This window comes from Ictidomys tridecemlineatus, chromosome 5 (genome assembly GCF_052094955.1).
Source record: "Ictidomys tridecemlineatus isolate mIctTri1 chromosome 5, mIctTri1.hap1, whole genome shotgun sequence".
In the NCBI taxonomy this organism is placed as follows: Eukaryota; Metazoa; Chordata; class Mammalia; order Rodentia; family Sciuridae; genus Ictidomys; species Ictidomys tridecemlineatus.
In genome coordinates, this window is record NC_135481.1 from 10105295 (window position 1) to 10234891 (window position 129597).

General features: G+C 50.7%; 2 protein-coding genes and 1 long non-coding RNA gene across 6 annotated transcripts; 2 read left to right on the top strand and 1 right to left on the bottom strand.

The window, feature by feature from the left end:
* Positions 1-7273: 7273 nt before the first annotated feature.
* Cyp11a1 (cytochrome P450 family 11 subfamily A member 1) lies at positions 7274-20521 on the top strand. The gene is made up of 9 exons (XM_005316954.4): positions 7274-7630; positions 10641-10796; positions 13546-13745; positions 14370-14573; positions 15293-15450; positions 18392-18558; positions 18894-18972; positions 19514-19711; positions 20152-20521. The coding sequence occupies exons 1-9, from the start codon at positions 7365-7367 to the stop codon at positions 20281-20283; spliced, it is 1560 nt and encodes a 519-aa protein (XP_005317011.1). The 5' UTR covers positions 7274-7364; the 3' UTR covers positions 20284-20521.
* A 696-nt stretch (positions 20522-21217) lies between these two features.
* Ccdc33 (coiled-coil domain containing 33) lies at positions 21218-104361 on the bottom strand. 3 transcript variants are annotated; one of them, XM_078049297.1, is made up of 20 exons: positions 104286-104361; positions 101349-101512; positions 86381-86514; positions 82433-82542; positions 80341-80457; positions 76715-76806; positions 75179-75299; positions 69200-69329; positions 68408-68541; positions 67462-67533; positions 55278-55472; positions 25713-25875; positions 25340-25431; positions 25022-25153; positions 24840-24933; positions 23957-24105; positions 23517-23618; positions 22891-22977; positions 22420-22533; positions 21218-21414 (listed from the first exon to the last, which is right to left on the bottom strand). In XM_078049297.1, exons 1-20 carry the CDS (start codon positions 104292-104294, stop codon positions 21289-21291), a joined length of 2337 nt encoding a protein of 778 aa, XP_077905423.1. In that variant the 5' UTR covers positions 104295-104361; the 3' UTR covers positions 21218-21288. The 3 variants fall into 3 exon arrangements, with proteins under 3 accessions (XP_077905423.1, XP_040130341.2, XP_040130342.2); XM_040274407.2 differs by lacking the exons at positions 68408-68541; positions 80341-80457; positions 82433-82542; ... (1 more) ...; positions 101349-101512; positions 104286-104361 and having other exon boundaries at positions 23957-24123; XM_040274408.2 differs by lacking the exons at positions 55278-55472; positions 67462-67533; positions 68408-68541; ... (6 more) ...; positions 101349-101512; positions 104286-104361 and adding an exon at positions 36435-36573 and having other exon boundaries at positions 23957-24123.
* LOC120886245 (uncharacterized) lies at positions 49277-106744 on the top strand. 2 transcript variants are annotated; one of them, XR_013438702.1, is made up of 3 exons: positions 49283-49898; positions 74956-75122; positions 105677-106744. It is a non-coding gene; the product is annotated as an uncharacterized LOC120886245 (long non-coding RNA). The 2 variants fall into 2 exon arrangements; XR_013438701.1 differs by lacking the exon at positions 74956-75122 and having other exon boundaries at positions 49277-49898.
* Positions 106745-129597: the final 22853 nt, after the last annotated feature.

The window sequence follows — 129597 nt, forward strand, 5'->3', positions numbered from 1 at the left end:
TGTAAACATGAGGTGTAGTGTAGTCATCATGAGTTATTCTACATAGAACGTGTGTGTATGTGTGTGTGTGTGTGTGTGTGTATGTGTGTGTGTGTGTGTGTGTGTTTTGATGCATGTATTTTTATCAAGAGCGCTTTAGAGCCAGAAGCTGTGGCACAAGCCTGTAATCTTCAGTAGCTTGGGAGGCTGAGGCAGGAGAATGGCAAGTTCAAAGGAAGCCTCAGCAATTTAGTGAGGCCTTAAGCAATTTAGTAACACTCTGTCTCAAAATAAAAATAAAAAGGCCTGGGGATGTGGCTCAGTGGTTAAGATTAGACCCCTGGGTTTAATTCCTGGTACCCCCCACCCTCCCCAAAGAGAGAGAGAGAGAGAGAGAGAGAGAGAGAGAGAGAGAGAGAGAGAGAGAGAGAGAGAGCATGTGCAAGCGAGAGAGTGCTTTAGCTTTGTTGAGATGATTGGCAAGTCTCTTGGTGATTAGCCCTTGCTGTTTGGGGAGTGAGTGTAGAGGGTATGTGTATGGGGGCTGACCTGGGCTAGGAGGATGGGTCTGGAGAGGTTTGGTATAGTAGAAGTTGCTGAGAAACATGACAGAGATCCAGTGTGTGAACAGGGAAGAGTTGACATGCTGGGTTTGCTGGTGGCCACATTTGTCAAGGTCTTGGAGTGAATCCAAAGCCACCACCGAGCCACAGACCTCAGATCAATGAACCAGACCTCCTTGTGAGCCAGCCAAGCTGAGTCACTGCCCAGCTCAGGGTCGGCTGACTAGGCATGATGGGGAGTCAGGCTCCAAGGTGAAATTCCTTTGTTTCAAGTTCTTAGAAGGCCTCCCAAGGTTTTTCACCACCTCTAGCCTTTCTTCCACTACAAGTGAGGAACCTACTGTCTTGCAATCTCTAGGACCCTTTTTCTATATTTTTCTTACTGGTGCATTTGAGGTGATTTTTTTTGGGGGGGTGGGGCTGGCCTCATAGAGGACAGGCTGGGGGAAGAGCCATCCCCATAGCTCTGTGGGGAATTTGAGGCCTGACTCCTGCTTCACTCTAGTGACACTGGGTCGGTCTCTGCTCCTCTCTAAACTTTAGTCTTCTTATCTGTATACAATGTGAGCTCACAGAAATTACATCCTCAGCCTCCTCAGCTGTCTGAACCTGTGACATAGGTCAATCCGGTCAGCCGTCTCTAGTTTGCAGTGTTCTCTCACACTGCTGATTATCCTTACTTAGTGTCCCCAGGCCCACCTCTCAGCAGCATAGTGAGAGGCTCAAGCCCAGACCTAGGCCAGATAAAATTTGTGCTCTTAGCTCTGATGCTAGTTAGCATTGTAATTTGGGGCAAGTAGCCATCCTGTCTGAGCCTCAGTTTCCTCATCTTTTGTGGTACTTGAGGTTGAACCCAGAGGTGCTCTACCACTGAGTTACAGCTCCAGCCCTTTTTATTTTTTATTTTAAGACAGGTCTCACTAAATCGCCCAAGGTGGCCTTCAACTTGCAGTTATATCCTGCCTCAGCCTCCCGAGTTGCTGGGATTACCAGAGTTTGGCACCATGCCTGGCCTTATCTGTAAACTAGCAAAAGTACTAGAGCCCACCTGCTAAGGTGGATGCGAAGAGGAAATGCATGTCAAGTGCTCTGAGCATGTTAGGTGCTCAATATATTTCCCTGACATAGATGAGGCCACGGGGCATGCCCAAGGCCAAGTTTGCTGTTTGCTCTTTCTATCACATGGTTCCCCTTCCTTCAGGGCAGAAGCAGAGAATAGGATCTTTTCCCTGTTCCTGAAGCCAGGCCTCCCTACTTCTACTGAATTGCTAGTCCATTTGCTCCCTGTGGGCAGTATGTTGCAGGGGCTTTGGAGAAAGTTTAGGGCCACAGGTCAGTAAGTCAGCTAGGACATCAATACAGGAAGCCTGTGGGACATGCTACAGGCAGCCAGACAAGGCCATGTCCTGCACATTCTTACAGAGACCTAGTGAGGGGAGGGCAGGGGCCCAGGTGGGGATACAGTCCTCTGGGAGTCACTTCCTTCCTCATGCTTGCTCATCATTGCCAGGCATAGTGAGTGTTACCTGGAAAGAACTTTCTCTGGAGCTGGTCTCCTTGCTGTTCCCATGGGTCTTATCCCTCTTCCCTCCTCCCCCAGCTTCAGGCCTGCCTCACCTGCTCCCTCTTTCCCTGCTTCCTATCTCTTGCTATTTTCTTCCTGCCTACATTTCCCTTGTTTTGCCCAAAAGAAGGAAAGTGACAGTCACCCTGACCTGACCTGTCTTCCCCACCCAGGTTCAATCAGGTCCCTGCTCCTTCTCTAGGGCCACATTCCTCAAGGGGAAAACCACACAAGGATTCATGGTTCAAAAGGCAGGTTCTGGGCCTCACAAATGACGTCCTCTGGTGAATGGGAACCCTGTCAGGTAGCTTGTTTGACAGAGGTGGACAGTTACTCTTAGAGAAGCCATGCCCATGTCTGAAGGTATCAGCTGGTAAGAGGCGGAACAGTGGCTGACAATGTGGGTTTGGTGAGGAGATGTGGTAGAGACCCTGGCGTTCTGTGTCCTCTCATTCCCCTCTGGAAATGGTCCTTCAAATGCTGCAGTGGAGGGTGGGAATTTGGCATGCAGCCAGCAGGCTGTGGGTGGCTGTTCCTGACTTACCCACGCCCATCCTAATTTAGCTCTTCTTAAAGCACCAAAACTTACAGGAATGGAAAATGCAGATACCACCTCAGATCCTGTGGCCTCTTGTGCATTAGTGCTGGATGAATTATCTGTTCTCTTTTAGGATTTGGTCCTCTCCCAGCTCTCTCTTGGTTGTGTCTGCCTTCTCTGAGCACTTCTTCTTCTTTGTTTGGTACCAGGAATTGAACTCAGGGGCCCCTTTACCACTGAGCCACATCCCTAGCTCCTCATTCCTCCTTTTTTTTTTTTCTTTTGAGACAGAGTCTCACTAAATTGCTGAGGCTGGCTTTGGACTTGCTATCCTCCTGCCTCAGCCTCCTAAATTGTTGGGCTTATAGGCATGTGCCACTGTGCCTGATTTAGCATGTCTCCTTTGACCTTTTTCTACAAGCCTCATCTCCCAAGCCCACCTGTAGGGGACACTGAGCCAGCCCATGGATGCTCCCTCATCCCTCTCTCTTCAGTGCTGGAATCCTTTTGAGGCTGGCTCCTACTTACAGCTTTCCTGCTGCCTCCCAGAATATGATGCCCCCCAGGGCAAGACCCACATGTGCCCTGGGTCTTGCTCACCCAGCCCAGTGCCTGGAATAGAGATGCCCAGTGCTGCAGATGGCCACACTTGATTGTTACCCCACATGGTTTGGCCCTGCCTAACCATCCAAATTGATAGTGGAACCTCAGAATTTTGGATTTAAATGAATACATCACATTCGGTGGACAGACCAATGCAACTTCTATAAGAGATGGTTCAGAAGCATCAAATTTCTCCTTATTTAAGGGAAATACTTATAAGTATTTTGGTGAAAACAAAGGAAGATTTGTGTATGAATAGGAGTTCCAGGAATAGTGAGAAAATAGAGTGCTGAAATGATGAAATAAATTATACAAGATTTCTAGAACACGTGTTTCCATACTGAAAGAGCCTGCTGAAGGTCCAGCCCAAGAACTGATATGGCAAGGGCATTGTGAATTTTAGAGCAGCCAAAATAAGAAAAAGAAGATCCTAAGAGCTTACCTGTGGGGAACAGAAGGGGTAAATGCAAGGATTCAAGAATTGGAATAGCTTTGGACTTCTAGATAGTAGTTCTAGAAAGTGGAGACAATGGAGTTACGCTTTCAAAAATAATTTTAACAGGGCTGGGGATGTGGCTCGGGCTGGGATGTGGCTCAAGCAGTAGCGCACTCGCCTGGCATGCGTGCAGCCCGGGTTCGATCTTCAGCACCACATACAAAGATGTGTACGCGAAAAACTAAAAAATAAATATTAAAATTCTCTCTCTCTCTCTCTCTCTAAAAAAAAAGAAAATAATTTTAACAAATTGAAATTATTTCCAACCTACATTTTTGTTATTGTTCTTGTTGTTTTGATACCAGGGATTGAACCCAGGGGAGTTTAACCACTGAGCCACATCCCCAGCCCTTTTTATTTTGAGACAGGATCTTGCTAAATTGCTTAGGGTCTTGCTAAATTACTGAGGTTGGCTTTGAAATTGCAATCCTCCTGCCTCAGCCTCCCAAGTCCCGGGATAACATATGTGTGCCATCATGCCAGGCACAACCTACAATTCTATATCTAGCAAAAATCTTTACCTTAAGTGTGAGGGCAGAATAAAGACATTATAATGTGGGCTAGGGTTGTGGCTCAGCGGTAGAGCTGCGAGGCCTAACACGTGCGAGGCCCTGGGTTCGATCCTCAGCACCACATAAAAATAAATAAACAAAATAAGGGTATTGTGTACAACCAAAAAATAAATACTAAAAAAAGACATTGTACTGTAAGCAAATAATCAAAAATGTACGTTTCCTACACTGTTTTTAAGGAAGGTACTGAAAGATGGATGCATTCCAACCAGGCAGGAAAGACATGGGTCAAGAAACCGGAGTGAGACAAAGGAAATTTTTTTTTGGCTTATTTATTTATTTTTATTTATGTATAACAGCAGAATGCATTACAATTATTATTACATATATAGAGCTCAATTTGTCATATCTCTGGAAATTTCTAAGATGCTAATGAAACGGCAGGGTGGGGGGTCCTTGGCTGACTACAGCAGGGCCAAGCATAGGGGTAAGCAATGTGGATTGGGAAAGCAAATGTCCAGAAGAGGCTTCCAAGGTGAAATAAAAATGGATAGGGACTTGTGATTCTGGGGAAGAGATTTCCTTGCCCCTCCAGGAAGTGGCATTAGGATTAGGGAGGATTGCTGTCTTCTAAGTTCAGTAGAACCACTAGTCAGTTTAATGTAGTGTTTTATGTACAGTCAGTGGTACTGATAGAAAATGTGTCAACGTGCCTAGGCTATAGTCCCCAGAAATTTGATCAAACCTTAATCTAGGTGTTGCTTTGAAGGTAGATATGATTAAAGTCCATAATCAGCTGATTTGAAGTGAGGGAAATCACCCTGGGCAAGCTGAATGACCTAATTCAGTTGAAAGGCAGATAGGAAGCTTCCCTGAAGGAGAAGATTCCACCTGTGGATAGCAGCTTCAGGTGTGCCTGAGGGTTCCAGCCTATGTTTCAAAGCTAAGTCAGACCCACAATTGCATAAGCCAATTCCTTGCAATCACTCTTCCCTCCCCTCCCTCCCTCCCTCCCTCCCTCCCTCTCTCTCTCTCTCTCTCTCTCTCTCTCTCTCTCTCTCTCTCTCTCTCTCTCTCTCTCTCTCTCTTTGGTGGGGAGGAAGGATGTACTGAGAATTAAATCCAGGGGTGCTTAACCACTGAATCACACCCCCATCCTCTTTTATCTTAATTTTGAGACGGGGTCTTATTATATTGTTGAGGCTGACCTTAAACCTTCCATCCTTCTGCCTCAGCCTCCTAAGTTGTTGGGGTTACAGACATGCATCACTGTGCCTGGCTTGTTCACTGTTTTAATCAAATAACTTATATTTAATAAAATGAAATAATCACAAGTGTGTGGCTTAGTGAATTTGACATATGTGAATACAGCTGAAAAAAGAACATGCCAGAATTCCAGAAAGTTCTCTCACACTCTCTCTGAATTATTACCCCACACTTCTAATATCATAAATTATTTTTGCTAATCCTTCAATTTTGTCAAAACAGAATCCAACAACGAATACTCTTGTGTCTGGCTTCTTTTGTTCAACTCAGAATATCTTAATTTTCATGTTTATCTTTTCCTTCAGAGTTCTACATGAACAGATATGACTGTAATTTAAAAAATGATAATAGTGCTGGGCACAGTGGTACACACCTGTACTCCCAGCAGCTCAGGAAACTGATGCAGGAACTTGCAAGCTGGCAAGTTCAAGGACAGCTTCAGCAATTTAGAGACCCTGTTTCAAAATAAAAAATAAAAGGGGCTGGTGATGTTGCTCAGTGGTTAAGCACTCTTGGGTTCCATCCCTGGTATCATAAATAATTAAATAATATTCATAATAATGATAGCAACATTTGCCAATCAAAACACTTTCAGAAACTAAGAAGGGTATTTTGCAGGGAGGTTGGCAAACAGAAAAAAAATAGAACTTCAAAAATCAGCTAACCAAGCAAGACTGTGGAACCAACCTAGATGCCCTTCAATAGATGAATGGATAAAAAAAATGTGGCATTTATACACAATGGAGTATTACTCTGCATTAAAAAATGACAAAATCATAGAATTTGGAGGGAAATGGATGGCATTAGAGCAGATTATGCTAAGTGAAGCCAGCCAATCCCTAAAAAACAAATGCCAAATGTCTTCTTTGATGTAAGGAGAGTAACTAAGAACAGAGTAGGGATGAAGAGCATGAGAAGAAGATTAACATTAAACATTAACATTAAACAGGGATGAGAGGTGGGAGGGAAAGTGAGAGAGAAGGGAAATTGCATGGAAATGGAAGGAGACCCTCAGGGTTATACAAGAGGAAGTGAGGGGAAAGGGAAAAATAATACAAGGGGGAGAAATGAATTACAGTAGAGGGGGTAGAGAGAGAAGAGGGGAGGGGAGGGGAGGGGAGTGGGGATAGTAGAGGATAGGAAAGGCAGCAGAATACAACAGACACTAGTATGGCAATATGTAAATCAATGGAAGTGTAACTGATGTGATTCTGCAATCTGTATACGGGGTAAAAATGGGAGTTCATAACCCACTTGAATCAAAGTGTGAAATATAGTATGTCAAGAACTATGTAATGTTTTGAACAACCAACAATAAAAAAATAAAAAATCAATAAATAATAAAAAAAGATTAAAAAATCAGCTAACCATACAGTTTATAATCAGACATATAAATAGTGGGCCACAAGGAAGACGTATGTGGCCCCCAAATTGACAAGGTGACTCAGTCTCCTGTTGGGCTCCTCTTGCCTCCAATCCCAGGCTGTGGGTGACTGCTAGCACTTGGACCCACCACAGGCTGGCAGGAGGCCTCAGCCCTGGAGAAAGTGGAGGCATGTATCTTGAGAGCCTGCTAGGGCTGGCCTGAGGACAGACACCTGAGGATATCCTTGTACTGAGGTAGCCTTGCTGGCTGCAGAAATTCCACATTGAGGCTTCACCCTGGGAGGGGCTGTTTATTTGTGGGATGTGCTGGCTGCAGGAGGAGGGAGGCCCTTGGATTTATCAGCTTCTCTCTCAGCCTTGAGCTAGTAGTTATAAGCTTTGCCCCAGAGTCCAGCGACAGTTATCCCAGCAAATTCTCTTGTAGTGGAGTCAGTGGAGTGGCAGTTGTGTGGGCAGAATGCTGGCCAAGGGACTTCTCCAGCATTCAGTCCTGGTTAAAGGTTTCCAGGCATTCCTGAGCGCTGCCAGGGAGGGTGTGGGACATCCCAGAGCACCCACTGGAATAGCTGGTATCTCCACCCGCAGTCCTCGTCCCTTCAGTGAGATCCCTTCCCCTGGTGATAATGGCTGGCTAAACCTGTACCATTTCTGGAGGGAGAACGGTGCTTACAGAATCCACTATCACCATGTCCAGAATTTCCAGAAGTATGGCCCCATTTACAGGTAAGCCTGGCAGAGGGCAGAAGCAGACAGGATAGGGAGGTACAGGGGCATAGAGAGGTACAAGGGCGTAGGCAGCTCGGCTGTGCTCCCCTCTCTCCAAATGGTCTGTTTTTAGTTCCAGACATCTGCCTACCTTCTGATTTTATTTCTTCCAGGCTGGGCATGGTGGTGGGGAAGGCCTCTCCTTTCCCCTTTGAAACGTTACGGTGGCCGCTGAGTGGTAAGAGAGCAAGGCTCCTAATGCCTCCCATAACCATTATCCCCAGGATGCCTTATGAGGGAAGTTTGTTGTCCTCATGGTCAGAGGAGGACACTGAGGCTCAGTGTGCCTGGTCACTAGTTAGATCTCCATCCTGCCGGGGTGCTAACTGCATCCTCTGCAGCCCTGCGTGGCTCTAGAGCAGCTGGTTCTGTCTCTTTCCTTTTGAAGGGAAAGGAAAAGAAAGCCTTGCTTCTGCTTCAGCCCTTTGACCCTTTGACCCTTTGACCATGGCTTGTCCCTGGCTTACTGATGGCTAAGGTTAGTGACATTCAAGATACTCCTGGAAGCATTTTTTGGTTGATGTGTGGGGAGGGTGGTGTACAGGGGATCAAACTCAAGGGCACTTGACTATGGAGTCACATCTCCAGCCTATTTTGTATTTTATTTATTTTTTAAAGTATTTTTTTAATTGTGGATGGACACAGTGCCTTTGTTTTATTTTTATGTGGTGCTGAAGATGGAACCCAGAGCCTTACACAGGCCAGGCAAGCGCTCTGCCACTGAGCCCCAGCCCCAGCCCGAAGTCAAAGAATTCTAACAGGAAGGTCATGGTGCGGGGAGGAGCACATGTGATATCTTGGAGGGCTTGAGGGGTGGGGTGGCTGTGTGAGTTGGGCTTGCTTGTGTTGGGACCTTACTGCTGTCTCCCTCCCTCTCTCACAACCCTGTCAAAGCCCAGATTGCTTCCCCCCACCCCCCACTTACAGGTGTTTGGAGAGAAAGCTGTTTGGGAGAAAGTGGCTCCTTCCTGTGTTTCCTCTCTTCCTCTCTGTCCTGGGCCTGTCAGTTCCTGCAACCCAACCTTACCTCATGTACCCCCCTATTATCTCTGCTTCCTTCTCTCTCTTTCTTTCCCCACTATCTACTTCCTCAAGTAGGAAGGCCTTATTTAATTTTTTTCTTTTTTATTAGTGCCTTATAATTATACATAGTAGTAGAATTCGTTACATATTTGCACAGGCACACAGTAAAACAATATAATGTGGTCAGTTTCATTCCTCAGACCTCCCTTCTCCCTCAGAGTACCTTATTTCATTAGCCCTCTTCTGATCTGCTTTCATTTGAGCCTTGCAACATGTCTTCAAAGTTGTGCTATTAGCCCCATTTTATGATGGGGAAACTGAGGCCCAGGGAGGAGGAGGGTCTTACTAAGGTCACCCAGTTCATCAGGACAAAACCAGGACTGGAACCCAAATGGTATGACATCCAGGTCTGTGTGTCAGGATGATGCTACAGCTCATAGCTGGGAAGTGACAGACTCCTGATAAACATGAGGAATTTGAAATACAGCTTTCATGGTTTTCCCCCATGCGGTGAAGGCTGTTTCTATTCTCTATGGAACAGTTGAGAAAATGCAGACAAGCACCAATGAAAGATGGAAATCAGATCCAGCCTTATCCTGGTAACACTCGAGTACCACGGGGAATGAGTGTGCTGGGTATGGCGGTGCCCCACGGCGCATCCCAGGTTTCTTTCTTCTTCTCTTTCTAAATAATTTTAAAGGGCAGCACAGTAGTCCACGGTATGGATAGGCCATATTTTTAAGCCAGTCTTTGAAGGTGAACATTTAGCCCACTCCCAGCTTTGGCACTGGACCCAGCAGACTTGTTTCTAATGTCAGGTCATTGCCTTGGCAAGCTTCCCAGGAGTGGGATTGATAACACTGAGAGCAGATCAAGGACTTGGCGATCTGGGTTTGGGATATGGAGCTAATACTTAAAAGGACACTTGGTAGCCGGAAAACACCGAGGGGATTCTCTGGGAGGCCATGAACAAACCAAGGCTGAGACTCGGGACAGTGGGCCCAGGCCTTCTGGCTTAGTAGTGAACAAGGTATTCTCCAAGGTGGGCAGGAGACACAGAGGGAGAGGAGAGAGGGGAGTGACAGCAGATCTGGCTTGCAACCGCATGTTTTTGTCTTAAATTTGTATCTTCAAGTAGCCTTTCTTAGGCAAAGGCAGATGTAAACAGGGAGTAGGATTTTCTGTTGTTTTGTAGTAAGGCTTTTTTCTCCCTTTCTTTCTTACACAGCAGAACTTTACTGCCTCATAGTTCTGGAGCCTGAAGTTTGAGATCCAGGTGTCTGCAGGGTTGCTTTCTCCGGGGGCCTCTCTCTTTGCCTTTTAGACATCATCTTCTACCCTTGTCTTCACATGGTCGTCCCTCTGGGCTCTGTCCTCCTTTTCATCTTCTTATAAGGATGCCAAACACATGGAATGGTCGCATTTTAGTAGAGACTGTCTGCAAAGTGCTTTGTGACCCCTCTTGTCACCAGGCTCAATGGGTTCTGGCCTGGCTGGCAGGCTACAGTGAGTCGCAGGCCCTTCCAGAAGGACATAAAAGTGTGCCTTGGTTCTGAGAGTCTGAGGTGCTGAGGGTGTTGCCACAGGAAGGACAAGTGTAAGACTGAAGGCTGGCTGATCCATGGAAGCCTCCGGGTTGGTCAGGGGCTAGTCCTGGCATGTGCTTTGTGACAACAGCAACCACGATCATGAAGCTATCTCTCATAGAAGGCGTAACCACATCAATACCCTGCATATTTTGTCCTTCAAGAACTCTATAGGTACTGTATCTGTCTCCACTTTACAGACAAGGAAACTGAGACTCAGAGAAGTTAAGGGATTTGCCTCAGGACACACAACAAGAAAGCTGTGGAACCCTACAGCAGTCGTGCAGTGAGCCCTGACTGCTCAGGGTCTCCATGGCTCTCCTTGGATCCTGATGTCACCCTTCTCCCCACCCCTCCAGGGAGAAGCTCGGCAACGTGGAGTCAGTTTATATCATGGACCCTGAAGATGCGGCCTTGATTTTTAAGTCGGAGGGTCCCAACCCAGAACGATTCCTTATCCCCCCCTGGGTCGCCTATCATCAGTATTACCGGAGGCCCATGGGAGTCCTACTGAAGTGAGTCCTGAGCCATTTCCAGGGTGACAGGGGAGCCCTGAGGAGGGAGATACTAGCGGGCGGGCTGGGACCAGATTTGCTCTGTCCTTCCAAGCAGGGCCTCTAGGCAAGACCCTGTCATCCTCTTGCCTTTATAACACGTGTGACAGTGAAGATAGAGAAAGTGAACTGTCCTGCCAACCTCCAGGGAAATGCCAGGCTGAAGATCTTTATGAGTAATTAAAGACCCTGGGAAGTTCTCCTTCGTTGCTTTAATCATTAAATCCCACCTTACTGAGCATCCACTATGCACTAGACCTTGTACCAGGTGCTGGAGGAACAGTGACAGAGAGGGCAGGGTCTTTCCACAGTGAGTCCCGCACAGTCTAAAGGGGCAATGAGAAGCAGTAAGTCAGTGAATTGAATGTAGTGGCTACTGTGTTCTCATCAAATTATCATCAATAATGAAAATGTAGGGGCTGGGGTTGTAGCTCAGAGGTAGAGCACTTGCCTAGCACGTGCAAGGCCCTGGGTTCGATCCTCAGCGCTACATAAAAATAAATAAATAAAACAAAGGTATAGTGTCCAAATGCAACTATAAAATAAATATTTAAAAAAATGAAAATGTAGCTGGTCATGATGGTGCACACCTGTAATCCCAGTGTCTGAAGAGGCTGACCGTTGCAAGTTGGAGGCCTACCTGGACAACTCAGTAAGACCCTGTCTCAAATTTTTAAAAAGGGCTTGGGATTAGATTAGTGATAGAGCATCCCTAATACCAAACCCTGGGCACCAAAAAAAAAAAAATTAAACTTGACTGTATCAAGTATTAGCGAGGTTATGAATGAAGTAACTGGAACTCTTATCCTTAGCTGGGCAGACTGTAAACTGGTGCCTCTACTTTAGAATTGTCAATAGTTCTGAAATTGACTATTCATATACCCATGATGAAACAGTTCTGATTTTAGGGATACACTCCCAACACATGTACCCAGGGAACATGGGCTAGAATGTTTGCTCAGATGCTATTCATAATAGCAAATATCAGAAAGCCACCTAGATGTCTAACAGAAAAGTGGATATGCAAATGGTGGTACATACTGGTCAGAATAAATGGACTCTATGTCCCACAATGGTGTAGATGCTATTTGGAAATATAGAATCCAGCAGTGTGGTGGTGCATGCCTGTAATCCCAACAGTTCCAGAGGCTGAGGCAGGTGGATTGTGAGTTCAAAGCCAGCCTCAAAGAGACCCTGTCTCTAAATAAAATACAAAAAGGGGTAGGGATGTAGCTCAGTGGTTAAGCACCCCTGGGTTCAATCCCTGGTACCCCCCACCCCCCAAAAATTACACATACACACACACACATTCCAGTGGAAAAAAGCAAATTCCTGAAAGAATGATAGCTTTTTTAAGAACTTGAAGACAAGTATACATTTTTAAAAAGTACCTTTTAAGGGCTGGGGTTGTGGTTCAGCAGTAGAGTGCTCGCCTAGCATGTGCAAGGCCTGGGTTCGATCCTTAGCACCACGTAAAAATATATAAATAAAAACAAAGTTATAAAAAAAGATTGATTGAAATAAATTATTTTTTAAAAAGTACCTTTTAAGAACAAATGATGAGCCAGGTCCAGTGGCGCATGCCTGTAATCCTAGAGGCTAAGGAGGCTGAGGCAGGAGGATCACAAGTTCAAAGCCAGCCTCAGCAACAGCGAGGAACTAAGCAACTCAGTGAGACCCTGTCTCTAAATAAAATACAAAAGGGCTGAGGATGTGGCTCAGTGGTCGAGTACTCCTGAGTTCAATTCCTGGTACCAAAACAAACAAAAAACAAACAATGATGGAATAAAACCATACACAAAAGAGATTAAGGGGTCCAAGTTGGTGGTCCCTGGGTGGGGAGGAAGGGCACTGGGAGAACTAGAAGGGTGAAAGCAAGCCAAAGTCAAGTTCCTAGTTTTTATGTTGGGTGATGAGTTTATAATAATATATCCAACAAACAATATGTCTCCCAAATTACAAAGGGGGCTACATGTGGACTGATTTTTAAGAGAACTTCAGGAACTCATCTGTGTGTTTGTTTTTTATGGGATCAAACCCAAGGCTTTGCACATGCTTTACCACTGAGTTCCATCCCTCAGCTCTTTCTAAAATTTGAGATAGGATCTCATTAAATTGCCCAGGCTGGCCTCACACTTAGATCCTCCTGTCTCAGCCTCCTGAGTAGCTGGATTGTAGGTATTCCCCGCTGTGTCCTGCTGAACTCAGGTTTTTGATTAATTGTGTGTACCTGAGATTCCCGCCACTGTAGTGAATAGCAGCCACTTTTTGGGTACAGAGGGGAGAGCTTGGTCAATTTGTATAGGAGTAAGAAAAGGTGATGGGGGATGGGCTTGACAGTGAAGGTGAACATGGGCCAAGAGGAGAGGCAGTACAGTAGAATGGGCAGACTTGCAGTAACAGGGACTGGACAGCTTGAAAATCGCTTAAAAGGTGCTGAGGATATGAACTTTTGGCTTGCAGTGGCAGCCACAGAGGGAGTGGGGGGGGATTGGAGTTTTGATCTCCATCACCCTCTTCCTTCCTTTCTCCTCTCCTAGGCCAGGCAGAGCAGGGAGGAGGTGACAGGCCCAGGGTGTTGGGAGGAGGTGAGGACACATGAGTGCCACATGCTCAACTCTGGCTCAGTTCTGGGGAGGCCGAGTGGCTCCTCTGTGTTTGTCATGCTTGGGGACTGTGACCACGGGGCTTGGGGCCTGTGTTTTCTCAGGAAGTCAGAAGACTGGAAGAAAAACCGGGTGATCCTGAACCAGGAGATGATGGCTCCAGAGGTCCTCAAGAACTTTGTACCCATGCTGGAGGCGGTGGCTCAAGATTTCATTGGTGTCCTGAACAAGCGTGTCAAGCAGCAGAAATCTGGGAATTTCTCAGGAGACATCAGTGATGACCTGTTCCGCTTTGCCTTTGAGTGTAAGAGACTTGCTCCTGGTTAGCAGTGGCAGAAGGGACAACACTTGCATGTGGCTTGGTGGAGATCATGGGGTCACTGCAGGAGATCTGGGTATAAAATCAGCTTTCAATCATGAACTTGGTATAAAATCAACATTCAAATTCCTCACTTGGTAGGTGAGAAGAACTTGAGGTGGTTGTAGCCTCTTGGGTTCTGGGTGGCTGATTACCCAAGGATTTATGTCCCCATTCTCCTGTCTGACCTGTGAATGTAGCCAAGTCATCAATTGCAATGAGAACTCCCTCTTGGAGGAGGGGTGGGCCGAGCAGGTTCATCCCAGCATGGGGCCTTCCTTGGCACAGCTGGAGACCCATCTAGACATCTCTTTTTTCCATCTAGACATCTCTTTTCAGGGGTTTCCATATGCCCTTCTGAGGTACCCGAGCAGTTGTCAGAAGGGCAGCTTTTTTCCATCCTGTGTTCTTATCCCTTTGGGGCTCAGGCCTGGGTTCCTTTACTGGAGGAGTTGAGGCTAGGTCAAGGGCTCCTGTGTGTGTGTGGTGGAGGCAGAGGAGGTCCTGGGAGCTGAGGCTCTCCGATGGCCCGGCTGGAAGAGGCCCCTCAGCCTCATCCTCTCCTGGCAGCCATCACCAACATCATATTTGGGGAGCGCCTGGGGATGCTGGAGGAGATTGTGGACCCCGAGGCCCAGAAGTTCATCGATGCCATCTATCAGATGTTCCACACCAGTGTGCCCATGCTCAGCCTACCCCCAGAACTGTTTCGCCTCTTCAGAACCAAGACCTGGAGGGACCATGCGGCCGCATGGGACACTATTTTTGATAAAGGTGAGGGCTCCTTTGGCTATTCCCAGGACATCCAGGCTTGGGGGCCAGGAGAGCCTTGTTTACCTCAAGGGGTGGGATCTCAGTGCTGGGAGAAGCCAATCCAGTTGGAAGGCCCAGGCCTTGGGTTGCTTCTTTGTCCTGAGCTTTGTCAATGGACATCACTTATCATGTAGGAAACCCATTCTCTGGTGAGTAGCCATGGTATCAGGAAGGCCCTGGAAGCCCTGGAAATGGTGGGCTCAGGCTGGCTATTGGGGGAGATTAGAATTTTCTGGAGATAGAGAAGCAAAGATGTTCATAGTTTTCCTCAAAGGAGCTCAAGATCCCTGCAGGGTTAGGGTCAGTGTCTGAGTCCCAGCTGTGCTGGGTCTTAAGCGTTCAGAACTTGGGTGGAAGAGAATGGAGAAGGTCAGGTGGAAAAGGCTGATTGGGGTGGGCTGGAGTCAAACGCCACCTCTGCCTCTTACACCACACGATCTTGGACAAGTGACTGCCTCTCTGAATCTCCATTTCTTTGCGTGAAAATGGGGTGTCTCATCCCCCATAGAGCTGTGGCCAGGAATTAACAAGCAGATACAAAGAGCTTAGTATAGGTATTTAGTAAAATGATAGCCTTCAAAAGGTGGGGTGTTGGGATCCAGAATTCCCAGCCCTTGATTCTACCTTTTCCCGAAGATCACCCTCCCCACTTCATCTGGGTTCTTTCCCCTGCTCCACAGCTGACAAATATACACAGAACTTCTACTGGGACTCGAGACAGAAAAGAGACTTCAGCAAATACCCTGGAATCCTGTATAGTCTCCTGGGAAGTAACAAGCTACCCTTCCAGGACATCCAAGCCAACATTACTGAGCTATTAGCAGGAGGTGTGGACACGGTGAGTGGCTGTGGGCACATCTCCTGGTTCCTGTGCCCATGTGCACCTTCCCTCCCAGTGGTGTGGTGGTCTGAAGTCCTGCTATCCCAAAGGGTCCTCCCCATATGGGATATGCCTTCCTGTCCTGGCTCTATCTCTAAACACTCATTTCCTAGGAGGGTGATGTCAAAGTCAGGTTACCCACAGGCAGAGTTTGATGCTGATTGGACACTTTTTTTCTGTGCCTGTGAGAAGGCATTACCAGGTGTAGGTAGTGAGGCTCAGCTTCTGCATAAGTCTTCAAAGGCCAAAGATTTATTTGGAGGCCTGCTCTGTGGAAGCCCAGGCCTATGGGGGACACAGCTTACTTAGATCCAGGGAAACTGGCAGGACCTCAGAAAGCTTGCAGGGGCACAGGAATTTGCCCTGGGCTCTGCCCTCCAGGGTCTCTTTGTTGCTTTCCCTCCTCCCGTTCCACACCTCTGTACCCCATGGTCCCCCCACCACCCAATACTTAGAGGCAACTACTGTGAGGTCTCTCTCCTGCTTTCTGCACAGTACCCTAGAAACTTCTCTTCTTGAACATTAAAACCTATCTGTCCTGTGCGCCTTCCCTTTTTCTAATTTCTTAAACTCCCCTATGCTGTTGGGACAGTGAGTTAATGATTTGGTGTTATGGATTATTAATTGGGATATAGGCACTGAGACTATAGAGATGAACACACTAAACCTCAAGGGTTTTTAAATGGCTGAGGTAAGGGCCATGTTCACCTACTCAGGACACTGTAACCCAATAATTTCAATGGAAGGTGATTCTCTCAGTTCTGGAGGCTAGAGGTCCAAGATCAAGGTGCAGGTAGGATTGATTCATTCATTAGCCTTTCTCCTTGACTCATAGATGGCTGTCTCTTCCCGCTATCTGCACCTGACCCTCCCTCTGTGCATGTTTGTGTCCTAACCTCCTCATCCTAGAAGGACACCAGACATTATGGACTAGAGCCCACATGGATGACCTTCTTTTATTCTTATTACCTTTTTAAAGGTCCTATCTTCAAGCGCAGTGGTGTAGAGGTTAGGATATTGATATGTGAATTTTATTGTTTTTGTAGTACTGATGATTGAACCCAAGGGTGCTCTGCCACTGAGCAACATCCCTAATTCTTTTTACTTAATTTTTAAAAATTTTGAGTCCGGGTCTTCCAAAGTTGATGAGACTGGCCTCAAACTTGTGATCTTCTTGTGTCTGGGATTACATGCAGGAGCCACTATGTCCTGAAATGTGAATTTTAGAGGCACACAATGCAGATGATAGCAGGAAGGCAGAGATGCCATCAGATGTTTGTCACCCGAGTTACAGGGCCGTGATGCCAGAGGCATATCCCTGTAGGACAGGGAGAGGAGCTAAAATTCAACTTGTATCTTGAAGTCCCTTGTAGGAAGAGAGAGAAGGAATTTCACTTCAGGACTAGCAAGGGGCATGTGTCAAAGTCCCCTGGGTTAATAACTTTCTTTCTTAGTTATTATTTTTATATGATACTCTAGTGGAGAAGTTTTGGTACCTATGACAGGCTGTAGATAGAGCCTTGGCGTGCATTTGAAAAATAGTTCATTGTGGGTGATATAGAGGGAGTCTCCAAAAGGTGAATATCTGCACCAAAGATGAGAAACCATTTATGAAGCACATGTTATCTGGCAGGCAGTGTCCCAAACTTTTACACACATTCCCTCCTGTAATACTAGCAAGGGACACTATGAGCTATGTTATTCTCCTCCTCCTTTTTTAGATGAGGAAACTGGGGCATAAAGAGGTTAAATAACTTGACCAAGGTCACACAGCTACTAACTTATTTAACTACCTTATCAGCCAAGTATCTTCCAAGTACCCACTCTGTGGAAGGTCATGGAGGTCCAGAGACAAACCCCCTACATGTGTGGTTGGGGTCTTGAAGGAGTGGATACTTGTTTCTTGGGTGGGGAAGGGAATTCCAGTAAGAGGAACTAGCTTGGGGGAGATTTCTGGGCTTCAGGAGCTGTGTGCAACTCTGTGTGGCTAGAGGGCCAGGTGTGTATGAGAGGGGGGTGGTGGTGGCACTAGAGGAGAGCAGGCAGGTGTTGAAGGGGCCACATGGGTCAGGCCGGAGCCTCTGTACTTCTCCTGGAGGATCCAGGGAACTAGACCAGGATTTAAGGCCGAGAAGGCACTGAGTGCCACTTTTTCCAATGTGTTCCCTGCTTGGAAGAGAAAGATCTCCAAGCGTTGTGGACAGAAACTTGATCCTTGGTAAGATGCTACACCAACAATCCAAGTTCTAGTCACAGAAGGGAGGGTGTTCCAGGCTGGGATCCTAACTGGGCTTAGTTTATCATCATAGAGGAATCTGGGACTGTGGAATTTGAAGATCAATGTTCACTCTCTCTAGCTTATGTTGAAATTAGCTGGTTAGTCTCCATTTGTTCCACATGCTAATTGCAACTCTGAGTGCAGGTCTGAAGTCTGACTTTGAGACTTACTTGAAACTCTGCTGCTGTAGGCTGGGGAGGGGTGGTTGTGCCACGGGGCATGTGAACAGGAATTGCAGTCATTTGGGAGCACAACACTTTTGGAGGTAGGATTTGGCTTCTAGAGGCCCCCAGATTTCTGTGGTGAAAGACATCAGTAGTACAGCTGACACTCTTCTGGCTGGGGAGATGATGGGTGACATGAGGGATAAGGGCAAGGACAAGTGCTGCCCCAAACATTCCTGCCTGGGTGGCAAGAAGGCCTTCTTAGATATTTGCCTTTCAAATTGTTGGGCCATCCACTTTTGTGGCCCTCCACTTTTGCAGGTGGCGTGGAGACTGGGACGAGGTAGTTTTCGGGGGAGAGGTTCTTATAAACGATAATTTAGTTGGGTTCTTCACCTTGAGATGCCTTGAAGTGACAGGCCCTCCTGGTCTTCTGCACCCCCACATTCCGTGCCAGACATCCATGACCCTGCAGTGGCACATGTACGAGATGGCACGCACCCCAAAAGTGCAGGAGATGCTGAGGGCAGAGGTTCTGGCTGCCCGGCACCAGGCCCAGGGAGACATAAACACAATGCTGCAGTTGGTCCCACTCCTCAAAGCCAGCATCAAGGAGACACTGAGGTAAGCCCATGTCCACCCACCCAACTCCTGGGCAGGGCTGGGGCAGGGCTTGGGAAAAGGCTTCCAAGGATGTGGTGGGAGAGGCAATTAGAAGTAGGAAGTGAGAGGCTGGGAATGGGGAGGAGATCTGTGAGTTGAGCTTGGGGACATCTGGGTACCCTGGGCTAGCCCTGGCCCTCAGGTAGTCACCAGCCCTGACAGGACCTGAGTCCTGTCTCAGATGCCCTGGGAACTGCATCTGGGTCTGAGATGCCATGCTGATGCAGAAATCGGAGTGGGGATGACCTGTATCCAGGTTTTGTGGCCATCTGTTCTGAGTGTCGTCTTCCTCACAGACTCCACCCCATCTCTGTGACTGTGCAGAGATATCTTGAGAATGACTTGGTTCTTCGTGGCTACATAATTCCTGCCAAGGTAGGTACAACCAGGGAGTTACCGGCTCTGCTAGTCAGACAGAGGAGGCTGGGGTCAGGCTGCAATTCCAAACAGACAGTGGTGATTGGGGGCTTCTGTCCTGACTTTCTGCCTTGCCCTGGGGCCCTGCAGAGCTCTCAGCAGCAACAGTCCAAGTTTGAATGAAGAACAGAGGTTTTAGTCACCATGGGGAATGATTACTGTATGTTCTGGAGTTCAGGGTTAGGAGGTAGACCTCAGTCTGCCTGGGTCGGTGGAAAGCACTGGGGCTGGGGAAAGGGCAGGAAAATTCTCTGGGTTATCTCAGCCTTGAGTTTTCAGCTGTCCTCATTTGGTGGGTGAAGTTCAGGGAGGGGCTGGGCCTTGGTTAAGGTCATACACGTGGGCAGAATGTTCTGCCCTGGGTGAGCTGGGAAGCCCTGTGGGGATTGGGATAGGAGGACGGAGAGGATGGAGCTCAGGGACTTGGGGAAGCTGGGTGTTGTGCTCAGGACTGTGGGAAGGTGGGACCCACTCAGACCTCTGATCACTTCGTCCCCAGACACTGGTTCAGGTGGCCAATTATGCCATGGGCCAAGAATCCAGCTTCTTTACCAACCCTGGAAATTTCAACCCAAACCGATGGCTGGACAATGACAAGAACAACACCTACTTCCGGTATCTTGGCTTTGGCTGGGGTATTCGGCAGTGTCTGGGCCGCCGGATTGCAGAGCTGGAGATGACCATATTCCTCATTCACGTGAGTTGAGCTTGAGGACATCTAGGTACCCTGGGCAAGCCCTGGCCCTCAGGTAGTCACCAGCCCTACTCTTTCCATCTCTATACAGAGCCCAGAGATCATATAGCTGGGGCACATCTGTCTCCCACAATTCCCTATGGCTTCCTCTTTTGAGCTAATCCACTTATCACCCACCGGTGTCCCCTGGCCATCTATTCTCCCTCAGGTGATGGGATGGGGGTGGGAACAGGAGAGGGAATATTGCCAACTAGTCAAGGTCTAAATCCAGGGATCAGCAACAGTGGTTCATTTTGGACACAGTGCGGGGTTAAATGTGGACCTGGTTGTCCACTCTTAGAGTGCCTCAATCACACTCAAAGGCCCTGCTGGCAGATGAACAAGCTGGGCCCAGGGGAGACAGAACCCCCTCCTTCCCCTAAGCCCACTGCTCCCTTTCTCAGGTACTGGAGAACTTCAAAATTAAAATCCAACATCTCGGTGATGTGGGTACCAAGTTCAACCTCATCTTGATGCCTGAGAAGCCCATCTTATTCACCTTCTTGCCCTTCAAACAGAACCCAGTTCTGGGATGATCAAGGTGGAACTACCCTCCCACCAACCAGGCCAGCAGTCATGCAGTGAGATGGCCCGATGGCGGGTACAGGGTGTCTGCATCTCCAGTCCTCTGTTCCCACCCTGCTCCTTTCACACAGGTGGCTTTGGGTCCCAGTGGTCCACTGCTCCTGCTCAGTTGAGCCCCTCCTCTCTACCCCACCTTTTCCCCTTCTTGACCCACCTCAGGTAGACAATAAACTGTACTTTGGGTCCACACTTATAGTCTTTTTGTTTTTCCCACCTCTTCCCTTTTGGCTATTTCTCTCCTTCCTGATTCCTTTCTCTTCTCTGGGCTGGAGTCATCTTTAACTCATAAAAATGTCAGTGCTGGAAATGGCCTCACCATCAAAGATGTCCAGATCTGCCTGAGACAGATGAAGAAACTGAAGTTCTAAGAGATTCAAGTCATCCAAGGTTACCCATGATGCCTGTGGCCAGAACCTGGGCCTGTTGACTCCATGAGGACTCCTTCCTGAGTCCCGTCTGCTTTCCCATCTCTGGCTGCATTTGGACATAATCTAGGCAGCTCATTCTCACCCTAGTTGACAGGAGGACTTCAAGTTCTTCCCCTTTCCTAAACATCTGATGAACCAAACTCAGAAAAAGAAAGGATTTCTGACAGAATAGATACTTGGGCAGGTGGGAAGTCCCCGTCTTCCTCTTGTCTGCAAACAGAGCTGGTTTCCAGTGGCCTCACTTCCTCTGGCAGTTCAGGAGGGTCCTACCTCCCTGGTGCCTCTTCTCACCACCCTCCGGGGTTCATTATGGCCTTTGGCTTTCTGAAGATGCCAGCTCCTACATCAGGCTGGAGGTTATATGGCTGCCGCAGAGGGAGGGCCTAGGACCAGAGTGGGGTCTGGGAGGAAGAAGTGGAGGCCCCAGGCTACCTTGCTTCAGGAAAGAGGCGAAAGCTCACTGAGGTACAACATTTAATAAAGTCATCTTTGAGGGGTGGGGTGAGACTCCTCAGCATGCGGGAAGGCTCAGGCCTGCTGGGAGTTGGAGATATTCTGGTGGTTCGAGGGCCTGTTGAGCTGCTTGTCTTGGTTGGGCTGTGCAGTCTCCAGCTTAGAGGGCCGCCTGAGATCCTTGGAGTTGGTTGAGCCATTCTGTGGTAGGCAAAGCACGGCCGCCAGTGAGTATACTTCTGTCCCCAGGGGTAACCTGTTCTAGGGCATCTTGCCTGGTAAGGCAAGGATCCAAAACCCAGTGGGCTGTGACTTCCCAAAGATTTCTAGACCCATTTGATCACAGCATGGAACACCTAAGTCTGCAGGGCTCAGGTGAGTTTCAAAGGTGGCCCTGTGTTCCCTGTCAGTCCCATTCTCAGGTCCTTCTCAGGAGCTGTGGAGCCTCAGCCATAAGCAAAGAACAGATGGCTCAAGAGCAGAAGAAATCAGGATCTTGGTTTTGGGGGCCAGTGTCCCTAGAGCTAAGCTTGAGGGACATCTGTGAGTAGGCCTTGGGAGCCTACAGCAGCATTATGATTACTCCAAAAGGGTGGCTGATGGGAGGAAGAACCTTGGGACTGGGAGTTGGGTGGGTGCAGGGGTACAAGCTACTCTGTCCATGAGCAAAACCTGTCCTAGACAACCAGATATGGGGACACAGCCTGTAATCTCAGTGACTTAGGAGGCTGATGCAGGAGGATCATAAGTTTGAGGCCAGCCTCAGCAATTTAGCGAGAATCCCATCTCAAAATAAAAATTTAAAAAGGGCTGAGAATGTAGTTCAGTGATACAGTGCCCTTGGGCTAAATCCCTGGTACCACAAAAACAAAACAAAACAGTCCTAGAGTACTGGCAGTGCCAGGATATTGCAGAAATGCCCACATGGGCTGCCCCTTATCTCTAGTCATCTCCTCCTTGAATTTCACAATAATATGTTGGGGAAGGGGTAGTTTTGGCTGGGGTTTCTATTCCCCTAGACAGGTGGGGAAACTGAGGCCACACAAGGGCTTCTGTTGGGAACAGAGCAGGAACTTCAGCCCAGGACTTCTGACGCTCAGCCCAGGAGCTGGTCTCTCAAGTTTTTTTCAGTGATCAGTGATTTGGGTGGGGGTGGGTGGCTCTACCACTTGAGCCCCCATAAGCTCCTCTGAAGGGGTCACTTACAGGCTGGTTTACGATGATAGGTTCTGAGGGGGGCCCAAAGCCGTGTTCTTGCTCCTGTAGCCGTGTGGCCAAGTCCTGTTTTTCTCGTCCCCAGCGTCGAGCTGAGTCCTCTAACTGCAGACATGAAGAGGGCAGCTGGAGAACCAGTGGGCAGTAGGGCCCATCTCTGAGACCCAGGACAGCCAGACCCCAAGCATTTTCTCTGAGCAGAAAGCCAAGCTCTGGGCAAGAGACTTCAGGGGTAGAAGGGACAGCAAGAGGGACAGATACCTTCTCTGTATCCCAACAACATACTGAGTGAGTCCTGACTTGGGGTTCACACTGGGCCTTCACTCTGACCATGGCTGCACACTGGACTCTGATGCTGGTCATAGACTGACTCTAGATCCTGGACATACACTGAGCACCCATCCTGGCCACACACTGATCAGAGAGCCTACGTAGTCTCATCAACCCCTGCATCTCACCCACCTGGCTTTCCAGGGATAAGATCCGGCTCTGAGCCCGTTCCAGCTTAGCCAGGAGATTAAATTTATCTGAATTACTGGCAAGAAGATCCTATGGGCAAAGCAAAAAACTCATCAAGGCCCCAGCTTGTGAGGTGAGCTCAGGAAGCAGCAAGGCACTGAAGGAGAATCCAGCCAGGTTTCAGTTCCAACCAGCTCCTCACACAGAGCCTCAGACCGGGGCCCCTGGGCCGGACCCTCCTCCTGAAGTTCAGCATAGGCTGGGTGTGCGCTTTTTTTCATAGCTATTTCTTCCATGATTTGGGGCATCTGAAGTTATTATGGATCAATTTTCAAATGTGAAATGAATCAAGTGGCTCCTGTGAATGCACAGAAGACAGTTCAGCAGGGAATCTTTTGATAGGGGGAAAACATCTGTGAAGGGAGGGCTCCCCAACCCCCACACTTTACCTGAATGTCCGTGCATCAGGGTTCCCAAATAGAACTCACCTCCTGCAAGTCCTGGGATGAAGAGAATCACTCTCCTGTGTGCACCCCACCCTGACTATAATTCCATTTACAGTGGGGAACACCTGGAACCATCTGGGAAGTGGAGGGGAACTAGGCATCTCTAGGCCCTGGGACACCCACCTGTGCGGGCAAGGTCTCTGTGCACTTGGAGTGGCCTGGGCCATCTGTCTCTCGCAGCCTCTCTGCCAAGTCTCCACCTGCTCCCAACTCCCCAGGATCCACCTGGGATGGGGAAAAGGACTCTCCAAGGTTGCACCAATCCCAGGAAATACTGGGATCGGTGGAAGCAAGCCATGTCACAAAAGGAGTTAAGGATCGGTCAGGGGCTTGCTTTCTCCCAGGATGTAGGTATGGTAGAAGTTTTCAGATACATGCATTCCCAGGAGAAAAAGAGCAAGGCCTGAGAGCTCACGTTCCAGAATATGCCAGGCTCATGGGCAAAGTGGGAAGCCTGGCCTCCTGGTCTTAATCATCAACTTGGACCGTGCTGTGGATGATTACTGGACACCTGGTGACTGGCGCAGGTGGGTCAAGGCCAAGCCTGTACTGGTGGCTCTTACCGGCAGGGCCTGCTGCTGTAGAATGATGGGGCCCGTCTGGTGGCGGTTCTTTTCCAGCTCTTCCCGTAGCCTTGAGTTTTCTGCCAGTAGCACTGAGTAAACGTCAATAGGCAGGTTCTCTCTTGTAGAACTCAGGGGAAGGCCAGGACCTGAGAGCAAAGGGAAGGCTGTGAACATGGAACACAGGTGTTGATGAGATGGGCTGTCTTGCCTCCATGTCCCAGCATTTTGTTCCATTCTGTCCTGGGAGACTACAGAGGCAGCATGGGGTAACCTCTTGCTTTGGACAGATCTGATATGGAGTCACCTCATTCTTTCTTATTCATCAGAACCATCTCTGATTTGTGGCTCTGATTAGCACCGGTGGGGAAAAGAGATCATGGATTCTCAAAGGCTTTTTGTTTATTTGCTTTGCAGAGGCAGAATCTTTGAAGATGTGGAGAGATGGGGAAATAATTCAAAGGGTTTTGGGGTTAAGGAGTTGGGAACTGATGTCCCAGGTAGCCCTCTTTGGGGGGAGTCCTAGTGCTCCTAGTTAGCAAGGATTCTCCAATCGATGGCCTGACTCACACAGTGTCCTGTCTTGTCCTAAGAGGCTCCCTGGCAGGAGGAGATAGCTCAGGGCATTCTGGAAGTGCCAAGTATCACACTAAGTGCTACTTCGGAACTAACCCTGACACCAGCTCCCCAATTGAGTGAGTGGGGTGGGGGGGGTGGGGGGGTGGACTTCATCCTGGGTATCTCAGGCTCACAGATACAACTGAGCATGGTCTCTCTTTGCAGATTCTCCTTAAGCTCAGGGGACTTAGAAGGAGGAGCTCCAGGGGTGGGGCAAAATCTGGGGAGTCAATTCACTCACATACACTTAGGGGTGCAGACCTACCAGGGTTAGGTTTCTTCTGCAGCTTGTTGGGTGGTGGGGTTTCTTTTCTGTCCCGTAGCCTGTCCTCTAGTACCTGCTCCATCTTCTGGATCACCTGGCAGGCAGAGCATGGAGGCTGGGCTAGCCTGGGGGTGCCACAACTTCCTATCTGAAGGCCCCCAGCTGGCAACCCCTGCACCTGCCTTCTCCTGGTGCCTCACAGTCTCCTCCAGCGCCTTCATCTTTATCAGCTTGTCCTGGTACTGCCTCAGCTTCGCGTCCTGGAAATTCTGAGCCTGGCATAGGAGGAGCAACTCCTTCTCTCGATCATTTTTCTGTGCAGGGAGGGAAGGGGAGAATGGGTGCCTGGGAGTCACTCTTGGCTGAGGGGGTCCACCCAGCCCCCTGCTGAATCCTCTGTGGGCTGGTCATTCTTCCCTCAATGCATCTTCTGCTCAGGACATGTCTCCTGATGCTGCCACCCAGCTCCCTCCCCCTCTGCTCCGAAAGCCTCAGCTCACCCGGATCAGCTCGTTCTGCAGATGCTGCACCTTGTCCCTCAGCTTCCTCATGTCCAGCTCCTTCATCAGCAGCTTCTCCTTCACGGACATTGCTGGGACGGGCAGGGAGCTGGCTCAGGGTGGAACCTCTCTTAGCTCAGATCAGCATAATTGGGGGCTTGCAACCGGACTGGGCACTCCATCTCCCACCCCCGAGAGGACCAGCTGGGCAGGGACCCTTTGAATGTCCGTGGGTGGCGTGTGCGGGGCAGTCTTGCTAGCTCAAGTCCAGCTGCATGTGTATCTGGGAAAAGCTTCCCACCACCCTGTCTCCAATCCAGAGCCTTGGCCCAGACAAGATTCTGGATGCCGTTAGTGGCCTGTACATCCTCACCCAGGTCTGAGGCTTCATCTTTGGTCTGCCCCTCTTCTACTTCCTGCTGGGTCAGGTGGCTTCTCAGCCTCCGGTTCTCCCACTCTAAGTTGCTGGCCTGTTTGCGCAGTAACAGGATGTCCTCTGCCATCTTCTGCATGGCCCGCTGGTAGTTGTTCATCTCCTGTGGATGTCAGAGTCTGGAGCTGAGTCCCTGGCCCCACAGTTCCATCCCACATATATGCCTTTATTTGGGAGTCAGTGGGGCTATTTCAAGGACCATGAGCCACATGAGTCCCAACCTGTGACTCCAAGTTTTAGCATCTCCCTTGAGGGCTGGTTATGACTTGCTCCCTATCCCTTCTGGCTGCATTAGGGATGCTGCACTAATGTGCTTTCCCAGGGGCCACATCAATTCCTGTGATGCAAGCTCAGGGGGAAACCCAAGGCTCAGACACCAGATGAGAAAGCCAATGGGCAGCAGTCTTGAAAGGATCAGAGCCATGTTTCCAGAGTCTGGCCAAATAATAACCACTCCTTTGCCTCCTCCCTCTTCCTTTCCCCTAATATTGCTGATCCCAGGGAAGAGCCTCTTAGAAATAACACTAAGTGCTACTTCGGATCTAACCCTGACACTAGCTCCCCAACTAGCCTAGCAGTCAGGAAGGGACACAAGGCAGGACTGGAAGACTCAGATGAGGTCAGGATTAAGGTCAAAATGCAGCTACAAGATGTGAGGCCAGGAAGCAGACACAATTAAGAGGTTAGAAATAACAATAACACTCATATCTGAGGTTCATTGAGCATCTACTTTGTTCTAGGTCTCCTTCTAAGTGTTTTATGTGGCCTCCCTCATGTAAGCCTATGAGGGTGGGTCCTGTTACCATTTTACAGGTGAGAAAACCAAGGCTCAGAAAGGTAAATAACCTGCTCAGTGATAAAAACGAATGTATGGCTGAGCCAGCATCTGAAATCCAGGCCTGTTGGCCCTTGAGTCTGCTCTTAAACACTGTTCAACTCTGTCATGAGGCTCCCACCCATGAATACCTCCCGCTATAATGAGAAGTGATAAAATCAAGCTATAAACAAGAATTATTTTTCTGATCCCAATTTGGAAATACTTTCATGTCTGCCCAAATATGCACATGAAAAATTAATAATATATATTTGTATGTATTTGCTTTATAATCAGAAATTGCTTACTTACTATTAATTTTTAAAATTATGGAGTTTCTTAAACCTAAGCAGCACAAAATCTAAATGCATAAAACCAGAAGTATCCAGATAGAGGGAGTAGAACTGGGTTGGGAAGGGAAGTTTGCTGAGCCCTGGTGGCCTGTGGGCTTCCTGAAGCTATAGGAGGCCTTGCCCATGGGGTGGGAGCTTATGGGCCTGCAGGCTCCCAAACCCCCAGCAAGCAGATTTTCCCCAACTCCCACCTGGGCCCCCTGCTGCTTGGGGATATGGCCTGGCTTCCCAGCCATTGCCTTCCACCTGCTGCTGGAGGCCACTGTCTTCTGGGGGAGGAGTCCTCAGACACAGGGGATCATCAGACACCACTTGTCACCTGCTACTGTCTAGCTTTCTGGCTGGACTCCCTCTAACTGTTATGAGAGCTGGGTCTATCTCCCTAGCACCTGCTCCTGCTGTATTCCAGGTCTTGGCTTCTCTAGATCTGCCCATCTGGCTTCCCCAGTCAGCATGTTAACCCGGATGCTCAGCCCTGGGACTGCACACAGACAAAATTTGTGGCCAGGCCAAGATTGGAAGCCCAATATGGCTACTGACAGATTGTGTAACTCAGAACTTCCTGAGCTTGAGAGTCCTCATATGGGAGACACCTGGGTTTGCTGAGAGCCTTGGAGTGGGTGTGTGAAGCCCCTGGCTTGGTCCCTGTCCAGCCATCTCTCATTTGGAGGTACTGTTCTTATCCCACCCCATTTTGGTTTTATGGATGTTTAGTCAGACCCTTGCTTCCCCCTTGCTCCCCTAGCCTCCTTTGCCCACTCCTCTGCTGAGATCTAAGTCTTCAGTTTATGGCAGCTCATGACTGACAGGGGTTTGGAGGCCCAGTACACTGGCTGGAGAAGGCCCATCACATTTCAGCAAAAGAAATCGCTCTCCTCCATTCTTTCCCAGGTCTGGTCCACCTCTTATCATGTCTGCTCTGGACAATTACAACAGCATCCAAATAGGTTTCTTGGATTTTAGGGTTTTCTCCTTCACACACACATATGCGTGCACACACACACACACACACACACACACACACACACACATACGTGCTGTTCAAGGATGCTCATTGCAGTTCAGCTTAGGTCTGCTTAGCTTCTATTCTATAGGCAGTAATTACAAAGAATGGCCTAAAATTAATTGTGACAACACAGAGATGGCTATTCTCTGTTGTGAAATGAAAAGAACATGAGGGAGCTGGGAGCGGTGGCACACACCTATAATCCGAGCTGCTTGGGAGGCTGAGGCAGGAGGATAGTGAGTTCAAAGCCCACCTCAGCAACCTAGTGAGGTCTTGAGCAACTCATTGAGATCCTGTCTCTAGATAAAACACAAAAAGTATTTTTGCGGGTGCTGGGGCTGTGGCTCAACGGTAGAGCGCTCACCTCGCATGTGCGAGGCCTTGGGTTCGATCCTCAGCACCACATAAAAATAAATAAATAAAATAAAGGTATTGTGTCCAACTACAACTAAAAAATAAATATGAAAAAAAAAGGAGTGAGGACGTAGCTCAATGGTTAAGTGCCCCCGAATTCAATCCCCCGTATCAAAAAAAAAAAAAAAAAAAATGAGCATGAAGGAAATTGAGATGCTCCCATCCAGAACTTGGTGTGTGTGTTGTGTACGGGAGGAAGGGCTGCCAGCCTCTTGACCCACCCCTTGAGTCTGATTCATTCAGGGAAGTGTCCTCTCTAAGAGCCCACTGTTCTCCAACTCTAGTCTGGGGTGGGGGTGGGGGGTTGGTTAAGCAGAGCTCTGTAATAATTAACACCCCTTTGACAGATGAAGAAAGTTGAGGCCCAGAGCAAGAAAGGAAATGACAGAGTAAGAGCAGGGCTTCTGGTGGGGGGGCTCCCCCTCAGCCAGATGGAGCCTGCTGGAGGAAGGGGCAATGGGTCCAGAGGATCTCCATCCCTGAAGGCTGGCCCTGTCCTCCTCCACAGGCCCCCATCCCCACCCCCCAGCCTGGCTGCTCCAGGGGAATGGAGTAACCCCTTGGCCTTGGCTCACTACTCTGCCTGGCCCATCCTCCTCAGCTGAGCAGAGGATCTTGGGCAACCCAGCTGAGTTGGGAGGCCACAGCCCACAGGGCAGCCTTGACCTCTCCCTACAGCCTGGAGCCAGGTTGGCCTTCAGGGCCATGCTCCGCGTCACAGCTTAGCCTTGAGATCACACAGGATACCATGTCCCAGATTCTCCCTGTGGTCCATCCCACTGAGCCGTCTGCTCCCTTTCTTCCCCAGATGTCAGTCTGCTGGGGGTGCGGCTGACTTCTCTCTGGGCTGGCACATTGTAAAATGGAACGAACATGAGGGAGCTGGGAGCGGTGGCACACACCTGTAATCCCAGCTGCGTGGAAGGCTGAGGCAGGGTTAATGACCCTAAAATCCAAAGCCATCATGCCTGATCCTGGAGCACCCTCTGCACCTACCTTACCCACTGACACCCCCATGACCAGGACCCAGCCCTCAGAGCTTGCTGAGAGGAGAAATGGCAGAGGCCTCGATTTAAGCTGGTCAATGGCCACTGAGTGCTAGCAGCCTTTGCCACACTCGTACCACTTCTTTGGCTCTGAAAAGGTGGCAGCTGTCCTCTGAGCCTGCTGTCCTCATGTGGGATGGGAAAATCACTTCCTTCAAGGTTACTCTAGAGTGACAAGACATGAGATGAGCTGGCTCCTAGGTGCCTCCCTTTCGAATGAGCCCTTTTGAATGATTTTTTTTTTTTTTTTGGTACCAGGGGTTGAACCCGGTGGCACTTAACCACTGAGCCACATCCCCAGCCTTTTAAAATATTTTATTTAAAGACAGGGTCTTGCTGAGTTGCTTAGGGCCTTGCTAAGTTGCTGAGGCTGACTTTGAACTTGAGATCCTCCTGCCTCAGCTTCCAGAGTCACTGGGATTACAGGTGTGCACCATCAATGATTTTTTTTTAAATTATTCTTATAATAGCCCTGGGGCACTGAGTACAAAAAGTATGCTCATGGGATTACTCCCATTTTACAGGCTCCAAAGCCCAGTTTCCAGTGAGGTTGAAAGGTAGGGATTATCTCTTACAAGAGCCTGAAGAGGACAATGCTTAACTCCCTCCCTCCCAAATAAGAAGCTCTATGGTGGAATCTAAGGCCCATTACCAAGTGGGGGCTTTCAAATATACCTGTGGCCACTACCAACCATGTTGAGCAGAAGGACCCGTATGCCCTCAGTGTGCAGATGAGGAAACTGAGGATGGTAATAGCATTCTCAAGGTTTCAGAGATTCAGTTATAAAGCCTACATCAGAAGCAGCACAATAAACAGGGTCAACACTTAAAGAGTGCCACTGAGTGCCAGGTCTGTGCCATGGAGCACAGCTGAGCCCAGAATTTCCCTGCTTGTAGTGGTCTTCTCTCTACACTGAGAGATGGTAGGAAGTATCTATAACAGAGGGGGTTAGAGGAAGCTCTGCTTCCTGGAGGTGGCGATGACCTGAGCTGGCTCTTGGATGAGTAGGTGTTATGTGGGGGGTGGGGGTTGAGGGCTCCCAGGTGGAAAGACCATGGCAAAGGCAAAGATGTGGGAATGTGTGACGAGGGACAAGGCAGGTGAGCTACTGGAGGGTAGAGTGTGGGGAAGGGAGGTGGATGCGACTGGAGAAGCAGCAGGACAGGCCAAAGAAGGCAGGTCTCCATCTTGCAAGCTGACCAAAGGCCAAAGCCAGACAGGGTGGGCTAAGACCCTTCTGGATGCCCAGAACTAAGGACAGACGGGGGAGACGAAGGCCAAGAGCAATGTGCAGGGTGAGACACAAAGGGACCCTCACTGGGCAGAGGCGGTGGGCATGGAGATGGGAGAAGGGGCTGCCCATGAGGACTGAGCACAGCAGAGGGTGTGCAGGGGTAGAGGGCTGAGAGGTGGGAAGACAGGCCCCCAGGAAGTGACATTGGAGTCTTGGGGAAGGGAGCAGATCTTCGGAATCAGGGTGGGGAGGTGAAGGAGGGTTAGGAGCCCTCAAGATGGGGCAATTGCCAGAGAGGTAGGAGGAAAGGGGGCGGGAGCAGGCTGGCCAAGCCAGAGTGCAGAGAGCTTCCTAAAGGAGGCTGGAGTGGGCACAGAGGGTGGGCATGAGGCTGCACCAGGCCGCTGGGTTTTCTGAGCTGGGAACACACCCTCTTCCTTTCTTTGCCCTTCCCTAGGCAGCCACTCAACCTCTGCGTCTCCAGGCCCCCAAATCCACACTGGAGGCTCAGGTCACTTGTATGTGATTAGCCTCTTCAGCCAGCAGAGGGCAGCAGCCTCCCACGGATGCTGGGCTTCAGCCTTCAGTGTAAAAACTGAGGCCCCCTGAGGCAGGCCCCACAACTTATGTTGCAGAGGAATGTGTGTACCAGGTGGGGAGGGTCTCACTCTCCAGCCCCCAGCACATATGTCCCTCTCCAGGGGATACATCTGGCCTTTCCAGATTTCCTGCCCTGGAACTCCCATTTTAGAGGTTCTAAGGGATGTCTTCTGTTAAGAACCATCCATGAACCCCAGAGAGGTGCAGTGACTTGCCTGAGGTCACACAGTGCATCCTGAACCTCAGCTGTGTCCTCTGCCTTGTACCAACCCCAGGGATGAGTGTGGAAGGAAGGTGTTTGGGATAAGACCCATCTCGAAGTTACCCCAACTCTTCCCGCCTGAGCAGCAGCAGGTGCCTGAGGCACAGCCTAAATCTTTGCAAACCAGACAAAATTCTATCCACCTAGCACATGTTCTCTGTGTAGGCAGCCCTGGAGTGCCTTAATGACATACCTACCCTTTGTTGAATGTCTGTTTACCGACCAGGCCCTTATGGTTTATTTGTTTTGTTTTTGCCCGGAATGAGTCTGAAAGAGAGGCATTTCCACTCAACTTTGCTGAGCAGGGAGCTGGCCCTGGGGCCGGAAGGCCAGGTGGTCTGGTCAAGATTGCCTCATACATGAGGGGCATAACTGTGCCTGGACTTAGTCTCTAAGCATTTGTGGAGGGAGTGTCCTGTGGAGCCCAGTGTGGGGGGACTAGAACTACCATGTCCAAAGTGATAGGTAAGATGCCACTTGACTTTCTCCTTTCACCAGGGACTGAGGTTACTTCTAGGCAAGATGCCCACTGGAGAGGGAAGGCGTGTCCATCCAGCTCATGAGCCATCCCATCCTCTCAGGTCTGTGAGGTGCCCTTAGAATTTATGGTGGCTGCTTTTCTGAGTCAGAAAGAGTCCTGCCCTTGGGCCTGGCCAGGCCTTGACTCTAAACAAGGCAGAGGGGCAATTCTACTTCCTCATGATATCCCTCTGCTCCTGATCAACCAGCTCATGTGGTGTACCAACTCTCTCTACATGTATTTCCTCTGCCCAGAGAGGGCACTTCCTCTGCCACGCTCCTGGCTCTCTAGTCTGCTCTCTGCAGCCTCCTTCTTTAGGTAGGCCTCCTAGTTCTCTGCCTTCCTTTTCAGTTGGATTTTCTTTGTGTTGCCTCAAAACATGCCCTTCTTCTGTGGTGGTCAGAAGATGGTGGAAAATGCTGTTACTCCTTCTCATTGAGAGGTGGAGTCTAAGCCCCCTTCCCTCATCACTAGCCTTGCAGCTTCCCCTTCCCTCCCAGAATACTGTTCTTTCCCCAGGGAGAAGTCCTGTGTCTCCAAGACCACCATGCTATAAGGAAGCCCAACTAACCATGTGGGAAAGAGCCATGTGCATGTGCACCTGGTCCCCATCTGTTCTAGCCCTGCCCTGTAAGTCACCCTGGTTGAAAACCTGGACAACTTGGAGTAGAGGGGAGCCCTTCCTGCTGTGTCTTGACTAGTGCCTGACCCACAGCACTATGAGATATAATGGTAAAAGGAAAAATGATTAAGTTTTGGAGGTGATTTATTATGTAGCAATAGATACTAGAACATTTTCCTTGGCCTCTTGGACAAAGCCCTTCATAATAAATTTCCATCTTTGAACTTCAAGGTATCAGGCACAGCACACACACACACACACACACACACACACACACACACACACAAATTAGACCTCCTTTCAGAATTGAGCCCTGCGCCTAGGCTCCCTAGGCCCCTTTCTGTCTTTGAAGCTTTACCTCCTCTGACCAGCAGCTACCCCTGAGCCACTCCAGCTTGGCATTTCCCATCTGCTGGACACCAGCTACTTCCTTCCAGCTCCTGAACGCTCCTGTCTACCTGTCTGCCTTTCTCAGACAAAGCATTGGCCAAGGTGCTGCTCCTGGCAGTCCAGCCCTCAGGATGTCAAAGAAGCCACTTTTGCTAGACTAAGTTTTTCAACACCTTTAAAGGGAATGAATCTGTCCATCAACAGATGAATGACTAGAGAAAATGTGGTGTATATATACACAATGGAGTTTTATTCAGCCATAAGGAAAAATGAAATTATGTCATGTGCAGGAAAATGAATGGAAATAAAGATCATTAGGTTAAGTGAAATAAGCCAAACTCAGAAGGTCAAGGGTTGTTATGTTTTCTCTCATATGTGGAAACTAGAGAGGAAAAAGGAAAAGGAAGATATGGGGGGAGGGTATCTCATGAAAATCAAAGGGCCATCAATAGAGGGAAGGGACCAGCGGGGAGGACGTGGGGAGGGAGAGGGGAGTGCAGGGGAGTGATATTGGCCAAATTATATTACCATATTGTGTGCATTATGAATATGTACCAACAAATCCTAAAATATGTACAATTGTGATACACTAATAAAAATGAAAAAAGAGAAAAAAATAAGGAAATTAACCATATTTCTTTAAAATAAAACAGAGCCTAGCGCAGTGGTGCATACTTCCAGTCCTAGTGCTCCAGAGCTGAGGCAGGAGAATAGCAAGTTCAAAACCAACTTCAGCAACTTAATGAAGCTCTCAGCAGCTTAACAAGACCCTGTCTCAAATTTAAAATGGTCTGGGGATCAGGCACAGTGCTTAAGTGTCCCTGAGTTAAATCTCTGCCCTGTCCCCAAAGGAAATGTTCAGTTTGCACAAATTGGTGCTGACCTCACTCCCACCCTTGTCCCAAGATCAAGGAGCTGGGAGCAAAAGCCCAGTCCCAATGGTCTGTCCCAGCAAAGCCTGGGAGTCAATGGGGGTTGTGACTGAAGATTAGATGAGACCAGTATGTCCCAGGGGTTGAAGCTCACTGTGGCTAAGCAGTCCCGTTATTCAGAGGAACTTCCAAGATGATGTCACCTGAACCTTGGCCCTTCTGTCCTTGGCTCCTGTCCACCCAGCCAAGCTCTCCTTCTACCCAGTGTGGGACAATATGACAACAGAATGGAGTGAGCAAGCCTCTTTCTTTCCCTCCATTCCCTTTTGAACTTAATTACCACCAGAGGGCAGGCAAGGGAGGTCTGTGAGCCCCTGTTAGGGGGGACACTGAGGCCAAGCTGGATCAGGCATAGGGTGTGGCCCTGCGGCAGAGACTGTGTTCCAGAGAGCAGGGCTGCGGAGTTTGGCCAGGGTGGTCTCTGGGATGGGACCTTGGCCAGAGAGTGAGAATCTGGGGAAAGCGTGCCACTGGTGGTCTTTGCTCTACTTTCTACCGCAAGGTGGTTCCAGCTCCCCAAGCCCATTCTGGGCTGTGTATTGTTATAGTCTCCCTTCCACCTCTGCCCCAGTAAGGTCTGGCAGCCAGGGTTTGCATTAAGCTCAGCTCTGTTGGAGAGGGGAGACCTGGTCCTCAGAGAGCTAACAGTAGGAAGGTGGGGACTCACCACAGGACACATGGAAGTGTAACTAAGAGCAAAGGGCAGGGGAGGGGCTGGAGCCAGGTCTTTGAAGCAGAGGTAAGATTTGACTGGACTGGGTGGGATTTGAGGTGGGCGAATGGCTTGAGCACAGATATGGAGGCCAGCACAGGCCTGGACTTTGGGGGGGGGGGCAGGGATCAGAAAAGCACATAGATCTCTCTGGCTAGAGAGTTGAAGCAGGCTTCACCTGTGGGGTCAGCTGGGGAAGTGGTACCTGGAGTGCCAGGCTTGGGAGCTCTGCTTCTGAACAGAGAACAGTCAGGAGTCACAGAATGTTCTAGAACTAGGGCCCTCCTCACTCCAAGTCCTGCTTCTGAAATTATTTCCTTTGGACATCAGCTGGGCCTCCCAGCCACTATAAATCTGTGCACTTTGCTGTTTAAAACAGGTTCCCCTGCTCTATGGAAGCCACGCTCCCAGGGAGGGGGAGGAAGTTGCCTCTTTGTTTGGCCCAAGGTTACAGCAAAGAAACAAAAGGAATGAATTTTCCCTTTTTTTCTGTTCTTTCTTTCCCTTCCTGCAGCAGCAGAGATGGTGTCTAGAAAGCTTTTGTGCTTGGCTTGGTGAAGCTCCAAGGGGTGAGGGGCGGAGAGGCCTTGGCCGGCAGCTGACCCCAGTCCCTGTCTAATTGGCCCCTGCAGGAGCCAGGCAGGCTAATTGGACCAGGCCTGGACAATGGGGCTGAGGCTGGGGTGATCATAGGGTGGGGCTTCATGAAAGATACTGGCTTCCCACTCCCAGTTTCCTAGGCTTCTCTCAACCCTGCCTAATCTGTAAGTCTCCACTCTGGATCCCAATCCTCTAGGAATATCTCCCCCGGAAAACGCCCCTCAAAGCTCAGCTGTCAATCCTCTATCAAAGCTCAGCTATCAACTCCTCCTCTGGTATGTGGCTCAGAGCCTTCCCTCTGCTGATAGAAACTAAGGGCTGGCCCTTGTTTCCAGTCCAAGGACATATAGGGCACTCATCCAGGGGGCTGGGGAGGGAATAGACTCTTCCCCAAAGTGGCTCTGTTCAGTCTCCCACAAAGAACCCTTCCTCTTACCAGAATACCCCCTGGTTAAAATCTGGACGCCTCGGATTGCTTGCTTCTTGTGGTGTGTGTGTTGAAGGGGGGAGTGTGGGCAGGGGTCCAGAACCTGGGTTCTAATCTCACTTCTGCCCATAGCTGTTGGATGACCTTCAGAAAGGCCCTTGCCACTCCGTAGGCCCTCATCTGCCTCTAGGGAGATGACACCGACTGGGTGTAGAAGAAGAAATACTTTGGGAATGGGGTCCTGAATTTAAAAGATTGTTATCACCCAAGCCCACACCCTGGGACTAATCTGCTTCTTCTTGAACGCTTCCATCTGCCACCTCCACTCTTCCTCACAGCCCTATACCATGTCTGTGCTATCAGCAAACCCTCCCAGGCTAGCCCAGACTGGGATCTGGGGCTGGACTTCCAAGATGCCAGAGTCAGGGCTCAGTTAGTAAGAAACAAGGGTCACTTTAGGTGATTTCCCCCAGAAATCTTGCTCTCTTCCCTCTCTGGATTCTGGCTGTGGGCTCAAGAGGCCCTGGTTGGGGCTAGGGGTTCTGCAGAAGGTTCCTGTGACTGTAGACATCTAGAAGCCAGTGCCTTGGTCTCCTGCCTCCTTGCCTCTCACTTGTACAAGGCTCCAGGAATACCTCTAGTGGTTGCCTGGCAACACACCCCTACATACCTGCCTGCTAGGTGAACAGACTCATCTCCCAGGAAAAGTGGGTGTGGGGGCAGACTTACAGAGCGGCTGTCAACCAGGTCCAGAGCAGCTTTAGGGGCTAGAGGGGGTGGGGCCCCTGGCTCCCCCATCTTTGCTGCTAGCAGTCTTGTTCCCCAGGGATGGGTCCCCAGGGACTGTTGCTACAACAAGTGCCTGCCTAGTGATAGAGCCCGGCCCTGAGCTGGAAGCAGGCAGCCCATGGAGCCACTTCCCCTTTGTTCCAGAGTGAGGGGGCACCTGGGTGGGTGGCTGAAATCAGGCTAGGCTCATTCCTGGGGAGGGCTATGGTGGCCCTTTAGGACTCAGGGCTTCTGACTGCCCCCAGGGCTTCTGACGGCCCCCAGCCCCAGTCTCAGAATCCTTACCCCCAGCCTGCCCTCTAGCTACACCTCAGCCTCCCTACTCATCTCCCTCTTCCCTCTCCACTTGTGCCCTTGGTTCCCCATGCTTTTTTCTTCCTCCCTCAGCCTTACTCTCCATCCCTGTCCCTCTACCTCTCAGTTTTCCCTCTCTCTGCACCCCCCTGTTCTCAGGCACCTCCCTCCCGCAGCTGCTCAAGCTGGGCTCACTTTCTGCTCTGCAGCTGCGCAGTAGGACTCAGGGTCCCACGCCTGGCCCCTAGGGCCTCCCAGGCTCTGCCTTCCTGATGGTCCAGACAAATTCTTTTCTCTTTAGTTCAGCAGAGACATGGGTGGGTGTTTTTAGAAGGCTCTCTCTGGGAAGCAAAGGGAAAACAAACCCAAACAAGCCAGCCCACCACCTAGAAACGCGTAGTCAGGAAGGCAGGACAGCCTCAGCCTGGTTGCAGAGACCCCTCCCGAGGGTGTGGGGGCTCTTGGCCCATCCTAGCCAGCTCAGCCCCAAGCCTTTCAGGATGGGGAGCCAGCAGATGCCTGGCTGAAGCTGAAACTTGATAAATATTCGGTTACTTGCTTAATGAATGTTTAGGGTTCTCTGGGGCCTTGATGGTGGCACAGTTACAGAACCTGACTGGACAGTCCGAGACCTCTACCTGTGTCAGAATCTCCACCAATGAGGCGTCTGTCTTGCCAGTGTTGGAGGGGTTTGCCTCTTCATTTGCAGGCCTCACTTTTCACTTAATTCACTGTCTCTGAGGGAGGTTTCTTTCTTTTACATATTTTTAATTGTAGATGGACAGAATGCCTTTATTTTATTTGTTTATTTTTCTGTGGTGCTCAGGATCGAACCCAGTGCCTCACACATGCTGGACAAGTGCCTGACCACTGAGCTACCATCCCAGCCCCTCGTAGCAAGGTTTCTTAGCGTAAGAAGGATGGGCAGAGGCCTTGAAAAAAATCCCCACCCTGCTCTGGAGCCCAGATTTGAGCTGGCCTGGCAAAGCAGAAAGACCATGGGCTCTGCTATTCATTAGTTTGGGGACTTTGGACGGATCACTTAACATCTCTGAGCCTCAGTTTCCCTTCTGTAAAATGGAGCATTCTCTGCACCCATCTCATGGAGCTGTTGGGGGACCCTGTGAGGTTGTGGGTATAAAGAAAGCTCTGAGCAGAGTACCTGCCACATGGAAATGACTCCCCAAACATCACTCCCTGCTCTGTGTGATGCTCGTGGAAGGCTTTGGAGGGACTAACACTCTTCCAGGGAGATGAGAAGAACACTTGACATGGAGCCACCCTCCCTGACGGTGCCAGTCACCCAGCTGGTGTACCAGATAGGGACCCTAACCCTTCTGATCTTGCCCTGGAACTCCCTCCCTGTCAAGGAAATGGGCTGCTGCCTCCTGTGGTGTGGGCCAGAGCCTGGGAGCAAGGCCACACTGACCCAGACCCACGCCCCCTCCAGTCCAGCTTTCAGCCACCCCCTCCCCAAGAGGGGCCCAGCCCTGCACCCGCTGAGCTGCCAATCGATCGAATCTGCTCCCATCCTCGGGCGTGCCATGAATTTTTCATCAAAGGCCTGTAGACTTTGGGAAACGCACAATTAGAGGCCCCATCAATAATGCACCACGTGGAGGCATCCTCTGAGCCCAGCCAGGCCTCAGACATGGCTGCCTTCCAGCCTGCTCTAGCAAGAGGCAGGAGGGGCACCTGACGGACCCTCAGGGGACCATCACTGGATATAGAACAGGTGTGGGGTGCTGAGAGGGAGGGGGAGCTGCACCCTTGAACGACTCACGTCTGCCTATTCCTTGAAGCCCAGGTGGGCCCCAGGCAGATCAGCCTAAGCTCGGGAGTTTCATCTATGAAATGGGTGCTGAAGAGCTCCCTGGCCCTTTCCCTGACTCTTAAAGTATGGTGGGACGCACCAAAGAATTCCTATGTGAAGATGAGGGTTCTTTGTGGGGCTGGGGAGTGTCCTTCAGGGTGGGTCCCAGAAAGCAAGGCAGAGTAGGAAGAGCAAAGGAAGACAGAGATCCCAAAGCATTGGGGCTTTATTCACACTTTCTTTGCCCTGCTTGGCTGTCAAGGTCCCCTATGATCTCCAGCCTGGTAGTACAGCTACCCAAGCAGGAACATGTGGAGAATGCCTGAAATCCCAGCGACTTGGGAGGCGGAGGCAAGAGGATCACACATCTGAGGCCAGCCTCAACAACTCAGAAGACCCTGTCTCAGAATAAAAAATTATAAGGGCTGAGGATGTAACTCACTGGTAGAGCATGCCAGAGTTCAATCCCTAGTGGTATAAAGCAAAACAAACAGAAAAAAAAGAGAAAGAAAGAGCGAGCGAGCGCAGCTCCTGTCCCAGGCCCACCCACTTCCCGCAGCCTCAGAACCTCTGGGGGCAGCTTTTTTTTTTTTTCTCAATTCTCCAGCCTGAACCCAGCAGATAACAAGTGCTCATCAGGGCCTTGTTCTTTACACTTCCAACAGATGAATCTGACCTCAGCCTTCCAGCAGCTTAAGGAAGTTGCTACAGCATGCCCATTTTACAGAGGTGAAGCACGGGGCACAAGGAGGCTAGGGGACTTGGCTGAGAAGGGGAGCTGGTTCCAGAGTCTGCACTCTTAGCCACTTCCTCAGATCCTGGGTTGGTGCTCAGCCCATGGGGTCAGGGCTCAGGCTTCTAGATTCCTCACTGGACTGCCCCACTGCCAGTCCCAGGCTCAGCTGAAATCAGAGTGAGGCCTGAAGGACGCTGGTAACCATGCTCAGCTGGCTGGTGGGAGAGGTCTCACTCCCAAGCGTGAAGTCAGCCTTGCAGGAAGGTCCAGATGCCTCCTTGGTCCCCTACAATGGCTCCCTCTGAGCCCTACACCCTATCTCCCAGAGCCCCACTGGGTGCTGTGCTTTCCACACCCCCACGGCTCTGAGTCAGGCTGGCACAGTTTGAGGCTGTCCTCCTGAATGCTCACACCATGGTTTTGGGGTGTGCTGCTAGAGGATGTCGCAGTGCTGGAGGTAGGTTTTGAAGGATGAGGAGGAGTGTGTCAGATGATTCAGGAGTATGGAAGGGGTACTGTCCTGAGACAGCAGGAGCAACTGTGTAAAGGTGGGAGGCATCTGACATGCCAGGGGAGTGTGGTGGACGGTCAGCATGTGTGCTGAGGACAGGTGGTGGGAGATGAGGCGGGAGCAGCTGCAGGGTCTAATCACCGAGGCCTTGAATGACAGGTTAAGGCAGTCGCCATGGAGCCTGTTACAGTCGGGTTGGGTTGGGCTGGGCTGGAGCTACATGCTGACATCAAGCATGACTGTGAATAAGGCTCTCCCATTATTAGGCCCAGTGGCCCTGGAAGCACACACAGTGTGCTGTGCAGGAGAGAAGAGCCAGAGAGCGCAAGAGGTTGCCTGGTCTCCCCGACACTGGTCGCAGAGCTGACTCAGCATGCACAGCCCTTCAGGGTCAGAATCCTGTGTGGAGGTCAGAAAGCAGTCTCAGAGCCGGAAGAGGCTGAGAGGAACTTCCGGAGCAAAGAATAGCCCAGAGAAGAGTAGGTTGGGAGGCTGGCTGCCCCAAACCATAAGTTGGGGACAGCGGGGGGGAAGGCATCCTTGAGATGCCACCTTGTCTCAGTTTTCTGGGTGTGCCACCTGCCTTGGCATCCTGGAGTCACCAGGCCATGCCCCTATTTCATCCACCCAGGGAGCTGTCCAATCTAAGCCCCTGTCCGGCCCTCCACTGATTCTTCTCAAGGGAAATAAGAGACATGGAAGTGACTTCTCAGCCATTTCTCAACCCTGTAACTCAAAGGTGCCACTGTTCTTGGAGCGGGGATCTGCCAAACCTCAAGCTTGGGAGCAGAGCTGGAATTTGAATGGCAGCCCTGCCTCCCAGTACCAGGGAAAGGGCTTGTGGGGTCCCGGAGGGAGACGGAGCCTCACCTAGACTGAGTGGGCAGACTGTGCCCAACCCAAGCAGCCCAGTCTGGGATGTGACCTTGCCTGGAGCCTGGAGAAGGAGTGCTGCCCTCTCTGCTCTGGAGCGAGTCTGAGGAGGAGGCAGGACCCACACGCTCCTGATAAGGACACATGAAAAGAACAGATGGTGCCAACAAGTGCAAATTAATTGAGCGAAGCCTGTGTACACAGGCGCTGTGAACAGGCGGCTGACAGGCTCGGGAGGAGTTGGTGGGGACAGGGCAGGGAGCGGGGAGACGCCGTAACGAGCACTTATCGATGTCTTGCTGGATCTGCAGCCAGGAGCACAGTTATTGACAAAGCCTGTCTATAAATCTCCTGGTCACGTCTCCAGAAACCTTAATTACGGGGCCTCATTACCCCTCACACCTCTAGGCGGAGAGGACCAGCCTGGGCTAAGGTGGCTGCTGACACGGCTACTGGCCTATGACAGCAGTATTGAGTCCCTGCAGTGAAAGATGCCCAACTGGGTTGCCAGGGGAGCACAATTTGGGGCCATGTACACCGAGGATCCCACAGAGGCTCAATCTCCAGGGCAAGGGCAAGGGGCAAAATGGACTTTGGAATCAGAGAGCTCTGGGTTTATGCTGCAGGTTTGCCAGTTACTGCTGACCTCAGTGAGCACTTTACCTCTCTTCACCTCAGTTTCCTCCTCTGGACAATGGGGAGAGGGTTGTAAGAAGATTAAAGAAGCAGTGTCTCTAGTGTTGAGCAAGGCCTTGCCTTGTGGAGTGTGAGTGTGGGTGCTGGCTCGCCACAGGGGGTCCCTGGTGCTCTCCTGTTGGACATAATTCCCCAGCACCATGCAGGGCTGCTATCTGTCCGAACACAGATAAAACATGAGCATTGTCCAAGCCACAAAAATAACCAAAACTCTCCTGTTCCTGATCAACATGTCTGCTGCTGCTTTACCAGCGACCGCTTTAGCCTCATGTCATCACCCCTGTCTTCTAGAAATGCCTTCTATCAGGAGACCCTCTCACAGAATTGCCTTTCTCTCCTATTAGCATCCAACCAGAGCAAAATCCTGGCTCCCCAAATCAGCTGCTCCCAGCCAGAATCCCCACAGTCCTTCCAGATACACTCCTGCGATGACCGCGGCTCCCCAGGGCGAGGCCTCCCTACTACCCCAACCACTCAACCTGACTCCAGGGGACGGCAACTGTGCTCCCAGAGGGATGGGGATCCTACTCTTTGTAGAACCACCTTATTTAGATGAGTGTACTGTCCAGGCCTCACTTGGACACTATTTCACCCTCTCCATTGCATTATTTTGTGAACCTATATTTCCACTGCTTCCCATTCATCGCCTCCATCGCAGGACAGAACAGAAAGCTTGAGGCAGGGGCTGTGGAAGGGCAAGGATCCTGGGGGCACCTGCCAGGTCTCTGCCCAGGAGAAGGAGCTCTTGCTGGATCAGGTTATCTTGAACCTTGGGAGGAGTGGGTGAGGAGAGATGGGTGACAGGATAGTTCAGCCATCATGGGGGAGATGGAGGAAGGGGAAAGAAAGTGAGGCCTCTGAGCCCCTGTAAAGCCAGCCTTGGAAAGCCCAGCGGAGAGGGAGGGGTCCTCTGCTCCCAATGCCCAGGCCAGTGAGCCAGAGGAAACAGACTGCGGCGGGGGGAGGTGGGTGGCTGGGACGTCTTTAAGTTCCTGCCTGGGGAGTCCTGTCCTGGGAATGGGCATGTCCCAACTACCTTGTTGCTGCCTCCCAGGTCCCATCCGGATTCTCTTAGGGGCTGTTATTCCTGTTATTAATTGAGCGAAGCCTGTGTACACAGGCGCTGTGAACAGGCGGCTGACAGGCTCGGGAGGAGTTGGTGGGGACAGGGCAACTGTCCCTCCCTGGCTGGATCGCCTTTCCTGCCTCTGGCCCTGGCCAGAGTCCCCACTGCCCACCCCTCACCCCTCCAGCTCTGTGTTGCTGGAAAATTCAATTTCTGCCAGGCTCCGAGTCGCCCCATGGCTTCACAGAGTCCTTCAGCTCTCAGAATTCGGGGCAAGGCTTCCAGAAATCCCCGTGTTCGTCTTTGCCTGTTGAGGCTTGAGCCTCAAGGCAGTTTGGTCCCTTCAGAGTCCCCTCCTCACCCAGCCTGCTCTCAAGCCTCATGGGGCCACTCTTCTGCTCATGACCCGCCTCCTCTATTCCTGAGCACACTCCTGCAGGAAGTGTCGCTGTGCCCTCCTTCAGCACCACGCCAGTGTTCCGTGCTCTTCCTAAGTAATGGAGATACAGGGCCCAGACCCTCACAGATGCAGGTGGCAATGAGGAAAGGGGCTTCTCTGCCTGGGGGTACCCTCCTCACTGGGCCTCTTAGGATGGCCCCTACCCACCCAGGCCCAGGGTCACTCTCAAAATCCAAATTCTGATTAGTTGGACCATCTGCACCAAGCAGGTCTCCAGTCCTGCTCCTTGCTGCCCTCCAGCTCCCCTCTGCCTTTCCAGGTGTAGGTCCCTCCTGCTGAGATGGCTGGTGGACAACATGAAGGAGTCTGAAATGAGCAGGGCAGAGACCCACACATTCTGGAGCAGCTGATAGGTGTCTCATATAAGGGTCTTGAAGGGTGAGAAAGATGGCACCTGACCCCAGACCCACCAAGGCCCACCCAGCTACTCTCCTAGGCTGTTCTCTCCCCCTGCTGTGAAAAGACACAGGAGACTTCATAACCCACAGAGCCCTCTCCAGGCGCTAGGGGATTTTCACAGCCAGCCTGTGGGGTATAGATCAGCATATCCCCATTTCACAGCTAAAAACACCGAGGTTCCCACAGGAAGTGGCTGGGAGCTGAGTAGGAAACAAGCTTTTCTTCTGTGCCCCAGACCACCCTGGTCCAGACAGCTGCTTTAGAAGGGGTAAGGGATGTATTCAGTGGGTGCACACTTATGGAGTCCCCCCTGCATACTAGGCACAGGGCGGGGGTAGGGAGGGGATACAGGGTGGAGGAGGCAGAGAGCTGAGCCCTGGAGCTGAGAGCCTGGTGGGGTGGGGCTGGGTAGAATATTCTGGGTTCAGTGAGAGGACTGGGGTGCAGAGTTTAAGGTGTCAGGCAGAGGGGCTCATGCTGAGGGACACAGAGCCATGGAAGAGTTCAGAGCAGGTGGCAGCACCAGGTGGCTCTGTCCTAGGGAGGGGAGGGCTTGACAGGGGCAGCCTAACAGCTTCCCGAGTGAGTCCCCACCCCCTTAAAGGAGAAGACAGAGGGGCTTCACTGTGGCCCCTCACCACGGCCCCTGCCACCCCGAGGGCGCAGAACGGGCTCCCAACCCAGCCCGGGAGAAGCCTGAGCTGCCCCCAGTCTCCCAAACCAGTTCCCCGTGGCCCTGCTCGGCTTGGCCCTTCCAAGGCCCCAGCTACCGCTCAGCCGGTCCTTTAGGTCCGGCGTGCAGAGGAAGATTTGCATATCTGAGAGCAAAAAATATTCTGCTGCGAGGCTTAGCGCAGTGGGGACGGAGCCCCCCTTTGTCTGTTTGAGCAGCGCTGGCCGAGGGCGGAGGGATAATTAGTCCCCCGGGCCGCGGCGCCCCCCTCCCGGAAGATTTAAAGGCGCAGCCCGCGGACCCAGCCCACTGCGCCGGCGCCTCCTGCCGCCCGCCCCGCCGCCTCGCTCGCCCTGGCGGCTGATGGCGGGATGTCTGCGCTGGCAGGAGCCGATGAATGGGCATTTTATCTGATTAAACTGGGAGTGAACTGGCCGTTCTCTATTATCTGAGGACTTGATTGGATATTTAGCGCCGTGTGTGTGTGTGTGTGTGTGTGTGTGTGTGTGTGTGTGTGTGTGTGTGTGTGGTGGCGGCGGCAGGGGCCGTGGTGAGGGGCCAAAGTGACGTCCCTCCCTCCGTCTTCTCCTTTATGGGGGTGGGGACTCACTCGGGAAGCTGTTCCACCCCCCCCCTCCCAGACATACTGGGCTTTTCTAGTCTGTGTGTCAAAGGAAATTGGATTGTACTGAAAAGCATTTAATCTGAGCTCAGGAGCAATAGAGTCTCAGAACTGGGGGAGGAACCCTGTGTAGTGGGGTTAGTTTTGCTCTTAGCTCTAGACAAGAGGGGCTCCAGCCTTGGGCCCCTGTGTTAGAGGGCTCTGCTCTGGTCCTCCTAGGGATGCAACATTTCCCCTGGGTGAGGAGTTGTTGGGGCCAAGGGGACATGCCCGCCCAGAGCCTGCACCCCTTTAGAACAAGCCCATCCAGGGTTCCTGACCAAGACTTCCCTCCTGCTGCACTTTCTGTGCTCCTGAAGGTGGCGATGTACTCTTAGGCACTTGAAAGATCCCATAAAGTCTCATGGTTGTGGGACTGAATGTGAGCTAGGATGAGATGGGGACCGGAAGGGACAGTGACCTGGAGATGGGAGCTGCCCTCCATGTTGTCAGGGTCCTGCGTGAAATCGGAGATTCCTTTTGAGATTTTTTTTTTCATCCAGTGCATTTAAGGGCAGAGGGATTGAAGCTATTTCATAGCTTCAACCTCATTTGTTAACTTTAAATTATTTGGAGTTTAGACATCTGGTGTGTGGGCCCTTCTGCTCACTCTCTAATATTCTGGGTGGGCCGGGGAGGGCCACAGAGCTGTCTTAGTGTTTACTAGGAAACTGAGGCTGCCCTTCTTCCCAGGTGGGTTGGGAGAACATGAGTCAAACCCCAGTCCTCATTTGTGAGTCACCCAGCTTGGTCCAGGCTGCCCCAGCCTGGGGCTCCTGGGCTTGCCAGTGGCCCCAGGGGTTTAGTCAGCCGTCCGCAGCTTCCCCACCTATAAAGCAGGGCTGGTAACGATATACTCCTCATCAGGTTGACACCAAAATTAAATGCAATTGGGCTGAGTGCAGTGGCATACGCCTGTAATCCCAGCAGCTTGGGAGGCTGAGGCAGGAGGATCTCGAGTTCAAAGTCAGCTTCAGCAAAAAACGAGGTGCTAAGCAACTCAGTGAGACCCCATCTCTAAATAAAATACAAAATAGGGCTGGGGATGTGGCTCAGTGGCTGAGTACCCCTGAGTTCAATCCCTGGTATGTATGTACGTACGTATGTATGTATGTATGTATGTATGTATAAATAAATACATTTATTTATGTATGTATGTATAAATAAATAAATAAATAAAATTGGGACTAGAATTATGGGATGCAGAGCAAGAGCTAAAGAAACAGGGACAGGTATACTTAGTAGTTAGGAGGGCCCAGGATGGGGTGGGTAGACAAGTTGCAGAAGGGACCAGCCCCACTGCCTAGGATGGCGATCTCTTCTTCAGCTGCCCTGAGCCCTCAGCAGTTGATGACCGCACCCTCTGGGCCTTATTTACTGAGGGCATCATACTCCTGCCACTGCTGGTGAGTCAAGGGCTGGGACCAGGCTGTGCTGGCCATCTCCACAAGAGGCAGCACCAGGAGGTTGTCCACCCCTGTGTGCCTGATTCTCCTGGTTAGAGGAGGAAGCCACCAGGCCAGGACCCTGACCCACAGAGGGCAGCTCAGCCATAGGCTCAGAGAGAGGGGAAGGTTCCGCAGGGTGACTCCCAGACCAGGGTCAAGCTATTAATTTTCTACCCTGCCTTATCGCCGGTCTCTCCCCACCCCCTTCTCTTAGCCATGTCTTTAGAGAGTGTGGGGCCAAGGCCCTGCTTTGGCCAACTAGCTACCCCACCTGCCCCTTCAGTTCTGCCTTTAAGATGCTCTCGCTCCTCTCTGGAGGGGGTATTCTCTCCATTTTATACATAAAGAAACTGAAGTCTAGAAGGAACTATAGTGCCTTTAAGCGAGACCCCAGGCCAGGCCTAAGAAAGAGATATGTGTACACACACACACACACACACAAAAAAAAAAAAAAAAAAAAATCTCTGCTCGGTTGATCAACAGGTTCCTTTTGCAGGAACAAGTTCACCTACATTTTCCCGCTACCAAAAAAAATCAAATATCTATCATATTTTCATACTAACGTTAATGTTCAGCTGGCTTCTCTCTCTCTCTCTCTCTCTCTCTCTCTCTCTCTCTCTCTCTCTCTTCACAGTGACATCTGCAAAGTCCCCAGGACAAGACTGGGTGGGAGTGGCATTAGGTAGACCCCAGCTACATTTTCACAGTCCCACGTGCACAGGGTGTCCCCTTCTGACCACGGACTCCTCTTACTTCTTATGTTTCTCTTCTGCTGACCCTGGGCTTCTTGAGGACAGGGACTCTTTTATGGAATTATCTTTATGTAATTATCACTTATCTTGGGGATGAGCTTCTGGAGAGGGGGTCAGAGAGAGAGGGTAGGGTGAGTTGTTTTGCTACCCCTCATCCTCGTCAGTCTTGAAGGACTTCATGAATATGTTGACTATGAAGACGACTCCTGAAATGTGGACAGCCCTTCAAGTTTCCAGTGTACTGTCACTGATTCTCTTTTGCAAAGCCTCAAGAGGAAATAAGAGGGATCATTCCCTTCACTTAACAATGAGGAGATAGGATCAGAGCAGTGGAGTAATTTCTCTAAGGACACACAGCTCTTGAGTGATGAAAACAGGACATCAACCTGCTAAAGCCGCATAATGAGTGGATATGGTGGGGTGGTCTGTAGGGTGAGGAAATGAGACCTGGCACTTAGAAGGTGTTCACAAAGGTGGCCGAGTGGAGGAGTGGGTGTACATGCTAGACTTTGAGGAGAGGCAGCTGCGGGGGCAGGTCCATGCAGGTGAAAAGTCTTGACATTTCTGTTCCCTGTGCTTATCTGTGCTCTTCTTAGCCCATTGAGCATTGCTCATATTGGGTCAAGTCCTCTCCCCGTGTGGCCCTTGGGGATGATGCCCCTTTCTCACCAGCCTCCCTGGACTGTCTCATGTCCCTAGGCCCCTGCAGGCTCCTCCCCAGGTAAACAATGGGTTGCTCCGGGGAAGGGTGCCCCTCCCTTTCCAGGGTCACCCCACCTGTCCCCAGGGCTCAGGGCAAGAGCATAAATGTAGGTTCCCTGCACCTGTCCTCCTCAGGTGGCCATCCTTGGGCCTCAGGGTGCACCTGGTAAAAGCAGCTGACCCTGGCAGGAGGGGACACATGTGGAACCCTGCGAAGCCCTCTGTCAGCACAGGATCAGGCCCATCAGGGCAGAAGAGTCTGAGGTCTCAGGTGCCCAGAGAATGGTCTAGAAGCAGGGGCTTGGGCTCTGGGGCACTTTGCCCTGGCCAGCAGGGCAGAGAGCAGCTGGAGGAAGGGCACTGTGAACCTCTGGGTGGGCCTGAGAATGACACTGCAGCCCACTCCTGTCTAATGCCTGTTCCGGGGCCTCCAGGCTCTGGCCCTGGGTCAAGGCCACTTGCCCCTTTGGTCAAGTCTCAGCAGCTGGTGGCTTTCCTGACTGGGCAGGATGGGGCTCCCCACCAGCTCCAAGGGTGGGAGGCGAGTGGGCCTATCAAGTGGGGGAGGGGAGCTGGCCAGCGGGAGGGGGGGGCTTGCTAGCCGCTCGGATACATGGAGAGACAATAAATCGACAAACACTTAATCTCTCTGCAAATTGAAACGGAGCCGTAAATATCTGCTGCATCCCGCCAGCTGAGTTATGAGTCTCGTTTATTAATCTCTTTAGTCCCAGGTGATGGATGGAGGAGGAGAATGGCCCGCCTGAGACGCAGGGGGAGGGGGAGGGGGAGGGGGAGGAGGAGGAGTGGGTCAGGGGTCTGGGAAGAGCCCTTTTGGAGAAAGGGTCAGAGGGACAGGCCTGGGGGGTTTGTGTTTTTCTCTGTTTATTCTTGGCCTCCAGGGGCCCCAGGAAACCAGCAGCTATGAATAAGCCTCTTGCCCTTTACAGTTTCCAAAGCATTGCCATCCACTCTCTTGTTAACTCTTCCTATGGCCTCAAGAGGTAGGCAGGAAGATAGTATTCCCTGCACTTAAGGAGGAGGAGCAGGATCAGAGAGGTAGAGTGATTTCTCCGAGGTCACACAGAACTTTGGGAATGGGACTCAAAGCTGATAGAGCTGTAAGGATGAGAGAAGGTGTCTCTAGGGGGGCTGTGTAGGGAACATGTGTGGAATGGGAACCTCATCTCTTCCTTTCCAGCTTTCTCCCCTCCCTCTCTCCGTTCCTTAAATGCTGGGTAAGCACTCTGTGTGTGCAGAAGTGGAGGAGGAAAAGGACAGAGCTGGGGGAGGGACAGGAAGGGGAAGAGCGCTGGTGAGGGCTCTCAGCTGGCTTGGGACTGTGCAGGCTCACTCGGATATATTTTTAGAATCCCCATCCCCCAGCACCAGCCTGCAGGCTCCTGGCTCAGGGGCAGCAGGAGTGCAGGGGAGGAGGGGGCGCTGGAGCCCTGAGGTCACCTTCCGCCTGCAGGCGCTGGGCCTGGTGGGGCAGGAGTGTGGAGGATGGGGCTGGTCTTTGTGAGCATACAGTGCCATAGGTGGGCCTTGGGGTGACCAGAACCGGGTGCTTGTACAGGCAGCTGAGGGCAGACGGGCCAGGCAAACGGGGGCCATGAAGCTTGGGCAGGGGAGGCGAGGATGGTGTGGGGACAGGAGGGGTGGGTGAGGGGTGTTTGGGGACTGGCTGTGGCTGTGTTGGTGGCCTGAAGGGGATGCTGAGTCAGGGCCATCTGTCAGGAGGCTGCTGAGGAGGGCACCAGATGGCTCTGCTCCGTCTCTCTCTGTCTTTCGTACTTTCTGCCTCTGGTGGTTCTGGAGAATCTGGGTCCCTGGTGGGCTCATGCTCCCAGCCCTGGGGGACCTGCCTCCAGGCTGGGCTCAGTGCCTGAGCTCTGGCCCCACTGAGGCCTGCTCACTCGGGCATGTGGCCAGCCCCAGGCCGCCTGGGCTCTTAGGTCCTCACTCAGGCTGATGCTCCTGCTACTCATTTCCGCTGATGTGGACACTGGCCGGGGGAATGCTGGTCCTCTCTCTAGTGAGTACTGCCCACTGCTGCTGAAGGCCCCTGCTCAGGATGTGTCACCGGCCACCAGGTGGTGCTCAGGTTGCTGAGGCTGGCTGGTCTCTGTCAGCCTCCAGAGTCTGCAGACCTCACCCAGGGTGGGGGCCTGGGGGCAGGACCAAGGCTCAGTCACAGCGCAAGAGCCTCAGGGGACTTGGGCACATCTGCTCCAACCTCCTCTGCAGACTGAGGCAGGAACTGCACCCGCCAAGAGGGGAAGAGAGTTCAAGGTCACTCCAAGGAAAATGGCAACCTGTGAGTACAGGGCACAGCATGGAGCTGTGTGGGTCCCGCAGAGGCTTGTGCCCTGTGGCTGTGGGTGCTATGGGTGGCAGCCCTGAATGCCACAGGGGGCTTTCCATGCCACAGTGGGTGATCCCTTGCCAGGTTTGCCAAGGGCAAACACAGATAGTTGGTCGCCCTAAGGCCATGCCAAGAAGATACGGAGGACTAGGGGTGTCTACTATATGGCCACTTCCCTTTGAAGGCCCCTCATCTGTCCTGATGGATCCTGAGGGGCAGACAGGGCAGGGCAAGCGGTTCTCCTGTATCACAGATGGAAAAATCAAGGTGCAGGGACACTTAGCGCTCCAAGCACCCTAGGATAGAGCAGTAGCTCTCTGCCTGCCTGAGAGGGAAGGGGCCCTGGGTGGCAGGCCTGCCCTCCTGGGGCCCAAGCCGTGCCTCTGCTGCTGGGGGGATGTGGGAGAAGCCATAGCTCTCCAGTCTTCTCTATGTCCATGAAATGGGGTCCTCTGAGAGCTGGAAGCCACCTACTACCTTCAGGGGCAGGTTAAATGGGGTGGGGGCAGCAGGAGAAGTGCACTTGAAGAGTCCAGGGGAGCCAGGGAGGGATCCTTGTAGGGTCCACAGACTCCAGAAAGGATACAAACGCCTTTGCTCAGAGGGGGACAGGGATAGAGGGAGGGGGAGGGGGGATGGGAAGAGGGAGGTGGGGGAGGGGGCTTTCAAAGAGAGAATGAAAGAAATGAGTTATTCAAGTGTAGGGAGGTTGGAAAAACTCCACTGAATCTTTAAACAACCCTTGTCAATTATTCATCTCCTGGTATGAGGGCCCTCTGGTCTGCCACAAATCTCCTCTGAGCACGGCTGTGGGAGGGAGGGAAAGAGCGAGGAGAGGGGATTTCAGAGAGAAATGGGGACAACCAGAGAAAGGAGAGAGACACTGAAACAGCAGGTGGAGTAGTGTGTGTGTTGGGGGGGGGGTGGGCAGAGGGTGAGAGAGGAAGAGAGAGGGGGCGGGGGAGTCAGGAGAGCAACCCATGCTTGAGTTTCTGGACTGGAAACGACACTATGTGCATACTTCTTGAATAGCCACTGAGCCTCTGCCTCTGCTGATCCAAAGCAATGCCCTCCTCCTCCAGGAAGTTCTCCCTGCTTTCCTCTGTCTCTCTGCCTCTTCTTTACTGAGGGCATACTAGTGGGCCCAGCAGTGCTAGGTATGTGTGGCTGTTAAGAAGGTACACTGTCCCAGTCAGGCCCTGGCCTGCCCATCAAATAACTTCCTGAGCCTCTCCTCGGTGTGGCTGAGGCTAATGTTCTGGGGAGATGTCTCAGAAGTTCCTGGGGAACTTCCAGTGCTCAGGGGCTCAGCCTGCCCCTCCTCCATGCCCTCCCTTCCCTGCTGGTCACAGGCTGGGCACTGGCAGGTGGGAAGTTCTGGTTTTCTGATTGACTGGAGGAACCGGGAGCCCAGACCCTCGGTAGGTATTTCCTAAGCCTTTCTGAGTGGAACCCGCCGACTGGAGACTGGACAGACGCCCCCAGCTCACCTGCTGTTGCCCTGGCATTGGGAGACCTGATCTGGCTCAGCACAGGGTGGGCTGGGGTGTCTGTGGTAGGGTGGGGAGGGGCTCCCAAGACAGTGTAGTGAGTTGCTGCGTGGTTAACCCTGAACACCTTGCCCTTGACATTCACTTACTTAGTCATGCTCATGGGTGTCCCACAGTTGTTCTACTCACAGGAGGTGAGGGCATTCCCTTAGTGCTCTCTGCTCCGGGGCCCTACCCTTGACCTCAGTGGGCTCACTCACCCAGGATCAGCTTGGCACCACATTAGTAAATCGGCACTTGAACTTTCTGTGTTAAACCCAGGAGTCTGGAGATTGCAAAAAATGGCTGTATTGGGTGGGGAGCCCCAGTTAGCCCAGTGGGCTGTGGGTATGGGACTGGCAGCCCAGAGGGTGCACAGGGAGTGACCCAAGGGGCACAACATCATCCCCCACTCCATCCTCCATTCCCAATGTGCTCCTTTCTCCAGAAAAATGTTCAATTTCCTATTAAGCCAAAGTAGGCTCTGGAGGGAATCGCAGACAAAATTGTTTCCTGGGCTCTGGGGACCGCACGTGAAACTCGACCTAGACAAAGGCGCTGGGAATTCCGCCAGGTGATGCGGGGAGGGTGACAGCTAAGCCGAGAGCCAAGGGGGTTACTCGGGTCATTGTTTGGTCACTACATTATTGCTGCTGTGTCACGGAGCCACTGCTTCACTCACAGGCTCTATTGCTGGTGGTCATTTCCGGACCCAAGGAGTTGCCTGCCTTGTAACTGGGCCATTGCTACCTGAGTGTGTCCCAGGGCTCTTCAAGATCTTCTGTTGCCTTATTACCACGTCTATGGCTTACACACAGGTTCTACGCTCATGGCTGGATCACAGCTGCATCTTCCCACAATGCAGTGCCATATGACATCATTCTGTGACTAGGGTCTATTGCTAGGCAGCTATGCTCCTGTGATCCATGGCCACATTCTATTGCTTGTCACTGTGCCTCTTGGTCACATGAGTTCATCCATTGCTATGCAATTTTATTTGGTTGCTATGGAACAGTGACCCATTCTGCAGGGCCACCTGTGATTGTCATGGAGCTACCCACTCACATTCTATGGCTTGTGACCAGGCTCTACCAGCTGCATGAATGTGTGTGTCGAGGACCTGCCTTGATTCTTTTGGGCTCTGGCCTGTGTGTAGGAGCTGGAGTCGGGGCTGGGTGTCTAGGACCCAGCTAGGGCTTAGACTAGGGATGGGAAGAGCCAGTATGGTAACTAATGTGGGGCTGGGTGAGGGGCAGGAGAGGAGGAGGAGGAGGAGGAAGAAGGGAAAGAGGAAGAAGAAGAGGAAGGTGAGAAGGTCAAGGACAGAACCAAGACACAGGAGGGGCCTGGAACCGTGGGTATGGGCAAGGGAGGGATGAGGCCACTGCCCTGAATACTCTGGGAGTGTCTGAGGGACCCAACAGTGCCAGGTTGGCTGAGCCTGTGGACCCCTGTGGCCATCCAGTGTTTCCCTGGATAGATGCAAGGTGGCATGGGGGAGGGGTGAGGTCAGGAAACCTTGGGCAGGTGTCATTCCACCCCAGGACCACCTAGTTTCCACCTTTGGTAAAATGAAGGGATGGGCTAGCAACTCTCTAAGGTTCCTTCTAGTGCTCTGATGTCCAGCCAGGGGTCCCAATAAGCATTTGCTAACATCTGTGTCGGGCCAGGCCTCGGCAGAACCCTAGAGCCCAGGAACAAGGCTTCAGTATGCACTAACTTAGTTCAAGGCCAGATGGTGGACAGCCCAACAGCCATCCATCAGCCTCACCAGGAATCCAGCAAGAGGGAGGGGAGGGATTGGGAGGCCTTCTCTAGGTACATGGTCCGTGGGTGGGAGTGCTAGAGGTGCTGTCTCTGGTGGACATGCTTGAGTTATCCACCATTAGGCCAAACTCACAGCATCTCTAACAGTCTTCGAGCATGGGCAGCCCAAGTCCCTCATTGTCACCTGAGCTTCCCAGAATCCTGTCTTGGTGCCCTTTGTGCACATCCTTCCCTCCTCCCTTCTGTCACTCAGTGGTTTCTCTGGCTCAAAGACAGTTCCTCCTAATGGCTAATCTTGACTTCTCAGGCTGCAGGTCTAGACCCTAATCCTGAAGAAAATCAAGGCTAATGGGCCCACTACCCATGTTATCATAACATCATTTCAGATATTTAAAAATAATTGTGTCAATTGCCCAGCTAGCAGACCCGTCCTGTATTTAAAGGCCCCTTCCTCCTCTGATGACTTTGCTTTCACATCATTCTCATCGCATTTCATAAGCACAGTGAAATGCCAACCCAGCCCTTCCAGCCCTTCCAATGCCTCACTTCCCCCAAACAAATCCACAGCCTCACCTGTGTCTAACTCCTCTCCCTACCCCAGGCCCCCAGACCTGCTGTTCAACTCACACAGTGCACTCTTTGCCCATTGGACTCTAAGCCAGAGAGTTCTCCCATGTATAAAGTGTGAGGAAAGGGGCTGGGGACTGCTCCCTCCTTAGTGACACAGGGTGTGGTGCCCAGGCATAGGACATGAGAGGTTTGTCCAGCCAGGTGGCACTTGATGCTTGTGCTCCCAGCAACATGCAGGGGCTGAGCCCTGCCTCCACGGTGGAGGTGAAGATATAACAGGCTGAGGGCTGAGGCTTGGCAGGTGGCGCATCCCTGAGAGTGGGGTGAGGGCAGGAGAGTTGCCCTGAGCTCTCTGCATGGGTGGTGGCCAGGGACAAATGTGATCACCTTTCCCCTTCCTTCCTATTAGCCTTGCTCCTTGGGTGACACCTTCCTTTCCCTTTTTCTTTCTTCCCTGGTATTTGCTACTCCCCCCAATACTGCTGCCTAGAGGCAAAAGAGGGTGTGTATGGGGGTCCCAGGGTAAGACTTTGGATGACAGCAGGAATTGGTTTATTCATGCTGCTCCAAATCTCCAAGGAGAAGATCTGAATCTTTATTCTCAATGCAATTTATGGCCATGCTGGAAATGGCTCCTGAGAATGTTTTCCCCAAGGGACAAAGGAGGGAACTGCTCCTGAGAGCAGTCCTGCTCCTGGTGGGAAGGGCACACCAAGCAGTCAGTGACCCTTCCTATTCGTCTGATGTCACAAGTTCCAGAAAGGTGCAGAAGTGCCAGGGGTAGATGAGGAGGCTGTCAATGGAGGTGGGCAGATCCTGAGAGGAGGAGGACCTGGGTTTCCTATTGGGCCATTGGCCTTTTCTGGGGCCTCTCCTCTGGATCTTCCGGAGCAGCGTTCCCCATGGGATCCGCTATGGAAGAAGGGTGGAAGCCACAAATGAAGTCACCCATGGTCACTGGGGCACTACCTCCACTGGGGACTTTGATGGAACTTCATTGGGTGGCCTGTTCTTTAGCTCTCTGCACCAAGGGGCTGAGATTGTGCTGTGACCCCTCCCCATGCCAAATCCCATGATCAAGGACAGATGTTGTGCCTAAAAATGGTGTGCTCTTGTCTTTGAGCACCAACTTCCTTTTTTGTAAGTTACAACTAATCTCTGAGGGGCTTTGCCCTTCAGCTGATAGTGACTTGAATAAATGGAACCCTGGTTTACAAGTGTTGCTGGGGTTTGTTTCAAAAGAAGCTACATGAAAGTTCCTTTCAAAAGATGAAGAAACTATCTAAGAAGAATCCATGTCTTCCATCAGCTTGTCTTGCGGGGAAGTTCACATACAGAGTGTCCCTAACAGTGAGAGCTACTTGCTGCCTGAGGGATGAACCAGTCCCAGAGGTGGCACTTAAGCCCCCTTCCCATGGCCTTCACTGCTGTGCCATCCTGCCCTGTCCAAGGGAGGGACACTTACCGTGTCACGGGACATCTCTGGCACCTGAGGCTCTTCCTCAAATTCTTGAGAGGTGGACTGGCTGGAGTCCAATGGGGAGTTCATGTTGGCGTCGAACCAGGACTCACGGATGGTACCCAGTTTCTCATCTAGGATCTTGGGGTCCAGGATGGGCAGAACCTTGCTGTTGTGTGGTGTCAAGAAGTTTTCTGGTCTCTGAGAAGATACAGAGAGAACTCTGAACAGGCTTTTTCTCTATGTCTTGTATGATCCCCCAAGCCTCCCGTTCTCATGGCTCAGAGGCCTTGTGTGCCTGACTCCATGGACGGCCTGCCAGGGCCCCTTGCCCACTGGGTCCCAGCCACACTGTCCTGCTGTTCTTCCTACATGCCAAGCTCTTCCCGCCTCGGGGATTTTGCATCTGCTGCTCTCTCTCCCTGGAGGGCCTCATGGATCTTTCCACAGCTTTCCCTGCTCATCATTCTAGTCTCAGCCCAGAGGTGACATTCTCAGCAAAGCTTTTGAGATAGACCCCCTTACTCTATTTAAAATAACCCCACTTACAATATACTCTCTATGCAGTGTCCCACTTTACTCTGTTCTTAATGTTTACTCTGCCAGAAAATTAACTTTTACAAAATTGGCTTTCTTCTTAATTATCTTCCTCCCTCCCCTGGTGTCCACACTAAGGTATAAATTCCATTTAAACAAGGACACTATTTATCCCCAGTGCCTGGCTCATTGTAGGTGGTCGATAAACAAATATGTTACCCATGACTCCCCTACTCAGTGTAGTAATAGTAGCTTCTAAAAGCCCCATGCTTTTTTGATCCCCTTTGCTGTGTAGACATTTTCCATTTCATCTTCTTTATCATCATCCAATTTCTCACCACCACAGTCTCGCTTCTCTCTGGACTCTCCCATGGGCCTCTTCTCCTTTAATGTCCTGTTCCCCACCTTTTCCTGTGGCATGACTATGGCTCTCTGCCAGTTTCAAATCTGACCCTACTCCAGCCCCTCCCTTGCAGGAAGCCTTCATGCCTCTGCCCACACTTAGTTTTTCTAGATTCTTCCAGCCCATTCTTCTAGTTGGCTATCTGCTTTTACCCTGCTCTCTAGTTCCGGGCTTGCTTGCTATTTTTGGTTTCCCAATGAAACTTTAAGTTCCTTAGGCTTAGGGACATGTCTGTGCTCCCTTTGGGGATCAGTTACTGTAAAGCTTGTTTGAAATCTGTGGTTAGTTCTCAACTCTGCCTATTCTAAGAATCATGCAGTCTTAAGGTTTGTAGCAGCCTCAAAGGTAACCTAGTCCCACCCCACATCAGCTGTTGGGATCCTTAGTTACATGGCAGACTCATTGTTCTATTATCTAATGTTGTGTGAGAAGCAAATAGAGAAATGGGCACAATGCCAACCAAGACACAGGTGCTCAGGGTGGGAGGATCCCCAGTGCTTGACCCGGAACACTAGAGTGAGAATGAGAGGGGTGGCTCTCTCTTTAAGTGGATACTCTATACAAAGGTCCACATATAGGGACTAGATGAGTTGGGACAAGGACTCTTTACTTGGCCACTGAGATCCTTTACACTATTCCTTGATGTGCTATAAAATTTGGTGTGTAGAAATGTATTTGCATGAAACCTTTTTGATTTGGGTCAGTAGAGTTAGGAACATTCATATAGGTCCACATTCATCCAGTCCATTCCAGGCTCCAATTCCTTCCCTAACAAATGGATTCAAAAAATAGACCATCCCAAAGATAGAGCAGCTATATAAAGACTCTTGGAATGGGAAGAGGGAGGCATTGGGTGGCCTGAGGCTGACTTTGGCACATGACCTATTGCATGTTCTAACGAGGACTCCCGGGCCTGTTTTGACCATGAGCATCAGCCCCGGCTGTCTCCCCTACCTGCTTCAGAAACTATCGCATGAATATAACCAAAGTAGCATCTGAGTTGGATGATTTGGGACTTTCTGGTTGTCTGTGTGTTTTAAATAGAAAAAAGCACCCTCTCCCCTATTCAGAACTGCTGAATACCAGTTGGCTGCAGAGAGAAGCTATGAAACACATATTAGATGGATGGATGAATGGAAGAATGAAGGAAAAGAATGACTAACCATGGCAAAGACCACCTCCCCACTGATCAGGTAGCCCCTGGGACTTGATATGCTGATTCAGGACCTGTAATGATATTTCTTCTCATTTCCAGGCAGAAAGCCAATTTCAATGCCTGGGATTTCATAGACTGTCATCTAATCCAGTTAGGGGAGGAAGTAGAAGTAATGAAATCAAGAGAGGTCTCCAGAGGTGCCCCCATCATTACTGAAAGCAAGGGACAATTGCTGAGGAAGTCCCCTCCCCCACAGCTTGTCTCCTTGCTGTCCACCCTGTGTGGCCCCAGCACTAGCTGGGTCAACTCAGTGACCCCATTAGAGCTGAGCACTCACCAGGTATATTTATGTGGATTCTGATGTTTACTATGTTTTGTTCATTTAATTTCATCACAAAGATAAATTCAAAATGAGTCTAACCCCTTAATCCAGGCCAGTGCCTTCTCCCCATCAGTTGGGTGGGCAGGGAGTGTTGTGAGGGGAAGGCAGAGTGTCAATGGGTTTTATGTCTTCTGCCCATTCCACCCGCAGTTGCCCTTCCTGTAGTCTCTGCCGACTCCAGGGTTCCACTCTGCTCTGCTCTCCCTCACAGCTGGCATGGACCTTGTCTGTCCACACAGCTGCCTCCTGCTGGTACTACCCAACCTGCAAGTCTTCTGTGCACACGTTCAACCCTTGGTCCCATTCAACTTTGCCAGGATCCATTCTGGCAGAGTGAGTGGGTGACATATAGAAACATCTTTAGACCTCCAGAGACACAGGCCCAGCAGGGGAGGCCAGAGGTCTTTCATGTGAGGTACAGGGCACCCAGAGGACCACCGTGCCTAGATTTTCCTAATAGTTTCCTTTGTTTATGGCCAGCACTGCCTCTCCTGACTCCTGAGCTTCAGTCTGCCCATATTTTGGAGAGAGAATTGTGTCCTCACCTTCTTGTTCCTCCTGAAAGGGAGCTTATCCGAGATCACAGGGCTGCTGGGGGGTAGGGAGAGGATGATGGCTGAGGGATGAAATTCCTCCCTATTCAGGCCTGGCCTTGCAAGCAGGTTGCTGGCCCACCCCCACAAGCCTGTTTATTTGCTCTTCTAGTTGGCAGCTCCTGCCCCTCCTTCTGGGGCAGCTTGAGGCTGACAAGTGGCCCCTCGCTCTGCTCTGTAGCTGCATGGATGCAGCACATCCTGCTTCATTAGCAATATAATTGGAGACTGACTTTGAAAGCTCAAAGCAATGCACGGGCCATGCGCTCGCTCAGACTCTGCGTCCAGCACACACTGCTGCAGCTGCCCACAGCACATGTGAGCACCATGGTGGGGAGAAGATGTCCCCTCTTCAAGCCTTCTAGCCCTCACTGTTGCCAGCAGAGCCAGGTCTGTTGAGACAGAGCAGGCCAATAGCATCCCAGGATTGCAGTTTCTTAGGTCATCTGTCTCCTCCTCCACCCAACGTCCTCTGCTTCCCTCCTACCCCTTCAACCCCTAGATCCCTGATCATGCAAAATGCAATAGCTCCAGCCTGCCCTGGCAATTACCGAGTAGCCAGGCTGCAGCTGCTGTCCTCGGTGCTGAAAATGCCCGCCTTCCGGCCAGCCTGCCTGCCTGCCTGCCTCTCTCCCCGCCCTGAGCCTTCTAGCTGGAGAGCACATGCTCTTAATTCAATTAGCTGGCCCTGAACCCTCCCCAGGGAGCCTGGAGCGGAAACTGACAAATTCTGTTTAACAAAGACATTTGTCCCCCGCCCCGCCGGCTTTAGGCTCTGCTCTCCTGTATCCCGCTCATTAGGTATCTAACAAAGTGCGTCCCAAGAAATCTGCTTCCAATCGCTAGTAATTCAGGAGGCCTGATGCAATTTTCTCCCTGATAAGGGTGTCTCGCCCGCTGGCAAGCGCCATAATGAGCCCTGTGCTTCGACTCCCCAATCAGTCATTGCTTTGTCATTTCCTGTGGCCACAGTTGTAGGTTCTTATCTCTTCAGCTGTAGGCGAGGCTCAGACAACAGGCCCCTTCAAGAGGTCTTGCTGCCTGCCCTGCACGTAAGCCTCCTTATGGTGTCCTGCATGGTCCTGCAGCTGTGGTGGAGTCAGGCTCTGAGTTTGTCTTTCAGCCAACAAGGGTCCCAGTGTTAATCTTCACTGGGGCCATCATTTATTTCCCAGAAAATGGTGTTAGAGTGTTAATCCAAAAGCAAGTTGAGGGGTCAGGGGAGGGAAACCACTGATAAAGATATTTTAAAATTCTGTCAGGGGTCTTAGTATTAAACGGAGCCCTGCCTACAGCTCAGTAGATGGACTGTGAGTTCATGCGTTAGCCTGAAGCCTGCTCTTTTAGTATTTAATCTTTTCTCTTGGGTTCTCCCTGTTCGCATCAAGAGAGACTTTTACAACACATAGGTCTGACCACATCTGACTCAAGGACCTTCTTTAGCTCCACAATGCTTTTTGACAAAGTTCAAACCCTGTATTCTGTCACCCAGGCCCTCCACAGTTTAAGCTCCACCTAATCTCCAGTCTCACTGTCCATTATAACCCCGTATGTCCCATGGGCTCTAGCCACTGTCAAGCCTCCATGTCTTTGTACATGTAGGTCTCTTTCCTGGATGCACTTTGGCCTTGTCAATTTCTAAGCCACTATTTGAGGCAGAAGTGTGCTCCAACCACACCTCTTAGTGATGTTTCCCCTATTATTTGTATGCTCAATGTACCTATTTCAACTACACCCTTCTTAGCAAGATGGTGGTGAGTGCTTTATTGCAAGGCATGTGTTAGGGATCTAATAAATGGTTAATGAACTCATGCACGAATGACCTTAGCTGGGTCTGTGATACATCTGTTTTGGCTGAAGGGAGGTCTAGGTGGTCCAACTTTGAGAGGGGAGAATCCCAAGGTCAAGCCACACTTTCTGAGAAGTTGGTCTGGAAGCGTCTGCCCTGTCTCTTTTTCTTTCCCTGCTCCCTCTTCTTCAGTCTACCAATTATGCATCGGGCTCATAAGTAGAGAAGAGCTGGGGAAAGTCCAAATGTCCACCTTTTCAGCTATCCCTGCATCCTGACTTAGTATGCTCCGTCTCTCAAAGGAACTTGCAGATTCACATTCCCAAGGCAACCGAGGTCCTGTGGCTGGTGATGAATGTGTGATGAACCTGTATCAGGTCTCCTGAATTACAAGTGATTGGAAACACTGTGGCTCTTTTTGTCCTGCTCTGATCTGGGAAGCAGGGCTTATTCTCCATCTCCTCCACAACCCCCAGGATGCACTGGGAACCTCTGCAAATCTGGCCTCTAGAGAGAAACTGTCTCTTTCCCCTTTCTTCATTCTCTGAAAAATTGCTGCAAAGTCAAATGTGGTGCTGGTGACGTTAATCTTCAGCACTTGACAAGGCCCCCTGATGTCCTTATGGATATGAAGCTGGTGGAGCAGCTGTCATGGGGGGCGGGTGCTGAGTGATGGATTAGTGGGGCTCCAACATTCCCCCTTCCTCCAGGAGCACTGTCCTCATCCCTGATAAGTTCATCATATTTGTCAGCAATGTGGGTGAACCGTGCTAAGAGCTCCCTTTACCAAGTGGCTGCAGGACACTGTCCTGAGCATGGACCCCCTAATTCCATTTTCACCGCATTCCTGGCTGGTTGGGATTACCATCCCTTTTATGGATAAGGAAATGAAGAGTGGCCAAGATGCAGGATCCAAGCCCAGGTCTGCGGGGGGCGCATGTATACAGTACAGCACTGACAACATCCCCACCACATCACAGATGACCTGGAGCTTGGGTGGAATGCTAGTGAAACGTCTGGATGTGTTGTATGATAAAATCAGGGTCCAGAGTGACCTCAAGCCTAGAAGGTGGGTTGAGGTGAAAAAGGTGAAATACCACAGGGAGGAGAAACCCTGTTTAAGTTCAAAGTCCAGCAGTAGACATGCCAGGTGGATGGACTCCCATTTTTAAATGGACTCTCACTGCCTTGGTGAGAATGAAGATAAACAACAGACTGTGGCTATACCTAAGGGAAGAATTGGTTTAGAGAAGGGGTGATGGTCCTGTTTACCCAGCCATGCTGACTTGGTCCCATCATTCTGGGGGAAACTTTTAAGAGTAATGTTGTCAAGGGGAGATAATCAGGAGGATGAATATCAGAAACCAAGTATAAGAAAGACAGCTGCAGGGAGGAGGGTTGGTGCAACCTGGGAGGATATAAGAAGTTTGCAGGGACTGGGGCTGGGGCTCAGTGGTAGAGCACTTGCCTAGCATATGTGAGGCACTGGGTTCCATCCTGAGCATCGCATAAAAATAAATAATGAAATAAAGGAATAAAAAAGAATTGCTATTTAAAAAAGAGATTGCAAACATCAGCAGGGCTTACATGGGCATGGGAGCTGACCTCCCTGGAGATGGCCTCAGGAAGAAGAAGATGGGCCCAGGTAGGAAACCAAACAGGGGCAGGAGGAGGAGGATCATGAGGGAGCTGACAGAAGCAGGAGAGGGCTTCCTGGGAGGGAGGGATTCCCTATGAGGGAGGATGGAAGTATCGAACCCCCTGTCTCTGAGGTGGTGAGCTTGGGAGGAGAGACATGATAGCCAAGGGACTGTGGAGGCTGATGCTGTCTTCAAGGCACAGAGCACCATGGAAAGGATCCAGCCATTGTGAAAAGTATGTAGGAGCCTTCAATGGCAAGATGATGAACCCTGCCTCCATACCACGTGTCCGTGACCCAAGGGCCACCCTGGGAAAGCACAGGCTGTTATTTCTCATTCCTCCCAACTGGACTTAGAATCTGAGCTGGTGAGGAAAGGGCACCTGTGAATGGTGTGGGGTGGGGCTGACTTCTTTACTTTGTCTTCTGCCATGTGACCTGGGACAGTGAAAAGACAGAGAGTGGGAGACTTTATGTAAGAAATATAAAACAGGGGTGAAGGGAGATGGTGAGAGGGGAAGGGTCTCTTTCTCTGGATCCATCATCATCCTATGATGGTGTTTCCAGAACTGGAATCTTGGGGGTGAGTACAGAACCTTCCAGAGAATAGAGCCAATTGAGGAGACTACTGTGCTATGGATGGTAGACTTTGGGCACCTGTGTTTGTGTTTGGTGAGGAAGTGGAGGCAGTTTTATGTTGGGATTTCTCTAAGGACCAGCCTAAGGTCATCATATGTGGCTTTCAAAAAAATTCATGAATATTAATCAGAAGGCAGCATGATTCTGCCCTCCCCTTGTCCTCCCTTCCCACATTTGCTAAAGAGCCACTTATTCCCCACTCTGAGCTGGTCTCCAGAGAGAGTTTTGTAACCAAGGCATCAGAATAGCCCTTTTCATGGCATTGGACTGCCCTACCCTTTCCCAATGAGAGGAAGAAGGGGATGGGGATTACACCTGATTGAGGTAGCCACTGCTTCCCTCAGAGTGGGAAGCAGGGACCATCACCTGCTCGCCTCAAATGTGCCAAAGTCCAAGGAAGCTCCAGCAGCTCGGGAGGCTGAGGTGGAGGATTGTAAGTTCAAAGCCAACCTCAGCAACAGTGAGGCACTAAGCAACTCAGTGAGACTCTGTCTCTAAATAAAACACAAAAAATGGCTGGGGATGTGGCTCAGTGGTTTAGAGCCCCTGACTTCATTCCCCAGTACCCCCCCCCAAAAAAAAAGAAAAAAGAAAGAAAAGAAATCCAAGGAAGATAGAGGTTTTCAGGTTTCTAATTTCTCTTGGGCTATAGACTGAGAGTGGGGGGGATCCTTACCTCTACCTGATGCCTGATGCCCTCACAATCCACATGGACAAGATGCTGAGTCCCAAATCCCAGCCCCAAGAGAGGACATGTGATGAACACCCAGATGACCACCTATACTTGCCCCACCTCACAGGGAGGTACATTTCTAAGCAGAGGCAAGGACGGACCTGATGAGTACCCACTGTGTGCCCGGGGAAGCTAGCTAGTGTTTGCTGTACTTCAAAGAGGCTGGCTACAGGCTGGAGGGCACCCAGGATTTGGTGGGATCTTGAAGCCAGTTCATTAAAAAGAGCCAGGCTTCTTAGCCTGGAGAAGTACAGCCTCTCCGGGGACCACACATACTCTTCAAAGAGAAGAGGCCAAGATCAGAGGGGGAAAGCAGAAGACCAAAGGTTGATTTGTGCATGTGTATGTGGGGCGGCCATGGGCTCATGGATTCTTGGAGCCTAAAGGGCCTCTAAAGCTAACACCCCGACTATGTGATAAAGAGAGGTTTTCTGCATATATTCGGGTATACATACTGTAGTTTTTATGTCTCTGGGTATATTTATTCACGTACTTACCTGCATATACAACTCCAGCTTAAGGTAGATCACTCTAAATAGAATAGCCTGGAGAAATCCCACTAGAGGTAAAAACCAACCCATCACCAATATACCACCTTCAAAAAACAAAATCCCAAACTAGAGACCACCTCCTGCTGCTAGGCACTGAGCCTGTAGGTTCTATTAGCTCGTCTGCCCACAAACATGCTTGATGGCTGATGATATGATCTGTGCAGGAGGTTTGCTGGGTGCACTGCAGCCCCAGAGGGCAGAGCCAGGAGGGGAACATTCTGATTATGCACTTTCACTCATGAACCACAGGATGGGCTGCTTCTAGAGGAAGTGGGCTTCCTGTTATGGTAGAGCACAGGGAGAGGGTGCAATGACCCCCTGATGGGTGTGGTGGAGTGTTGAAAGAGCCCTCTGCACTCTCTATGTGGAAATCCCACCATGATCTTGTTCTTACAGCTCTAAGAAAGGGTGATGTGGAAATGGTGGGTGTTGGAGGCTGTGCTCACCAAAATTAGGAGCAGAATAGCCTGTGCCTGGACTTCCTGGACATGGAGGCTCATAAGAAAAAAGATGTGTCCTCAGGCTGGGGCCATGTGCAAATAGAGCATGCACATCTATTTCTCCTGAAGCACTTCCTGTCTGTGGTCCATCTGAGCCTGGGCAAGGAGTGCAAGGAGCCGTGTTGCCCTAAGATAGAGCTGTAGCCACATGGACCAGGGACCTCAAGAGGCCCATTCTCACAAGCTCCACTGCAGTTGGAGTGTCCACAAGACTAACATCTCCAGGTGGTGGCTTCTGGAGCTTTAGGCAGTGTTTTGTTTGAATGGTAGAAGAATTGACCATTCTGGCCTTAGCCCTGCTTTTGCCTTTCCACAGATTACAAGGCAGAGATGGAAACCAAGTGCCCTCTCCCATGGAGTTGCAGGCAACACCTTAGTGGAACAACAGGTTGAAATGAATGGGATCTCTTTGTCATAGCAGCTTTGCTCATAACCTTACTTAGATATCTTACTCAGAGAATCCTCTCCAAGGACTCCCTATCCATCAGGCCACTTATCATTATTGAAATCTGCTTATGAATTTACTTGTTTGATGTTGGCTCCATACTCCCCACTCTTTAAAGATGCAAGCTTTATGAAAGGGGGGATTTTTTTGGGCGGAGTATGTTCAAGTAATATCTCTAAAACCCAGATGCCTAGATGTTTGCATGGAGGACAATGATTGTTTATAGCAAAGATGATAGGGAGGCACGGAGGGGGACTCTAGACTTAGCTGTAATACCAACCTGGCCCCTTCATCAATCCTCACTCTCCCACCTCCCCTTAGGGAGAATATACCAAAAGGGTTCAGATGAGAGGAGAAACTTGTTCTAGGCCACTGAAGGTGACCTTGAGGCAGCTGGCTCCATGACCACTGGCTTCTACTCCCATTTTAGTCCATAGGGACAGACAAAATTCTTCTTGTCCTGCACAGTGCTTGGCATTAAGGAGTTCCTCATCAAATATGCACAGCATAAAAGAATGAACAAATGGGTACTATGGCTGCAGAACCTTATGGTACACCTACCCACACTAGCACTTCATACTCAGTCCCCTAAATTGGTCTTCAACATTCTAGAGTCAAAGCAAGTCCTTGTTGTCCAGTTCTCAGATAAATTCACCAAGAAACAGTTAAGCTATAAGGAGATTTAGCTTCTGCATGTGCCAATAGGGTGTGAAGACATCTGTTAGTTTACACACATGTATGAGCAGGTACATATGCATTAAATAGGTGCTACCTTGCAGAGGTGTGTGTGTGTGTGCACGTATGCAAATCTATGCGTATGTGCCTATCCCCACGTAGACATTCAAATGTGACTGAGAGTGTGCATGTGTGGAATTTGTGTGTATGAATTCTTGGCCGATGGAATGGAATTTCTGCTAGTACTATTTTCCTGGTACACACCCAATCTTGATATGTTTTCTTTTCCTTTCTTCTTGGAAATCCATTACTAAAAGGGTTTTTTACCCGCTTCAAGGGGGTGGGGGCTCAGGGAAGGGGAAGCTAAAATCACAAGGCCCAGATCAAAACACTCAGCAGCTAAATGAATTCGGCAGCGTTTTCCCGCATGACTTGGAGGGATAATTTAGTGAGGCCGCCAGCTGGAAGGAAAGGGATTAATTCTGCACTTAGCACAGCTCCGGTGAATAATTCATCACTGGAGACCTTTGTGCCCAGCCCCTAGGCAATTGGGGAAGTGTCCTGCCCACCTGCCTGTTGCCTGCCTGGGTCTGCCAGTACCCTGACCAGGGACACCGACACTCCCGTTAGTCCCAGGATGCATATGCCCAGTGCAGACAGCAGGAGGCAGAGGGATGTGAGGACCGAGCTGGCGGTGGCCACTGGCAGACTCCAGACCCTGGGAAAAGCCCTGGAGGGCTGGGCTCCTATCTGAGAAATTTGTGACAATTTGCATGTCCCTTTTCTTGGATATTGCTTCTTCTGTTTTGGTTCCCTGTGCCGGGTTCAGTGGTGGTGTACTAGGGGGTGCCATCAGGGACCCTAGCTAACAAGCTCTCTCCTACCAGGTGATAGAGGACTCTCAAGATGACAATGCTGAACACCTCACCAAGCAAGGAGAGACTTGTAGGGAGATGCTTTTGGGCTGGTACCTCCTAGATGTACCTCTCATATCCTGTACAATGGACCTCCCCTTGTTCTTCATGGCAAGGTCTTCAGAGCTCGTGGCTACTTTTACAGGCATGGGGAGTTGGTAGGAGTGGGCTAGCCTAGACATCCTGAACATTTCCTTGGTTCATGGTCAAACCACCCATACCCCAGTACCACAGAGTGGAAAGTGAGAGAATTCTAGCAGGTGCCTATTAGGTGCACTGTAGCCCCATGACCAGGATCCAAGCAGGACTCAGAGCCCGAACACAGTTAGCTAGAGGAACAGCAGTCCATCCATCAGCAGGACTCAGCCTTAGGTGCCTTTCCATTTGGACCAACCCTGCTACGGTAGGCAGGATTCTTAATAGGGGGCTCCAAGATTCCTTGTCATAATCCTTGCAACCTGAAATATGGTGAGCTATGGTTGCCTTTGATTTTGGTGCATTATGTGACCCAGCTGATGCCAAGATAAGGGACACAGTCAGTGGGCATAACCTTATCATTCCAGAACCTCTAAGAGCACAGAATTTTCTCTGGCTGCCAACAGAGAGGCAATCAGAATTTTGAAGTGTGATGGGGATTGGATATGACTGCTAGCATCAAGATGGAGAAGGCCACTGAGAGGAGGAATGTGGGTGATCTTCAGGAGCTGAGAGCCCCTGGCTGACAGCCAGCAAGAAATCTGGGATGTCAGTCCAACACTGCAGGATCCTGCAGCAACCCAAATGAGCTTGGAATCAGATTCTTCCCCAGAACCTCTGGAAAGAAAAGTGATCCTCCCAGCATTTTGATTTCAGCCACACTGTGTGGAACTACCTACCTCCAGAAGTGTCAGATAGTACATAGGTGTTGTTTTAAGCTGCTAATTTTGTGATACAGCAAAAGCAAACTGGGTCCTAGTTTACCTTTGTAGAATCTTGACCCCAGTGAAATAGGCTTGGTTTGGCCTGGATCAGAGACCTACTCCTAGGTTTGGTGGCCCTCTTCTCTCAGCTTTTTCTCTGGTTTTCTGGTGCTTCAAATCATCCTCAGACATTCCAACCCAAATCAGCAGTGCCCTTCTCCCAGAAGTCCCTGGCCCGTTGTCCCTGAACAAGGCCAGCAATTGTGAAAGAGGTTGGAACTCACTGAGGAGTTATACATCTGCCAACCCTGGTGTCCCCTGGAGCATAGCCTTACCTCAGAGGAAAGAAGCTGGAAGGAGAGATCCACTGTGGGAGCGTCACCATTTATGGTTTTCAGGTAGGTGTCCTGGGGAGGAGAAGGGGGAGTCAGCTCACTCCGGCCAGGGCAGCTACGGGCCTCTGCTCTGCCCACTGTTCTGCATTCCCTAAGAAGGTGTCTGCAGGGTAGTGGGGCGGGGCCTTGGCCTCTGCTCCCTCACCACCTCCACACTGCCCTCTCAAATCCTCTAGAGACCTGAATAGTACCCTCCAGGCTCATCTCCTGGCAGAGTGGAAGTTCCCATTTCCTAATATGTGCTATGTCAGGATGGACAGAAGTATTTTAGGGAAAAAGGTGGCAAGAGAAATAGATAATGTTGATCATGATGATATTCATTCTTATTTGGGAACACATTCTAAGTGCTTTACGTATTTCCTGACAAAATCTCACAGCAATGCTATGAGAAAAGTACTATTATTACATGCCCAAGTTATAGACCAGGAAACTGAGGTGTGGAGACTTTCAACAATTTCCCCACAGTTGTGTAAGCTGGTAAGAGGTTGGAACCAGAATTTGTACCCAGGCAGAGTCTGGCTCTAGAACCTGGGCATGTTGTTCCTAGTTTAGAGATGAGGACTCCAAGGTCCAGAGATCTAGTTCTCCCATAGTAATTTGCCTCAGGTTCCATGGAGAGGATGGGGCAAGACAGGATTCACACCCAGAACTGGCGGAGAACCTGAGCTCTTGTCACTGTCCCTGGAGGCCTCCCTGTGCTTCTTCCCCAGGGGTGGTTTCTCTGGCTTGGTTCTTCAGCCCCAGAGGCAAGACTGGTCTTTAGTGTTGGGGAGCTCCCCCAGGGTTCAGCTTCACCAAAATCTCCTGGAAGCTGTGTCGAGGTGGAGCAGATTTGGGGAGGAGGTGGGACCAGGTGGGGTACCCCCCCCCAGGGCAGGGGACTCACGGTAATGGGGAGCCGCTCTATGCGCAGCGCATTCAAGCCTTTCCCTGTCATTATCTTGCGGTATAAACGACTCTTAAGCGGCAGCAGGGAGACACCTAGGGGCTTGCCGAAGGTCCATGGTTCACTGCCTTTCACTGTGGGGGAAAGACCAGCTGGGGCTCCCACCAAAGACCCCCACCTGGCTTTTCAGATCCCAGCGTGTGGGCTCCACCTGAACCCCATCCTCTGATATGGAGATCTAGTTCTCCCACCCACCACCCACCTGCTCTCCTGCCTCCTGGTTTTCTTCTGCACATACATCCTCTTTCTCTTCTGTCCTCAGGGGTTTGTGAATTCAAAGCCAACTCTAAACAGAGTCTACATCTCTAGGTATTTCTCTGGATTCCCCTTGTCTCAGTCCTTTGGGGACTTCAATTCCAGTGTGGAAGTAAGACTATGGATCAGCTGGTCTCTGAATCCTATCTACCCAGACCCACCCTGTGCACTCTGGGAGCCATGAACTTAGGGCTCCACCCCTGCCGCCTAATTGATGGGTGCAGTAAAAGCCAGGCAGCTTGTATGGGAATAGGCCCATGTGTCCTGGTCTTGTCCCTACGGCTTCGACCCTCGTGCAAAGGGAATCTAGCTAGGCCCTCCTCTCCTTGGCTGCCTGTACTGTGAGTCTGTCTTGGCACCTAGGGGCTCTTAACCCATCTCTGCAGAGGGCAGAGGCAAGATAGCTCCAAAACCCCTTCATAAATATGCAGGTCTCCTGGTGCAGGGTTGCCCTGGTGTGGGACCAGGGACACTTACCTGAAGTAGAGGAGTAGTATTCCAGCACCAAGGCTGCGTTTTTGGAGAAATTGGTGCCTCCATCTCGGCTTTGGAAGAGGAAGGACTGATTCCACTGGGGTAGCTCTGGAGGTCCCCCAGGCTTGGAGAGCTGGAAAGAGAGGGTGGGAGCAGGTGTGGGGCAATAGCTTCTCCCAAGTTAAGACATCAGGTTGTGTGTGTGTCTCTCTCTATAAATATATACCACAAATGGTTGTCCCAATTATAAAAGCAGCACATACTTATTTAATACATTTTAGAAAAGAAAGTAAAATAAAAAGGAGCATAAATCCCCTATATTCCTACTTTTCATAAAACTGTTGGTTTTTGTTTTCTGGGCATATTTTTTATATACCAGTGATTGTCATTCAGTATTCTGCCTTTCTCATTTACCATCAAAACCTAGGCATATCCAGAGTCATTAAGAAACTCTTCTTACACATGAATATTTCCTGTCATGCCCAAGTGGCCTATTTTCTCTCTCCCCCAATCTTTTTTTTTTTTTTTCAATTACGTTGTACTGAATGCTCTTTGCCAAGAACCTCTATATTCCCAATTATTTCCTTGGTTCAAATTCAAATACACAAAACAATCACTGTGTTAAAGGACATGCATATTTTAAGGTGCTTAATTGGTGAACTATTTTCCTGAAGTGTTGCATTAATGTTTACAACTGTGCTGTGGCTGGAGGTATCAGTAAGTGTAAAATTAGACATGACATCTACTTTTGTCACTAGCCCCTCTCTGCCTCCTATAGGTTCCCCAGACTCCAGATCCTTGGTGTGTCTGTCATGTGAGCTGTCAGGTGCTGGGGCACTTGATGGCATACTAAGCTAGCAGCTGGAACATACACACAGGGACAATTTAGACAATGAAACAACTCCAATACCTAAATAAGGAGCTTGGTGAGATATTCTGTGGGTGATCAGAGAAACTGCCTTGAAGGCCAAAGGATCAGAGGAAGTTCTGAAGGGAGACTGGACAGGGTAAAGGGAGGGAGAAAGATCTGGATGGGAAGGGGCACAAGCAATGGAATGTGGATGCAGCACTGAGTATGGCAGTGTGGAGAACTCCTAGAATGGAAAAGGACCCTAGGGGAGGCCTGGCAACTGCAGAAGTCTAGCAGCTGAGCCTAGGTAGGGAGAAGGTAGGGAGATGAGAGGCAGCCCTGCAGGGCCTCAGTGTAGGGAGGGCTGCGGTCACTAGCACAGGCTCTCTGAGTGGCTGCCTTGCCTCTGCCCCCATCAGGAGCTGTCAGAAACAGGGACAGCCTCCCCCACCTCCTGCTCCCCTGTAATTCATCATTGCTTTAAAAAAAAAAAAAAAAAGGTCAGCATGCATGCTCCATGGACTGTTGCTGCTGCATTAAGGAGGAGCATCATTATGGGTTCTGTCCCACCCTATGGTGGTACAACCCTGATGCCTGTCACACTGATAGCTGGCTCTAGTTTTCCCAATCCCAGCTCAAGGCTCCACTGTGCCTTCATTGGCCCCCGGGAGATGGGTTGTGGCCAGTGCAGGGTCAGGGAATTGTGACTGGAGTGATGGGAGTGGAGTAATCCTCACATACTCATGATGGAAGGTTGGGAGAGCCATGTGGCCACCATGCTTAAGCCAGAGAAGCTGGTTCTGGGTTCTGTGGAGCTTGAGAGTGATCTTTCAGGACTGATCCCCAAACCATGTCCCTCCCAGAGACACCCATTCTCCTGGGTGCCAGAGAGGCATCCAGATGGCCTGGCCCAGCTGCTAGGCATTAGGTCACTCAGGGAGGACCTGTGGCTCATCCCCCTGCTGCCCCTTTCCTTGCCCCCACCCTGGAAGAGAGTTATTTAATGGATGCTCACTGTCTGCTCTGGGACCTATTAATGTGTCTAAATGGGGTCTATAAAGCAAGAGGTGGTGAGTGGCTGCCTGCCTAATGAGGGACAGCCACTTCCCTGAATGGTTTCCCAGGGTGAGTCCCCCAGGAAAGATCCCCTCAGACTAGAATTGGGGAGGGAGGGTCAGTCTCATTGTCTCTCTGATTCATATTCATATTCATATTCTCTCTCTCTCTCTCTCTCTCTCTGTGTGTGTGTGTGTGTGTGTGTGTGTGTGTGTGTGTGTCTCAAGGTTAAATATAACCTGCAGAGTCTGATGTCAGGGCCCTGGGAAGGTGCTAGTGGCTGATGTATGTGCTGGGTGGGGGCAGGGTGAGGGCAGGGTAAGGGTAGACATTGCCTGTAGATGCTAATGGGAAAGGCCACAGTGGGCTATGGAATTAAGGAATGTGATTAACCCTCAGCTGTGATCTTCAGAAAAGCCATTAACCCCTCCGGGCCACTGAGGCAGACTTATCTTCCTTGGGGACAGAGCCTTTATTCCATGGCTCATGGCCTCTCCTCTGATTTCTCCTGGGCTCACCCACACTCATACCTACTGCTACCTATTCTGCCTAGGCATAGTGGGGACCAACCTGGGAGAATGCTGGGGTGGGGCCTCCAGGGAGGTAGGCCCTTTGGACTCTAGGCCTGGGTCTGCCTCAACCTTGCTGTGTGACCATCAACAAACCCCTTCCCCTCTCTGGGTTTTCTCAAACCTCTTCCCCTGGTTTTCTCATTGTCCAGAAGTAGACTTATGATTGACACCTTGAAAGCCTATTGTGAAGTTGAAGGAAACAACATTTTGCTATTAAGGTGAAAGTTCAACTGAATGCAGCAAATGTGACTGGGAGACTTCTCCATGACACACGTGTGGGTGCTGCAGGGAATGGGGAGTTAGAGCCAGACCCTACCCCCATCCAGAGTTCCCCACCTTCCAAGAGGACAGGGCATGAGTAAGCACACATGTGCACCCATGCAGGTGTACACACACACACCCCTAGGATCCATGTAGAGGCCTAAGTGATTGTGGATGACTGAGGAGAAAGCCATACCTTCTGACCTGGGGCAAGGAGGCCTGAGGGATGAGGGCAGGAAAGAAGGAGCAACCTGGGCTGAGAGTCCAGCAAAGGTGAAGGCTGGAGGAGAGCGACAATGTAGAGAACAGCAAGTCCTCCTGGGGCACTGGGAGATGCCTGTGTGAATTGGGGCAATGAGCCAGGAGGCTGGAGGAGACAAGGAACTTGTGGACCTGGCTAAGGGGGGCTTTGTTCTGTCAGTGATAGCAATAAGGGATGCGAAGGGAAGGACCCAGCCCCAGGCAGGGGATGCCCAGCCTACTTCTTAGAGGATGAATAGAAGTGGCCTGGAGGGAGGATGCGGCAATGGTCCAGGCAGGAGAGAAGGCCAGCACTAGAAAGGAGTTTGAGGGAATAGACAAGGCTCCTGTGGTGTAAGGCACAGATGGATCTTTCACTCCTGCTTGTGTTTCAGTTCCTGGGAGTTCTGCCCTAGCGCCTAGAGGAGGCCAGGCAATAGGGCAGCCTGCTGGGTCCAGTGGGGGAACCTAGGTGCACCTAATAGCCCACCATCCCTGAGCTCATCAAAGTTCAAGGTCTGCAGCACTCACTAGGCTTGAGAGCAGTGAAGCAGACACAGGTCCACCCACCCCATCACCATTCTCCTTCCTGCCTCACAGACAACAGATCACCCTCTTGTCCAGAAGCGTCCTTTCTCCACACGTGTGCACATTGGCTACCAGCAAGGCAGAGCCACACCCTCCTCACTGATTGGCTAAGAGAAGTCATATGATCCAATTCTGACCAATAAGAGGAGAGGGGAGGTCTCCTGAGGGATTGGTGGAACCCAGAGGCTGCTGGTGAATTCTCAACCTGGCCCAGCTGCCGTGCTTCAGGGAGGGTCCTGGGCCTCTGGACTTGAGTCTCACACAGAGAAAAGTTTCTCATAAAAATGACACTTAAGAAGAAGTTACCCTTTTTCTCTGGCCTTTGTTTATATCTGAATGGGATGCCTGAAACATCTTGTCCCCGTGAGCTTTTAGCTAGCTGGGTGAAGGCAATTTTGGGGGTACTAAAGAGATCCCAAATCTTTTTAGGACAGCAATTCTGGCAGCATCCTATGTCAAGACTTCTGTGTGTGTGGTAATAAACATCCTAAATGTTCTGGTCCATTTGAGTTAACTTTTCTGTTACTTGAAGTCATATGTAACACGACGGACAGTCGTGAGGCTGGCCTAAGAGGAAACATTTGGTACTAGGGAAGATACGATTGTAAGGGGACAGAATCTTTTAACTGGCCTGTGGTTGGATGTTTCACCCTGATTATCCTTTAAGTTCTCCTAATAGCCTGATAAAATAGGAATCCGTAGGTCTGGAGGAATTGAGCATTTTGGCAAAGGTCACATAGCTATTAAGTCACAGAGCTGGGATCAAACCCAAGTCTGCTGGACCCTCCAGCCCCTGCCCATAGTGCTTTGGTAAGATGGCAGCTGGTGAGAAACTATTGTACCCCAAGATATCAGAAAGGACAGGCCCTGGAAGTCATCTAGTCAAATCCCCACCCCATTGACTGTGGAAATGATAGAACTGAAGCTCAGACAGGACAGGGCAGGAGATGTAAGCTCTGGGTCCAGGCCTGCTGACCGTGCACCTCCAGGTAGGTCTCTAACCACTCCACCTTCCACCCCCTTGTAGCAACGTGCCCTGTTCGCTCACTGCTAGCACCTGGGTATCTCTGTGCGGGCTACCAGTGAGTTCCCAACCTGGCCCAGCTGCCATGGTGCTGGTGTCCTAGACCCCTGACCTCAAGTTTTACACATAGAAAAGGCCTTGGGGGGAAGTCTCCATAGTGAGGGGCACCTCCCCCACTCAGCTAGTTAGGCAGCGAGAGGGCCCAGGGATAGGAGGGGGCTCACTCATTAAAGCAGTCAGTGCCTCCCGCCCCTTGGGACAGCCTGCTGATTGGTTCATAATTTTCTGGGCAAATGCAGGGCCATGTGTGAGTTGACTCTGGGGAAATCAGGCAAGGATTGGTTTAGGTTTGAAGCTTCGGTCCCCAAGGTTTCCCTTTATCCCACTCCTTCCTGCCACCATCACTCTTGCCTGTGTCTGAGCCTTCTTCAAATGTTTTTGCCTTTAAATGAAGGCTGGGGCTCCAAAGGAGTGTCTTGTTCTAGTTTTGCAGTGCCAGACATGAATGCTTATGGGTGGAAAAGAAAAGGGACTTCCAAGAACCCCTTTGTTCTTCTAGGCGTGTTAGAACCATTGTGTAGAGTAAGCTCCCTCTGAAGTGCATTCAGGGAAGAGAACAACAGGGCCATTACCCAGTACCCAGCCATAATCAGTATACCCCGTCCTCAGCTTAGTGTGATGTGACACACAGCCCTCCTGTCCACCCCTGGTATGTACCATGTCCTGGGTATCTGTGCCTCACATCATGTTCTTGCTGTTCTCAACCACCCTGTACCAACCTTCCCCATATCAAAAAGTCATGATTGCCCTTCTGAATGCCCCTATGCTTCACAACCCTCTCCTCTGATCAATTAAAACGTTTTTACTGCAGTAAAATATACATAACATAAAATTTACCATTTTAAGCAATTCAGTTGTGTTAAATACATTCATATTGTTGTGCAACCATCACCACTATCTATTCCTAGAACTCTGTCATCACCCCAAGTATAAACTTTAACACCCCCTTCTTCCTTCTCCCGAGCCCCTGGTAACCACTGTTCTACTTTCTGTCTCTGTGAATGTGCTGATTCTAGGAATCCCAAATAAGTGGAATCATATGATAGCTGTTCTTTTGTGTCTGTTCTGATTTTTGCAGTTCTGATTTTCCTTTCTGGTTTGATATTAGATGATTCATGCTCTGCGTTGATGACTAATATTTCCACGGGTGCGATTCCTGTCTTCTTCAGAGCAAGCATGCCCTGACAGATAAGGCCTGCCCTGGGTATGCAGCAAACTCTTCTCCTTCAATAGTCAAGTGCTGCTGGATGATTGAACAAAGCAATAAACTTGAGGGTGAGTTACCAGAAGTAGGAACCAGTGAGAAGACGAAATGAGGGAAGGAACCATACCTGAGGGTACCCACTCTGGCTGACCCGAGGCACATCAAAACTCATCATCGATTGGATAGGGAAGGAGAGCGGAGTGATGTGCAGCCCCATAGAGGCTGGACTCTGTCTGGCCTGATTTTCCCTGGGGAGGCAAGGAGACAGGGGTTGGTACTCTTGGCCCTGTCACCAGCCTGGCAGCTGGGGCTCCTAGTTGGAGTCTGGATTGATGTGAGAGAGGGGTAGAGTACAGCGGCCTGCCTCATTCAGGCTAGAATCTTGTGACATGGCTGGTGGGCCATGGTCTTCCAACAACTGACCTAAGCTTTGGAAAATCTCATCTTGGTCAAGAGATGGGCTATAGCTCCCAGGTTCCCTTGACTGTTACTTGCTGTGGCCTTGGCCAACTTTCCCATCTTTAAAATGGGCCTTGTAAGCCAGGCACAGTGGGGAACACCTGTAATCTCAATGACTTGGAGGTGGAGGCAGAAGGATTGCAAGTATGAGGCCAGCCTCAGAAGTGAGACCCCCAGCAGCTTAGCAAGACCTGTTAGTAAAAAGTAAAAGGACTGGGGATGTAGCTCGGTAAAACACTCCTGGATTCTACCCGCAGACCCCAAAACAAAACAAAACAAAAATGGGCCTTGTATTACCCACTTCATTTGTGGAAGATCTTGTCAAAATAACTCCCACCATCCCACCATGGAAACCCAGTGTAGGCTTAAGGGGCGTGGAGAGCCGTGTATGTGTGTGTGTCTCTGAGCTTGTTGGGTATCAGGACATCAGTGCGCAGTCATCTTCATTCCTCCAACAAGCAGGAAGGAAGGTCATAAACACTCCACAGGGGGTGCACATGAGTTAAGGGGTTCTCTTGGATCATCAGAGCCAGTAGAAGTGACAAGGGAGCAGAAATCTAACTCCCAGGAGAGATGCTGTTACACAGAGAGCATGTGTTACTGGGGAACTTTCCCCACCTCCAGGGGCCAAACTAGCCTGAATCCCCTTCTTGAGGATGGTATATAAAGGACGTCTTGAGAAGTTGGGAACAAGTTGGGGCTGGGAGACCAGGGAGACTTCCAGGAGGCTGAGAGGATTCCCAGGTAGAGCTAACGTCACAGAATTCCAGCATGGCCTTAGCCTGCCTCTTTGGTAGGTGGAGACTGTGTCCCTGAACTAGAGTGGGAAAGGGGACTCCAGGGATGGTGGGTCTGAGCTGGGGAGGCAGGTTGGGGGCGGGGGTAAAGGTCCCCTCTTATCCTCGCACAGTGGCTCCCTCCAGCTCCTCAGGCTCCATGCAGGCCTCATCCTCCTCCCCTGCTTGCTCTCAGGAGATGTCCCAGCTGCCCCTTTCCAGGGGTCTGAGGTCTCTAGGGAGAGACCTAGAGGCCTCTGCTGCAGGAAGCTCTCTGGGGCCTCAGACCTGGGTGTGGGAGGGAGATTGGGGGGTCTTGGAGGAGGGGAGCTTTCTGGAGCTCCTGGAAGCTGCTTGTGGTGGCAGTGACACCAACCTCTGTCCTTTGCCCCCAGCTCCTTGCCCATGCCCCCCTGGGCTTCACTTACTTAAACTCCTTATAGTTGGGAACCACACGGGCAATCACCACCATGGGGTTGGGGTTGTTGATCAGTGGATCGTTGACTCCCCGGAGAAAGACCTGGAGAAGAGAGGAGGCAGGTGAAGCCCATGTGGCCTTGAGCCCTCCCACAGATCTCACCATCCTGCCTGCTCTTCCTTCCCCAGCCATGGTCCACCCCCTCCACCTGCTCTTCCCTGCCTCACTTGGTTCCTGCTTTGCTCATGGCTGCCTTGCTTCAGGAGGCAGCCTTCTCTGACTAAGGCAAGTGGCCCCAGTTTCCTTAGGGCACTGCTGGGACTTAGTAGTGAAACGTCTTACAACAGGGGCCACTGGGGACAAGGTGTGAGACAAGAGTCAGGGCCTGGGAGGAGTCAGGGAATTTGGGTTCTACCCTTGGCTCCCCTGATGGCTTCTGGGGCAGAATTAGGGTTAGTTAGGTGTTCTGGCTCCTTTCAGTTTCTGTCCATCAAAGGGGACAAAAAAACTTTATCCAGGCTTGTTCTGGGCTATGCAGAGTCTCTGATTAGGTTGGCTGTGAGAGGACACCTTGTAAACCAGACCCTAGGTCTGGTTTCTCCAACTATACTGAGCTTCCCAAGGTCAGAGCTCACCGCCAGTTTTCCTTGGTTCTCCTGGGAACAGTTGGGGCTCACCCCAAGGCTTTCCTAGCTAGGGTTGATTTGGAAGGGAATCCCTAACATCAGCATCTCTGGGCTCCTGTCTTCATCTGGTTCCAGCTATCACCCACTCACCATTGCCCTCCCAGGATGATCTCCTGTCCTCTGTCATCTCTTGGTGCTACTTTCCACGTTCGTGGTGGAAGGCAACAGAGAAGAAATTGGAGTGTCTCCAGGAGACACTCCACCTCCATTCTCATGCCGGATCTTCCCTTTCTCTTTACTACACTGTAGTAAAAACTATCTTCTTAGAAATGCATGGGATCATCATGTCCCTCCCCTGCTTCAGATCCTGCAATGGCCTCCTTAAATGTGTTCCATTGATTTTGCTTTTTGCCATGCTGGGGATCAAACCCAGAGCCTCATACATGCTAGGCAAGAGCTCTACCACTGAGCTCCACCCCCAGCCTTTATTCCATGGTTCTTACCATATTGCCAAGGCCTGCATGTGTTGGTCTGTCGGCTCTTCTGCCCACATCTGCTAGCTCCCAGCCCCCTCTTTTTGCTCCAGACTCTTTCTGTCACTCTTCCAACATGTTCTGCCTATTTCTGTCTCAGGGGTTTTGCATGTTCTGATCCCTCTGCTCGCTACCACACCCCCGCCCCCGCAACTTATCGTGGCTGCTTTTTCTCCTCTAATTTATATGGCACCACCTCTGAGCAGTCTTCTGGCCATTCTGCTAAAGCAGCCCAATCTTTCCCTCTCTCTGTCTCTGCATTCCTCTTCCACAGCCTGCATCATAGCTTGTGCTTATTCTAATTTATGTCTTATTTATTTTCTGTCTGTTTGACTAGTGCCCAGGCTCCATATGGGTAGGGACCATGCCTGGCTCAGTCACTGTTGCATTCCCAGCTTTTAACACAGTGCCTGGCACAGCGCAGGAGCTTAATATATGTTTGTGGGACAAGTGAGTACATTATTGAGGGAGAACAGAGAAGGGAGAGGTTGCCTCTATGTTTGAGTGTGAAAGAGAAATGCAGACACCTGGGAGTGGGGGAAGAGACAGGTGTTGTTGATCCAAGGGAAGTCTGGGGCTGAGTTGGCCTTAGAGGACGGTAGAATCCTAAGGAAGAAAAGCTGGAAGGGGAAGGGGCTCTGGGTACAGCTAAGGGACCATGCCTCAGGCACACCTTGGGATGGGAAGAGGCCTTCGACAGGCCTATTTCAGCTGGGTCACCTTGCCAGCCTTTGTTCCACTTTAGGCCTCAGTTTCCCGACTTGTACACTGAGGGTTTGGACCATCATCTCCATGATCCTTCTAGCTCTGACCTTTAAGGGCCAGAGAGAGGATTGTTCGGAATCCTCTCCTTCAGCACCGTCCCCTAAGGCCCCTCTGCCAGGACCCATCTCAGTTGCCAGCTAACTCCACACAATAATAGTCCTGAGGACCTTTCAGCTCTCACCAAAGCCTCCCAAGGAATCTCTGAAGGTGTTGTTTCATGGGAGAGCTGTCAGACCCTGTCACTTACAGGACTCCAACAGGTGTAAGGGCTGAGGGGGGTGGTTGAAGGGCCGGGGGGTAATTTCCACCTGTTCTATTCTGGCTCTGGTCATGTGTGAATGAGATAGCTGCCCAGGCACACCTGCCAGTGATAGCCTGGTGAGCAACAGAAGCCATTTCTTTTCCTGCTGTGCTCTCCAGTCTGCCATTAGAAGCGACATCTGCTCGTGCGGCCGTGTCTGTCATTCACACAGGGAGAGGTCTGTTTCGGAGCAGGGGTGCTGGGGGCCCGAGAGGCCCACAAGTCAAAGGACTGGGGGTGGGGCAGGTCCACAGCGCCTCCTGCAGGCCCAAGGTTCTGCCTGTATCTTGGGGATGTGGCTCCCTTCCTGTGGGCGTGCACCCTGGGGACAGCAAGGCCATGTGTGACCACTATTCCTTATTTCTGTGTGTGAGTGGTCAGCTGACTGTCCCAGGAAATAGCCAAATATAAGAAAGAGGAGAGATGGGATGCCTGTTGGCTGTGGAGAAGCAGAGATGTGCGTCAGGAGCTCTGGGCTCCTATACAAGATTACACCCTTGGGTCTCAATGTCCCCAGCTGTGAAATAGGGTTCAAGAATAGTTCTTGCCTTGCCTGGCTCACAGTGCTATAGGGGGCTGGGGAGATTAAGTCAGCCATGCTGGGTTATGGGAAGCCCAGAGTTTGGGTCTTGTGAATAGTACTACCCAGACCATAGTGGATATGAACCTGCCACCCAGGGGCAGTTTGAAGGCTGTGAGTGAGGATGGAGGGGACAGGTCCCTATGGACTATGTCTTCCTTGAGTATCAGCTGTTTCTCCTGAAGCTGCTGAAGGGCCAAGGGGTACAGGGTGATGATCAAAGGGGCAGAAGCCAAGCCAAGCTAGATCCAGTCCTGGCCTGGCTAATGAAAGAGGCCTTGTAAACAGTTGTTGACCGACTTAATGAGTGAATGAACTCCTGACACCTAATTGTCAGACTAGCCAAACGTCAGCAAGACTCAGGGAGACCCTAAGTTTTTGTTTGGGGCACTTAGGCCCTAGGTCAAGGGTCATTGCCCCAGGAGGGAAGATTAGGACTGAAAACAGCCAGAGGCTATGGGAAAAGGTAGGACACACAGTGCTTCTCACCAACTTCCATGACATTAAGGAATCATGGCTATGGGAGACTCTGGTCCCTTCTGTAGAGTGGCCAGGCAGAGGGGACATGAGAAGCATAGCTATCACTCAGCCCCCATTTCTCTTACTTTCAAGGGCAGCGAGGGCAGACAGGCTAGGACACCTTTATCCCAGATCAAGTTTTGTCTTCACAAACTACTCTGGAAAGATCCAGTTGCTTTCTCCTTGATTTTTTTCCCTGGACACTTGTGCTCCATTCTCTCAGGCCAGTCAGAGATGGCCAAGGGCAAGGCCTGCTCTAAACCCGGCCCCTTCCCACCCCACCCACCACCCCAGAAGGCCACAGCTAGGTACCTCTAGAGCTGTGTGGTCACAGCCAACGTAGCGGGGGAGGAAACTGTTCTTCCGAACGATGGTGGCGTACAATTGGGGCTCAGCAGTTTCTTTGCTTTCTTTCGAAGGCTGGGTAGACTGGAGACAGGGTGGGGGAAGAAGACACACAAGAAGGAGACTATCTAAGGGGCAGAGGCTGGCCATAAATCCAGCCTTCTGCAGACAATCACTTGGCATTGCTCCGCTGGGGCTCCAAGCTGATAATTAAAGCTCATGGTCCCTGTGAGCCCTTCCAAGGAGATCAATATAATAAATCTTTGCTCTCCATTTGGATATTTCATCGCCCTCACAAAGACCCTGCTGCCTGCTCTCTTGGTAAAGATGTGATAACGAGGCCTGGGCTATAAGTGGATGGAGGGCCAGGGGCCAGGTAAACTCCCAAACTGGAGCTCAAGTGCAGGGTCTCCAGGGGGAGCCACTCATCTCTCTGGATCTTTGCTTCCCTGCTGACCCTGGGGCCTCATCTTGGGAGGCTGAGGCAGGAGAATCGTGAGTTCAAGGTCAGCCTTAGCAACTAAGCCAGGCTGTAAGCAACTCAGGGAGACCCTGTCTCTAAATAAAATATAAAAATGGGCTGGAGATGTGGTGCAGTTGTTAAGCACACCTGGGTTCAATCCCCAGTACCCCCCCCCCAAAAAAAAATAGGAAGTCAGAGGAGGGAGACTACCGGAACTATATCCCATGTGCCTGAGACTTTGCCCTTCATTGCACTGGGCCCTCCAGATGACCATGCCAGGAGGTATGCTGACAGAGAATGGGGGCCTGGAGTTAACTAGTTTTCTATGGGCATCCAGCTAGTAAATGGGAGACTTGGGACAGGAACAGAGACAATTTGGCTTCACATTGTTCTTTACTCTCACGAAAGAGACCTTGAATGCATGTAAGGGTAGGGGAAACTGATGCTTCTTCTCATTGTGGCTCAATGTCTGGCACATATTAGGTGCCATAAGTACTTGAGCAATGAAGGAGTGAATTCTCCCCCTCCCCCAATCAGCACTGGGTGGGAGCAGGAAAACTAACCTGGGAGGTCTAGGCTGCTGCTCAGATGTCCCCTAGAGGGACACATTGCAGGGAATGCTTTACCTGTCACATGCCCCAACCCCTCCTGGGCCTTCCTCCTGCCAACACCACATGTGGAGATGGTAAAGAAAGAACTGGCTTAGGAGACTGCATGACCTGGGCTCTACCTCAACTCTGCAGCTTTCTCTGTGACCCAGGATGAGAGGATTCTTTTTCCTGAGCTCCAGTCTCATGTAAGCAAAATGTAATTCACCTTGAGGATTAGATGATGTGGGAAGCATCTAGCACAGGACCTGGAACATGGTAGGTACTCTGTAAATACTGTATTTCCTTGATTTTTTAGATCTACTCCATCATTTATAATATGTGCAATCTTTCATTGGTGTATTCATGTAATTTCATAGTTGTTTTATGCAAATTGAGCTGTTTCATGGACAAGAATTCCCCCCCTCCCCCCACACACACCTTACTAGGATTGAACCTAGTAGTAACTCTACCACTAAGATACATTCCTTTTTGATTTTTTTGATTTTTTATTTTATTTTATTTTATTTTGGTACCAGGGATTGAACCCAGGGGCATTTAACCACTGAGCCACATCCCCAGCCCTAAATTACTTAGTGCCTCACTTTTGCTGAGGCTGGCTTTGAACTTGCAATTCTCCTGCCTCAGCCTCCTGAGCTGCTGGAATTACAGGTATGTGCCACCATACTCAGCTCTTTTTTGATTTTTGAAACATACTCTTGCCAAGTTGCCCAGGCTGGCTTTGAACTTGCAATCCCCTTGCCTCAGCCTCCTGAATAGCTGGGATTACAGGGGTGCACCCCCATGGTCTGTGAGAATTTCAAATTCCTGTGGGCATTATTTCTATCTACCTGCCATGAGTGATGTTTCCTGAGTCCCTAGGCTAGTCATACTGTGGAGTGAGCATGGGTTGTCTTAAGTTTGCTCTCAGAGATTATTTGAGGGCATCAAAGTTCTTCCCACCAGCTCTGGCCAGAGGGCATGCCCATAGCCTAGGGCTGTGACTTACATTTGCCAGCTGAAAGTGATAGGGGTGGAAGACACGCAGGTATTTAATGGGGATTTTGTAGGACAATAGCTTGTCTTTATTTTTATAGTCCATCACCTTAAGGATCACATCTGGAGAGAAAAAAATTAAGCACAGGGTTAGGACAGGGTTTGCTAGAACATCTTACCTCCTAGTGTGGTTAGAGAGTGAGGGGTGAGAGATATTGCTAAGAGCAAGGGGCACCAGCTACACAGAGGAATCATACACATATGTGGAACACACATGTGCACGTATCTCCACAAGAACTGACTGAGCCTCTGAGCAAGGCAAGGTTCCATGCCAGGTCATTTAGGACTCCAAAATGTGATTTTCCCCTGTGGCTAGGAAATTCCCATCCCAGGGATGGACCCCCAAAACTAAGCCTAGTTCCCCATGGCAACAGACACACAAGCGCACACAGAGATTCACAAGCAAGCAAGAAGGCCCTGGTCGTAAACACTCCCACCAGCTCCTTAGGATGGAGAAGAATCAACCCCTATATGTTGCAGGTGAGGAAACTCAATTAGGAAAAAGTGATCTGCTCCAGAAATCCTTAATGCAACTATCAATAAAAGTCTACTCCAAGTAAATAAAAATTAGTCTCAACACTAAGAATAACACCCCACTTATTAAACACTTTCAAATAAGATAACATTTTTCTCATTAAATGACATGAACTTCAGGATGAACTTTAAGGAATAAACACAGATGCCCTGGAGATTACAGTGGTCCCACTTAGTACCTATGTGTACCAGACATTGAATGCGCACCCTTTAACCATTATTTCAACAAGTTCCCACCATGGTATTGCCAAGTCTGCTTTAAAAATGTGAACAATGAAGCACAGAGGGGTTCTATAACTGAGCCACCATCACACAGCTAGAAAAATAAATGATGAGAAATCTGGATTTGGTGACTCTTGAGGCATCTGGCCGTTCTTGGAAGTCTGATTTGGGGAGGAAGAAAAGAAGGGAAAGGAGCAAAGGAAGAGAAGAATGGAGGAGGAATGAGAGATATGGAAGAGGGAGGAGATACAAGCGAGATCTATAGAAAAACAGGCAAGAGAGGATTAGGTGGAGTAATGTGCTTGAGAGAGACCCTTGGGAGCCTTTCTTCACGTGGGGAAGGTTTCAGTACCAAGGATAGCTGCCGGCCCTTGAAAGCTCAGCCAATGCGAAGCTCAGTGCTAAGCCCAAACTCAGCAGCCAGGTCACTTGGAGTGGGATGGGTCATTTGGATGTGGAGATAGAGAAGGAAACCAAGGGCTTTACCAACTGTCTTTCCTTTTTCATTCTTCCCCACAGCTACCCTGAACACACAGAGAGGGAAAGACACCAGCTGAGAGCTGGCTGCATGGGATCCATGCTCAAAGGAAAAGTGCTTTGAGATTGACTGAGGTGAGGGATTTAAAGTCAGAAAATGCAAGTTCCAGTCTAAGACACTGACTTGTTCTGTGATCCTTAGCAAATCACTTAACCTCTCTGAGCTCCATGGACCTGCTCTGCAAAATGTTCATACTTTAAAAGACAGAAAGAAAGGAAGGAAAGTAGGAAGAAATAAAGAAGTCCTGTCCCTTCCCTGGGATAGCTGAGGGAGGAGAGTGTGTTTTAAGCTACACAATTCTGTGCAAATGCTCCTCATGACTATTTGCCTGCTTGCTAACCATCTGCAGCTCTCCACACACTCACCCAGCCCTGGGCAGAGCTCAGCTGGGGGATTCCAGCGCTCTGGATCAAGGCCACAGTAGCTATGGAGGCGGCGGCCCCTCGTGCTCACTGCTGATGGACCTGAGTTCCCAGATCTGCTTAGGATTTGCTGAGGCCAAGCAGAAGAGGAGTGCCCCCATACCCTCATCTCTGGAGCTCTGTTAGGCAGATAAGCTGTAACTTGGGGGAGTGGACAGCCATTCCTCCCTGTTCCTGTCCACATGCTACAAGCACGCTTCATCAGCTTCCTTTCTGGGCATTGCGCCCTTCCGGCCTCCCACTGCTCCCTTTGTGTAGCCACAGGCCCTTTCTGACACCCGCCTACTTTGGCCCTGACCCAGGGTCTGCAGCTCCCCCTTTGCTTTTCATTAACACATCCTTGAGCTACTTCCCACCCTCCTCCCGCCTTTTGGCCTGGCCCCCATCTCCCCCACCCCCACCCCCTGTATCACCACAGCAACCGGGTTCCAACAAGCTACTTCAATCTGCAAAGAGGTGCCTGCCAATATTCCCTGCCTGCCTGTGCTGCCTCCCCACCCTCCTCCATCCCTCCTGCAGTTAGTCCTGCCCCTTCTCTGCTGCACTGATGGACCCCAGGGCTACTGACCTCATCACACCCTTTCCTCTCTTACCCCAGATGTGTACAGCCCAGGACAGGATCCAGCCCAGGTCCACACACCACAACCCCTAACTTCCTCATGCACATGCATGTATGTGTATGTGCACACACACACACTCATGCACTGTCAGATGCACATAGATCACACTGTTGCAGCCAGACACACCCATGCACACACACATACAAAACTCATATACATGTCTGCCTACAGGCACAGAGACACAGTGCGTATTCACACACAATACTATTCACACGAACACATGAACTAGCATGCAGGCATCCACAGAGACATGCACACCCAGGCACACACGTATAGCTGTGTGTGCCTTCCTTTGCCAATTTTCCTCCTCTTTTGTGTCATCTCAAACCATCACACAGTTTCATGTATCCCTTTACAAGCAGAAAAAAATTCTCTGGCTGGACCTCAAACTTGTCTCCTCCCCTCTCACTGAGGTTCCCCTCCCATTCCCTCTCTCCCTCCCACAGTCTCTGGCAGTGGCCTTTTGCCATCTGTGAGGTGAAAAGGAGTTCTAAGTCCCTGGCAAGATTTTGAGAAGAGAGGTTAAGCCTGTCCTCTTGGGGAGAGCCACAACAAGAAGCCAGCCTGAGGGTCTTCTGATTGGATGAGACCAGGGATGCAGCTGGGTACTTGTAGTCTGTGTGGATAGGGCCCCACAGCAGTCCTGCACCAGCCAGCCAGTGTTCCTTTGTGCCTAGCCAAGCTGTCACCCAAACTAGATGTTAGATGGGCCCACAGCATGGAAGACGTAAGTATGCATGTGTGTGCACATACCGGTACCTGGAGGCTCAGTCTGGCAGGAATAGTCTGAGAGGAACAGGCAGGAATAAGTGTCCATTTTAGGGACATTAATAAAACCCAAAACTTGGCTGGATGTGGTGGGGTATGCCTGTAATACTAGCTGCTGGGGAGGTGGAGGCAGGAAGATTGCAAGTTCAAAGTCAGCCTGGCCAATTTAGTGAGATCTTGTCTTGAAATAAAAAGAGCTTGGGGATGTAGCTCAGTGGGAGAGCACCCCTGAGTTCAATCTCCAGTACTAAATAAACAAAAACAAAACAACAACACAAAAACCTCAAATGGCAGCAGCTAGAACCTAGGAGTTCCAGTGAAAACATGTAGTGCTGAATCCAATACTGAATCCTAGGCTCTCTGCTGAGTACTTGAGCTTGAGCCAGTTATTTAAATTCCCTGAACCTTAGTGTTCTCTTCTAAGCAATGGGAGCATCATGGCTCCTCCTGGGAGGTGGTGACTCCAATGATCGATGCATGGGGACATGCCAAGAAGCTGTAATGTGCCATTTCAGTGGGAGACAGCAGTAATAACAACCATGAAAATAATAACAACGGTCATAAAAAAGATAAGCTTGCATTCATTTATGTGGAACAACTCATTTTTCTAGCAGGCTGGGGAGATGAGGCGTGACGGTATTATGATTTTATTTTTTTAATGCTTTTAACAGAGCCCAGGGAGGCGGTTCAGGTGGCCTCCAGCTGTGTTGAGTGGGGAGCCTCCTTCTGCCTTCCACAGCTGGGGGGTGTGTTACAGCCCCTCCCGCACACACCAGCCCACCAGCCCCCAGCCTCACCTTCTTGCCCTGAATTCTCAGCGAGTGTCTCCACTTTCACTGTTTCCCCCCAGATGGGGGATCTGGTGGGCTCTGAGGTCACCGAGGTGACTGCTTTGGAGCCCCGGTGGTCAGCTTCTTTAGAAGTGGTTTCCCTGGGGAAAGAGGGGCAGGGCGAATCAGGGAGGCACTTTGCCTGCCGAGTGCCGGCTCAGGGAATCCACTGTCCATAAATCTGGGTGAAAGGTGGACAGAATATGGAGGGATCCCTTCAACCCTGTACATAGACACTCATGTCATCCCTCTCATCCCTGGCCCAGTGGACGCCAGGCTTCCCCCCTCCCCCACCCACCTGTCTGGGGACACACCATCTGCTGCCACTGCTGTGGCCTTCACTTTGACTCAGACACCAGACACCATGCCTGTCTGACTTCCTGACTGTTCTCAGGGAAGGTCCCTGTAGGAGTCTGTATGTGACCCTCCTCCTGACCTGACCCTCTTCTCTAGGTTCTGTTTAGTGGGAGGGGGTCTCTAAACAGTGTGGTGGTGTGGTACTCCTCCCAGATGTCCACGCCTCTTGGTCTTCATTTCTCTATGCTTCTGACCCAGATTCCCGAGGCTGCAGACTGGGCACCCATAACCAGGCACCTGTAGCTGGACATGGGGGTGATAGTGAGGGCTTTGGGACCCTTAAGCACTTACAGGCTGTCAGGACCAGGCTGCCCTGGTGAGATGGGAGCTGAATCTGCATCCCAGTGCAGCCCAAAGATTTCTGGGTTAGGCTTCCCTGAGATCCAGAGCCATCAGACAGCTCAATGCCAAAGTTAATGTTCCTCGTGTTGAAGACATTATTCTGGTTATTCTGCCAGGGCTGTAAAAGACGCTGTAAAAGATTGCTGCAGCAATCATGGCATGAGGTCTCCTCTCAGAGAGCCTACCTCAGGGAGCCACAGCATACATCCAGCAGGGGAGGCAGCTGAGCAGATAGTCCCAGTCGCTCCAGGTGGGATGTAAGGGTGTTGTCCTCACCAGCTCTAAGCGCACCCTCAGAGGCCCCAAAGGGAATGTGGGGCAGGCCAGTCACCCCAGAAATTCAGACCCAATCTGCTCCATGCATCAGCAACACCAGCCTGGGGTCCTTCTCAGCCCAGCTGTGCCTTTTCTCCAGGAAGTGCTTGGAATTTTCTGGTCTTTACCACGGCCTCTGTCCTTTAGACTTAGGAGACTCTGTGGCCTAGCTCCTAACCATTCTTATGAGAGTCACATCTCGAGGCTCCAAGAGTCAACTGAGGACTCCTGCTCTGCTTTGACGGGGAGGCAGCGTGACAATGATTCTAACCAGCATCCTGCAGCCACACCACTTGGGTTCCAAATTCCAGTGCCACCATTAACTGTGGGACTTTGGGTAAGGTACATGGCTTCCTTGTGCTTTATTTCCTTCATCTGGAAAATGGGGATGATCATGTACTCATCAACAACCTGTAGGGTCGCTGTGGGAAGGAAGGGAATTAAATATGCTGTGCTTGGCACATCTTTAAGTATCATAAAACTGTTAGTAATTATTGTTGCTTTTGCTATTGTTATTGTTTTGGGGGGGGATTGAACTCAGGGCCTTGCACATAACTAGGCAAGCACCCTAACCACTGAGGTACAAGCCCCAGTCCTGTTATTACTTTTAATTACTAGTACATAAGTAAAATATAATTCCTCATTATCAATCAATAGCACTGAATGTCCTAGCCTCAGTGACCCTCCCATGGCCTGCCCCTTTGCTCTGGCCTGGTTTCTTTTCATTAATTGAAAACTGATGACTCAATTCCGGTTCTACACCTGGGGATCCCTGGCTGCCCTGGCTGAGTTGTGAAATCCTTGGATAAGCACAGGCTTTGGAGCTCAGAGACCTGGGCTAAGCCCATGTTTTCCCCAGTGGCTGGCTCCCCTCTGGGCCTTGGCTCTTCTAACTAGTGCCTGCCACAGAGGGTAGTTGAGTATCTGAAGGAAAGCATGGCAAACAGGAGGCCCCAGTTCATGCACTTCTCTTATTTGTGATACAGTACCACCTTGTGTTTTCTCAATGGGACCTGATGGAGGGCAGCATGAGGGGGGAAGGAAGGTGAGCCCTGAGGGAGGACTGGGATGGGAAGGATGCGACTCCCAGAGAGCTGGAGACCTGTCCAGACACCACCTGTCCTGTGGGCCCTGAGGGATAGAATGGGCTCCCTACAATTACAGAGGGCTGCTGTGGCCTGGGGCATGTGAGAGGCTGCCAAGTTGGAGAGGCCAAGGCATTGAGCCTGGCAGGCAGCGGAACTCAGCCTGCCTCCTCCACCCCTTGGGCCCCTTCCTCTCTGTGGCTAACTGAGGGGTGGGTGCAATATAAGGCCCTTCTCATGCCATCCTGATAGTATTCCCAAACTCAGAGATCTCAGAGCTCTCCTAGGTCCCTCCTGCCCACCCCTGCTCCCTTGTAGCATGAATGCAGGATCAGGCCTCGCAGTCTCCCCCAGCAGTGTCCTAAATGAGGTGGAGCATAGAAGAGCACACGGGAGCATTCCTGTGTCAGGAGGAAGGAAGGGGGTCCTTATACACCCCAGAAGTCACAGAATGACATCAGCTCATCACCCCCCCAGGGATATTCAAGTGGCCCTGTATGCACCAGAGAACCAAAGGTGCCAAGTCACAACCAGTACAGGGACAGAATTCGGGTTGGAATCCATGACCTGTACTTGCCAGCCTGTCTTCCACCCCCTGATCTCTGTGGCCCCTTGCTCCCCTCCCCTTCTTTACAGGAGCTCCCGGGAAGTGGGCAGGAGGAATTCCAGGTGGAAAGAGATGGGACTATTTATGGGGCAGGGCCAAGGGCTGATTCTCCTCAGGCCTAGAAGGAGTTAAGTCTCCCCTCCCCCCTGAATAAACACACCAAAGAGGTGGCCAGGGCTAGGTGAGGGAGATAGAGCGTGAGAGGAGGCCCCCCGGGAAGGGAGGCTTTTAGCAGGTGGAGGGAGGCTGTCAGGGTAATGGCTTTTCCTGGCACAGCTGATTCCTCTGGGCCTTGATGTGATTCTAGAAACTGGAGAGTAAGAGGGGGCCTCTGATTTCTTACAGACTAGGAGCAGGGAACCAGCTTGTGCCCCACTCCCTGCCCCCATTCTGCACCCCCAGCTGAACACATTCCTGAGTTCTAGGTCTCCAGGTCCTGAGTTCCCTCAGGGCTCCCAGTGCAACCTCAGGGTCCACTGGGGCCTCTCCAAGGCCTGTATCCCTGTAGGTTGTCTGCAAGGACAGAAACCCCATCCCCCTGTCCCCAAAGCCCTGCCCTGACCCTCCAGCCTGGCGCCAGGCAGTCAGGGGCAGGAAGAACCAACAGTGAGGTCTGCTGTCTGGGAGCTCAGACTTAATCCAGCTCTAGAAGTGTGGGCCTGGGGTTGGAATCAGGGGCAGGATGGGCAGTCCTGGGCTCCAAGCTAAGGGAAATCCAGCCCAGCCCTCCACCAGGGTGCAGAGTGGTGTGAAGTGTCTCTGACAAACCCCAGTCCCGAGCCTGAGGTCTCTGGGGCTCACTCCCACTCCAGCAGAGGGTGAGGAGCCAGGCCTTAGCACAGCTGTGAGTGGGAGGGAATGAGAACAAATTTTCTTTCCTTCTGCAAGGTCACGACTAAGGGAAGATGTGTTGTCTGGTTCCCATGTCTGCTACTGAGTGGAGGTGAGCAGTGGAAAAACACAGGACATTGATGGAGACACAAAGGGACCTTGGGCACCCCCAGGGGGCAACTCCCCCAGCCCTCTACCCCGCCTCCATTACTCCAAAGAGGTTTGTGTGCTTCAATGTCATCCATTCTTAATACCCTATTGACCAACACTCAAACTGCCTCAAGGTCTCCTATTCACACCCAGCCACCTCTGCCAGCTGCCCTGCTGGTCCTCCTGGCCCTCTTGGCCTCTCACTCCCCTCAAAACATCAAAACATGCACAACAGTCAAGTCTGGTTTCCTACCAGGCAGGACTTTGGTAGTCTGGGATACAGGCAGGCCAGTTTGTCCCGCGTGCCCATCACAGGGCAGCCACCAGGAGGTCAAAGGAAAGAGAAGGGCTTGAATTCAGGATTATACTGGCTGCTGGGGTCCTGGTTCGGCAAGCTCCCAGGAGGATAGGAAAGTCCAGAGGGATGTTTTCAGATGCTCCCTGGGAAGGAAATAGGCAGGCACAGAAAAGGATGGACAAAGGGAAGATCTTTAGATGGAGGGACAGTGGGACAAGAGGTCTTGTGACCCTTTGACAGGGCCCACCATGGCCCTATTGCTGGCCCACCTGAGATACTTAGAGAAAGGTGGGAGGATAGGTTCAGACTGAGAGTCCTTTAGGCCAGCAGCTGGGATGTCATAATTGGACCTGTGTCTGAGAAGACAGGGAAATTTTCCTTTGCCTGAATCCTCCATGACAGCCTCTGAGCCAGAGAGGCCAGCCTCTCCCATCTTCTAGAAGTACAAAAGATAGCCAGAGTCCAAGGCCAGTCCTTCCATCCCTAGAAGGCACTAAAAAACCCAATGACCTTTTCCTGATCCAGAAACCTAGCCTTGTGCAACAGGAACAGGAGTTGGGGTGTTGGCTCTATAGAGAGGGTCATCCGAAGAGGATGGTCAAAGGCTGCATTCCTGTTTCTGAGCCTAACTGGCTGGACCAGTGAGGGAAGAAGGTTCCACAAAGGGGGCAAGACTCACAGAGATGGAGAAAAGAAACTTCTGAACTGGAGAAAAGAGCCTAAGGCTCAGAGCAGGCCAGGAGCTGGTATCATGCACAAGTCACAGGAGGGACAGTCTGGCTGATCCAGGTTTGGCGGATTGAGGTAATCAGGAGAGAGAAGCTTATGGGCCTCCCTGACTGAGCCCTCTCTCAAGCCTTCTTCCTTCCATGCCCCTTTTCAGTGTCCTCTGAAGCCAGACAGGCAGCAGGGGAAAGTCCTCACACTTTGGGCTTTAGCCAAGCTCCCCTGGGAATGCTGGGTAGGAAGTTGTACCCAGAGTTGCTCAAAGAGAAGACGTACTGAATCCAGAAGGGAGAATTCAGCCTGAAGCTCCCTTCTCACCCTCCCTCATTTTGTCTGGACTCAGCCACCAACAGTGCCCCACTCCCCGTACCCCTCCCCAGCCCCACACTGAGGGTAGGCAGCTGGTCCTTGTGGACTCTTGAGCTCTCTGGAAGCTTCCACTTAAGACATGAGCATGGTGGTTCTCAGCAAAATGATGGGCTCTCATCCTGGGTTTCATTATTAATTGGAGTCTAATGAACCATCACTAATTGCTGATGGTGCTACAACACTACAGGTGGGCCTCGATTTATAGAATAACGGTCTCTGGCACAAGGCAGGTATGAATTGGACACCAAAGACGCCCCATCTGCCTGGGCCTAGATCCTCCCCTTGCAGGGAGGAGTAGGCAAGGGCACATTCCAAGGAACTCTGGTAAAGGCAAAAATCTCTCTGAAAAACTTAAATGTCTCTCCTCTAGCCCATCCTTCCCCACACTACATCTGAAATGACCCCAACTGTTCTTGGGGAGCATCGTGGGCAACAAGCAGCCCTGGTCCCTACCCATGGCACTCAGGAAGGTGGGCAAGATAGGAATAGTCTCCTAGTAAGGCCCAAAAAAAGAACTGTAGGCTCCTTTGCACAGTGACTGGTACAAAGTTAGATTCAGGCCTCCTATGTTGGACATTGTCACACCTTAAACCCTTTCCTGGAAAGGGAATTTTCTAGTTTTCCAGATTTATTCTATTTTATTTTTTCTGTTTGAGGCTGGGAACAGTGCAGGACCAAGAAGAGTCCCCCGTCTACACTATTGCCAGCCTTTGGAGCTCCACACTGTGGCCTACCCTGTGGCATAGCTGGTGAGGGACACTGGGGACCATCTTCTTAGTGGAGGGGGAAGGGACCACTGTCGGTCAACACCACGACTCTATGGAGATGGAATTACAGTGCCCTCGGCAAGGTGTAGGCCTGGGTGAGACAACTCCTAGGATCTCTCCATGATTTAGGGTTCTCTCAACTCATCAGCTGCTCTGCACATCCTCTTCTGAGCAACCCCTTTTTTGGTGTAGGAAGTTTTGTGCAGGAGGAACCTGGGCCAGACTTGAAGATGAACTTCCCAACCTCTGAAGGAGGTTCATTCTGATTGTTATTCCTGGCCTAATTGGGATAATATTCAGTCCAAGTTCTGAGGTCTGGGTGTCCCTTTGTCACTCCAAAGAGACCAGCCTCCATGATGCCTAAGTGCTAGGGGCTAGAGCCTGCTCACTTGCCCTCTAGGGAGATTATGGGCAAAAAACTAGTAAGTAGGGACAGTGTTATCTGTGCACCTACTGTTAGACTGTGAGCACCTCAGAGGCAGGGACCTGTCTGGACACCACAGGAGCTCAGTTTCCAGATCCCGGCCTAGGCCCAATGGGGCCCAGTGAGTGTTTAATAGGAAGTGAGATGGACTGTGGTAAAGCACAGGGAGACAGGACAGCTTGTCCTCTGTGGCTCTGCCTGGCAGTCTCTGGGCCTGTGCTGGGACCTGTGGCAGCTCCTTAGCCCCACCCTGAAGGAGGCTCTTGGCTAGAAGGGGTGCTCAGATTCCAGTGGCTATCACAACAGCATATCTCCAAGGAGGAGGGAGGAAGCAGAGCCATGCTATGGGGCCTGGGCCCTGAGAGCCTTAGTTCAGCCTGGATCTTGGTCTCTCTATCCCAGACTAGAACCCTGTGGCTGGATCTTGGTTCTGGTTCTGATGGCCACATGAACCATTCTGTGAAACCCCAGCCACAGTCTTGGGCTGTTTCAGGCCCCTACTTTTCCAACACACACAAAACACCCCTAACACACACTCAGCACTTTCTTCAGGCCCAGATAGGAAGTCAAACAATGACAAACAGGAGAAGAGAGGGTCACATCTAACAGCCGAAGGCCTTCCTGGTTCCCATCTTTGTGTGGAAGCAGGGAGTAAGGAGGCTATGGTCTGCCCTTCCCAAAGATAAATATCATAGAACCCAGAACATTTCCAGGCCATCCAGGCTGAAGGCTGGAGAGGTGGGTTGGCACTAGGGCTCACAGGCCAGGCTGTGAGTACTGGCTCCTGGCTCCACCACTGCAGACCAGGACGCTACCTCCTGAGCTCGGCTCCTCCCTGGCGACAGTGCTCTGTGTCTCAAAATTCCACGTATCTGGTGGACTCCTAGAAGAGGGGTGAGGAAGTCAACTAGGAAGGCTGAGTCTGAGGTGGACATGCACATTGACAAGTGGGTCCATGGAGCTGAGGAGAGAGACTGGAGCTGGATACAGGGGTTCTGGGGATGGCTGGGGAATCTGACCTGAGGGAGATCCCAGGGAAAGCAGAGATGCCCAGGAGAGGCTGAGGCTGGGCAGAACATTGACATTTACAGTCATAGGACAAAAAGGATCCCACAGTACAGTGACCAGAGACGGGGGAGGAATCAGGTCATGGGACCATTCTAGAAGTGAAGATAAGGGGGAGATGTCTACTCCTACAAGTAGAGGCACTTAGTACCGGAAGTCACTGCCCTGGAGAAGACTAGTCAGTGAATCTGGATGCGACTGTTGAGTCTGACATGGGTTGAGGGTTTAGGAGGGGAAAACAAGGAGGGGCCATTGCAAAGATTCTAACTGACCAGAGCTGTTTGGCCTGCATGAAAAAAACCTGGCCAATTTTTTGCACAGAAATTTGGATTTCTTGCTTCTCTCCAAAAACCAAAAAACCAAACCACGCCCCCATTCCTCCAAGTCAGGAATTAGTGGGAGGAGACTAGAGGCTGGGTTGCCAGTCTCTTCTGTTCTCTATTTTATCATGCACCAGCTGACTCCAGGGTTTATGTAACTGATTGGGCCCTGAAGGCACTGACTTTGGCATGCCTGGTGTGGCTTCTCCTGATGGACGCTTACTGGGTGTGTGGAGAGATGGAAGGTGACATAACAGGGAGGACAGAGGGCAGGAGAAGCTGAGCTGGAACCCAGAAACCCATCCCCTGTCTAGTCTGGCACCTCACTCTTTGCCAGGTGCCAGAGCACTTGGCCTCTGCCCCTGAAGCCCATGGTGGGTGGGGCAGGGCGGAAGGAGGCCAGACAAAGCCTACAGGGGGATCAAGCCCATGGTTGTTCAGGGTGTCTGTGGAGGGAGGAGCCAGGAAAGCTGCTCTGCATGTGCTCAGGAATAAGCAGGAGATAGCCCAAGTGTAATGTGATAAGGACACCGGAAAGGCCCCCTGGCCTGCCTACTACCTGACATTTCCATGGGCTTTCTCCCAGTCGGCACTGCCCTTTGGGCTGCTCTGCAGGAGTCCAGCACCCTGGGGGAGAGCTCATGCTTTTCAGGTCTGAATTCATGTTTCAGGCATGAGGAGACCTCAGGGGCCCTGAACGGGGGTGATGGGGAACATCTGGAAAGAATCCTTGTAATTTCAGTCTGGTTGGGGGTGGGGGTGTCTCAGTCCAGGCCTCCTTTAACCACTGACACCAGCTGTGTTTATAGCTTTGAGATACAGGAAAGTTCTTATTGAACAAAAATTCTGAGGTTCTGAGCCTCAAGGGACCAAAGTAATATGGAGCAGGTGTGAGCAGGAAAACAGGCCACAGGGCTGGGGCCCAGCAGGGGGGATAGATTTCCAGGCTCCACCCAAGGCCTGCTCCCTAACCTTGTCTTTTCCCCCAGGGGCATCCTGCTTGGAAAGGATGAGTAGTCAGATTGTAACAGTTGTCTTTCTTTGCTCCACTCTGCTGTCCAGCCGCAGGACCTCAGACCAATCTCTTCATGCCCCTGGGCCTCAGCCTCTTGGCTATCACATGGGGGTTATGAGCCTGCCTTCTAGGGCAGCTCTGTTAAAGCCAGAGTGTATAGAGAACCGAGTTCCCAGTGAGCTTACAGTGGGACATTATCTGCAAATAGGGGCTGCTTTATTCCTGTTGTTAGTTTTGCTGAGCCCAACCATCTGGCTGCTGAGACAAAGGTCACCATGCCAGGTCTCCGCCCTCTCCATCCAGATCCCTGCCCTCTGGAGCTCTTGGCCAAAGTCCATGGCCAGCCCAGGAGAAAGGAGAACCCAGAGTCCAGGAGGGGTCTCCAGACTGGTCACTGTCTCTCTCCGGAAGCATGGGTCAGGATCCTGATTCCAACAGTCTCCTTCCAAGAGAGGAAACTGCTATATGACGAGGCAGGGAGTGCAGGGGAAAGAAACTTCTGGAGTTGAGAATTCTGGATCCTCACTTAGGAATTCACCAGCTCTGTGAACTTGGCTCATTTGTGGAAATGCTCTGAGCCTTCCCGGTAAAATGGGGATAAAAATACCTAGTCTACAGGACTGGGTGACAGTTTAGTTATATGAATCATACTCTCCTGGCATATTTGCCAGTATATGGGAGTTACATCTTTAACATCTGTCTTTTACCAAGACCTCCAGCAATTGTCCTCCTTTCGGTGCCCATTAGTCACCAGGGTCAGGGCTCAGTCTGTGACTAGAACAGACTTAATGTGGGGCCCAGGTCAGGGCTCTCAGGTGTACAATAAAAACACAAGTTCTTTTGCATGTGGCCCTGATGGGTCCTCTGCCCACCCTCAGTCCCAACTGAGCGGAGCCTGCCCATGTGCACAGAGGAAGCCGTGCCCTCCCTTCTCAGCACTGCTCCTGTCACCACTCATTAGGTCTGGGCAGCCAAAGCAGCAGCTGCCAACACTGGCAGCCCTTCCACCAGCCTTTGGCCTGGGGTTAGAATCCACAGGCTGCTTCCTGGCTGGTTCCTCCCCTATAGCCATCCTGCCCACTGGGGCACTCCCACCTGTCAGTGTCACTATTTTCCCTACGGTGCTCTGATTGGCAAGTCTTTCTGTGTCAAGCTGGGAGACAGGTGATGGACACTGGTCAGGCACCAGGGCCTCTAGCCAGACCCAGATCAGCCAGGAGATATTCTGGGACTGGGCCTGGATGTGGCATCTATCTCAAGTGACCCCTCTGGGGCTCTAACAAACTGAGATGGTTTCCCAGGCCAGCCAGTCTGCACCAGCATGGAGGCTGAAGTTTACATCCTGGGCATGGGCAGACTGAGGTCAGAGAGGACAGGGACTAGCCAAAGGTCACACAGGAAGTTGGGTTAGTGGGCCAGACTTGGCATCCTGATTCCAATCTGGCTTGTTTCCACTGCCCTATGGCTTTCTTCTGTTAGGCGTCAAAAAGTGGGGTAACTTTCCCAAACCCACACAACTATCTAGAAACAGGGCCAGATTCATTCATTCATTAACATTTACTGCCAGTTGGAGCTGGTGGAGAGAAACAGCCAAATTCAAGAGATAACCGAGACACTGAGCTGGGCGCAGTGGTGCACTCCTGTAATGCCAGCAACTTGGGAGGCTGAAGCAGGAGGATTGAGAGTTCAAAACCAGCCTCAGCAACTTAGCAAGGCCAGGTCTCAAAATACAACATAAAAAGGGCTGAGGATGACTCAGTGGATAAGCACCCCTGGGTTCAATCTTTGGTACCAGAAAAAAAAAAAAAAGAGAGAGAGAGAGAGAGGGAGAGACAGACAGACACTGACACCTGACACACTCTGTTGATAGATTTTTTTTTTTTTAAGTCATTATCTGAGGACGGGATGGGGATGAGATCTCATAGAGAAGGAGAGTAAAGAGAAAGCAGCCTCAGAAAGCAGCCTTAGACTGGCCAACATTTTGTGCCAGGTAGAAGAGACAAAGAGGTCTGGTCATAGTGGGAAATAGGAGAGTGCAGTGTCTTAGAAACCAAGAGAAAAAAAAGGTCTGAAAAAATAGTGGTCACCAGGGGCTAATGCCACTGCGAGGTTGCATAAGATGAGATACCATTGGTGAGGCAGGGTGGTCACTAGGAACTCTAGAGAAAGGAATTTCAGTGCAGAAGCTGGGTCACATTGGAAGCAGACATGGCTTCTGTGAAGAGATGCAGAACCACAGATGAGCCAAGTAGACCTGCCAGGCTGGACTAGCTAAGACTGGAGGATGCAAATCTAGATTGGCTCCAGGCTAGGTCCTGCAGAGGGGTGAAGTGACTGTGCCCCAAATAAAGAAGGCCCCATCCTCAAGTCTAAACACTCTTCAGCTTGCCACATGGAGTAAATGAATGAATGGCTTTGGGGCCCTTTCAGGCCTGTGTGTCTCTCTCCACCCAGCACCCCAACTATGGGCCTGCCTGCTGGAGAAGAAACAAAGCCAGAAAGAATGGAAGGAGCCTGAGACAGGACCCCCAGTCTGTCCTCCCTGAGGAGGGACAATATGGGATGGTATACAGCAGGAAACCGAGCCAGGAAACTAAACTTAGGGCACCAGAAAACAGGACAATAATGATGAGAAAAATGTTTAGAAAGAATGTGAAAGTTTATGTATATAGGCATATTCCCCAGATTTTTTGAGGTATGATTGGCATATAAAAATTTTATCTAAAATTTACACCATGCTGATTTGATATACATATTTACTGAAAATGAATACTACACAATCAAGTTGATAACGCATCCATCACTTCATAGTTACCCTTTTTATGTCTGCACTGTGAGAACACTTAAGATTTATCAAATTTCAAGGACATAATAGTGTTGCTAACTATAGTGATCATGCTGCACGTTACATTCCTAAAACTTATCCATCTTACAGTGGGAAGTTTGTACTCGTTGACTCCATCCTCAGCCCCTAGCAATTACTATTACACTCTCTGCTTTTGTAGATTCACCTGAGATTTCACATTAAGTGAGATCATACAGTATGTCTTTTTTTGTGGTTGGTTTATTCCACTTAACATAATGCCTGTCTTCCAAGTTCAACCATGTCCTTACAAGTGGCAGAATTTCCTTCTTTTTATGACTGAATGTATCTCACAGGTTCTTTATCCATTCACCAATGGATGGACACTTGGGTCGACACCATATCTTGGCTATTGTGAATAGTGATAATAAACATGGGAGTGCGGGTATCTCTTTGGATACATATCCGGAAATGGGATTGATGGATCCTATAGTAATTTTATTTTAATTTTTTGAGGAATCCCCATACTGTTTTCCATAATGGTTGCACCAATGTATGAGGATCCCCGCCCCCACGCCTCCGTCAATTTTGTCAATTTTCACCGGCACTTGTTACTTCTTGATGACCCCACTCTGTCTCCTTGTGGTTTTGATTTGTGTTTCCCTGATGACTAGTGATGCTGAGAACATTTTCACATGCTTCTTAGCCATTTTGTAGGTCTTCTTTGGAAAAATGTCTATTCAGGTTCTTTTGGCCATTTTTAAATCAGGCTGTTTTTCTACTATTGAGTTGTATAAGTTCCTTATATATTGTGGATATAATTCCTTATTAGACATATGGCTTGCAAATATTTTCTCCCATTCCATAGGTTGTTTCATTTTGTTGATTGCTTCCTTTGTTGTGCAGAGCTTTTTAGTTTGTTGTAGTCCTGCTTAGTTTTGCTTTAATTGCTTGTACTTTGGTGTCAAATTAAAAAAAAGAAAAATCGCCAAGACTTGTGTAAAAAGCTTCTCTCCTATTTTCCTCCAGAAGTTTTACAGTTTAGATTTTACATTTAAGTATTTATAAGTTTTTCTTTAAAGCATTGAAATACACATAAGAAAAAATGGAACCTGGGGGACTTTCTTATGCCTATCGTAGGCTTTGTTAATGTGTATTGTGATTAGACACAGGAGGACATCCAATTCTTTCCAAGGTCTAGGGACTCTAAAGGTTCAGGCTCTCCCTCTGGGGTTCTTGCCCTCCCCTGGAGGCTAGCACTGAAAGCCACCTCCAGGTCCTGACAGCTGGGCCTTGTTCTCCGAAGCCCTCCCTTCTCCTTTCATTTGCATCTCATTAGCACCACTTGGAGCTGGTGGCTGCTCTGCCTGGAGCTTTGGGAGCGGCTGCGTCCGGGCCCAGGCCCTGTTCCCAGCGTGGAGAGGGGTGTAGCGATGGCTCTCCCCTCCCCCTTTCCTTCCCACAATCCGCTGCCACTGGGAGGGCGCAGGCGGACGAGGTGTGCCCAGTTCTCCGCACCCCCACCCAGGCTCAAGTCGCCTAGGCTCCCGCCCCCGCTCGTTCCCATGGCAACGGGGTGATGGAGCGGGGTTGCGGTGCCTGCTGAGGAGCAACGCGGCCACCCAGCTACCCGCCCCTCTGCCGCCCAGGCTGGATTGGTGACAGGCACGGCCTCAATCTCCCGAGATGATCGGCGATAATTGGTTTATGGAAATAGCTGAGAGGAGAAGGCGAGCTCCCTGCTAGAAACCAGCCTCCCCGCCAAGCCCGCTCTCGGCCACCTGTCCTTCCCTCACCACGGAAATGGAGGTGGGGGAAGGGAGGCCCGAGGAGCTGGGCTGGCACAAATGGGTTTGGGAGGCAAGCAAGACCAGCTTTTCACCTGTTGGTCTCCAGCATGGCACCTCTCCCCCTTTCCCTGTGTGTGGGAGGCGGGGCTGCTTGTTATACTCAGGTGTGGGTATAACAAGCTATCATGGGGCTTCTAATCCTTTAGTGCACCCCATAGCCCCAGCCAGCAGTCTGTGCTCAGTCCTGTGTTGGGTGCATTGTTGCAGAAATGGAGAATGAAACTTGGGACCCTCAGGGAGCCTCAGTTAGGGGGATAAAAGAGAAGCACATAAACCATATTTATATAAAGTATTTCAGACCAGTGTTGTTACTACTGCGGGGTTCCAGAGGATCAAGAGCTCAACTCTGGTGGCTGCCTGGAGGAGGCATCTTGATCAAGGCATTGAAGATGAGATTTCAGTAGGAATGGGTGGTTTTGATTTGTGTTTCCCTGATGATTAATGATGCTGAGAACCTCTTCACATGCTTCTTGGCCATTTTGAAGATCTTCTTTGGAAAAATGTCTATTCAGGTTTTTTTGGCCATTTTTAAATCAGGCTGTTTTTTTTTTTTTTTACTATTGAATTGTGTAAGTTCCTCACAACTCCCCACAAGGAAATGCAGGCAAAAGCCTGTAGGCAGGAATTCAATGATGCCATCTCGGTGGGAGGCCATGGCTGCTCAGTGTCTACAGAAAGGGTCAAGGAAAGACAAGACCCTTGGAGAGGTTAATGCATCATGCTCTGAGATAAAGACTGAGCAAATGTCCAGCCTCCACAGGGAAAGCTGGCTACTGGACACTGTGCTGTTGCTTGATGACTTTCTAGGAGAGGTGGGTAGCAGATATGGTATGCTGGGATTCAGAAACCAGGTGGGAGAAGTGTGTATCTTCAACTGCTGGCTGGGGCTATGGGGTGCACTAAAGGATTAGAAGCCCCATGATAGCCAAGAATGGTGGCACATGCCTGTAGTCCCAACAGCTTGGGAGGCCGAGACAGGAGGATTGAGAGTTCAAAGCCAGCATCAGCAACTGAGCAAGGCCCTAAGCAACTTAGCGAGGCTCTGTCTCTGAATTTAAAAAATAAAATATAATAAAGGGCTGGGGATGTGGCTCAATTAAGTGCCCCTAGGTTTAATCCCCAATACCAAAAAAGAAGAGGAAGCAGAAGTAGCCCCATGACAGACATGGCTGGAGAGAGGTAGGAGCCAAGGGGGAGGTTGGTTGTGAGGACCACAATGTCTAGGGCATGGTGGGATTGGGCATCCAGAGGCCAGGAGAGGCAGACCCTAAGTCTTTTCTCTGACCAGCACCACAACTGAGCTCAGCCTAGGCCTCAACATAATAAGGGGCCTGCCTGCCTGAGGTGGAGCTTTGGCCAAGCCTGGCCTGACTGGTTGTGGAATCAAGAGGTGGTCCTCTGGGCTGGCATCCTTCCTTCCCAGCCTTGTATGCAGTTGCAAGGAAGCACACCATGCCTTTATTTTGCAAAACCCAGAGCCCCTGTGCAACTTCTTCTTGGGTATCACTGCCCCAGTCCTGAACCCTCTGGTGCATATTATCCATATATCCTTCCCATAATTTCTGCTCACAGTGCAGCACCACCCCTGCCCCACCTCACCCGGCTACTTACACTACCACATAGGGATATGGTTCAGAGCCATCCTTGCAGGAGGGAAGGTTGGTAGCACCATGGAGAGTGACCATGATGGTCTCCATATTAGAGGGAGACAGGTGGCTGTTGTCAGGTTTCGTGCTCTGGGAGGTGTTCAGGGGGTCCTCTGGGCCCTCAGTGACCTGTGGGGAGAGAGTCAGGGCTGAGTGGCCTCTTCTGATGTGGCATCTCCCTTTACGGCCCCCCTAAACCTCTAGCCTCCTTTGGAGGCCTTCTTCCTGTCATTTTCCCTAGCCCAGAAGCACAAGGCAGTTGTCCTTGAAACCGTTTTCTCCCTACCTCTGTCACATATTCCACATGCCCTTCAACGCCTCTCTTGCCTCTTCCCCAGTCTTGGATTGTCCCTTCCTGCAGCAGAAGACAGGCTACCTCACTTCTCATACCCAGTCCTACCTCTAAGCCTCTGCTTTGGCAGCTATCTTTCTTTGCTTATAGTTCCTCAACCCTACCTGCTCTCCAGGTCCTAGAGATTGGCCAGTCTTTTCTATAACTTCACCTCAGCCACCTGTCACTTCAGGTCCCTTCTGTGCACAGCACTTTGCAGTTTACAAAGCTTATCCCCATCAGTGAAGTCATCATGGCTTTAGTGGAGATAATGGATGTACTTCTCCCCAGGAACCCTGCACTTGGAGAGCACTGCCCATGTAACACCCAGGCCTCCTAGGACAGGTGCCCCAAGTAGACAGGTGCAGGGGCTCAGTGGCTGGATAGCAGGAATTCATGACCCAGAGGAGCACAGTGATGAAAGTTGCTGAGGAGGTAGGACAACAGTGGCAACTGGGGCAGTCAGGAAAGGCACTGGGACAGAGGCCTTGGGGGGGGGGGGGACACGAGAGGTGAAGTCATTTTGAGTCAGAAGACAGAAGGCTGCAGCCTGGGGTGGGGTAGTGAAGTGGGAAGGGGAGGGAGGTTTCTGAGGCCAAAGGAGGCTGCTTGACCACAGAGCAGTAGGAAGGCAGGGAAGGTAGCAGAGCTGGGGATGTCCATGGTGAATGAACACCGCATGGTGGAGAAGAAAGGGGACTTGAGGCTCCTGTGGTTTGGGGATATCCTGATGCTCCCTCTGTACTGGCTGGTCGCCTGACCTCCATTTCCAGTACCTGGAGTTGACCCAATAGACCCGGTTTAACCCTGGCTAGGCTTCACCTGGCAGGAGGCCACCCATTCCCTTAGTCCCTTCTGCTGATCCATAGCCATATGGAGGGACCTTCATGGCCCTGGGAGAGGAGCCATGGAGCTCTTCAGGTTGGAGGTGGAGCCCTGAGAGGCTGACCTCTTACCTGGAAAGCTCAGCCTGTCCGATCCTGCCTTCTAGGGCAGGCCCTGGTGGGGGTGGAGGACAATGTCCTATTAGACTGAGGGAGACTGAGGCCCAGAGAAGAGGGAGGACCTGCTTACTGTGGTGGCTCCTGGTGAGTGCTGCTGCGGCTGCTGGGTTTGCCTCATTTTGAGGCTTTCCGCTGTGGGATGCAGGGCAGCTGCGTTCTGAGAGTGGAGCTCCCCACCAGGACGCTGAAAGAGCAAACTAGTCTGTCGGGGAGCAGACCTGCTGCCACCTTGGGCTGGGGATCCTGGGCATATTGCTATTCTCAGGCACAGGGAAAAGGAAGAACCCAGGCTTGAGGCTCTGGTCAACCCTGAGGAGTTTTAGTGATGTGACTTCATTTGGTTTTTGCCCTGACACAGGTAATGGGGGCTCCATTCTTGGAGTTGCTCAAGCCCCACAGCTTGGAGTCCTCCTTGGTTCCTCTCCTCCTCTCACATCCCTCACCCAGTCTGCCAGCACATCCTGTCAGCCCTACCTTAATCCATCCCTAGAATTGCCCCTTCCCAACCCTTCCCACCATCTCCCTGTGGAGCACTGGTTCCCAAGACACCCGGATGTCTGCTCTGGCTCCTAGTTGCTCTTTCCCTTCTGGCCCTCCCCCCATTCCCTCCCATCTCACACTGCAGCTGGAGGGAGCCATTATGAATTTAAACCACTCCTTGGCTCATAATCCTGCCCTAGAGGCCTGTATCTCAGAGCCTTGCAATGGCCTTGTCTTATGCCTGGGTCCCCTGACTCACTCTCTCCAGCCACACTGGCTTCCTAGCTGTTTCTCACATCCACCAGACTTCCTCCTGCCTGCCAGCCTTTGTCCTGGTTGGGCTACTCTATCCGGATTTTACCCAGGGCTGTCAACCCTGTGCCTTGCTCCCGAGCTTCCTTTGGCCTTCCTGGTGTAGGCTGTGTCCTTGCCTAACAAGAGAACTCATTAGAGGGTGAGAATAAGCCCTCTCCCTGCTTCAGCCTCAGGAGTGCCAACTCTACAGAGAGACCCCTCCCCTTCCTCTGACTGAGGAGGGTACCCTCCCCCCAGCAAGGGGACCTGCCAGCATCTGCAGAGGTGTTGATGAGAGTAACCACCCCCTATTCCCCTGCCAGGCCAGGGAGGAAGGGGAGGGAACCCCCACTAGACGGAGTGGCTGTAGGGGAAATAGCCACAGACCACTGCCTCCCCTCCTAGGCCAGACTGCTTGCTTCTCAGTGTTCCATTCTCACTGAGTGTCACCGTGTCACCACCATCAGAACCAGCCTAATCCCCATGAGGTTTGGTCTGCTGGCTTCCAATCAACTTTGCCTCCAGTTCTCTGAGCCTCAGGGGAATGTCTGGAATGCCACTCTCCTAGTGGTTGCTGTGCCTGAGTTTCCTTCTGAGGCTCCTAATGTCCCTCCCACCCCTACATTGAACTTTGTTGCTATGAGGGCCAGGGACTGCTGTAAGCTCCTTAGAGCCACAGAAGTGAAGGCCCAGAAGCACAGCAGTGGTCCAATGTCTCACTGACTCCCTGGCAGCCCCAGAGCCCAAGTAGGCCTCTAACCAAGCCCAGGAGTTGTGTTGCCTCTTTCCCTACCCGCTCCATGCCTCCCCTTCAGGAGCAGCCTTCCAGGAAATACAGCCTGCAGAGGATTTGGCAGGCACTGCTCATGCTTCACTTCTGGGCATGAGGCCAGCTGCCAGGCTGGCGCCTCCTGGTGAGTCCTGTGGGCATGTGCCCATTGTCAGGCTAGGCCCAGGGCCAGGGAGGCCTGGGGCCAAGGTGAGGACTCCAGTGGGAATGGCCAGGGCCTCAACCTTCTGATTTCTCCTCTTTTCTTCCCACCTCTGGATAGGAATCTGCAGATTTCCTTCCCTCAGAGATGTCTCTGTGTTAGAATCAATGTCCCCTGCATTTCCCCCATTTCTGACCAGCACTGAAGGATGCCCATACTCTCAGATACTTGGGAGGCTGAGGCAGGAGGATCACAAGTTTGAGGCCCATCCCAGTAACTTAGCGAGACACTATTTCAAAATAAAATAAAAGAGCTTGGGAGTGTAGCTTGGTGGTAGAGTGCCTCTGGGTTCAATCCCCAGTACCAAAAAAAAAAAAAAAAAAAAAAAATTCAGGTGCTGGGACACATATTGGGGAGTGATGAGGTTGACGGTGAACCTCCCTAAGTCTCAGACCACACAGATCTATTTGTGGAGTGAGATGACCCCTGGGAGGGAATTCATTTCCTCTGATTGTCTCCTGCAGCTTAGGAGCAAAGCTGGGTGCTCCCTCTTTGCTTCTCAGGCTCACCCTCAGCTCACCCACTCAACACTGCTAGAAGCAGAAATCAGAAGGCCACTTTTCCAGGCAGGGGTTTGCCTTCGTTCCCTCCAAGGTCACACAGCCTATAGATGGCAAGCGGGTACCTGGTATGGAAGCCTGTGGACTCCCAACTATTCCATGGGGCTCATCCATGGCAGGCTCGGAAGCCACTTGATCCGTGCCTTGGCAGTCCACACAGGCAGACTTGTCCTTAATAAGCCAGGATTATCCAGCAGCTGTCCTAGGAGACCTGCGACTGCCTATCACTCAGGGCAGTTTGGAATGTGTATGATGGGGAGTGGGAGGGATGAGAGGAGGAGGACAGGACCAGCAGAGAAGGAGTTAATGGCCCATTTAATTCAGTTCCCAGGAGTGGGTAGCTTAAATTGGTTCTGGAGGAGAGAGGGAAGGAAGGAGATCTACTCCCCATCCCCATTCCCTCCTCCCTGCCATCCCTCCTCCCAGGAATCTGGGAAGTCACTAGAAGCTCAGAAACCCAGGTTCCCCCTCCAGAAGGCTCCTGTGTCTGGAGAAGCTCTGCTGGGCCCTCAGAGGGGGCCCTGGGCTGGGAGGGTCTGGCTGCCCTCATCTGTCATTTGGGCAAGTTACTAGACTTCAATGGGCCTTTGAATTAAAACCTTTGAATTAAATTTGTGCTCTTTCTGTTTCAGCATCTGAACTTGCCTGGTATTACCATGGCCAGCAGGAGGAAGATCCTGTTAGAGCAATAAAACCTACTTGGGGAGTGAAACCCCTTCACCAAGGCACCAGTGGGGGCAGAGCTGGAACTGGAGCCAGGGTCTGTGTGTCTGCATGATGGGAGGCCTCTGCTCTGCCCAAACCACGTTGCTTTGAATGTGGGGCTCATTCTCTGGACTGTAACCCCTGTAACCTGAGTACTCATTAACAGTAGGGAGAGGTTGTGACATCTGGGGCAAGAAAGCCTTTCAAAAAAAATGACGCAGAGCTAGTGGTACAGCTCAGTGGCAGAGCACGTGTGAGGCCCTGGGTTCCATCCCCAGCTCCAAGCAGGGGAGAAAAGAAGATGACACGAAAGTCAAAAATCATAAAGAATTAAGTTTGATTATGTTTTTTAAAATCCATACCAATTTTTTTTAATATTTATTTTTTAGTTTTTCGGTGGACACAACATCTTTATTTTTTTTATTTTTATGTGGTGCTGAGGATCAAACCCAGTGCCCCGCGCATGCCAGGCGAGCGCGCTACCACTTGAGCCACATCCCCAGCCCAGTATACCAATTTTTTTATAATGGCCTCAAATTTACCACAATGCCCCCCGCCAAAAAGACAAATGGGAAAGTTGCAATAAATAAAAAGGATTAAAATATCTAACACACAAAGCACTGAAATCTATAAATATCATCACAATAGAAGATCTGATCTGGGGATTCACAAAAGAAGAAATATGAATATATAATGCTTTATATACATTATGAACATCCTTGTGGAGGATTCTACCCAGCTATTAAAGTTTTTCTGAGCTGAATGTGGTGGTGCATGCCTATAATCCCAGCATCTTGGGAAGCTGAGGCAGGAGGATCTTGAGTTCAAAGCCAACCTCAACAATTTAGTGAGACCCTAAGCAACTTAGTGAGACTTTATCTCAAAATAAAATATAAAAAGAGGGCTAGGGATGTGGCCCAGTGGGCAAGTGCTCCTGGGTTCAATCTCTGGTACCAAAAAATTGATTTTAAAAAATAAAATGCTTTTGAAAGCTACCAATCAAATACAACATCTGGCTCCCCCTCAGGACTCCCAAACTCCCTGGGTCATTCCAGCTCAGTAAGGCAGGTGGAATCCAGCTGCCTACTTAAGGCTCCAAAGTCAGACCAGCTTTGTGCCTGGTCCTCTGAGTGTGACAATCCAGGGGTTTTAAAGGGGAGGGTGGCTTACACTGAGCTGTTGGAATTCATCGCACTGAGATTCTAGTCCCCTCCTGGCAGGGCCCTGCTGCTTTGCCATAGCTCTTTATTGAATGCCTACTATGTGTCAGACACTGTTCTGAGTGCTTGGCGGGTACAGTAGTAATCAAAACAGACCCCAAATCCCTTCTCTCAGGGGTTCAAGCTGCCATGCCCTGCAGGGGGCCTGGGCCTCTGGAGGGAGGGCTAGGCAGGGGCAAGATGGGTTGTGGAAGCCACAGGGCATTGGTGCTGCCAGGGATCTTGAAGAGACGATGGGCCATCTTGGTGGGCTCCTTGAGCCTGTGTGGCCTCAGCAACAAGAAGACAGAAGCAAGCAGGTAAGTGCAGTCTGACTCCATAACAGCTGTGAGCACACTGCATTGCAACATCCACAGGGCCTAAGAGTATAGGATGTCCAGCTTGGAAGAGCTGTGGGGACTGCCTTACCCACCCATTTCACAGTTGTGAGAACTGAGGCCCAGAGAAGGGAAATGAACAAAACAAAGGAATTTGGAGGAGGGATGAGTTCATGCAGGTAGGTACATGGCCTCTGCCCCCAGTTCTCACCTTTGACTTTTTCCGTACCATCTTCTCAGGATAGGAGTGTTTGTCTGTTTAGCGATCTTGAGGTTTGGTATCTGGGATGAACAGTCCTGTCCAGACAGCTGGCCTGGGTGCCTTAAGAGTCTTTGGGGGTGGTGAAGAGTATGGGGTGTCAGTGCTGTCTCTGGGCTGCTATATACCAGCTCTGAGACTTAGACTGGGGAATTCGGGTGGTTGGGCAGTGGGGCAGGGGTCTGGATCTTTCTCAGTACCAAGAGGTTCTGTGGGTAGAGGAGCCTTGGGGGATCAGGGCCATGGCCAGTTGGTCAGAGGCCCGGGCAATTGACTCTTAGCACCCCCAGGAAGGAGAAGAGAGGGATGGCACTCTCTCTGCCCAGACCCAGTTGGGTCACCAGGGCAACACTGTATGACATCACAGGGCAGAGCCAAAGTCACATAGGCCCCTTTTCAGGTACAGTGGGGTGGGATCTTGTCTTTTTGGAGCTGTCTTTTCTGCTTCCTGGCATCTAGTTGTTACCTTCCTGCTCTTGGGACCCCAGAGTACCACACACTACAGCAAAGGGGAGCCAGGCCCTGCCCCAAAGGGAGTAGCAACTTGGTAAAATGGCTACTTCAGTCAAAGAATCTGCCTCTTTGGGAACCTATAATCTTCCTTTTGTTTAATAATAATAAACAAAATTCAAGAGGATGGTTTATTTTGGAGGACAGGTGGGAAGAGAGAAGAGAATAGATATGTTCTTGGTAACATCATGTTTTTTAGACTGAGCGGTCAGGGGTACAGTGGTCTCACCTTCCCACAGTTTCTCTTTCCATAGTTTCAGTTAAATGTAACCAACCACAGTCTGAAAAGACCAAAAGAAAAATTCTAGGAAACAATTCATGAATTTTAAATAAATTTTAATGTAGTATATTGTTATAATTGTTCTATCATGTTATTATTGTTTTTATCTCTCACTAGGCCTAATTTATAAATTCAATTTTATCATAAACATGTACGTACAGGAAAAAAACCACTGTATATATAGGGTTTGGTACAATCCATAGTTTCAGGCATCCACTGAGGCTCTTGGAACATATCCCCATGGATAACAGATGGGGGAACTACTGTATTATTAAAAATAAATTGTAATTAAACAAAGAGGGCCATGTATGAACCAACAATGGTACTGAAATATGTAACTATGATTATGGTGAATCAAACTGAGAGCTACACAAAAATCATTACAAAGACAACGAGCCTTTTTATTAAGCCCTGATTGCATGCCGGTTCTACATGCTTTTATTTTTTGTACTGGAGATTGGACCCACAGGTATTCTACCACCAAGCTATATCCCCAAAAACCCTACTTTTTTTTTTCCCGAGTCAGGTTCTTACTAAATTGCTGAAGGTCTCAGCAAGTTGCTGAGATTGATCCTGAACTTATGATCCTCCCGCCTCAGTTTTGCAAGTTGCTGGGATTACAGCAATGTGCCATCACACCTGGTTTCCACATGCTTTTGGAAGGACAAAATGGCAGAATAAAGAGTGACAAGTTGAATCCCATCATCATGTACATCCACAAGAATGAGGTCCTAATTAGAATAAGTTATATTCCATCCTTGTATAATTATATCAAAATGGATTCTACTGTTCTACAGACCTAAAAAAAAAAAAATGAGTGACTAGTATAGATGAGGGGAGGCTGCTTCACGCAGAGGGGAGGTGAAAACTCTGCCTTGAAGGATGATTTGGGGTGCTGGGTGGGGTTTCGAGTTGTTTGGGAGACCTCTGTGGCCTGCCTTAGTGTTCTGCCAGCTGTTTGGGGTTCCATGTTGGAGGCCTTCCCATCTTCCTTTGTTTGGGGCTCAAGAACAAGACCCGCCTGGCAGTGAGAAGGCAGGGGCTTCCTCTTCTATCCCCCATCCAGAGAGAGAGGCAGGAAAGAGGTGCTTCTCTCCAGTGTAGAGACAAAAAACCTGAGGCCTGGACTTTGATTAGCACTAGAAAGGACCAGCCAAAGTCACCCAGATGGTTGGCAATGGAAGTCAGGAGTCCTACTCCTAGTTTTTCTCCCTCTCCGGGCTACCAAGGGTGGGGGACCTCCCCTCACCTGAATGGGGTGGCTACGCCACTCCAGCACCCAAAGCTCTGGGCTCTTTCCCAGCTGCCCTACCTAGCTTCTGAGCTTCTGCCACTGGAGCCCTAGCCCTGTGCTATTCTTGCCTGGGAGGAACAAAATACAAGTGGGTGCTGGACTTAGGCCTTTCGCTCCAGAGCACCAGTAGGCCCTGCACACCCAGCAGCCACCAGCAGGAGGGCCCTGTCACTGTCTTTCAATGATTGTCCATCTCCCTGGACCCAGGAGCCTTGGGACACTGGCTGCTGTGCCTGTCCAACCTCCTCAGCTCTGCTCCCACTGGCCAGTGAGAAGGCCTTAAGGACTGCCTGAACCCCAGCTACCTGCCTTTCTCTTGCCTTTCCCAGTCAGGGGAGCTCCACCTCCCCTAGCTCAGGGAAATGTCCCTGCTCCCCAAGTGTCCAGAGGAATGTCTGTTGCACTGCCCATGGCCCAAGCTTTGATGACTCAGGGTGATTCCAGTGTGAGATGAAGCAGGTAATGATTAATCTTACAGCTAATGGATAATCCTGCTCCCCCATCCCACCCGGTCCCCAAGAGAGAGCACGCATCATTAGGTGGCCAGGGGTTAAACACAGCCATTAGGGAGCCCACCACTCAGGCAGGAGTGAGGCCCTGTGGTTGAATCTGAGGCTGGTTAGAGGGAAGGAGGGCTCTTGCTTCCTCTTCTGGCTTTGCTCTGGGCTTGCTGGGCAGCAAGAGGAGTCTGGTAGATATGTGAGATCTATAGTCATAGATGTGGCTCCTCTTGCCATGTTCCAGGGCCTGGATTCTGAGAAGGCAGCCCTTTGGGCCTAACTGCTCATGCAGCAAGTCCCAGTGAAGCATGTCTCTCTCCCAGAACCCCCAGCTTGGCCTTCCCCTTCTCCTCAGTCCTGTCCTGCCCCCGTGCCTAGGACTCTCCATTTCTTTCCCCCTTTCACTGTCAGCTTAGTTGTCTGAGGTGGGAAACAGGCAGTGTGATTTTGTAGCAAATGATTTTCATATCGGTGTGACTGTGGACAAAACATTAGACCTCTCTGGACTTTAGTTCCCTCTCTTACACAGTGAGGCCAAGGGCCGAGTGAGACTCCCAGTAAAGCACTTGACTCTGACAGTCAAGTACTCCATAGACAGCTTGCTCTTTTCTCAGAGAACCAAGTTCAGACTTGGGACTTGGTTCTTCCCAGAAGACATGAACCTGAGGAGTGAATAATGTCTGCAGGGATGATGACATCTGTGTGCCTCTATCCAATGCTTAAGGCTTCACACCCACCACAGATATCCCAACCTGCTGTGCTCCCGGCTTCTGGGCCATTCCCACGGCCATATCTTTCTCCAGGCAACTCCCTACCAGAAACTTCTCCCCCAGTCAATTTATCTGTAGGGTCTCCCTCAAGACTCTTCATCCAAGGAGCCTTCCCTGACCCCTTCATCTCCTGCTCTGAGCAAATGCAGTCCGCTGTCCACAGCAACCCCTGACTGCACCAGTGCTGCTTTGTGACAGCCCTTAATGTGCCATGATATCACTCCTGATATTTAATAGTCACAAGGCAGGAGCATGGGAGCTCTGCAAGTTTTTGTTTTGACAGTTGTCAACCGAGGCAATTCCCTCAGAGGGTCTCTATGTCCAGCCACTACTTCCCCTTAGCTACTTCCCCAGGCCCTGGCAGTACATACAACAGGTGCTCACTTGTTAACTAAAGCATGGGCACTTCTGTAAGGTCCCCTCCTACGACTTCAGCAGTGGGTCCACAGCCTGCCTGGCCAGGACCTGCAGGGGCTGCTCACAGCAGCAGTGAAATGGAGGCTCAGAAGTTTCTGCAGAGAGGTTTGGGGCTGGCTTTTCCTTGTGCTTCAACTGGGCTCCCGAGGTCAACTGAAAGATGGGCATTTGGCTCATTTATTCTTCCCACACCAAAAGAATGCAAGGACAGGGTAGTCTGCTTCCCCTACCAAGAGTTCTGATTTTTGAGCAGGTGATCATCGATCGTTGTTGGCACAGTCTGAGTCTCCCTTCCTATTGTCACCTGCAGTGCTGGGACCTCTCATTCATACCCTTTCTGTTTTTCCTCCACCCTGCTCTGGGCCCCAGCAGGCTGAGCCAGAGCCAGTACCTCAATGGGCTGTGGTTGGGTAGGTTTATGGGAGGTGTCAGCGGAAGCTCCCTCCCATCTGTGGCTTGGCAGTGTCCCTCTGCCAAAGGCCACCCTGCCTGACAGGATGCTCTCCCAAGAAAACTGCTCCTCCGGGCTGTAGTCATGTTTTCTTCTCTTACCCCTTCAGGCTGAAGGGTTCTCTTGTTCTACATAAACCTCACCCTCAACTTTGCAAATAGTTCTTATTAACCCTCCTCCAAATCTCCAGATTCCAGTGCTGCCTTTTTCCTGCTAGGAAGCTAACTGAGGCGGCCACTGTACAGTCCCTTTCTGTGGACCTGAGCTCTCACCTGATGTTCCAGTATTGCCAGTGTCATCCTCACCACAGGTACCTTTGCATACCCCACCATTTAGTGATCACTTACTATGTGCCAGGCGCTGTGCCAAGAGCTCTACCCACACTGTCTCAATCTAATACACTTTCTAGGAGTAATCGCGTTGTTACTGCCTTTTACAAGTGAGAATACAGATGCTGGGAGGAAGGAGACTTGCCCAGGGTCACCCAGCTTTAAAGCTGCAGGTCTGAGATTGAATCCAGGCTTTCTGACTGAAGTCTGTGAACATGGCCACCAGACCATGCAACTTTTTCCTTTCATGCTGGGAAAAGGAGTTGCATGTCTTTCTCTCCTGAAACTGGGGCAATGGGGCAACACAGGCAAGGTCAAGTCCAGAGACAAAAACACCTATCCTTCTTCCCTGGCTCCTTCCTTTTCTTTTTGGTGCTGGGGATCAAACCCAGGGCCTTGCACATGTGGCCAGGTGCTCCATCCCTGAGCTGTGCTCCCAGCCCACCTGTTTCTGTTTGTTTGTTTGCTTTTGGTATCAGGAATTAAACCCAGGAGCACTTAACCACTGACACACATCTCCAGCCCTTTTTTAAAAAAAAATTTATTCTAATTAGGTATATATGACAGCAGAATGCATTTTGATTCATTGTACACAATTGCAGCACAACTTTTTATTTCTCTGATTGGACACGACGTAGCGTCACACCATATGTGCAGTCACACATGTACCTAGGGTAATGATATCCATCTCATTCCACCATCTTTCCTAACCGCCTACCCCCTCCCCTTCTCTCCCTCCCCTTTGCCAATCATAGTTTCACCATTTTTCCCATGCTTCCCCCGATTATGAATTAGCATTCACTTATCAGAGAGAACATCAGGCTTTGGTTTTTTGAGATTGACTTACTTCGCTTAGCATGATGTTCTCCAACTCCATCCATTTACCTGCAAATGCCATAATTTTATTCTCTTTTAATGATGAGTAATATTCCATTGTATATATATATATATATATATATATATATATATATATATATATATATATATATACCACAGTTTCTTTATCCATTCATTTATTGGAGAACATCTAGTTTGCTTCTACAGTTTAGCTATTGTGAATTGAGCTGCTATAAGCATTAATGTGGCTGTGTTCCCATTCCTTTTTTATATTTTGAGACAGGGTCTCTCCAAGTTTCTTAGGGACTTGTTAAGTTGCTGGGGCTGCTTTTGAACTTGCAATCCTCCTGCTTCAGTCTTCTGTGCCACTGGGATTATAGGCACGAGCCACTGTGCCTTGCTTTACCTGTCCTTTTGAATGAAGCCATACAGAGCGCTCTATAATAATATAGCCCAGATACTGATTGTAGAGAAGAGCATGGAGGCAGGTTCTAGAGCCTCAACTGGGGAGGCCACTGTAAGTAGGGCAGAAGCAGGGTATCCCTCACAAATGGTCATTTGGATCCTGAGGGCTGGTGTGTCAGGACACCCCAGCAGTGACTGGAAGAGCTCATGGTAGCTCAATCCCAGTTCTAGCCAAGCCCTTGGATGCAGGCTGCTGTCTTAGGGCCTGTGGACTGCGTGCACTGTGGTGGGATCCTGGGGGGGCCCTGGGAGCTGCTTCCCACCCTTCCCCCAGTTCCTTATGGTACAGAAAATTGCTACTGGGCTAAATCCATGTGTGTCCCCATTTTGTCACAGACCCTATGGTGGTCCTGACCTTGTCTTATGACTCCTGTCCCAGTCCCCTGAAAACCAAGTGGGCAGGAAAAATCTGGGCATCAAAAACATCAGGACACCTTGGAACCCAATCTGCACTGCAGGGAGCTGACACTTGACATTTTGGATCCTCCAGTTCCTCACCTACCAAGTGGATCTGCAGAGTGGATCAAGGACTAGATGAGAGAAGGAAGCCCAGTGCAGAGCAGGCAGCCCCCAGAGCTTCCCCTCCCGCTCACAGCAAGATGGAGTCAACATGGAGCCCCTTCAACTGGGGAGCTTTGGTGACAGGAGACTTGGGGGGTGATGTTAAAGGCCCCAGTGTTCTCGTTGTTGGTCAGCACTGTTTCCATTTGCTTATCAGGCACATTTATTGATTGCCCTGTTGAAGGATTCCTCTCAGTGTTTGGTAACCAGAGCTCTTGTTTGAGGCCACCCAGGTCCCACCATCAATTCATAAATCACTTTGCTGAAGATGCAACGTGACTTTTGGACATTTTTCTTTTAAAAAAATCAATAACTCGTTAACAAGGGGCTGAGTAAAGGGGTAAGCGATGAAGCTGCCCACTACTCCCCACCATCAGGATGGGGCAGAAGTGGGACCTGCCAAGGTTGGGGGGCCCACTCAGGGCAGCAAGGCTCAACCAGTCTCCAGAAAATCTGTGTCACCTCACCCTGACTCTGCCAAACCACAATCTGTTCAAGTCTTTCCTCTGCTTCAACTAACAGTTTAGCAGAGCCCTGAGTTCTAGGGAGACCCCTACAGGCCTCTGGTCTGCTCCCAGGGAACCTCTGTCGGCTTGCCCATCCCTGCCTTACACCCACACTATAGTCCCATGACACACCTGTGGTCTCCCCAAGAGGAAGGTGGTCTCTCCAGGTTTGGGGACTTCAGATACCTTCATGTACCTGCACTGTCCTCCCTCAGCCAGCCTGAATAATTGTTGGTTCTTCTTCAAGACACAAAGAGCACAACCTCCAGAAAACCTTCCCCCACTGCCTCCACCCCCACCCCCCACCCCAGGACATCAGATCCACAATCCCTGGGCCTCCCCTGGATCATGACCCACTATGGACTTCTCAGACAGGGTCTCTTTCCTTAGGGGACAGAGACTGTACCTGGGAGTTGCTGTGTCTCTAGGACTCAGTTTGTGGCTTGGCACAGGGCTGGTACCAAGGGGGTACTTGTTGAATGAATGGGAACATCAAATTGGCATTTCTCCTCTCTGCTACTCTAGCCAGGGACAGTGATGCCTGCACCCCCATACCTTCCCTTCTCTAGAGTGCAAGCCTTCAGTGCCTCTCCCCCTACAAGGGTGTGAATAGTTGGTGTATGTGAACCTCGTGATAGCAGCTAACAATTTAACAATTAGTGAGCCCTTAGACGGTGCAGATGCTACTCATGTAAGCCCTTGAAACCACAACCCAAGATAGTTACTACTATAGTTCCCACTTTAAAGACAAGAAAACTGAGAACCAGGAGGAAAAGAGATCAGCTTTAGAACCAGGCTTGTGCCTTATCACAGTGCTGTTCCATAATGAAGTGCTTGTGGGGAGCCTGGGGTTGAATGGCGGACAGCCCTAGCACCCCACTCTTGGGAAGGGGCCCCAGGGTTGGCTCTGCAGCCAGGAGAACCAGTAGGTCTGGAGGGCTCCAATTACAGGAAACTTCTTATTCAGGCCAACTCGGCCTGGGATCCCTCTCTCTCAGATTCTCTGCTCAGTTTGGCCACCCTAGCCTGAACCGCCGACTCTACCATAGAGCAGAGCCTCTGGCCCTAATCTCATTTGAGGCCATGAAATCGCATTTGCAGCGTATTAATGCAGCGTGGAGCTGGCCTGGCCCTGCCTGTCTCCTGGAAGAGAGAGGAGCCTGGAAAGCAATCTCACAGGGAGGCATCTCCAGGAACACCCGCAGACAAAAAGCAATTATGCTTTAAAAGGAGGATTAAAATAATGTCTACCCCCTCCCACACACGTGCCCACCCGAGGGCCTCAGCTTCATTTGGTCCAGTGATGGTTCAGGGCTAGCTTCCTGCTGGGGTGAGGGATGGGGCTCCCCGTGACTCGGCCTTCATCTGCCCCAGCAAACCACCTCCTTCAAGTTCCCCCCAAAGAAGCCATGTTTTCTCAAGCCTGAGTCCTGGCCTGGCTGTCCACCTCCCTAGAGCAGCCTCAATCCTGTGACTTTGACAAGCTGCTGTTTACCTGCCCAGCCCCTTTGTTGAGCATTTGCTCTATTATTTAAATACAACTCAACACTCTTATCAGGGGAGGGCTGTTATTACTCCCACTTTAGAGATGAGAAAAGAAGGTGCAGAGAGGTAAGTTCCAGAGCTAGAAGGTGACAAAACAGAGAAACTAGAATTTTACACTGCTCTCTTCCCTGCCTTCCTGTCCTGACTCAAACATAGCTGGCCCTCCAAATCTGTGAGTTCCAAATCTGCTGATTTAAGGAACCCTAGATCAAACATATTTGGAAGCCAAGTAAGGCAGCCTGTGCTTGTAATCCTAGTGACTCAGGAGCCTGAGGCAACAGGATTGCAAATTTGAGGCCAGTTTTAGCAATTTAACAAGACCCCCAGCAACTTAGTGAGATCCTATCTCAAAATTTTAAAAAGGGCAAGGCTGGAGGGCTGGAAATGTGGCTCAGTAGCAAAGTGCCCCTGGGCTCAATTCCTAGTACCAATATATATATATACATATATATGTGTATATATATATATGTATATGCATATATATGTATATGTATGTATATGAACATGTATATATGTACTTGGGGAAAAATTTCTGTCTGAAGCTGGGCGTATAGCTCATTGGTACAGCACATGCTTAGCATGCATGAGGAGGCACTGGGTCTGATTCCCAGTATTGCAAAAAAAATAAAGAAAAAAAGTCATGCTTGTACTGAACATTTTTATAGACATTTTTTTCTTGTCATTATTCCCTAAAGAATACAGTACAACAACTATTTACATAACATTTACATTGTTCCAGGCATTATAAATAACCTAGAGATGATTTAAAGTATACAGGAGAGTTGAGCTTAGTGGTGTACACCTGTAATCCCAGACAGGGGAAGCTGAGGCAAGGGGATCACAATTCCAAAGTCAGCTTCAGTCACTTCATGAGACCCTGTCTCTAAATAAGTAAATAAATAAATAAAGTGTATGGGAGGATTGTGTAGACTATATGCAAATACTGCACCATTTTACATAAGGGACTTGAGCACCCACTGACTTTGGTATCTGAGGGGGTCCTGGAACCAATCCCCCAGGGTCCAAGGGGCAACTGTACTAGCCACCCCCTCATCTGTGATTTTAGCCTCCACAGGGTGAGTCCAGCTGGGTCCCTTCTATATCCAAGCAACTACATGGTCTCACTGTGATGCTCTTGTCTTCTTGGGAGCTCTGAGAGGCCAGGTCTGGCACAGAATCAGTGCCCAACAAACATACTCCTGGAAGAATCCATAATAGCTCCCTGTAGTGGGGTAGGAATATGTGGCCATTTCTGTCTCCAAGGCCAAGCCCAGGGTGCTTTTGAGGCTGTCTGTATTCTGGAAGTTGTTAGGAAGTTGTCCCTCTCCTCCAAGAAGCCCTCCTGGACTGCAGTGAGACTAGTACATTATCCAAGTCTCACAACCATGTCTCAAAGCACACCCCATTACCCACTTTCTACAGATGAGAAAATAGAGGGTCAGAGAAGTAAAATGACAAGTGCAGAAAAGCCTAGTTCAAGTCAGAGCAGGAGCCTCAATTCAAGCTGGTCTAAAGTTTGGCCACTGTATCTTTGTGGCTGTGACTCACTGTCATGCCTCCAGTAGGGGCTAAGAGTTTGTTTCTGGGAGGCATTTATAGAAATCTTCTAGGTGCCAGCTATAGTGGGTGGGTGCTCTGGACCCTGAGCCACCCAAAGTATGTCTCTACCCCAGCCTTGCTCCCAGACCATCCAGTGCAATGAGAACTCATTGTGGGGGTCAGTGGACATGGAGTAACCTATTTCGGCTGGTCTTAGTGTGATTTGGGGGCCAAGAAGAAACCTGCTCCCGTGAACTGCTTCCTCATGCTCCTGTCCAGAAAGAGTCCAGAAAGTGTTCAGTGACTTATTCCAATGGCTTAAGGAACTGCTTGTGAGGCGTGAGTTTCCCTGGGGAGGGATGCAGCAAGTCATTCCCTCCTGTGTGCTGGTTACAAGATCAAAAAGACCAAAACACGGGCGGAGACCTGGTTTCCAGCCCGGCCTTCCTGCTGGAATCAAGAAGACGCTTTGGGCAAGTCTTTTACCTCCTCTAGTGGCTCAGTTCCTGTTCCAGCAAACAGCTTCCCTGTCCACCTCCCAGACCGAGGTGGGCTTTGTGGGCATTCAGTGAGTTCTGCCTTTGCCACCCTGGCTCAGAGAAACCTCCCCAATCAAGGCAATAACAGAGAACACAGAGCCCTCAGAGAGGCACTTACTGTCCATTTCCTTGGCGTCCCTACTAACTTCCCCCATCCCATGAAAATACGGTCTACTTCCTGCTTTCCCCCTACTTGTTTGTCCCCTGCACCCCTCCGTATTCCTGCCTCTACCCACTTGCCCACATTGTCCTCAGCACTAGAAACCCTCCATCCTACTGGAATCCCACTATCCTGAGGGCAGGGCTCAATGGTCACCCTGACTTGTGTGGGGTGGGCTTTAATGTACCATGTCACTTCCCACCCACTTCCTCACCTGAGCCTCACTGCCTCCTTCTCAGGAGGTACAACTTGGCTCATTCATTGTAAAAATGAGGAATTTTCGACCCTGGGAGGTGGGTGACTTGCTGAGTCTCAGTGCTCAGATGCAACTGGGAAATGAGGTTCTAAGCCAAAGCCTCCTGATTCCCAGGCAGGACTGGTTCCCTATAGCAGACTGTATCCTTGATGACGACCCACCTTGTCCCAGTGGGCTTGAAAGTCATTGTTCTCCACCTCCTCCCTTTCCTCCCCTGTCCAGCCTGGCAGCTCCCCAAGGGCAGGGCATACAGCAACCTAATCTACCACTTGGGAGAGTGAATAGGTGAATGAATGAAGAAAGGAAAGAGGCAGGAAGGCAGGGAGGTCCCCTTCTGCCAGGGGAGGATGAACCATGGGGGCCCAGGGCGGGCTGTCAGATCCAGATGGGAAAGGGTATCCCACAGGTATCCTCCTCTATCCCAGGAGGGGGCTGCTCCCTGCTGGCCTCAGCTGCTCCTGACTCTGGGACTCTGCAGAACCAGCTTGGTCTGCTGGGCTGATCTCTAACAGGCCAACCTCAGCAGGGCTGTCAGTTTTCCTTCCCTGCTGCCCTCCCCATCTGGTGTCAGAGTTGTATTAAAGATGGGTTTCTCATGGAGTTTTAATCTCACCTCATACATCACAAATGCCATGTCCCTGACACCTCTTACTCATTTGGAGGACTGTGGTTGGGGGGGGGGAGGTTGTGTAGAGATGAAGCCAGGAGGGTCTCCAGGATGTGCGGGTCTGGGCGGGGGAGGATATGTACTGCCCATGTGTGTTCTTCAGTGTGTTGTTGGGAACCTATCTTTGTGAAGAGGAGGGTCTCTGCATGTCTAGGATGTGGCGGGTCTGTGTGTGCTCACATACATGTGTTGCATGTGTAAGCACCTGTGAGGGTGGCTGTGTTCCAGGGTTAGAGATATATCCATCTTCTAGGGATGTAAGAACCAGAAAAGGTCATCATAACTGGGTCCTCCTGCACTTCATTCCTCTTCCTTCACTGTGAAGGTGACTTCTGGAGATAAGATGCCCCCCCCTACATTTCCGTCCCCTGGAACTCGCTCTCTGGGGTTGGGCTCACTGGGAGGATAGAGGATAGAGTCACTTCCTCTGTGTCTCTCCCCACACCACCACACCAAGCACACATCTCTCTCCATCTCTGTCTCTCTGTCTCTGTCTCTGTCTCTCTCACTTTCTCTCTCTCTCACACACACACACAAACAGTCCTCCAGGTGGAGCCAGTGTCAGCCCCCCCCCCCCCCCCCCCCCCCCCGTGGGGGAAGAGGGAAGGAAAGCTGGGGGAGGGGGAGCAGAGCCATCTGGTGTGTTCCTTACCACAATCTGCTAAAGGAACCACTTCCCAGACTAGCACCCAGGCTGGCCTGGTGTCTGGCCTAAAGACAGCGCATCTCACAAATTTGTGATGCCCTTCCCCGTCTGGGCAAGAAGGAGCAAACCTATTTTCTAGATGCAGAAACTGAGGAGGCCCAAACCCATCTGCCTTGCCTAACACACCTCCCAACTTGATCATTACTAGAGTGGCAAAGGCAAATATTCATTAAGTACTTCCTGCAAGGCAGGGCTAACTCTAACTCATTAAATCTTCCCAGTCATAGAGGACAATAGGAATTGCTGTCACCCATTGTACAGATGTGGATGTGAGGGAGTTGCTACTTGCATATGGTAAAACACCTACTAAATAAACTGGCTTGAGCAATGGTATAAATAAGAGACTTCTTTAAGTCCCATCTAGGATACACACCCAGGACTCTTGGGGTCTTTGGAGGACCCCCTTGGCAGAAAAGTGTTTACTGCACCCAGAGGAGGAAGAGGAGCCAGCAGGAGGCCAGCAGGGTAGTGTGGAGCATTTGGCCCCTGGCCTCTCCTCCTGAGGTTGGGGTGACTGGAAGTGCCCACGCTCCCCAGGGCTAGTATTGGCCTGCTCTGCTCCTTCTGCCAGCCTCGGTCAACCTTCCACCACAGTGACAGGTCTGCACCCCTCCCTGCATGGGTGACAGTGCTCTCTGAGAACGCCTTGACAGTGTCTTTGTTCCTGTGAAATAAAAGAAAATCGAGCTACAAAGAGAAACCTCAGGTAGCTTTTAACGGGCTCAGCTGCCTGGGGCAGAGTGTGTTCAAGCTGGAGGCGGTTGTCACAGGAGCAGAAGGGAGAGCCGCCTGCAGCCCCCAGCCGCCCCCTTCTCAGGGGGGAGCCCCCACAATCACGTTCACTCAAGGAAAAGGCTCTTTCAAAGAGTGGCAAAGGAGAAAATCAATGAAAATTGATAGAGAAATGTAAAGCAGCTGTCTGCTGTGTGTATGTGTGTGTATGTGTGTGTGTGTGTGTGCACATGTGCGAGTGCAACATGCGCGTGTACACGCATATGCCTGCTTGTGAGGGCACAGCCTGAGCAGAAACATGCACCCTGGACCCTGGATGAATGCTGACCTGCTTAGGGCTCAAGACCAAGGAAGGTGGGGGCTGGGAGTTGATTCCTGGCACATGCCAGTGGAGGGGTCCTGGTGGCTGGGGGGAGGGGCGGCAGCCGAGTCTCTAACTCGAGTTAAGAGAGAGATTAATATATTCAATCTGCTCCAGGGTAATTGAGGGAACAATTGGAGTGTTTTTCTAAAGCCTATAAAACTGCCTCATTTGCAAGGAGGGGCCGCTGGGCTGCAGGTCCTCATATTTAATGGAGGCAGGAAGAGCAGAGGAGGGGCGGCTTTGGGATCCCAGCATGAGGGACTGGGGGGGTGGGCATCAGCCCGAGAGGGGACTGGCAGTCCTGGTCCGATCGGCTTTCACCTTCTTCAGTTCCTGCCACTTTGTTGGTTAGCTGCCCAAGGAGTGTTTGGGGAGCCTGTTTCCCGACCTGTGAAATGGGTCTCTAGCAGCTGAAGGGAGGCTGCTCAAGACCCGGGAAGCCAGCCCACAAAAGGGCTGGCACCGGGGTGAAGGGGCACGAACAAAGAGGTGCCCATCTCCCCAAGCCAAGCCAGTCCCCTGGGATTCAACGGGCAGTAAAGAGTAAAGTTAATGAAATCCGCATTGTGCACCCCTCCCGGCTTGAACCATTTTAGTCTCCAGGGCAATAGAAATAGCGTAGGCAATAGCGAGCAATAAAAGACATAATGAATTTAAAAGCAGAGCAGAGAGCAGAGACTGGAGAGTGAGGACTCTGCAGTGCTCTGGCCGGGAGGCGAGGCGGGAGGGTGCCTGGGGTGGGGAAAGTGCTGGCCTGGAGCTCCCGCCAGAATCCGGACAGGGACCGACAGGCAGGATGGGGGATGGGGACAGGGAGGAACAAAGGGAGGACATCCGACACCGAGGTGTAGGGACCGAGGGCAGAGGGGACTCTAGGCAAGCCACTAACAGCTCCGTGGCTGTTCTCCGTTCCCCTCCATTTCTCCTTAATGAAAGCGCCCCAGCCTGTGGACGCCAAATCCACAATCAGAATTCACAGGCTTAGAGCCAGGTGCTTGGCATTTGGTGATTGCTTTATTAGCTTTTTCTTCTTTCATTTTTCCCCTCCGGGGGCGGGGGAAAGGTGTTTTAAATGGAAAGAGTAAAAAGAAAGAAAGAAAAAAAACCCTTGAAAGTGCCATTTAAAAGGCTCTTGGAAAACCCAATTGCTTCCATGAAACAAAACTGCAATTGTTTGAAAGAGGTAACTGCTGGGGGAGGGAGCCCACCACGCCCTCGCCCTCCTCCTCCCTCTGAGCCTGGAATCTAGAGCTCCCAGCCATGTGGGAGGAAGCTTGGGGCCTCCAAGGTTCAACACTGATTGAGCCGCTAGGAAGGCTCCCAGAGCTAAGAGCAGGGAATTTTTAAATTCATGTTTTCAGATATTTTATCCCTGGGAATTTCCAGTCCAAAGTTTCCCTCTTAAACAGCTCTGCCCCAGGGAAGTAGTCCTTGAACCTTCAGAGATCTCTTAGGAGAGGGGAGTGAGGTTTCTGAAGGGTCAGCCCAATGGTTCCAAGCTCAAAGCTGCTGTGGCCTCCCCAGGTCCTCCCACAGAGGTCATTTGCCCTCCCAGGAGTTCAGCAGAGTCACCTCTGATGGCCCCTTGATCAAGCCTCCCCTGCATCTTCCTGCTGCTTCCTGAGGCTTAAGCACCCACTCTGCCCAGTGCAGGCTACCTCCTTGTGGTCTGATAGCTCCCCCTTACCATTGGACAAGGAGGGGCAGGGTACTGGGGTGGCCAGATAGTCTCAAAGCTGCCAAGAGATGACAGCGGGCAGTATCAGGGAGTGGGCTGTGTGGAGGGTTGGGGCGGAAGCTCTACCCACTCAGGAAGTACCATATGCCTATGGCTGGCAGGGAACCTGGAGTGGTTGCCCTTCCATGCTGAGAACCCTTGGTAGCCCCTGCTAGCCAACACCCAGTACCCTCTGGTGGGTCAGGGATCCTAGGAGTGATCTTCATCCTGGCCTATGATTGTTTCACACTGAAAATATTTAAGGGGATAGTCCTTCTTAGCCCTACATTCCTGTGGTTATTTAGGGCCCAGTAACCTGTGGGGCTGAAAAACAAAGTGATTCTGCTTCAGTCAGTCCTTGAAGTAGGCCCTGGTCACCCACTGAATCCTGCCTCTGTTCCCTACTTATCCTTAAGCATCCTAATCATGGCTTTCCCAATTGCCTGCGCTTCATGCCTCCCTCTACCCCCCACTCCACTGCCTGTCCCTTCAGTCACGCTTTTGACTCCTCTCTGTACCCCCAGCTCTGTGCTGTGTGCTGAGCTTGTAAAATGAGATGGGTGTCACCTGGATTCTGTTCCCTCAGATTGTAAACTCCCTGACTTCACAGCCTGGGCCCTGGCCCTTTGGTCCTATGGTCTATCACAGGACTAGCTTTTAGGAGACTCTGATCTCTGGGACAGGCTGCTCACCAGGTCCCAGCATGGCTTGGTCACACCCAGCCCTGAGCCACAGGCCAGGCTGCAGTTTGAAATGCGCGGTGAGGGAGGGTGGGGCTGCTGGGGGAAGGGGCTGGTCCGATGGCTGTGACAGACTCAGCAGCTCTAATTTCTGTTATTTAAAGCCATCATCTCTGCGCCACACTCCCTCTTAAAGTGTCAGATGTCTGCTTCTACCAAGACAAGAAAATGGTTTTCCAGGGAGAGGGAAATCGCCCCCTCCAGGGGGTCAGCAATCACAGGCCTAACAACAGCACAGAAGCCCACGGGAACAGACAATGGAGGGTCCTTTGAGAATAGAGGGCTGTGCTTTTAGTCAGGCGAACTCGGTCCAGCCCAGCCGTTGAGAGGGAGGAAGACAGGCATCTTTCTGGCGTTGCCTCTTGAAGGCTCAGACACAGTTGGAAAGGCAGCATCAAGACCAGGCTCAGTGGGACCCATGTTGTCCTTTGGACCTGTGCCACCTCCCTAGGGAAGTGGATGTGACCTGGAACCACAGGGGCCCACAAAACCACACACTCTTCCCTGCATTCCCCAATTTGTGGATAAGGACAAGGAAGCCCAAGAGGGGAAGATTTCGCTCGGCTCTCTTTGGTTCTCAGTTGAAGAGAAATGGAGCCGGAATTGGGAGGGCAGGGACAACAGGAGGAGAGGCCTCAAGCAGGAAGGCTAGAGTGTGCTGTGTTAACAGCCTGGAGCCCTGGACAAGAGAGGTTGGTCCCTGGGTCCCTGGTTTGCATTTCCTGCTCACTCTGCCAAAGCCACAGTCCCCTCCTGTCTTTCTATACATACCCTCCAGTGGCTTCCCATTGCCTTCCAAATTGACAAATTCCACCTCTGCTCTTCTGCCACTACCCTCCATTTGCTCCAGTTTATCCCATCCACCAGCCCTCTTCCAGCCAGACTTGGTCCATTACCCAGGCTCTGCTCAGCACCACACCAGGGCAGTGGGGGAGAGGTGCTGCAGGAGAGCCCCCACACTTTAAGGACCCACCTAGCTTTGGGTTCAATATATCACTGTGTCCTAAGGTCTCAGGAATGTTGTTGGCATTAAATGGAATCAAGTAACCTTGAGCCTTGGTACCTCGCCCTGTGAAATGGGCTACCATTTACTCTACTGGTTTCTCAGTGCTGGCTGTTAGGCCTTCCAGACATGCTGCCTGTCTGTGGAAGTGGGAAACCCTTCTGTTAAGGACTAGATACCCTCACCTGGGCCTGAGGCTGCCAGGGTCCTGGTTCAGGGCTGAGCCTCTCCTGGTCACAGTGGGAGCTGGAGGAACTTGAAGGTGGGCACCCAGAGGAGATTAAAGTGAGTGTTCCCCCGCGAGGTCTCAGGGAACAATAAGAGTGGCAAAGGAATTCCCACTCTGCTGAGTCCCTGCTTTGTGTGGCCTTGGTTCCATATATTTTTTATTTTTTTGGTCTGTCCCTTTAAGCTGAGACTCCTGGGTCCATCCTCAGACTGCTGATCACCAGAATTGAAGGAGGCAGCCTTGGGAGGCTTTGCTGCTCTGCCCAATGACCTGGGACCCAGAAAGCACCCACCTGCAGCCTGGGAAGTCCGGGCTCTGGATTTGGTGCCATCGGTTCTGGTTGTCTGTGTGCCGGAGGACAGTTGGAAGCAGGAGGCTGAGGGGCCCGGTGCACATGGAAGGCCACGCTGTAGGCCAGTCCCCCACAGTGGCGGACAGTGGGGTCCTCACTGGCCCGGAGCAGAGGCAGGTTGCCACAGTAGCGGTACAGGTCCTCGTGCTCCCTCGCCTCCAGGTTCATGCGGGGTTGGTCTGGACGTGGGTAGATGGGGAAGATGGCCTGGCCCACCCGCTGGACTGCCTGTCCTGAGGCCCCCTCCAGCCGCAGCGCCTCCACACGCAGCCGCGCATCATGGTGCCCATCATTCTTGCAGAACCCTGGGTGGGAAATATGGGATTTGACTGTGGTCTCTAGGTCTCTACAGCAGGTGAGGAGGACAAGCAGGGACCCGGGACAGCCTGGGCTGGCTAGCTGTTGAGTCAAGCCCATCAGGCTTGGTGAAGTTTTCCCTGGGGGGTGAGCCCCCTCTCAGGTCCCTACCTGTAGCTCCTCCTTTTACCCATGCTGGGTACCTGGGCCCTAGAGGGAGGGAGGGAGGGCTCTTAGCCTATGGGGCCATCATGGGCCCTGAAACCACCTTGCCCCAAGGAAGAGTTCAATCTGTCCCCAGTTCTGGTCACCTAAAGTCTGGGACTTGGTTTTCTCCTTCCCTCATGTCTCTCTTCTACTGAGAAGCTGTCCTGGGTGGCCTCACAACCTAGGCATGGATCTTTTTCTCCCTTTCTCTCTTTTAGTCATTCTCTAAGATTCCTGCCTCTCTTTACCTGGTCTGGAAACTTCTAGAAGGCAAGATCTGGGTCTCCTTATCTCTGTTCATCCCCCATACCCACAGTTAAGTGATGCTCAGTGTCTGGTTCTAGGGTTACTCGCTGTAATGTTCACTACCCAGGACCGGATTCAAACCTACCTTGGGCTAGTGCTTTTAAATTCACACCTGCCCCTCCTTTCCCTCCTCACCTTACCCTATAAGAATAATACCAGCATCCTGAGTCACACTGAAGGAGACAGGGCCTCACAGAGGGCCAGTATCCCCAAGGTCACATGGGCCAAGCTTTGTAGTTTAGTCTGGGGATCTGCACACCCCTCCCAGCACTCCTGAGCTTTCCTAGAGTCTCTGGAAGGGACTGGGGGAGAAGCCCAGGGACCTCCTCTGCCTCCCACTCCCCCTCCCACTCCCACATTGTACCTTTGGGCAAAGTAAAGATAAATTTGTTCCTGGGGAGAATGAGGCTTTGGCCAGGATCCTGCTGCTCAATGACATCAGTGACAGCACAGCAGGCTTGGAGGGGGTCCCCATCATTCACCTGCAACTGTACCCCATCTCCAGAGCCTGCCAGCAGTGGGTTCTCAGCTGATAGCCGCAGGGCATATCTGCCTTTCTCGTTAAATCCAACACTCAAGATCTCAAACTCCAGGTCCAGTGTCTTTTCTTCAGCCTTCAGCCTCTGGCTTATCAAGGATGCAGGGAGCCAGGGTTCAGGCCCACTAAAAGCCATGGTCATGTTCAGGGCCTGACCCCAGGCTAAGCACTGCACTCCTGCCCATAGTCCCAGCCTGTGTCCAGTCTGAACGCCTACAGGCTGGGTGTTCAGGGACACACCCACTTCTCTCCGTTTGTTTGAGAAACCAGGTAACAAGCCAGGAAGATGGGGCCTGACCTGGGGAACCAAGGCAGCCATTAATCTCTTTTAGCATTTGTTCCTTCGACAAATATTTATTGAGCATATACTCTGTGTGAGGCCCTATTTTAAGCATTTGGAATATAGCAGTGAACCAAACATTCCTGCCCTCCTGAAGCTTGTCTTCTAGTGAAACAGGAAAGGGAAGAAGACAAAAATGAATATGATATATAGAAAATAAGTAAATTATAATGTAAGCTAGAAGACAATAAGTTCTATGAGGAAAAAAAATAGAGCAGGGCCAGAGTTGAGAGGTACATGGATATATGGTATTCAGAATTTTCCATTTCTGGGAGAGCCTGTCTGTTCACCCCCAAAGATTCTTAACTCAGTTGTGAACAGTGCGATAAGGGAAGGGAGATGCTGTCTGTTCCCTGTGAGTACGCCCTTAGCACCTGATTCTGAAATCAGTTCACCCACTTAATCAAAACACACAATATGGGGCACAGTTTCACTTTACAAAGAGCTCTGAGCCTCTCACACTGAAGAGTAGTCAAGCTGAAATCCATCGTTCCTGATCCTGGGTCTTGCTAATACCCAATGGAAGTGAGAAGATTCTGGAGACCTCTCAGTAAGAACCACATCCATTACCATTACCACCACCATCATCACCACCTCCACCAACCATATCATGAACACCACCACTATCTCCATCACTACCACCACCACCATCAGTACCACCACCACCACTACCACCACCACTATCACCACCATCACCACCGTCAATATCATTATCATTAATGATGTTTTTCATTGAGCAGCTGCTAGATATCAGGCACTCTGCATAGCTCTCTGAGATAGATACAATTATTTGTTGTTTTGTTCTACATTTTTTTTCAATTGTAGCTGGACACAATTCCTTTATTTAATTTATTTATTTATATTTATACGGTGCTAAGGATCAAACCCAGAGCCTCACACATGTTAGGCAAGCATTCCACCACCTCAACCCCAGATCCTATTTCCTGTTTTACAGATGAAGAATTTGAGGCTGAGACAACGTTAAGAAATTCATCTCAGGGCTGGGATTGTGGCTCAGTGGAGAGTGCTCGCCTAGCATGTGTGAGGCACTAGGTTCAATTCTCAGCACCACATTAAAATAAAAAGGATTTTAAAAAATTTCTTAGTTGTAGATAGACACAATATATTTGTTTGTTTGTTTACTTTTGTGGTACTGGGGATTGAACCCAGGGCCTTGTGCAAGCGTACTCTGCCACCTGAGCTATCATCTCCGTAGCCAAATATCTTTATTTTTATTTATTTATTTTTATGTGGTGCTGAGGATCGAACCTAGGGCCTCATACATGCGAGGTGAACACTCTACCACTGAGTTACAACCCTGGCCAAATAGTTATTTTTTTAAAAAAGAAATTCATCTCAGATCATGTGGTCGATAAGCAAGAGTAGAGAACTGAACCTAAGCCTCTCTATATATACTCTTTCCTACTGAACATGTCCTGGGACTGGCTCAAAAATTCAAACGAATTCTATTAAGAAATTTTGAATTCTAAAACTGCAAAAGAACAGTTCTGAGTCTGAAGAGAACATTTATGATCAGCTTGGATTGCACTCTTAAAAGTTTATTTGGATTGAATTATGTTGACTGGCATGCATCATTTCATAGAGCAAAGGATGCCAATCTAAAGATGTATTAGCCAGCCCATCTAAGGATCCCAGTATACGTAGCAGGCTTCCTTCATAATGATTAAACTTCTTCAGATTCCAGGAGAAACTGAGGCAAAGAATTCTAGTGACCTACCCTGAAGGTGAATTTCAGTAAATCTCTTCGTCTGGGTGTGAGTGCCCTCTTCTGCAATATGGGTGGGAGTGGGTGGATAAGTCATCCCTCTGCTCTGGTGGTCTGAAACTCTGTAAGTCAAATGGGGAAGGGCCACAACATGGCCATTTGGTGGAGAAGGTGAGTGGCAGAGGCTACTTAGAAGCCTTTGTCCCAGTAGTTATGCATGGGCAGCCATGGTCCTAGAGCTTTGTGACTCAGTAAAAGCAGCTCTCTTCCCTTGCATGTTTGAAGTGCCCCCCAGAGATGTTACAAGATGGACATCAGTACCTTTGGCTTGAGGGCCAACCTCTGTGCACTGCACCCCAGCCCTGTGCCCTGGACCAAATCTGATGCACAGAGCCATGTCTTCCCCAGTCTGTTTCTTATCCCTTCAACATGCCCCTTTCCCCCTTCCCCTTCCTTTCTCTCTCCAACTTTCTAAAAAGCCACTGAGATGGCTACATTGGCCTTCTCAAGATCTTAAGGCCCTCTGCCATCTGACTTCCTTACCCCTATCTCATTTCTGGCCTCCTCTCCTGCACTATGTCTCCAGGCAAGGCTCACTTGTGTGTGTGTGTGTGTGTGTGTGTGTGGTTACCTTTAAAGAAAAAATGGTGAAATAACAGACCATAAAATTAACCATCTTGGCCAGCACGGTGGTATACACCTGTAATCTCAGCACCTTGGGAGGTAGAGGCAAGTTCAAAATTAGCCTCAGCATCTTAACAAGACCCTGTCTCTAAATAAAATACAAAAAGGGCTGGAGATGTGGCTCAGTGCTTAAGTGTCCTTGGGTTCAATCTCTGGTACAAAAAAAAAAAATTATCATCTTACCATTTTTAAATATTCAGAGTGCTAAGTACATTTTGCCTTGTTGTGCCAAGCACCTCCAGAACTCTTTTCATCTTGTAAAACAGAAACTCTATGCCCCTCCTCATTCCCTAGCCCCTGGCCACCATCCTTCCACTTTCTGTGCTATGAATAACTGCTCCAGGTACTTATATAGGTGGAACCATATGGTATGTGTCCTTTTGTGACTGGCTTATTTCTTGCCCTGGAGAAGTGACTTTTGCTCTTGCTCACCTCCTTCCCTTGCTGCTGTGGTTTCCCCTGCCCAAACTGTCAGCTCTATTTGG

Coding starts and splice junctions, on each gene's coding strand:
- Ccdc33 (XM_078049297.1), bottom strand. Junction 86,515..101,348: donor CCATATCCCTATGTGGTAGT/GTAAGTAGCCGG, acceptor CTCTTTCCCCAG/GGAAACCACTTCTAAAGAAG. Junction 76,807..80,340: donor GTGACCACACAGCTCTAGAG/GTACCTAGCTGT, acceptor TCTCTTCTCCAG/GTCTTTCTCCGGGGAGTCAA.
- Cyp11a1 (XM_005316954.4), top strand. CDS start 7,365: ATGCTGGCCAAGGGACTTCTCCAGCATTCAGTCCTGGTTAAAGGTTTC. Junction 7,631..10,640: donor AAGTATGGCCCCATTTACAG/GTAAGCCTGGCA, acceptor CCACCCCTCCAG/GGAGAAGCTCGGCAACGTGG. Junction 10,797..13,545: donor CCCATGGGAGTCCTACTGAA/GTGAGTCCTGAG, acceptor GTGTTTTCTCAG/GAAGTCAGAAGACTGGAAGA.